Source organism: Scyliorhinus torazame, chromosome 21 (assembly GCF_047496885.1).
Source record: "Scyliorhinus torazame isolate Kashiwa2021f chromosome 21, sScyTor2.1, whole genome shotgun sequence".
Lineage (NCBI taxonomy): Eukaryota > Metazoa > Chordata > Chondrichthyes > Carcharhiniformes > Scyliorhinidae > Scyliorhinus > Scyliorhinus torazame.
In genome coordinates, this window is record NC_092727.1 from 62,221,700 (window position 1) to 62,365,878 (window position 144,179).

At 51.9% G+C, this 144,179-nt stretch overlaps 1 protein-coding gene across 1 annotated transcript; it reads left to right on the top strand.

Annotated features, from left to right (window-relative positions):
- Nucleotides 1-14,731: 14,731 nt before the first annotated feature.
- Nucleotides 14,732-93,068, top strand: LOC140398055 (zinc finger protein 385B-like). Its single transcript, XM_072486267.1, has 6 exons — nt 14,732-14,787; nt 37,685-37,827; nt 44,161-44,271; nt 67,840-68,014; nt 89,804-90,083; nt 92,852-93,068. Exons 1-6 carry the CDS (start codon nt 14,778-14,780, stop codon nt 93,066-93,068), a joined length of 936 nt encoding a protein of 311 aa, XP_072342368.1. The 5' UTR covers nt 14,732-14,777.
- Nucleotides 93,069-144,179: the final 51,111 nt, after the last annotated feature.

Below are 144,179 nucleotides of genomic sequence, written 5' to 3' on the forward strand. Positions count from 1 at the left end.
GGCGTCCATGAGCGGGGGTGGTGGTTGGGATGCAGTGTCCATGTCCCTGGTCAGTCCCCCCCTTCTACACCCCATCCTCGTCTGTGAACTTGGAGGCGATCAGAGTGCCTATGTGCATTTACCATGGCGCGCATGTCGTGCGCCCCCTGTCCCTTCCTGTCGGGGGGGGGGTCATCCCGGCCACTTGGCCTGTTCCCCCATTACTCCCCTCCCCAGAATTTGTGGACTAGGTGCTTTTCACAGTAACTTCACTGCAGTGTTAATGTAAGCCTATTTGTGACAATACAGATTATTATTGTTATTATTATTACGTTGTCCTCTGAAGGCCACTTATAATTTTCCCAACTGAAAGATCACTTGTGGTAACACTGCGTAGAAACACGAGGAATAGTAAAGGTACCCACAGGGTCGGCTCTAAGGGAATGAACAAGGGTAATAGTTTTTTCTGGAATATTAGATGGCCTGATTTGTAAAGTTGATCTGCAATGGTTGTTTTTGGGTAGCTTCGATTCAGTTTTGTGACTAAGACTTTGATAGTCAATAACTTAGAAGATAACTACTGAAACAGGAAGATGGCGGACAATGACATTGACAACTGAGAGATGGTCACTTACGACCAGGACCTCTGGATGCTGACTCCTTGGAGGGGCATTGGAAGAGGGGAGCCAAGACAAAAAGCTCACCTGGCAGGGAATAGGGCCCCAACAAAACGAGAGACCCATGAATCGTGCACCATCCAGCCCACTGTCTTCCTGTGCAGAGATAGTCATGCTCCAGAGTCACACCACAATATATTTAACACAGGGTTGACCATCCGTGGCATAAATCACCATCTTACTGGGATGGCTGTCAAGCCAACGGTTGGCCACATTGGTTTCGCAGTCGGATGAGTCAATCACAAACAGCACGGTGGCACAGTGGCTGGCAGTGCTGCCTCACAGTGCTTGGGACATGTTCTCCCCGTATCCATGTGTCCGAGTGCTCTGGTTTCCTCCCACAGTCCAAAGTTGTACATGTTAGGTGGATTTGTCATGCTAAATTGCCTCTTAGTATCCAAAAATGTCCAGATTGGTGGAGTTATGGGGATAGGGCATGGGAGAGGGACTAGGTAGAGTGCTCTTTCGGAGAATTGGTGCTGACTCGATGGGCCGAATGGCCTCCTTCAACACTGTATGGACTACGGATCCACTACGGATTCTATGGGATCTGGCCAGAAAGGGGATGCATTCCTTGCCTCTTCCTCAGCAGGCTAACAGATAGCTGGTGGCGAGAGCTGTGCCCTCATGATGATAGTCGCACTGCATGCAGTAAACCAGGAATAGTATCCACACACACACCTTGCTGAGTACTGCAGAATTCATGCGGAGCAATCCAGGCAGTGGAAGCAATATTAAGTACCCCAACTGTCTTCCCTAACACATTTTGTGTGGCAACATGGCTCTGGTTTTTTGCCTGCTGCCCACGAGTTCAGGGGTTGCATGTGGAATAGTCCGTGTTCTTGCCTGGCAGCTACACTCTGATTTCTTGTGGTGGTTCATATGCTGGACTGCAGCAGGATGAAGGCATCATTACCGACTGTTAGGATTCTGGGCACTGATCTGCATGATTCTCTGCATATGGTCAACACCAGCTGGACATGGAGGGAACGGAATTCCTCCCAGTTGTGGCAAATCTCAGCGTATACAGATGGTGCCTGCAGATCAACATTAGACCTTTCACCATGCACCTTCAGGAAAGTTGCTGTTGTGGTGAAGCTGTGAGCTTATTCTGCCTGCTTCTCTCTGACAAGAGAAAATGAAATATATTCAGCTTTCTCATATACAAAGAACAAAGAACAATGCAGCACAGGAACAGGCCCTTTGGCCCTCCAAGCCTGTACCAGCCATGATACCACCCTTAGACTAAAACCCTCAGTACTTCCTTGTGCCGTATCCCTCTATACCTATCCTATCCATGTATTTGTCGAGATGCCTTTTAAACGCCGTTAATGTATCTGCTTCAGAAACACAGTGGCCTCCCTTATACTAAAGTGAGTGGTGAACTGAGATTTGTTGCAAATATTCCCTGTTTCAGCCTGCAAGGAACACAAATAGTATCATGTAAATGCTTATGGCCACGGTTACCTTCACAGCCAAAGCTGGCCCTGCCTTCATCCTGCTCTGAGACTACAGATTTCAGTGAGTACCTTCCTGCTAAACTGGGGGTCTATCATTGAGGCTGAGGTCAGAGAATTGTTCCCCAAAGATCCCACGCAAATATGGGCTCCTGCCCAAACTTCTTCTCCCCCAGCCTGTTCCTTTTCAAACTGCTCATCTTCCTCAGTCTGCTCAATCTCCCCTGCTGCAGGCCCAGGGCAGCCCTGACTGGTGCGACCTTGAACGGAGAAACCAGGTCGGTACAGTGTGTGACTGCACCAGCTTTAGATAACTGTACAAATCACTGAATGTCTACTCAGTCAGCGATAGCTATTACGTTCTGGTGCTTGGCCTGTAGGAATCATGCACAAGAGAAAATCTAGTTCTTGACGAGTTAAATGTTTATTAGTAAATAATTACATGGGTTAGATAAACGTGAGAAAAATATCAAAAACCATTAACTATAATAAATTATCTAAGACTATCCACTACGACGACTATCTCCAGACCCCCCCGAGGTAACAGAGCCATGAGGTTGTTCTCTGCTGCCACGAGGTCATATAACTGACTATTTACATGATTGCTTATGCATATCATCACATCCCCTTTCCTTTGGAAATGTAAAATATTTATGTACATTATTTAAATTTACTATACATTACACACGATATGCATACAACTTTTGATTATTTATATGTTTGCAGTCCATCACAAATTCAATCTGTCTGACTTTCTTCACTGTCTTGTCGACCTTCTAAGCATTGGTTGAACTTTAGTAATGGTTGCAAACGTCTTCTGGATTTATCATAATATCTCGTCTCCTTTTTCACTCACAAGTTTTTGATTCTTTGGTTCCTTTGGAATGTATAGCAAGGTTGTTCTGAGCTGTCGATTCATCGACAACTGTGACAGCGAAAATCCATTAATCAATGGTGCCGTTTTATAGCTAAGTAACGCAAGATATGGATCCATAGTATTTTGAGTAGCTGGTTCACAATGTGAACATCTTTTTCAGCCTTCTCATTTGACTGCGGATACAGAGGACTAGAAGTAATATGTTGGAAATCATAGCTCTGTGCGAACTCTGCCCGTTCATGACTGCTAAAACATGAGACATTGTCGCTCATGACAATAGGAGGGATTCCATGGCAAGCAAAAATATCTTTGGTATGCTTGATTACACAACTAGCTGATGAGTTTGCTAGTTGTACCACTTCTGGAAAGTTAGAGAAACAGTCAGTCACTAACCGGCATTCTTTTCCTGCCAGATAGAACAGATCCATTCCCACTTTCTGCCATGGAGTTGTCATTATTTCGCCCATTTGCAGTGGTTCTTTCTGTTGTTTGTACTGAAATTTTTAACAAGTTGCACATTTTCTATCATGACTTGAACGTCTTGATTGATGCCTGGCCAATATATCGTTTCCCTGGCTCTTTGCTTACACTTTTCTATGCACAGTAAGAAGTCTTACAACAGGTTAAAGTCCAACAGGTTTGCTTCGAATCACTAGCTTTCAGAGCGCAGCTCCTTCACTCACCTGATGAAGGAGCTGCACTCCGAAAGCTAGTGATTCGAAGCAAACCTGTTGGACTTTAACCTGGTGTTGTAAGACTTCTTACTGTGCGCACCCCAGTCCAATGGCGGCATCTCCACATCATTACTTTTTTGTTCCTAAGTGCCCTTCATGAATCTTTTTTAGAATCATGGATCGTAAAGATTGCGGTATAACAATCTTATTTTGCCTGAGCAAAAATCCATTGGCTGCACTTAGCTCTGCCCTAATGTTATAATATTTGGAACAGGATCCTTTTGGCCATCCCTCAGTGAGATATTTCATTATCTTCTGTAAGGTTTCATCTTTGTTCGTTTTGTTTATGATTAATTTTGACTTCTTATTGGATACTCAAATCTGTTCCAAGATTTATGTGGGCTTGCACATCCTCATCCAGATGTTCTTCTTTCTTGTCCTTGGCACGTGATAATGCATCAGCTGCTATGAGATGTTTACCTGGCATGTAGATGAGATTGAAATCGTACCTTTGTAACTTCATCATCATACGTTGTATCCTTGGTGACATCTCATTTATATTTTTCTTTGCTATTGTTGTTGTCTACATGTAAGCATTCGATAAGGTCCCTCATGGCAGGCTGGTGCAAAAGATTAGATCACATGGAGTCAGGGTGAACTAGCTGGATGGATCCAGAATAGAAGACAGAGGGTAGCAGTGGAAAGGTGTTTTTTTTACGAATGGAGGTCTGTAACTAGTGGTGTTCCGCAGGGATCAGTTCTGGGACCTCTGCTGTTTGTAATATATATAAATGACTTGGAAGAAAATGTAGCGGGTCTGATTAGCAAGTTTGCGGATGATACTAAGATTGCAGGAGTTGCGGATAGTGATGAAGGTTGTCAGAGAATACAACAGGATATAGATAGGCTGCAAAATTGGGCAGAGAAATGGCAGATGGAATTTAACCCAGACAAATGCGAGGTGATGCATTTTGGTCGATCCAATTCAGGCGGGAGATATAAAATAAATGGCAGAACCATCAGGAGCATAGAGACACAGAGATCTGGGCATGCAGGTCCACAGATCTTTAAAAGTGGCAGCACTGGTGGAAATAGTGGTAAAGAAAGCATATGACATGCTTGCCTTCATAAGACGGGGTTTCGAGTTTAAAAGCTCAAATATTACGTTACAATTATATAGAACGTTGGTTAGGCCACATTTGGAATACTGTGTCCAATTCTGGTCACCACACTACCAGAAAGATGTGGAAGCTTTGGAGAGAACAGAAAAGATTTACCAGGATGTTGCCTGGTATGGAGAGTGTTAGCTATGAGGAGAGATTGAATAAAATAGGATTGTTCTCCCTAGAGAGACGAAGGCTGAGGGGCGACCTGATAGAAGTTTATAAAATTATTAGGGGTATAGATAGGGTGAACAGTTGGAGGCTTTTTCCCAGGGCGGAAATGACAATTACAAGGGGGCCCAAGTTTAAGGTGAGGGGGGAAAGGTTCAGTGGAGATGTGCAGGGGAAGTTTTTTACACAGAGGGTGATGGTGGCCTGGAATGCACTGCCAAGTGGGGTGGTTGAGGCGGATACGTTAGCGACTTTTAAGACTTATCTGGATAGGCACATGAACAGGCGAGGTATAGAAGGATACAGGCGGTTGGTCTAGATAGGACACGTGATCGGCGCAGGCTTGGAGGGCCGAAGGGCCTGTTCCTGTGCTGTATTATTCTTTGTTCTTTGTATTGCCACAAGTGATCTATGGTCAGTTTCCACTAAGAATGTCAGTAAGCCATGAACATAGTTATTTGTTTGTCCATTTATCAAGCCCAAGCATTCTTTTCCTATTTGAGTACATTTGCGCTGTGTCACTCATTGACCTTGAAGCATAGGCAATTGGAAGCCAATTTTCATCATTGTCTTACTGCACTAACACTGTTATAACCTATCTTTCGAAACATCTGTCGATATTTTTGTCGTCTTTGTAGGGTCAAAAAATGGAGCTGTTGTCAATGCTTTCCGTAACATTTGCCATTCATGCTCATGTCTGTTAGAATACTGGAAAATAGTATCTTTCTTGATGAGTTCTCTCAAGCATGTAGTTTTTGCTGCGAGATTAGGAATAAATTTTCCTACAAAATTTATCATACGAGTCCCTTTTGTCTGTAGGACGTGGCATGTTCAATATTGCCTTTAGCTTCTCTTGGTCAGGTTGTATACTTTTTGCAGAAAGCTTTGTCTCCCAAGAATGTGATACTGTCGATGCCAACAATATCACATTCAACTTCAAACCATGCTTTTGATGCTTTTCAGCACTTTGATAAGCCCTTTGTCGTGCTCTTCTCTTGTTGAGCCCCAAATGATAATATTGTCAACATATAATCTGACGCCTGGAATTCCTTCTCCGACGTCTTCCATTGCCCTATGTAAAATTTCAGATGCTGAAATAAGACCAAATAGCATTCTGAGAAAATAGTATCGCCTGAATGGAGTGTTAATGGTGCACAGCTTTGTGCTCTCCTTATCCAACTTGAGTTGCCAAAAACCCTGTGATGCATCTAGTTTGCTAAAACATGTCGCTCCCGACATCTCACATGTGATTTCCTCTCTTTTCAGAATAGGATTATGCTCTCTCTTGATGTTTAAATTGAGATCTTTGGGACACAGATTCTCAGGTCATTATTCCTTTTCATTACGCATACTACAGAGTTCACCCAATCCGTTGGTTCTTCAATTCATTTGATCACCTCCAGATTTGTTATTCTCTCCAGCTCATTTCTTAGTCATTCCTTTAATGGAGCTGGTACTCACCTTGGCGCATGTATGACTGGTTGTGCATTCAATAGAAACTGAATTTGATAAGTAAATGGTAAAGTGCCAAAGCCTTGAAATATTTCAGGAAATTCTTTAAGGATTGAATCCATTGTTGTACTTTGCATGGTTGCAGCACAGTCGCACTGTAGACTCTTTTCACTAACCCGAGTGCTTCACATGCTTCCACTCCCAGTAATGATTCATGCTCAGCCTCAACAATGGAAAACTTCACATTATGAGCCTTATTCTTTACGCTGACTTCTAGCTCGCATATTCCCAGAGTATTAATTCTTTTGCCATTGTAATACTTCAACAGCACTGTTTTACTAAAAACATGTGGCTTAATTTCCACTTCTTACATATCAGACAAAGTTATAAGATTGGCCATTGCTCCCGTGTCGAGTCTGACATTAATTAATGTTTTATTAATCATCAGAGGAACTATCCAGTTATTTCTTTGAACACTTATAATTGCATTACTGTTCTGCAAATTCTTGACTTCACTAGAAATCATGGGTGGGTTTCTCCGTCTCCCCACGTCAAATTTCTGGTTCAGCACGCCGTCGGGATGCCTCGTTTCACTGGCTGGTCAATGGGGTTTCCCATTGTGGGGCAGCCCCGTGCCATCGGGAAACCCCCAGGCTGCCGGCAAGATGGAGAATCCCGACGGCGGAGAATTCAGCCCCAGATCTATGAAGAATGTGTCTACGAGATTTATCTTTTTAAAAAAAAGTATATTTGATGACAAACATGGATCAAAACAGGTTACAGTGAATAAACAACCCGGCAAACATATTTCCCAACAATCAACTATCCCGTCTGTACAGATTTTTCACCTTTTTCACCCCCCCTTCCCCGTGACGAACAGCCCCTCAAACACAGTCACAAACATCCCCCACATTTCCTCAAATCCCCATGAAGAGCCCCTTAACTCATACTTTATCTTCTCTAACCGCAGGAAGTCATACAGGTCACCCGACCATGCCGCTATCCCTGGTGGCGATGCCGACCACCACTCCAGCAAAATTCGCTGCCGTGCAATTAGAGAGGCGAAGGCCATGATATCGGCCTTCCTCCTCTCCATGAGCTCCGGCTTCTCTGAAACCACAAATATCACCACCAAAGGGATCGGGTCCACCTCCTCCTCCACTATCCGGGCTAAGACCGCGAACACTCCCGCCCAGAATCTTCCCAATTTTTCACATCCCCAAAACATGTGCGCGTGACTCGCTGGCCCCCACCCTAACCTCTCACACATATCTGCTACCCCCGAAACAACCCACTCATTCTCGCCTGAGTCATATGCACCCTGTGCACCACTTTAAACTGTCTCAGGCTCATCCTTGCACACGAGGAGGTCCCGTTTACCCTACGCAGGCCTCACTCCATACTCCCCAGTTGATTTCCCCTCCCAACTCCGCATCCCATTTCTCCTTGATCTTCACCACCCGCTCACCTCCCTGCTCCCCCAGCCACTTGTATATATCCCCAATTCTTCCCTCCCCTTCGACATCCGGAAGCAGCAGTCGCTCTAGCAGGGTGTATCCCGGCAACCTAGGGAACCCCCTCCAGACCTTTCGCGCTAAGCCCCTAACCTGCAGATACCTGAACTCACTTCTCCTTGGCAGCTCTACCTGTCCCTTAACTCCTCCAGACTGGCGAACCCTTCCTCCAAATACAGATCCCTCACCTTGACCAGCCCCACGTCCCTCCACCTCCTGTATACACTATCCATCCCCCCCGGCTCAAACCCATGATTCTCGCACAGCGACGTTAGCACTGACATCCCTTCCACCCTAAAATGCCTCCTCAGCTGATTCCATATCTTCACTGTAGACTGCACTGCCGGGCTCCTTGAATACCTACTCAGAGCCATTGGCAATGCTGCCGTCACCATAGCCCTCAAACTAAACCCCTTACAAGATTCCTCCTCCATCCTAGCCTACTCTACCCCTTCTCCTTCCCACCACCGCCGCACCTTGTTCACATTCACCGCCCAATAATAATGAAGCAAGTTCGGCAACGCCAGCCCCCCCTGCTGCCTCTGCCTCTGTAGCAGGGTCCTCTCCACCCTCGGCACCTTCCCCGCCCATACAAAGTCAGAAATGATTGTGTCCACTTTCCGAAAAAAGGCCTTTGGCATAAAGATCTGGGTGAGCTAGAAAGATAAACAAGAACCTCGGCAGAATATTAATTTTCACCATTTGGACTCTCTCTGCCAGCGTTAAGTGCAGTGTTTCCCACCTCTTAAGATCCTCCCTAGCCTCCTCCACCAGCTTTCTGAAGTTCCACTTATGGAGCCCTGTCCATTCCCTCGCTACCTGAATCCCCAATTACCTAAACCTATCCCTCGCTACCGTAAATGACATTCCCCCTAAATTAGCCTGCTGTGCCAGCTCATTCGCCGGGCATACTTCACTTTTCCCTACATTCAGCTTGTCCTCTGAGAAGCCTCCAAACCTCCCCAGCAGTCCCATAATCCTTCCCACTCTCCAATGATCCGAAACATACAGCAAGAGGTGATTGGCATAGAGCAACACCCGATGCTCCCTCTGTCCCCTCATAATCCTCTGCCACTCTGCCGACCCCCTGAGAGCCATCGCCAGTGGCTCTATGACCAGTGCAAACAGCTGCGGTGACAGCGGGCCTTGTACCCCTGTGTAAGTCAAAGCTTTGTGAGCTCATATCATTCGTCCTTAACCTCGCCCTTGGTGCCACATACAGCAACCGTACCCATACCACAAATCTCAGCCCAACCCAATCCTTCCCAAAACCTCGAACAAGTACCGTCACTCCGCCTGATCAAATGCCTTCTTGACGTCCATGGACACCACCACCTCTGGTACCCGAGCCCCCGACGGATTCATCAACACTTTCAACAGCCGTCTTACATTACTCGCGAGCTGTCTGCGCTTCACAAAGCCTGTTTGATCTTCTGCAACCACCCCGGGGGACACACTCATCCATCCTCCCCACCAACAATTTAGCCAATACAGTGATATGGGCCTATACGACTCACATTCTACCGGGTCCTTCCCCTTTTTTGGGGATTAGTGTGATTACTGCCTGCTTCATCGTCGCCGGCAACTCCTCCTTCTCCAGTGCTTCATTAAACGCCCCCAACAGATGTGGTGCCAGGTCCATTGCAAATTCCTTATAAAATTCTGCCGGGTACCCATCCGGCCCAGGATCCTTCCCCGGCTTCATACTCCTGATACTATCCACCATCTCCCTCAGCTCCAGTGGCTCCTTCAACGCCTGCCTCTTTGCTTCTTCCACCTGGGGAAATTCCAGCTTGTCCAGAAACCGCCCCATGCACCCCCCTCCTCTCCTCCCGGGTCTGCCTCATAAAGTCCCTGGTAATACTCCCTAAATGCCTCATTTATGTTCCCTGGCTCTGACACCACATCCCTAGCCCCAGTCCGTATCTTCAATATTTCCCTGGATGCAGCCTGCCTCTGCAGCTGGTGCGCCAGCATGCAGCTCGCCTTCTCCCATTACTCATATTGAACCCCCCTTGCCCTACGCAGTTGCCCTACCGCCCTTCCTATTGTCAGCCTATCAAACGGCCCCTGCAACATTTTCCTCTTCGTCAATCCCTCCATGGTAGGCACCCTCTAATATTCCCTGACCACCTCCACTAACTTGCTCACGAGACAGTCATGTTCCTCCCTCCTTTCCCTATCCGCACGAGCCTTAAACAAAATAATTTCCCCCCGGACCACTGCCTTCACTGCTTCCTAAAAAATGGCCGGCGACACCTCCTCATTCTGATTCAATTCCACATACTCTTTTCGCAGCTCGCATCTTATCACAAAAACCTCCATCCGCCAACAACCCCAAGTCAAACCTCCACCCTGGTCTCTGCTCTCGTCCCGATCTAAATCGAATCTCCAGCCAGTGGGGCGCATGGTCCGAGATAACTATCCCCGCATACTCTGCCCCCTCCACCCCAACCAAAATCTCCCAACTTACGACAAAATAATCAATCCTCGAATACACCTTATAGATGTGTGAAAAGAACAAATACTTCCTTCCCCCTGGGTTTTGAAAGGGCCATGGATCCACCCATCCTCTCCATAAACTCTCCCCAATTTCCTAGCCATTCGTACCCTACCCATCGACCTGGGGCTCGATCTTTCCACCCTCAGCTCTAGGGCACAGTTGAAATCTCCTCCCATGATCAACTGGTGAGTGGCCAAATCCGGGATCGCTGCCAGGAACCCCTTCATAAAACCCACATCATCCCAATTTGGGGCATACACATTTACCAACACCACCGGTGCCCCTTCCAATATTACAAGATTTATCTCATGAATCATGTTGATTGATTTTGGTAGTTCCAATTTTCTATTTGAGAAACATTGTTCGGTAAAGTGATTTTTGGAGCAGATTTTTCCAAATGCTGGACATTGACTTGACAAATGCTTGTTGCACTTGCATAAAATGGTGGTTTTGGGCGGTCACTTAAAATGGCCACCGCTGCTGGGACCATGTTTTGCCTTAGGGTGAGTCACAACACTAATGGCATTGGCTGCGCCTCCGTTCTTCGCGCCAAAAGTCTTTAGATTTAGGGTGCTAATCTGTTGCGCAGCTAGCTCGCTGGCATGACAAATTTTAATGGCATCGTCGAGAATGGCATTCATTCTCCCTCAACAATCTCTCCCAGACTTTGTCATTACTAATCCCGAACACGATCGCGGATCATCGATGCTTGCAAAGTTCCAAAATTACATGCCTGAGCCTTCAACCGCAAGTCGGTTGAAAAAACTGTCAAACGAATTACCTGCCTGCTGTGTAAGCGTGTGAAAAACATAGCGCTCAAACGTTTCATTTTTCCGGTGTGCAGGGCTGATCGAATTGCTTCACAACCTCATCCATGTTTTTTTTATCAACTTCTTATCGAAAATGAAGGTATTAAGAAATTCTATCGCCTGTGGACCTGCTGCAGTAAGCAGCACCGCTATTCTCCGTTCATCAGGCTGTGCCTGAAGATCTGGAGCTGCTAGGTAGAGTGTGAATTGATGTTTAAAAGGTGCCAATTCACATCTACATTACCAGTGAGTCGAAGCTGGTTTGTGTCTTCAGACCTTCCATCCTGGGCTTCAATGCCTCGTATTGCATTGAGTGAGATTTGTCAGTATTCTGCGTGGTTAGTCGAAAATTATTTTTCTTTTTTTTTTTACTTCTCAGTCATTTTTGTCTCTTCGGATCTTCAAAACCAATCCTGGTATCTTGTTAGATCTTCATTCCTAGTACCAAATTATGTTCTGGTGCTTGGCCGGTAAGAGTCATGCACAAGAGAATGTCCAGTTCTTGACTAGTTAAATGTTTATTATTAAATAATTGCATGGGTTAGATAAACATGAGAAAAAAATGAAAAATTATTAATTATAATAAATTATTTAAGAGCTACTACAAATATGACTAGCCACTACGATGACTATCTCCAGACTCCCCAAGGTAACAGAGCCACGCAGTTGTTCTCTACTGCCATCTGCTGGTTGGAGGTCGGATACATTACTATTTACATGATTGCTTATGCATAATCATCACAATAGTCAGTCAAAATCAAACAGCCACCCTTCGTCGTCCAGTACTTTCCCAGAGCGGAGAAACTATGACATCTTCTTCGCAGCCTTCAACACGTCATCGATGAAGACGAACATTTTGCCAAGGCCATCCCCACACCCCCACTACTTGCCTTCAAACAATCAGCAACCTCAAACAGACCATTGTTTGCAGCAAACTACCCAGCCTTCAGAGACCAGGAACCACGACACCACACAACCCTGCCATGGCAATCGCTGCCAAACGTGCCAGATCATCGACATGGGTACCACCATTACGCGTGGGAACACCACCCACCAGGTACGCGGTACATACTCGTGTAAGGGCAGCACAGTGGTTAGCACCGTTACTTCACAGCTACAGGGTTCCAGGTTCAATTCCCGGCTTCGGTCACTGTCTGTGTGGAGTCTGCACGTTCTCCCTGTGAGTGTGTGGGTTTCCTCCGGGTGCTCCGGTTTCATCCTACAGTCCAAAGATGTGCAGGTTAGGTGGATTGGCCATGATAAATTACCATGATAAATTGCCCCTAGTGTCCAAAAAGGTTAGGTGGGGTTACTGGGTTACAGGGATAGGGTGGAGGCATGGGTTTAAGTAGGGTGCTCTTTCCAAGAGCTGGTGCAGACTCGATGTGCGAATGGCCTCCTTCTGCACTGTAAATTCTATGATTCATGACTCGGCCAACGTTGTCTACCTCAAACGCTGCAGGAAAGCATGTCCTGAGGTGTAGTACATTGGAGGGAACATGCAGACGTTGCGACAACAGATGAACGGACATTGCATGACAATTACCAGGTAGGAATGTTCCCTTCCAGTCGGGGAACACTTCAGCAGTCAAGGGCATTCAGCCTCTGATCTTTGGGTAAGCGTTCTCCAAGGCGGTCTTCAGGACACCCGACAACGCAGAATCGCCGAACAGAAACTGATAGCCAAGTTCCGCACACATGTGTATGGCCTCAACCAAGACCTTGGATTCATGTCTCATTACATTCACCCCCCACCATCTGGCCTGGGCTTCCGAAATCCTACCAACTGTCCTGGTTTGAGACAATTTACACCTCTTTAACCTGTGATTATCCCTCTCTCCAGTCGCACCATCTAGACCTGTAAAAACTTAGTTCCCTGCAAAGACTCGCATTCATAGTATCGTCTTGCATCATTGGCTTTGTCTATATATGAGTTTGTGGAACCCACCTCTGCCCTCACCTGATGAAGAAGCGGCGCTCTGAAAGCCAGTGACTCCAAATAAACCTGTTGGACTTTAACCTGGTGTTGTAAGACTTCTTACTGTGCCCACCCCAGTCCAATGCCGGCATCTCCACATCATTTCTATATGACAGTTAATCCTATCTCTCAGGACTAATTCTACTAATTTTCCCATCAATGATGTAAGACTAACTGGCGTAATATTATTTGGCATTTCGTTTTAAACAATGGAACCACGTTTGCATTTATACAGCCTAGTGAGAATTGGAAAATCACCCAGTTAATAAAGCATATCGTATTCTGGGCTTTATTAATAGGGGAATAGAGTACAAGAGCAAGGAGGAAATGCTGAATTTAGGCCTGTCGCCACTGAGAAACACGCTGTGAGGAGGCCAGACAATCTCACCCAATGTGTACAGTTCTGGGCGCCGCACTACAGGAAGGAAAGTGAAAATTGCTTATTGTCACAAGTAGGCTTCAAATGAAGTTACTCTGAAAAGCCCCTAGTTGCCACATTCTGGCGCCTATTCGGGGAGGCTGGTACGGGATGTGAACACATTGGAGATTTTATAGAAGAGGTTTACAAGAATGGTTCCAGTGATGAGAAACTTCAGTCATGAGGGTCAATTGGATAGGTTGGAACTGCTCGCCTTGGAGAGAAGGAGACTAAGAGGAAACTTGATAGAGATGTTAAAAATCACGAGACGGCTGGATAGGGAAAAGACTGTTCCTGCTCTTGAAGGATCGAGAACAAGAGGATATAGATTTAAAGTGATTTGCAAAAAGAGCAAATGTGATGTAAGAAAAAAAAATTTCATACAGCGAGTGGTTGGGGTCTGTAATGCACTGTCTGGAGGTATGGTTCAATCTATGTATCAAAGGGGTACTTGAATCGAAACAATGTGCTAGGGTGCGGAGAAAAGGCAGGAAAATGGCAATAAGTCATGATGCTGGTTTGTAGAGCAGGTGCAGACATGATGGGCCAAATGGCGTCAGTCTGCACCGTAACAATTCTGTGACTCTGTGAAAACGTTAAATTTTTCATTTTTTGCTGCATATTATTTGGAGTGAGTGATACTCTGTCAGGGAGAGTTACATGGCTCTGTTTGATATTCTATTCCACATCTTTCCACTCATATTAATCTCAGGAAAGGTAACATTGTACTGTAACCTGGAGTAGCCAAAGCGTCTTTTAACTTACCTCAGTCTGGTGAATCTCCTGATTTGGGCTGCTCCTGTGCTGGAGCAGTTACTGAAGTAGCTGGAGGTCGTTGCAGAACTTGGCTGTCGATCTGCTAACAGTCCTGCCATTGTCCTTTTCCTGTAGGCAATTGAACCAATCAATGAGGTATAAGCAGTGCCTGAGTGGTGGCAGCCTATCAGACTGACCTTTGATGTGGCTCCTATTTACTGGCATTTCTAAAGGAGTTCAGATGCGATAGAATATCAGCTGTGTGTAGCTTTTGTAAAGCCTGTGTGCTGCCTTATTCACATTTGGAGGTCGACCTCCAGCACGCTTCATCTCCTCACCTATCTCAGCCATGTCACTGGGTAAGTTATAGTCTTGCAGTTATTGCCATCAAGTACTTTTGCACACTTTGCTCATTTGACTGTGCTCGGTGTTCAGTAAATGGTTGGTTTTGCTGCAGTTGAATTCACAGACTGTGTCAGTCCATGACTTTGCAATAAGCAGTTCATTTACTTGCCTCAAATTGTTCAGTTGGTGTTTTCATTCTGTTTTGTTTTAGTGAGTGTGGAAATATCTAGCAGGATTATTTAGCAGTAATCCTGTTTCAAGTGGGAACCAAAGAACTTGGATGCAAGATAAATTTCAAAAGAGCCTGAGGCAAGATGAGGGGAGACTTTTTATGCAGGGAGTTGTTAGGATCTGGAATGCTCTGCCTGAGAGAATGGTGGAAACAGTTTCCACCTGTTTAATGTTTCCACGGGAACATTAAACAGCGATTTAGAGGAATACTTGAAAAGAAAGAATTGCAAAACCTGTGAGGAACAGGCAGGGGAATGAGACTAATTGGAGGACTCTTTCAAAAATTTGACATAGACATCAGTGGCCTTCTTACTTACACATCTTTCATTTGTTTGTTTGTGTTTTTGTATCTGGGTCTGTAAATAAAAATGAGAAAGTTGTCTGTTCCTACCCTCTTTGTATGTGAACACTTTTTTGAGTGTGCACGGTTGTGTGTGGGTGGATGCTTTTGTGTGTGTGAACGTGTGTGAGAGCTATCTGAGTGTGCAACTGCTCTCGATAAAGGGATGCAGTATGTGTGAACACGCACTTCACGCAAGAGCATTATTTGTGTGGCTTTACTCTTCCTGTCCTATTTTCGTTTTTATAATTAAACAAAAGCAGGGGGAGAGCTGTTACCATTACCCATGGCTACTCCTCGACCATTCAAAGTTGACTTGCCTTTTTTTGAAATTAAATAAAGGTTTGGGGGATAACTGTTCCCTGGTAACATTCTCCATGACAACACCTCAAGCAATCAGAGCCCACTTGCTGACCTATCAGCATTCTTTTCCCTTTTCTCATGCAGCATAACTTGTTGTTTCCTGCAAAATTTGATATTCTTGCATCTGTCCTGATGAGTGCAAGTTGTATAGCTTCGACAGCATGTCTCTTGTTTGACAATAGTATGCTATTTTCTTCACTGATGAACTGATATTTGTAGTGAAAGATTTGGTGAAATATCTAGGCTCCATGTAAACTCATGCTGCTCCCTGAAAGTGACTTTGCAGCTTTACTGCACCTCTCCCAGGAACCACAAGCAGCTAACATTACAATCTGCATTACTGAATTCTCACTAGCCCTATACCCAATCTTTATCATGGTCATTTCCACTCCTAACCTGATCTTTCTATTGCGTGGACTGGAATAGTATTAATTATTTCCATGGGAGTCAATTCTATACAGGTCAGGAGTGTAATGGAATACTCTCCACTTACCTGCGTGAATGAGGCTCCAACAACGCTCATGAAGTTCACCGCCATCCAGGATAAAGCAGCTACTTGATTGACTCCCCTTCCACACCTTCAACATCCATTCCCTCCACCACCGACACACATTTGTACCATGTGTACCATCTACAAGATACACTGCAGGAACTCAGCAAAGCTCCATAAACAACACTTTCCAAACCTGCAAACTTTACCACCTAGAAGGACAAAAGCAGCAGATGCCTGGTGTGCTAGATATGACTCCAACCAGTGAAGAGGTTCCCCTCATTCCCATTGACTGGTTTTGCTGGAACTCTGATGTTATATTTGGTTAAATGCTGCTTTGATGTAAAGGGCAGTCACTCTCACCACTGGAGTTCAGATCTTTAATCCATGTTTGGACCAACTGGCTGTAATGAGCTGAGTAACCCTGGTGGAACTCGAACTGAACCCCAGTGCAAAGTTTATTGTTGAGTAAGTGCCACTTAACAGCACTGTTGACAACACCGACCGTCACTTTGCTGTTAATTGAGAAAAGACTTATGGGGCAGTAAATGGCCAAATTAGATGTGTCCTGCTTTTAGTGTACATGACATACCTGGGCCATATTGCCTGGTAGATGCCAGTATTGTAGCTCTGTTGCGCAGAACGTTCTAGAGCACTATTTGTCTGCACTATTTCTGGAATCTTGTCAGGTCCCACAGTCTTTGCAGAATCCAATGCCTTCAGCTGTTCCTTGCTATCACATGGAGTTAATCGAACTGGCTGAAAACTGACATCTTTGATGTTGGGGACCTTTGGAGGAGACTGAGATGGATAATCTATTCTGCATTCCTGGCTGAAGATTGTTGTGAATGCTTCAGCCTTGTCTTTTGCACTAATTAATCGGTAGGGATGTTTTCTGGGCTCCCCCATCATTGAGGATGGGGCTATTTGTGGAGTTTCCTCCTCCAGTGAGTTGTTTGAGTGTCCATCACCATTCATGGCAGGAGATGGCAGGACTCCAGAGCTTAGGTCAGATCCCATTGGTTTTTTATTATGCTCCTGTATTATCTTTTATTACACTTCTCTGTGTGTCTTGATATACTATGGAGTGTAATATGTGTTACTCAAACCTTGGTTACTTATGAGGTCTTCTGAATCTCGATGAAGAAGACTCAAACTCGTCCAGTGGTAACAAAAGGTTTATTGAGTAAATATAACAATAATTGAATGAGTTCTTTACTTTAACATTGATACTAGTGATAAGGTTGACAAGATCTAACTGCAGTAACTACACTAACCATCTGAGCTAATCTGATACTCCTGCCCTTGTCACAGTCCATCCAAAACAGCGTGGCCAATCCACCTACCCTGCACATCTTTTGGGTTGTGGGGGCGAAACCCACGCAAACATGGGGAGAATGTGCAAACTCCACATGGACAGTGACCCAGAGCTGGATCGAACCTGGGACCTCGGCACCGTGAGGCAGCAATGCTAACCACTGTGCCACCAGGCTGCCCTTTCTAAATACTTCGAAAATGATATGAGGATCTCTGCCTCTACCATCCTTTCAGGCAGTGAGTTCCAAACTTCCATCTATGCCCCCTGGTCATTGATCCCTCCACCAAGGGAAAAGGTTTCTTCCTGCCTATTCTATCTGGGCCCCACATAATTTTATACATTGCAATCATGTCACCCCTCAGCCTCCTCTGCTCCAAGAAAAACCCAGTCTATCCAACCTCTCTTCATTCAAAAAAATTTTTTTTGTAAGAGTACCTAATTTTTCTCCAATTAAGGGGCAATTTAGAGTGGCCAATTAACCTGCCCTGCACGTCTGTTTTGGTTGTGCGGGTGAGACCCACGCAGATACTGGGAGAATGTGCAAACTCCACACGAACAGTGATGCGGGGCCGGGAATGAACCCAGGTCCTCTGCGCCGTGAGGCAGCAGTGCTAACTACTGTGCCACCATCCCATCCTCAATCTCACTTCATAACTAAAACTTTCCAGCCCAGGCAACATCCTGGTACATCTCCTCTGCACCCTTTCCAGCGATTTCACATTCCTGACAACAGAGCTTCCTGTTTGGTGTCTTCCTGAATGAACCTTCTCCATTCTGGTTGGTCACAAGCCAGAGCCTCCCCTTGGTTCGTAGGGATGTTTGATCTCTTCAACAATGTTTTGAGGACATCGCTAAGGTGTTTCCTCTGTCCCCTTGGGAATTTCCAGCTGTAACCATGTTCCACAATTGCTTTGTGAGTATGGTGTCATGGATACGATGGACATTGTCCTGTCCTGCCCAGCAGAACTGGTTTTGAGTGTTTAGCACCTTGATGCTGGGCAAATTGGCCTGGGGGAGGAAGAGCACATCTGTTATTGTGTTTCTGGCTTGGTGGTTGAGCCAGTTCAGATGAAATAACAGCTGTCACTCCCGTTTCATCAAGATATCGAGTTTCCCCAACAGATTCCAGGGTACTGCCAAACCCAAACATCCCTTCCTGACTTTTAATCGAAGCATTCCTGCAGAAAGTTCCATTTGTCACCCACCTTCTAATTGACCAGTTTATTAGGTTCTGGTACAAACATAAAAGTCGAATTATATATGAACCTAATTAAAAACGAAACGTCATTGACTGTGTAATCAATACTAAATAATGACAGTGTAATATACTTGGAGGCAGTGTTATACAATCAGAGATGGAGAAATACACCTCAGAACCTTGTAATTCAGCCAGAGACAAATCAAGATAGAATTATCAGCAGAGACCAGTCTAACTCAGACGCTTCTGTTCCTTTGTACTTCCGCTGTCTCAAACCAATCCCCATTAGGGGTGGCAAGGTGCCACAGTGGTTAGCACTGCTGCCTCACAGCGCCAAGAACCCAGATTTAATTCCAGACTTGAGTGACTGCCTGTGAGGAGTTTGCACGTCCTCCCCGAGTCTGAGTGTGTTCCCTCTGGGTGTTCCGGTTTGCTCCCACAGCCCAAAGATGTCTGGTTGATGGATTTGTTTTATTACCTGTGTGGTAGGTAACATGTGGTACTCAATCCTTGGTTAGGGATGAGGTATTCTGAATCCCGATGAAGACGATTTGAACTCTTCCAGTAGTAACAAAAGGTTTATTGAGTAACTACAACAATATTCACATGAGTTCTTTACTTTAACTTTTATACTAGTGACAAGGTTAACAAGATCTAACTATGGTAACTATATGTAACTCCACTGGCCATCTAAACTAGTCTGCTGTTGCTTTGATCACAGTACACCCAAGAGAGAGAGAGACCCAATGTGGCTGCCTTTTATACCCCTGTTGGTCCGGCCCTCTAGTGATCATGTGGCGCTACTGATTACACATTAACCCCTTGTGTACATGCACACATAGAGATCACTACAGAATTGACCATGCTAAATTGCCCCTTGGTGTTGAAAGTGGGGTTATGGGTAGGGTGCTCTTTCAGAGGGTTGGTGTAGACTCAGTGGCCCGAATGGACTCCTTCTGCACTGTAGGGATTCTATGATTCTAATGAATGAGTTTCGAACTGTCATCACTTTTAATAAAAGCAAACAATAATAAAAACTACTTTCATTCATATAGCTTATTTATCACAGTAAATGCCACTTCTATAGAGTTATGAGACAAAAATTTAAAATAAAAAACATAATTTGACAGGATGTGAGGTTTGTTGGCTGGGCCAGCATTTATTGCCCATCTCTATTACCTTGCGAAGTTGGTGGTGAAGCACTTCTTAAACCGTAGCAGATGTAGGTACACTAACTGTGCTCTTCGGGAGGGAGTTAGGGCAGCATGGTAACACAAGTGGATAGCACTGTGGCTTCACAGCGCCAGGGTCCCAGGTTTGATTCTCCGCTGGGTCACTGTCTGTGCAGGGTCTGCATGTTCTCCTTGTGTCTGCGTGTGTTTCCTCCGGGTCCTCCAGTTTCCTCCCACGGTCCAAAGATGTGCAGGTTAGGTGAATTGGCCATGATAAAATTCTCTTCGTGACCACAAAGGTTAGGAGGGGTTATTGGGTTAGGGGGATAGCGTGGATGTGAGGGCTTAAGTGGGTCGGAGCAGACTCGATGGGCAGAATGGCCTCTGTCATGTGAGAGTACCTTTAATAAATGGGTGTTGAAGAAATGTACCTTTAAGAAATGGGTGTTTATTACTGCAGTGATGTCAGAGAGTTGGGAGAGCTGGGCTGTCTGTCAGGTTTTTTCTTTCGTTTTAGGCTGTTTGCTGCAGGATGTGTTTTGGTTTTGTTTTCAGTGTTGGAGCTGAAGCCAGGCAGAGCAAGTGCACTGTTGATCTCTCTGCCATGAAAAGACTATCTCTTGATCAGTTGGTGAATTCAGAATTATAAATGTTCTCAGGAGTGAATGTAAACCTGAGGTCTTTCTGTTAAAATGTGTTTCTTCTGTTTTCTGGATGTTGTTTGGGAAGTTATTAAGGATTACTTAGTGTTGTATTCTTTGGGGGTTGTATTTGAATTGATGATTGCTAAGATGTTCACTGTATGCTTTAAAAAGGTTAACTTGAGTTCATAGAATAAACATTGTTTTGCAAAAAATACGTTTCCATTTCTGCTGTACCACACCTGTAGAGTGGGCCGTGTGCTCCCCATACCACAATCTATTAAAAGTTGTGCGCCAGGAGAACACCATGCTATACTTTGGGGTTCTCTAAACCCTGGCCCATAACAAATTGGGGGCTCGTCCAGGATAAAAGTCTATCCATTGGATTGGCTTAGTGAACTTAAAGACAGTGAGGGGTGAGCATATTGTGGTTGCTTTTCAGGTGTGGTATTTTAGTTTAAGCAGGGAGTGTGTTGTGGACAATGGCTCTTTCAGAGGCTCAGATGTTTTTGGGGGTGGAGACGGTCACACGCAGTGCCTTACGGACAGAGACTAAAAGCAGACTGTTAGATTTGGCAAAAACATTGTAGTTAACATTTCCTGACAAAATGTGAAAAGGTGAGGTAATTATGGCAGTGGCTAAGCATTTAAAGTTGCCTGAGATACAGTTTGACTCATTGGAAATGGCAAAAAAATTCAGTTACAAATTGAGTTTAAAAATTGAATTCCTGATGTAGTGAGTACTCATGTGGAAGAGCAGAGGGTTAAAACTGCGAGATTAGCAGCAGAAATGGCAGATGATTATAAATTAGTCCATAAATCAAAGCTTGGTTTCCGACATCAGTTTCAGCCTGTGAGGGATAGAAACTGGGGACATGGGAAATACTCAAGTGGTAAAGATGATCTGATGGGAGATAATAAGGAGAGTGTACCTCAGCTTAAAAAAGATATCCAGGAGGGTGGAAGAGACATGAAAAGTTTCAAATGTTTTCACTATAATAAACTAGGCCATGTAAAGTCACGGTGTTGGTGGTTGAAGAAAAGCACTGGGAAGGCTGATATGGTAAAACAGGATAAACAGTGGGGTTTGTTAAAGTGGTAAAGGAAAGCCCAAGTGAAGCGAAGGAGGTGCAGAAGATTGTACAGCCTGATCAAGAGGTGATTGATAAGAAGGTGCCAGATGTCTTTAAAGAATTTACTTGTGTGGGTAAAGTTTACTCGTGTGTATCAGGAGGAGCAGGTAAATAAGTCACAATTTTAAGAGATACGGGAGCTAGTCAATCTTTAATGGTAAGAGATGAGGAGTTATGTAGTTTGGGAAGAATATTGCCAGAAAAGGTGGTAACATGTGGAATTCAGGGTGAGAGGAGTAGTGTTCTATTATATAAGGGAAGGTTGGAAAATCCAGTGAAGAGTGGTGAAGTGGTAGTAGGAGTAATAGAGAAACTATCTTGTCCAGGAATACAGTTTATCTTGGGTAATGATATAACTGGATCGCAGGTGGGAGTGAAGCCTACTATGGTTGATAAGCCTGTGGAAAATCAGACAACTAAAGTGTTGAAGGACGAATATCCTGGGATTTTTCCGGATTGTGTAGTAACAAGGTCGCAAAGTCACAGGTGAAGACAAGAGGAGAAATCAAAGAATGAAAATGAAGTTGAAGTTCAATTATCAGAACCGATTTTTGATCAGATGGTTGAAAGAGAACAAGAACAGGTGGAACATTGTAGAAGTCAACTGTTTCCTGTCTGAGTGTCATTCCTGAATATTCCATCCAGGTCTGTCAAAATCTTTCCTCGAAATCCTGAATATCTTCATTATATTTTTGAATGCAAGATGTGATCTTAGACCAATTGGTCCTCGGGAGGGCGAAAGTTTAATAGCCAATTCTTGACTGCCAGCCAACCAGCTTCAAAATTTTGCAAATCATTTCCAAGGGCAACTTCCACCTCAGTTCTAAGGGTTGAAATTACATGAATACCCAACATGGTAGTCAGAATTTGTACTCCATCAAATGGGTGGAGACTGTAAATGGATTGTAATCTGTGAATTCTATCCCATGTGGTCATACCACCCTTTTTAGGGTTTGGAAGAGTTTTGGACCATTCATCAATTTTTTCAGGATCTGCTGGTTCATGAATCCAATGATGACCATATATGGTTTTTGTGATAGTTTCACCTTCTTCTATTTTTTTGCTTCCAACTCTAACCTGTTTGCATTTTAAAGGGGCTAGTCGAATTAATTTAGTATTTTGTATTGTAGGAATATCTGTAAAATCACTATCTTCATCTGATTCCACGGCAGCAGGGACAGGGACTGCTTGCTGAGTTTGTGCTGTTTGTTCAGCTGCTCATTGGTTCTGAGCTGTGCTTTGCTTTAAATTCTGAGCTGCAAGACTGTCTGTCAGGATTTTGCAGTGTCCTGTTAAATTGTTTATGTCCCCTTCTAAAACACTTCTTTCTTCGATTAACTTGCAATTTTCAAGTTCAATTCGCTCGTTTTTTTGATCGCAACTGTTGGTATTTTGACTCCACTTCAAAAACTTGATGTTGCAATTCTGCTATTTGAAAAGATAACTGCTGGAGTTTAGAGGTTTTGTTTCCCAATTCTGTGCGAATTTCATCATAATGCTCAAGTTTGGATTTTGCATCTCGTAATTCTCCAACAACTGCAATTAGTTGATCTTTAGTGGACCTATGCTCATGATCACTTTTATTTTTAATAGTTATTTCTTGCTGTCTGTGTATTTGTCCCATAATTGCCAGGGACCATTTTGCACGTTCTGCACAGTGCAATCGTGTGCATTTTCCCCATGCTCTCCTGATATTATCGAAGGACCATTGTATTCTTCTCTTTGAAACTTAAGTAGTGTGAGTCACCCTGGTTAGTTGAGGTCTGTACAAAAGACAGACAGAAAGCGCACTCAGTAAGCTTTGCGCAGAGTGAAGTCGAGACATCCTGAGTGAGACACATCCAGAGTGGGAATTGCAACTTGGTAATTTGGTGCAGTGTGGTAATTCGGTGCAGAGTGGGAGAAGGTGCTTTTTCCCTACTGTTTTGTTCTCTCTCTTTCTTCTGGCCTGTAACTTTTAATCTGCAAGGAGAGAACCAAAGAGCATCTGAGAACCTGGGAAGGTAAGTGATTTGTATTTATTGTTATTTTTATTATCTTTTCAAATTGTGTGTGTGGGGGGGGTTTATTATCTTTTCAAATTGTGTGTGTGGGGGGGGGGGGGAAACTGAAGTGACATCACAGTAAAGCTGTGACCTGATTGGCTGGTTGGGAATCTACACTAAATTTAAAAATTAAACATTGTTAAACTAATTAAACATAATTACTTAATTATAATTTAGAGGGGTATCTGAGCCAAAGATCGGAGAGTACTGTATTTAGCTTTCACATTTATAGTAGAAATCTAGTGCTAGGAAACATATAACTCGCTGCCGGAGGAGGTGGTGGAAGCAAGGATGATAGTGACATTTCAGGGGCATCTGGACAAATACATGAATAGGATGGGAATGGAGGGATATGGACCCAGGAAGTGTAGAAGATTGTAGTTTAGTCGGGCAGCATGGTCGGCACGGGCTTGGAGGGGCCGAAGGGCCTGTTCCTGTGCTGTACTTTTCTTTGTTCTTTGTTCTTTGTCCTCTGGGGATATCATACTTTGATTCAATTTTTCTTGAGACTTTGCATAGATCAAATTGTCTACGAATGAAAGACCCAAAATCTCCCAACATGTCTTCAATAGAGACAACTGGTACCCCATAACCTCCTTTGACCGTCGTAGGGAGTAATTTCCTGCCTGCTAAAGGCTCTGAATCTATACATTGATCTGGATCAGCCATAAATTCAACCTTTCACCTAACTTTTTCTAGGTCGCTGACTGTGTGTAGGCTGTGTTAGTCTCAACGACCGGCACCTGATTGATTTAACACAGTCTATAAAAATGTCCTTTTCAGGGGTCGAAGCACTGATTGATGCGGCTTTAAGACTTTTAATGGGTGAAAAAGATATTCCTTACCATAGTCTAGCCGTGGGTCCCGGCTGTCTCCTCCGATTATTGCTGAAGCTCCCGAACCTCTCTGATGTTGTGATCTCATCTCAGAACTTCTCCCCTCCTGGCTGGCTCGCCAAGTTGATAGATTTAACCATTCGGTTTCAGCAGCACTTCGCGATTACTGGAACCCAATAGAAATTTAAGTTAAAACTTCTCGGGTGCAATTAGGAATTGTTTTATTTGTCTTCTGTTGATTACAATTTGAAAGTCATTTAAAAGGCAATTCGTCGACAATTTGAAGCTTTCAAAGAATCACAGAAATTATCTTCTTGCTTAGGCAAACAGCTTAAAATGTCAAAGTCTGACAATGAAATATGAATACAGGGAGACAATGAATAGTTCAGATCAAAGTATAGATAATTCAAGAAAAAGAGAGAGAGAGATATCCAGCTAATCATCCAGCCCATCTCCAGCTTCAACAACCTAAAAAATGGCCGAACGAAATTTACAGCTATACTGTTTCGTATCTGTCTTAAGCCATCTAATCACACCCCAATATAATCCTAGTTGGTTTCGGTTAGACTCAAATACATCTGATTTGACGGCAAGCCGTCCATCTTTAATATGCAACATTAGTTCTAATTGTTTCGTATCTGCATACTTGTGTATGTTAAAGAATGCGATATTGTGCTGTTGTCAAGGCCAGTTTGAATTGGTCTTTTGCTGGCTTAGCTGTTATAACAATAGAGCCTTCATGTTACCTTGTCATGCCATGCTGTTGCTATGGCTGTTGCTATGGATCCTGCTCTGTCCTTGGACACTGTCTTGAAAAATATATTCATTAAATCAGTTACAGTGTTTGTTTTAATCGAGTAAAGTGAATTATGCTGCTTCTAGGCTGTTTTGTAAACTGTTATATTTTGAGATGACCTGAGGTTATGAGAGTGTTGAAATCCTTAATTTAAAATGGGTAAAACTGGGGCTCAATATTTATCCTCAATAACTATCCTCTACCTATTAGGTGTGTCAGAAAACAATTGACTTCTACAAGGATGAGGCGGATACTTTTAGTTTAGAAAAATTGGCGGATTTACAACAAAAAGATGTAGAAATAAAACTGATGTCTCAGAAAGCATACATGGAAGAGGAATCTGAGTGCATACCAGAGTGTTATTACCGTAAAAGTGATGTCGTAAAAGTCATTATTCCAGCGGAGCGGGCAGAGAGGGGAGCGATTTTTGAAGGGGAGAGCTGGAAGGTAAGCTGAGTTTTTGATTTTTAACTTACTTTTTCAGAGCAGGAAACAGGAAGTCGGCCGTGGGGAGACCTGGGAAGGTTGTATTACCCAATAAATTTGAACGGTGAGGAAACCCGAGATATTACACGTGAGCTATTTACTTTTTTTTTTCTTTTTTACTGGGAGACTAAGTAGAGGTGATGGCAGCTAGGGCAGTGGAATGTTCCGCCTGCAGAATGTTCGAGGCAATGGAGACCACCGGTGTCCTTGCTGACTTCACCTGCAGGAAGTGAAGCCATCTCCAGCTCCTCACAGACCATCTTAGGGAACTGGAGCTGGATGAACCGAGGATCATTCGGGAAGCTGAGGGGGTGATAGATAGAAGCTACAGGGACATAGTTACACCTGAGAACAAAGGTAGCTGGGTAACAGTTGGAGGTGGGAAGAGGAGGAAGCAGTCAGTGTAGGGATCCCCTGTGTTGTTCCTCTCAACAATAAGTATACCGCTTTGGATACTGTTGGGGGATTACCTAGCAGGGGTAGGTTACAGTGACCGGGTCTCTGGCATGAGATCTGGCTCTGGGGCTCAGAAGGGAAGGGGGGAGATCAGGAGAGCACTAGTTATAGGGGACTCAATAGTTAGAGGTATAGACAGGCGGTTCTGTGGGCACGGGCGAGACTCTCGGATGGTTTGTTGCCTCCTGGGTGCCAGGGTCCATGACGTCTCGGATCGTGTCTTCAGGATCCTTAAGGGGGAGGGTGAGCAGCCAGAAGTCGTGGTGCACATTGGTACCAACGATATAGGTAGGAAAAGGGGTGTGGATGTAATAAACGAGTTTAGGGAGTTAGGCTGGAAGTTAACAGCCAGGACAGACAGAGTTGTCATCTCTGGTTTGTTGCCGGTGCCACGTGATAGCGAGGCTAGGAAGAGGGAGAGAGTGCAGTTGAACACGTGGTTGCTGGAATGGTGTAGGAGGGAGGGCTTCAGGTATTTGGATAATTGGAGCTTATTCAGGGGAAGGTGGGACCTGTACAAGCAGGACGGGTTGCATCTGAACCAGAGGGGCACCAATATCCTGAGAGGGAGGTTTTCTAGTACTCTTCGGGAGGGTTTAAACTAATTTGGCAGGGGAATGGGAACTGGATTTGTAGTCCAGCAACTAAGGTAGCCGATGTCCAGGACGCCAAAGTGTGTAGTGAGGAACTGGGGAAGGTAACACTGACAAAGGAGAGTACTTGCAGGCATGGAGATGGGTTGAAGTGTGTATACTTCAACGCAAGAAGCATCAGGAATAAGGTGGGTGAACTTAAGGCATGGATTGGTACTTGGGACTACGATGTGGTGACCAACACGGAAATTTGGACAGAAGAGGGGCAGAAATGGTTGTTGGAGGTTCCTGGTTACTGATGTTTCAATAAGATTGGGGAGGGTGGTAAAAGAGGTGGGGGTGGCATTGTTAATTAGAGATAGTATAACAGCTGCAGAAAGGCAGTTCGAGGAGGATCTGCCTACTGAGGTAGTATGGGTTGAAGTCAGAAATAGGAAAGGAGCAGTCACCTTGTTGGGAGTTTTCTATAGGCCCTCCAATAGCAGAAGAGATGCGGAGGAACAATTGGGAAACAGATTTTGGAAAGGTGCAGAAGTCACAGGGGAGTAGTCATGGGTGACTTCAACTTCTCAAATATTGAGTGGAAACTCTTTAGATCAAATAGTTTGGATGGGGTGCTGTTTGTGCAGTGTGTCCAGGAAGCTTTTCTAACACAGTATGTCGATTGTCCGACCAGAGGGGAGGCCATATTGGATTTGGTACTTGGTAATGAACCAGGGAAAGTGATAGATTTGTTAGTGAGGGATCATTTTGGAGATAGTGACCACAATTCTGTGACTTTCACTTTAGTAATGGAGAGGGATAGGTGCGTGCAACAGGGCAAGGTTTACAATTGGGGGAAGGGTAAATACGATGCTGTCAGATAAGAACTGAAGTGCATAAGTTGGGAATATAGGCTGTCAGGGAAGGACACAATTGAAATGTGGAACTTGTTCAAGGAAGATACTACGTGTCCTTGATATGTATATCCCTGTCAGGCAGGGAAGAGATGGTCGAGTGAGGGAACCATGGTTGACAAGAGAGGTTGAATGTCTTGTTAAGAGGAAGAAGGATACTGGGCTGCACGGTAGCACAAGTGGTTAGCCGAGTTGCTTCACAGCACCAGGGTCCCAGGTTCGATTCCCTGCTGGGTCACTGTCTGTGCGGAGTTTGCACGTTCTCCCCGTGTCTGCGTGGGTTTCCTCCGGGTGCTCCGGTTTCTTCCCACAGTCCAAAGACGTGCAGGTTAGGTGGATTGGCCATGATAAATTGCCCTTAAAGACCAAAAAATGTTAGGAGGGGTTATTGAGTTACAGGGATAGGGTGGACGTAAGGGCCTAAATGGGTCGGTGCAGACTCGATTGGCCTTCTTCTGCACTGTATGTTATATGTTATGTAAGGCTGAGGAAGGAGGGATACAAGATAGCCAGGAGGGAACTGAAGAAAGGGAATAGGAGAGCTAAGAGAGGGCATGAAAAATATTTGGCGGGGAGGATCAAGGAAAACCCCAAGGCCTTTTACACATATGTGAGAAATATGAGAATGACTAGAGCGAGGGTAGGTCCGATCAAGGACAGTAGCGGGAGATTGTGTATGGAGTCTGAAGAGATAGGAGAGGTTTTGAACGAGTACTTTTCTTCAGTATTTACGAATGAGAGGGGCCATATTGTTGGAGAGGACAGTGTGAAACAGACTGGTAAGCTCGAGGAGATACTTGTTAGGAAGGAAGATGTGTTGGGCATTTTGAAAAACTTGAGGATAGAGAAGTCCCCCGGGCCTCACGGGATATATCCAAGGATTCTATGGGAAACAAGAGATGAAATTGCAGAGCTGTTGGCAATGATCTTTTCGTCCTCACTGTCAACAGGGGTCGTACCAGGGGATTGGAGAGTGGCGGCTGTCGTCCCCCTGTTCAAAAAAGGGAATAGGGATAACCCTGGGAATTACAGGCCAGTTAGTCTTACTTCGGTGGTAGGCAAAGTAATGGAAAGGGTACTGAGGGATATTATTTCTGAGCATCTGGAAAGACACTGCTTGATTAGAGATAGTCAGCACGAATTTGTGAGGGGTAGGTCTTGCCTCACAAGTCTTTTTGAATTCTTTGAGGAGATGACCAAGCACATGGATGAAGGTAAAGCAGTGGATGTAGTGTACATGGATTTTAGTAAGGCATTTGATAAGGTTCCCCATGGTAGGCTTATGCAGTAAGTAAGGAGGCATGGGATAGTGGGAAATTTGGCCAGTTGGATAATGAACTGGCTAACCAATAGACTTCAGAGAGCGGTGGTGGATGGCAAATATTCAGCCTGGAACCCAGTTACCAGTGGCTTACCGCAGGTATCAGTTCTGGGTCCTCTGCTGTTTGTGGTTTTCATTAATGACTTGGATGAGGGAGTTGAAGGGTGGGTCAGTAAATTTGCAGACAATATGAAGATTGGTGGAGTTGTGGACAGTGAGGAGGGCTGTTGTCGGCTGCAAAGAGACATAGATAGGATGCAGAGCTGGGCTGAGAAGTGGCAGATGGAGTTTAACCCTGAAAAGTGTGAGATTGTCCATTTTGGAAGGACAAATATGAATGCGGAATGCAGGGTTAATGGTAGGGTTCTTGGCAATGTGGAGGAGCAGAGAGATCTTGGGGTCTATATTCATAGATCTTTGAAAGTTGCCACTCAAGTGGATAGATCTGTGCAGAAGGCCGATGGTGTGCTAGCGTTCATTAGCAGAGGGATTGAATTTAAGAGCCGTGAGGTGATGATGCAGCTGTACAAAACCTTGGTAAGGCCACATTTGGAGTACTGTGTGCAGTTCTGGTCGCCTCATTTTAGGAAGGATGTGGAAGCTTTGGAAAAGGTGCAAAGGAGATTTACCAGGATGTTGCCTGGAATGGAGAGTAGGTCTTACGAGGAAAGGTTGAGGATGCTAGGCCTTTTCTCATTAGAACGGAGAAGGATGAGTGGTGACTTGATAGAGGTTTATAAGATGATCAGGGGAATAGATAGAGTAGACAGCCAGAGACTTTTTCCTCGGGTGGAACAAACCATTACAAGGGGACATAAATTTAAGGTGAATGGTGGAAGATATAGGGGGGATGTCAGAGGTAGGTTCTTTACCCAAAGAATAGTGGGGGCATGGAATGCACTGCCTGTGGGAGTAGTTGAGTCAGAAACATTAGGGACCTTCAAGCGGCTATTGGATAGGTACATGGATTACGGTGGAATACTGCGGTGTAGATTGATTTGTTCTTAATCTAGAACAAAAGTTCTCCACAACATCATGGGCCGAAGGACCTGTTCTGTACTGTATTTTCTATGTTCTATGTATGTTCTATGTCTTGATGAGAAAATGGAGACCTTTACATATGCAGGTGGATGAAAAGTGGGCGGAAGTTCATCAAGTAGTATTGCCGGTAGTGTATAGAAAGGAGCTGTTGCGAGTTGCACATGAGGTACCAGTGGGAGGTCATTTGGGAATAAGGAAAACTCAAGCTAAAATCCAGAAACATTTTTATTGGTCTGGACTATATAAAGATGTAGTTAAATTTTGTCAATCATGTCACACATGTCAAGTGATAGGGAAACCTCAAGCAGTGATAAAACCAGCGCCCTTAATACCCATTCCAGCATTTGAGGAACCTTTTACAAGGGTCCTAATCGATTGCGTAGGACCGCTTCCTAAAGCAAAAAGTGGGAATCAATATCTTTTGACTATAATGAATGTGTCTACTAGGTTTCCAGAGGCCATTCCAGTACGTAATATTACAGCTAAAAAGATTGTGGAAGAGTTACTTAAATTCTTTACCTGATATGGACTACCCACAGAAATACAATCGGTTCAAGGATCGAATTTTACCTCAAGATTATTCAAAGAAGTTATGGATAGCTTAGGAATAAAACAATTTAAATCAACTGCGTACCATCCAGAATCGCAGGGAGTGTTAGAAAGGTGGCATCAGACATTAAAGACAATATTGAGGGCTTATTGCCAAGATTATCCAGAGGATTGGGATAAAGGAATTCCATTTGTTCTGTTTGCAATTAGGGATGCACCTAATGAGTCAACCAAATTTAGTCCTTTTGAACTAATTTTTGGACATGAGATAAGAGGACCACTTAAGTTGATTAAGGAAAAATTAGTGAGTGAGAAATCAGAAATTATATTATTGGATTACGTGTCAAATTTTAGGGAACGATTAAATAGAGCAGGTGAATTGGCTTGACAACATTTAAGAGTTGCACAAAATGTGATGAAACGGGCAGCGGGCAAGAAATCCAAAGTTCGTAGTTTTGCCTGTGGAGATAAAGTTTTAGTATTGTTACCAGTGGTCGGGGAACCTTTAAAAGCTAGGTTTTGTGGACCTTATCAGATTGAAAGGAAATTAAGTGAGGTGAATTATGCAGTAAAAACGCCGGATAGAAGGAAAACTCACCGAGTGTGTCATGTGAATATGCTTAAAAGGTACTTTGAAAGGGAAGGAGAGAAAAAGGAGGAGGTTTTAATGATTCTAACTCAAAGTGACGAACCAAATCCAGATGACTGTGAATTTGACATACCTCAAATTAAATTGGAAAACGAGGATGTTCTTAAAAATTGGGATAAATTGTTGAGTTAACTTCCAGAGGAAAAACGGACTGACCTGAAAGAGTGATTGATACCACATGGGCAAGTTTGTGGAGATAAATTGGGTAGTACTAAAATGGCTATACATGATGTAGATGTGGGAAAGGCTGTTCCAATCAAACAACATCCATACAGACTTAACCCTTTAGAATTGGCACAGGTTAACAAAGAGATTGAGAGTATGCTTAAAAATGGCATAATTGAAGTGGGTTGCAGCCAATGGAGCTCACCCATAGTGATGGTACCAAAACCAGATAGTGCCCAATGGTTGTGTGTGGACTATAGAAAGGTTAATGTAGTTACAAGAACGGACTCTTATCCTCTCCCACATTTGGAGGACTGCATTGAGAAAGTGGGACAATCAGCTTTTATTTCTAAACTGGTACCTTTATCCGAATGGGCGAAGGAGATTTCAGCTTTTGTGACTCCACATGGTATATACCAATTCAAAGTTATGCCATTTGGCATGAAAAACGCCCTAGCCACATTTCAACGGTCAACTAACAAATTTGTTTCAGGATAACCCAATTGTGCGGTATACATTGACGATCTGGTAATTTTCAGCTTGACATGGACAGAACATTTAAAACATCTGATGGAGTTATTCGATCGACTTCAGGACGCGGGTTTGGTGATAAACCGAGCCAAAAGTGAATTTGGAAAAGCCCAAGTCACTTTCCTTGGCCGTACAATTGGACAGGGTCGAATGGTCACACAGGATGTGAAAACTAAAGTTATTGAGGAGTTTCCGATACCCTCGACACCACGGGAAATGATACGATTTCTTGGCATGAGTGGATTTGATCGAACATTGGTGAACAGTTTTGTAGCATGGTTGCTCCACTGATGGACTTGCTGAAGAAACGTCGAATATTTCCGTGGACTTTCAACAGGCATTTGACGGCCTGAAAGCTGTGCTAACCAATGCTCTTGTGTTGGAGAGTTACAAGGGACTCTGTGATCAGATTGAACTAAAGTATCTGACTTTAAAGAGAAATGCCGAGGCGTAGATAAATGGATGGATCGTGCAGAGAACTTCTTGTCCAAAGAGACTGTCAATCGAGACGGATTTCAGTTGGAGGAAGAAGAACGAAAAAAAAAATGGACTATATTATTATACTTGTTTGTGTGTGTTGTTTTTTGAAACGAAAAAGTATATTTACTGTGTGCATTCCTTAAAGGATAGTGAAAAGGTGAAAAATGAAACCATCTTGAAGTTGATGGTTTTTTTTTTTTCTTGGGTGGGGGGGGGGGGGGAAGTGTCATGTGAGAGTACCTTTAAGAAATGGGTGTTTGCAGTGATGTCAGAGAGTGGGTGGAGCTGGGCTGTCTGTCAACTTTTTACTTTCGTTTTAGGCTGTTTGCTGCAGGGTGTGTTTAGTTTTGTTTTCAGTGTTGGAGCTGAAGCCAGACAGAGCAGGTGCACTGTTGATCTCTCTGCCATGAAAAGACTATCTCCGAGCCCCCTGGAGCTGGAAGGGGCCCACCGGGTCCTGGTGAGGAGATCCAGGGCCGATGAGCCGCCAAGGGAGATAGTGGCAAGGTTCCATCGCTTCGCGGACAAAGAAAGTGTGCTGAGATGGGCCAAGAAGGTGCGGAGCAGTAGATGGGAGAACGCGGTGATCCGAGTTTACCAGGATTCATGCGCGGAGGTGGCAAGAGGGCGAGCTGGCTTCAACCGGGCCAAGGCGGTGCTGCGTAAAAAAAGAGTCAGGTTCAGCATGCTGCAGCCTGCGCGACTGTGGGTCACTTATCAGGACCGACACCATTATTTTGAAACGCCAGAAGAGGCTTGGATCTTTATTCAGATGGAAAAACTGGACTCGAACTGAGGGGATGTGGTTGCGGTGGGAGATGTCGGTTGTATATGGGGTTGTGAATAGGGGCAAAGAATACTTCATGGGTGGGATGATGGATGGGGATGTGGGTAGAGATCTGGTTAAAATTCCTAAAATTCCTTTTTTCTTTTCTGTAGACGAGATGATGATGATGGGGAATGTGGGGGTCGGTGCTGGAGGGAGGCGAGACTCGGGGATGAGGGAACTGGGATAAGAGCCGCAACAGGCGCTGCGCCACAGGGGGCGGGGCTGGTTCAGGAAAGTGCGGGATTTTTCCCGCGCCAAAAGGTGGGGGGAATGGAGGAAGGTAAGGAAGAGGAGAGACTCGCACACGGGGAGATCAACGGGAAGGAGGGGGAAGCCGGGGTCAGCAGAAGTCAGCTGACTCACGGAAGTAATATGGGGGGAGCAAAAGAGCTAGATGTAGATCTAGTGGGGAGGGAAGGGGGGGAAAGGTTTTTCTTTAGGGTTGCTGCTCACTGTACGAGGGGGAACTGAAAATGGAAGAGGTGGTCGGGACGGGAGTTCCCCGCCTGGGGGACTGGAGGGTGCGGGAGGCGCGAGCACGGGACTGGCCTAAGATAGGAATTGGCTAATCGGCGCGGGGGGGGGGGGGGGGGGCGGGGGGGGGGGGGGAGCGGGGTGGGGTTAACCCCCCAATCCAGCTGATCACATGGAATGTGAGAGGCCGAAATGGGCCGGTTAAGAGGGCCCGAGTGTTTGCGCACTTAAAGGGACTGAAGGCAGATGTGGTCATGCTTCAGGAGACACATCTGAAGGTGGCAGATCAGGTCAGGTTAAGGAAGGGATGGGTAGGACAGGTGTTCCATTCGGGGCTGGATGCGAAGAATAGAGGTGTGGCAATGCTGGTGGGAAAGCGGGTGTCGTTTGAAGCCAAGAACATAGTAGCGGACAAGGGAGGCCGATACGTGATGATGAGTGGTAGGTTGCAGGGGACGGAGGTGGTACTGGTGAAAGTATATGCCCCGAACTGGGACGATGCTGGATTCATGAAACGGATGTTGGGGCGTATTCCAGACCTGGAGGTAGGGAGCTTGATAATGGGGGGGGGATTTCAATACGGTGCTCGACCCAGCATTAGATCGCTCTAGATCTAGGATGGGGAAGAGGCCAGCTGCGGCTAAGGTGCTTAGGGGGTTCATGGACCAGATGGGGGGAGTAGATCTGTGGAGATTTGCCAGGCCTTTGGCTAGAGAATTTTCTTTTTTCTCCCACGTCCATAAGGCCTACTCCCGGATAGATTTTTTTGTTCTGGGCAGGGCATTGATCCCAAAAGTGGAGGGAACGGAGTATTCGGCCATAGCCATTTCAGACCATGCCCCACATTGGGTGGAGCTAGAGCTGGGGGAGGAGAGGGACCAGCACCCGTTGTGGAGGTTGGATGTGGGACTGCTGGCGGACGAGGAAGTGTGCAGGAGGGTGCGGGGGTGTATCGAAAGGTATCTGGAGGCCAACGACAACGGGGAGGTGCAGGTGGGAGTAGTATGGGAGGCGCTGAAGGCGGTGGTCAGGGGAGAGCTTATCTCCATCAGGGCTCATAGGGTGAAGAGAGAGGGCAGGGAAAGGGAGAGGTTAGTGGGGGAGATTTTAAGGGTGGACAGGAGCTATGCAGAGGCTCCAGATGAGGGACTACTCAGGGAGAGACAAAGTCTCCAGACAGAGTTCGACCTGTTGACCACAGGGAAGGCAGAGGCACCGTGGAGGAAGGCACAGGGGGCGACGTATGAGTATGGGGAGAAGGCGAGTCGGATGCTGGCACATCAGTTCCGTAAGAGGATGGCAGCAAGGGAAATAGGCAGAATCAAAGATGGTAGGGGAACTACGGTGCTGAGTGCGGGGAAAGTGAATGAGGCTTTTAAGGCCTTTTACGAGGAGCTGCATAGGTCCCAGCCCCCAGGGGGAAAAGAGGGGATGCGGCGATTCTTGGACCAATTGAGGTTCCCAAGGGTGGAGGAGCAGGAGGTGGCTGGTTTGGGGGCGCCAATTGGGGTGGAGGAGCTGGTTAAAGGACTGGGGAGCATGCAGGCAGGGAAGGCCCCGGGGCCGGATGGGTTCCCGGTGGAGTTTTATAGGAAGTATGTAGACCTGTTAGCCCCATTGCTGGTAAGGACCTTCAATGAAGTAAGGGAGGGGGGGGGGGGGCCCTGCCCCCGACAATGTCGGAGGCGACAATTTCTTTGATCTTGAAGCGGGATAAGGACCCACTGCAATGTGGGTCGTATAGGCCGATCTCGCTCCTTAACGTAGATGCTAAGTTGCTGGCAAAAATGTTGGCCATGAGGATTGAGGACTGTGTCCCGGGGGCGATTCACGAGGACCAGACGGGATTCGTAAAGAGTAGGCAGTTAAACACTAATGTGCGAAGCCTCCTAAATGTGATAATGATGCCATCGGTGGAGGGAGAAGCGGAGATAGTGACAGCCATGGACGCGGAGAAGGCCTTTGATCGGGTAGAGTGGGAGTATCTCTGGGAAGTGTTGAGGAGGTTTGGGTTCGGGGGAGGGTTTATTAGTTGGGTTAAGCTCCTATATAAGCCCCGGTGGCGAGTGTGGTCACGAACCGGCGGAGGTCGGAGTATTTCCGGCTGTATCGAGGGACGAGGCAGGGGTGCCCCATGTCCCCTCTGCTGTTCACATTAGCAATTGAGCCTTTGGCCATGGCGTTAAGGGAGTCGGGGAAATGGAAGGGGGTGGTTCGAGGGGGAGAGGAACAGCGAGTGTCGCTGTACGCAGACGACCTGTTGCTGTATGTGACGGCTCCAGTGGAGGGGATGGTTGAGGTAATGCAGATCCTACGGGAGTTTGGAGACTTTTCGGGCTATAAGCTCAATGTGGGAAAGAGTGAGCTCTTTGTGATCCATCCGGGGGTCCAGGGAAGAGGGATAGACGACCTACCGTTGAGGAGGGCGGAAAGGAGCTTTCGATACTTGGGGATTCAGGTAGCTAGGAGCTGGGGGGCACTGCACAAACTTAATTTGACGCGGTTGGTGGAACAGATGGAGGAGGAGTTTAAAAAGTGGGACATGTTGCCACTCTCGCTGGCGGGTAGGGTACAGTCGGTTAAAATGGTGGTCCTCCCGAGGTTTCTTTTTGTATTCCAATGCCTCCCAATTGTGATTACTAAGGCCTTCTTTAAGGCGGTAAGCAGGAGCATCATGGGATTTGTGTGGGCGAGCAAGACCCCGAGGGTAAGGAGGGGGTTCCTGCAGCGTAGCAGAGATAGAGGAGGGTTGGCGCTGCCGAATTTGGGTGGTTACTATTGGGCAGCCAACGTGGCAATAATCCGTAAGTGGGTGATGGAGGGAGAGGGGGCGGCGTGGAAGAGGTGACGGCACCGCTGCCGCTCTCGCCGACAAGGTACACCACGAGCCCGGTGGTGGCGGCAACGCTAAAGATCTGGGGGCTGTGGAGACGGCTCAGGGGTGCGACGGGAGCCTCGGTGTGGTCCCCGATCAGAGACAACCATCGGTTTGTCCCAGGAAGGATGGATGGGGGGTTTCAGAGCTGGCATCGGGCAGGGATTAGAAGAATGGGGGACATGTTCATTGACGGGACGTTTGCGAGCTTAGGGGCGCTGGAGGAGAAGTTTGGGCTACCCCCGGGAAACGCTTTCAGGTACATCGTTTGGGGGGGGGGGGGAGAGGAGGGAGGGGGGGGGAAGGGGGGTTCCTTTGGGGGGCATTTGAGCAAGAAAACACATGAATGATCCGGAAACTGACATGTACGGGAAGAATCCAATGTACAAAGTTCTGTATCTTATTGACTTGCCATGTTCATGTCTTGCCACGTGAGTTCTCTTTCTTTTCTTTGTTACGGGGGGGGGGGGGGGGGGGGGGTTTGTTTGTAAGGCGGAAAATATTGTTGAAAAATTCTTAATAAAAATATATTTTTTTAAAAAGGTTAACTTGAGTTCATAGAATAAACATTGTTTTGCTTTAAAAAATACTTTTCCATTTATGCTGTGCCACATCTGTAGAGTGGGCTGTGTGCTCCCCATACCACAATCTATTAAAAGTTGTGGGTCAGATGAACACCATGCTACACTTTGGGGTTCTCTAAACCCTGGCCCATAACATCTCCTTCTGCGCTGTATGTTCTATGTTCCAGGATTGACACTGAACTAAAGGAGAGATTACCAATAGCTTGGCCAACAAGGTTGGTTTTAATGTGCATCTTAAAAGACGAGAGGGAGAGAGCGAGAGAGAAGGTGAGGTGGAGTGGTTTAGTGCGCAAATCCCACGTTTTGTTGTAAACTACTGTGGAGAGACTGCCATCATGTTCACTTTGTGATGTATCCAGTCCTTTTGTCCGAGTTCCTCAGACATAACAACGTTTTATTTGGTTTGTTTCATGCTTTAGGTAGCATTCATCAATTGAAGACGCTCCCAGCAATTGGCCAGACACACTCTGCAATGGTACAACACATGATGGATATGAAGCCAATTTTCTCTTACCCATTCGATGTTCCTTCTTCCATCAGACTCTTTCACAACGTCAAAACAGTGAGTAAAAGTTTAAGCAATAAAAGGTTCCATTTGTAATTTAAAAAAAAACAATGGTGTGCCATTATCTGGATTTCAGAATGAGAGAATGGAGGGAGACATTACCGAGACCTTGAGGTGGGTATAAATGGAAAAATAGGCAAAACTATCCTTTCAGAGAGTCCCTACAGTGCAGAAGGAGGCCATTCGGCCTGTCAAGTCTGCACCGAAACTTGGAAAGAAAACCCTACCTAAGCCCACTCCCCACCCTATCCCTATTACTCCACTTAAATTTTGGACTCTAAGGGACAATTTAGCATGGCCAATCCACCTAACCTTTGGACTGTGGGAGGAAATGGGAGCACCTGGAGGAAATCCACACAGATACGGTGAGAAAATGCAAGCTCCACACAGACAGTCACCCGAGGCTGGAATTGAACCCGGGTCACTGGTGCTGTGAGGCAGCGGTGCTAACCACTGAGCCATTGTGCTACCATCAATCTCCAATCTCATAGAATCATAGGCCGGTATCTTCCAACCCTTTCTGCTGGTGGGATCTTCCGGTCTCACCGAAGGTGACTCCCGTGACGGGTCCCCTGGCAGTGGGAAGGGTCAGTTATGCAAAACGCCACAGACATCGGAGGGACTGGCAGCCCTGCTGGCGGACAGTCACGAGCTGCCTCTGCATTGGGATTTCACACTGTGGGGGCTGGAAAATCCAGGCCATAGAAAGTTTATGGCAAAGAAAGTGACCACTCAGTCCATCGTGTCTGTGCTGGCTGAAAAACTAGCTCTCCAGCCTAATCCCACTTTCCAGCATTTGGTCTGGAGCCCTGCAGGTCATGGCACTTTGAGGTGAATATCCAGACACTGTTTAAGTAAGTGCAGGGTTCCTGCCACTTCCACCCTTCAGGCAGAGAGTTCCAGACCCCCACAACCCTCTGGGTTTTCCTCATCTCTTCTTTCATCCTTCCGCCAATCATTTTAAACCTGTGGCCCCCCAGTCACTGACCTGTCTGCTAAAGTAAACCAGGCCTTTTCCACCCACTCTATCCAAGCCACTCACAGTATTTCAATTAATGCTCCCCTCAGCCTCCCCTGTTTCAATGAGAACCACCCCAATCTTTTATTTCTCAGGGACTGGGAAGTTTCATATCTGTGGCCTGGCTTTAAACCAGACCTGACCGTTTTGATGAAAGTCTCTCTCTTCTAAAGGTGTAAGTGATGTAAGTTGAGCTGAGATTTAGTTCTTGTGACTTGAGCGGCCCCCCCCCCCCCCCTGAATTGAGAATCCTGGGAGTGATCTACCGGCCACGTCGTACCCCAATGGAGGGAGGTAGATCCTGGATGAAACCTCCAGCGGGCTTCCCGACAACTACCTCGCCTCGTGGGATCAGGAACCCGCCTTCAATGGGAGGGACCAAGCGTAAGTAGGCCTTATACCTACTTAAGGCCTACTTACCCGGTGTCGACCGGCCTCCCGGGATCTCCCTGGGCACGCCACAGCCGGGCGTCGTTCAGTACTGGTCCACACAAACGTGGAACAGGCGGAATGGCACCCAGGGGTCTCCCAGTCCATTGGAGGCCCCTGGGTGGTCAGGAACAGGGCCACCCCTTGGAATGCCATCACCTTGGCACTGCCAGGCTGGCACCTTGGCACTGCCAAGGTGCCCAGATAGCACTACCAAGCCAGGGTGCCAGGGAGGCCTTGCAAGGGTGCCCTGGTGCCAATGGAGCACTGACAAAGGTCATAGCCCAAGGGGGGCCAAGTCCATGAAAGGAGGGTGGAGGGGGGAAACAAAGGGTGTGGAGGGGCTGAAGGGACAATTGGGAGGTTGAAGGTAGTGATAGGTGAGGGTCCTGGAAGGGGTGGCCTGTAAGTGGTGTGGAGGGGGCCTGAAGAGGGGGCCCCCAGGAATCCCATTGCAGAATGTGCTCAATAGGGAGGGTGTGGGGTGATGCCCATGTGTGTTGGGGGTGATACTGCACATGGGTGGGCGGTGTGGGGGACCCACAAGTTCACTTAGAGATCAGGGCATCCTTTCAAAATGGCAGCTCAATCTCTGCGCTCAGCACCCCAGTGCTGAAAATAATTCTAAGTGCGCGATCGAACGGCCAGGCTGCACCCAAAAAAGCAGCTCTTCGCGGGATAGAGCGACCGATAGAAGCCAGGCGATCCCCCTCACGGGATCTACTCGACTCACAATGCCTCACGAGATCTAACACGATCTCACGAGACGTTGCATTACTTTTTGGCAAATCTGCAGATCAGAGCGAGACAGCCAGTCTCACTTTAATATGCTGTTTCCCGAGGTAGCTGGGGCATTGGATTTATCTCATTCACCTCGGAGACCTTGGGCTAGTGGCGTTCAGTAGTGGGGCGCGATTCAATGGCCACGTTGCACTTAAGCGAGAGAGCAATGAGGCTGTTAAATCTTGGGAGAGGCCAAAAACCATGCTGAGCGCGGATTTGTTTGCGACCTAACCGGCCCGCTCCCATTGGCGAAATCAGCATTCCGCCCTAGCGTGGCAAGAAACCACGAATCACCACATAAGTCCAATCTCCATTCTATTAACTGGAGCGCCCCCTATCAAATAGCCCGTGTGGTCTAATGGCCTTCCCAGCAAGTGGTCACAGGAGCGCCAATTGGTAATCCTGTTTAAAAACTTGAAGCCACTGGAAGGGCTTGAGGAGGTGAGCAGCCACCTTTGCTCCCAGGCAAAGAGCCACGGGGCACCATGGTTTCTGCTGCCCCAGTGCTTGGAGGAGGGCGGGGGAGCCTCGGTCGGGGTGGGCCGCCATCGGTTGGGGGGCCGGGCGGGGGGGGGGGGGGGGTAGTTGTTGTGGAGCAGTGGCGATGGCTGCTCTTGGCCTGGGCTGGGCTGGGTGGAGATGGGTGTCTCAGTATGGAGGGGTCCATCATGTGTGTGTTCCCATTCCAGGGGCAACCCCAGACCCAGCCTGCCTGCCCCACCGGCCACCCATAATTCCCACTGACTGTGGAGGCTTCTGGCCGCATGGCTGAAGGCTATTGCTAATATGAAATTGGCAGTCGTAGTTAAGTGAGCACTTCACACATCCCAATTGAACCTCCGTGGGTAAGCGTGTCATGTAGCAAATGGGGGTTATTGCCTAGCATCCCAATCAGACTGTGATGCCTGGACCCTGTGGGAGGCAAGACCTGGGACACAGCGGGCAACATCCAAACATCCAAGGGCTGATTGGATCCAAGGCCCCAGCACCGGGGACATTTCCGCGACCAGAGGGTCGATGTGTGCACCAGGGAGGGGACGAGTGCCTGGTCCAGGTAACACACCTGCGGATATCTGGGGTACAGGGTCTGGGGTCCTGTGAGCAGTGCCCCCCGCTGCGACCGGGGGTTCGTGGACTGGGCATGCCGAGTGGGGGGGGGGGTGGAATAGCAATGGGGGTACTGGAGGGTCCCGGGTGGAAGACACTGCTGGTAATCCGTTTCACACCCTCTCCCAATTCCTTACAGATATTAATCAGTATGGACGATATCTTGGACCTCGTGGAAGCTGCCCAAGTGGTGCTTCTGGTAGGCCGGGCGTATAGATGGCGGAGATGGTGGCAGCAGTAGTGTTGACAGCTAATCTGGGTGTCGGCCTCACCTCTACACCATACGCCGACCTCCATGTTGGTGATAGATCTGCCCTCGGCCACCCCCGTGACCTCCAGGGCCCATTCCTTGTACAGACTCTGATGTCCGGCAACCCGCAACCCATCTGGGCCCGCTCCCACCTCTTGTGGGCCAACTTCTCCGATGGGGACACAGAGGGGGCATCATTAGCTGCACACATCAGTCATCGCAGTGGTGGGGGCCCGGGGGGGGGGGGGGGTTGCTGGGGGTTGCTGGCCAGTGCTGAGCCTCCCACCTGATCATGGACCCTGGGGGCAGAAAACCCAACCCCTGCACTCCCCTGAGAGCTTCTGGATAATCAGAGGCCATTGGAGAGGAACATGCTGTGGTGATATGCATCACTCTAAATACACAAGGTGTTAATGTAGATACACTAGGACTGAGTAAACACTAGAGGGAGCACCAGAGACATCATGACACACAGACATTCAACCAATAGGTGAGTAAGATAGGACATGACCAATGGGCAGTCAAGACACTCAGAGGTGACACTACCACAAGGGGGCTACCCATATAAAAGGACAGGGCACACATGCTCTTTCGCTTTTCCACAGGCGACACTCAGAGAGACAGGGGCAGATCAGAGCATCACACCCACCGCTTGGATCAGAGCAGACTGGTTAGTTAGATTGAGTTACTAGAGTTAGATTAGCAGGAGAGTCGAACTCAAGTAGGAGAATTGTTAACTGTTCAATAAATGTGTTAAACCTATCTCTAAGTCTGAACCTTCCATTGTCAGAGTATACATCAAGGAAGCAGCTTATGCTACATGAAGAAGCATAACACAACACATGCTATCATTCTGACAGGTGCTGGTGTGAAAGATGGCAGGGAAGGTTCCGGCATTGCCTGCCCCTTACTGGTTATGCGCTGCTCCCTGTGATTATATAAAACCCTGCTACCCCATGCCAGGGAATCTCATAGAAACGTACAAAATTCTAACAGGATTAGACAGGGTAGATTCAGAAGGAATGCCCCGATGGTGGGGAGTCCAGAACTGGGGGTCATAGTTTGAGGAGAAGGGGTAAACCTTTTCAGACTGAAGTGAGGAGAAACCTCTTCACCCAGAGAGTGGTGAATCTCTACTACAGAATTCACTACTACAGAACGTAGTTGTGGCCAAAACGTTGTGTAACTTCAAGAAGGAATTAGATATGGCTCTTGGGGCTAAAGAGATCAAGGGATATGATGGGGAGGGGAAGGTGGGATCAGGGTATTGAACTTGATGATCAGCCATGATCATAATGAACGGCGGAGCACGTTCGAAGGCCGAATGATCTCTTCGTGCTTCTATTTTCTATGTATGTTTCTTTGTAAAACCTGTCATCTTAACTCTCCGACCACATCATTCTAGTAAATGTGAGGGGCTAAAGCCTTTAATTCAGTCACAAAATGTTGAAAAACTATCATTTCAACCAATCAAAACTTTTCTTTAAAATGTCCATCGTTTTCTTCTTGGCACATGGGGCCAGATTCTCCGATTCTGAGGCTACGTGCGGAGGATCCGTGGCATTTTATGTGGACAAAATCGGCACCACCCCCTCACCGATACTGCGACCGGTGAGGGGCTAGCAGCCGAGCCACGTAAAACGCCCGGCCGCCACAAAATAAACGGCCGGAGAATTGCCGGATCCGTGACCGCGCAGGCGCACAGTGACGATCTGCAGTGGTTGCGCCGTAAAACAAGGCGCCGGCTGTGCGCGGACCCGACCTGCCAGATAGTGCCCCCCTGGACACCCCCTGGCCATGCCACCAGCCCTTGCAGAAGCAGCACGGCTCCTGCTGGCTGTGTACGCAGCCGCCACGCCGGGTTCCCGCACGGCTGGGACCACACGTTCCCCGCGCCTTCGTGAACTCAGCCCATCGGGGGCAGAGCATCGGGGGAGGGCCTTCAGGTGACGTCCTGTGGCCATCCCAACGACATGCGGTGCGCGCCACGATGACACCGCTTTGGAGGGGGCGGAGCATGTGAAACCTGCGTAAAACATGCGCCGTCCCCAATTCCGTCGTAAAAAGGGATTCCGAGTTACTATTGGCTGTGGGTCCACTGGGCCTGTAGGAGTGGGCTGAGAGGGAGAAGTGGAGGGGCTGATAAATCAGGAGGGAGGTGGATTGCCTGTTGCCTTCTCGCCACCATGTCATTTACCCAGTGGCAGCCCTCCGCCATGTAGGGAGACGACCAAGTGAACTTTGGTGACCTCTCTACATGTTTGGAGTTCGGACCCTCCTAACCAGCACTCTGTGTCACACAGAGAAACCCCCCACAAAAAAATAGCCACGTCTGGGGCAATATTGCCCGAGGCCCTGGAAAAAACAGCCTCACTTATCTTACTATGAGGGAGCTCATCACTGTTTCTCTCGATTGGGCAGAGTCTCAACACTGACCATCATTCCTGATGGTGCTGAGACTGAAGAGCTGCATCCCTTCTGATTGGTGGGATGTCACCCCTTAAAGGAACAGGAGCCCTGAAAGCAGCTACAGGATTGGCAGGGGCCAAGGTGGGTTTGCCATCAGCTTTCTTGCCTGTCGTAAGGGCAACTGCCATCCAATCTTGGGCCATATTTTAGACAGTGTGGTTTTCATTTTTATATTATTGTTGTGATCATTTTGTTGCAATGCTATTGGGAGCATTGTGTTTTCGTGTTGTGAATTTGTTCTGATATTCGCATTGTGTGTTTTTGTTCTGCACAGACGGATATGGTGCAGAGGGCAGTCGTTAGTCACACTCTTGGAATCCATTTCCGTCCAAACAAAAGACAGATCAACTCCTGCAATATTTGCCAGCTGTGTTTTAACTCCCAGGTCAGTCTGGTACTTTTAATTTGGTCCAGTATACAGGATAATATAGAACAGGATAATACGTGAGGAACATTTCAAAACTACATATTGCTTTATGTTGGTGACAGAAAATACAAATGACAATAACTTGTCTGAAACATGGAGCAGCTTCTACGATGTGATCATGGGATCATACCCTGAAGCTCTCTCTTAGCCCATGTCTAACTATCCATCTTTCCCTCTCCTGCCCACCCTCCCCAACCTCTCCCCGCTGCTGTCCACCCTCTCCACTCCTGGCCCTCTCTCCCCTCCAGTACGTTCTCTCCCTCTGTCGCTGATCCTCTCTCTTCCCATTCCGTCCTTCTCATTCTGAAGTAAGAGAACCCAGTTGGTGAAGGATAGAATACTAGAGCCTCGTCTTTATTCACATATACTCTTTATTCACAGAGGCACATATCTCAGACTGTGCACTTCCAGCAGAAAGCAAAACTCTTTCAGTTCCTCTTCTGAGGAACAATAAACAGTTGAGTGTTCCATCTGGAACAGTTCTGCTGCCCCACTGTAGCAAAAAACACCTAAAACTTTGAAAGGAAACTTAAATTAAAATGTGATTTCTGCTATTGATGATCCACACTCTCCAGTATCATCATAGAATACATCAATTCAAACTTCCTCGCCAGAGACATGTGTAGCTGTGGAAGAGAGAGACAGTCAGTCAGGCCAAGTGAGCTTCTTGTCAGCCCACTACCTTGCCCAGTTAATGGGTAGGCCGAGAAGCAACCCATTGATCTGATCTGCTCCCTGATGCCCCAGCACTGTACTGAATGGGTAAAGATCAGAAACTTAAGGCTGAAGTGTAACCAGAAATTAAAAAGGAACCCCTTGAGACAACAGAAAAGGCATTGCAAAGTCCCACATTGTGCATAAATATGAAAAATAGACTCTTCCCTGCTGCAGAGATTACAGCTAACCATCTATTAATGGGACTGCCCTGTGCCACACCCTCCTGGCCAAATTCCCAATGACATAAAGAGCCCTCCACTCCAAGGCATTTGATGGAGGCGGTGGCATAGTGGTATTGTCTCTGGACTAGTAATCAGGATAATGATCTGGGGACCTGGGTTCGAATCCCACCACGGCAGGTGATGGAATTTAAAACTCAATAAAATATCTGGAATTAAAAGTCTAATGATGACCATGAAACCATTATCAATTGTTGTAAAACCCCATCTGGTTCACTAATGTCTTTAGGGAAGGAAATCTGCCATCCTTACCTGGTCTGGGCTACACGTGACTCCAGACTCACAGCAATGTGGTTGACTCTTAAATTCCCCCTCTAAAATGGCCTGGCAAGCCACTCAGTTGCATGCAACTGCTACGAAAACACAAAAAAGGAATGAAACCGGACGGACCATCCGGCATCGAACCAGGCACCGGAAATGACAATGGCAAACCCAGCCCTGCCAACCCTGCAAAGACCTCCTTACTAACATCTGGGGGTCTTGTGCCCAAGTTGGGAGGGCTGTCTCACACAGACTACCTGTGTGCCAAACAGCCTGACATAGTCATACTCACAGAATCATACCTTACAGACAATGTCCTAGGGACCATTCCCGGGTATGTCCTATCTCACTGGCAGGACAGATACAGCAGAGGCGGTGGCACAGTGGTATACAGTCAGGAGGGAGTTCCCCTGGGAGTCTCAACATTGACTTTGGAACCCATGAAGTCCCGTGGCTTTAGGTTAAACATGTGCAAGGAAACCTTCTGCTGATTACAATGCATCGGCCACCACCAGCTGATGAATCCGTACTCCTCCATGTTGTACACCAGTTGGAGGAAGCTCTGAGGGAGCCAAAGGCACAGAATATACTCTGGGTGGGGGACTTCAATGTCCATCACTAAGAGTGGCTCGGTAGCACCACCACAGGCTGAGCTAGCCGGGTCCTAAAGGACATAGCTGCTAAACTGGGACTGCAGCAGGTGATGAGGGAACCAACAAGAGGGAAAAACAGACTTGACCTCATCCTCTCCAATCTGCCTGCTGCAGATGCATCCATGACCGTATCGGCAGAAGTGACCACCGCACAGTCTTTGTGGAGACAAATTCCCGTCTTCACACTGAGGATACCCTCCATCGTGTTGTGTGGCATTACCACCATGCTAAATGGGATAGACTTCAAATAGCAACTCAAGACTTGGCATCCAAGAGAAAATGCTGGGAAATCTCAGCAGGTCTGCGAGCATCTGTAGGGAGAGAAAAGAGCTAACGTTTCGAGTCCAGATGATCCTTTGCCAAAGCCCCGTCAAAGCTCTGCTTTGACAAAGGGTCATCTGGACTCAAAAGGTTCGCTCTTTTCTTTCCCTACAGATGCTGCCAGACCTGCTGAGATTTTCCAGCATTTTCCCTTTGGTTTCAGATTCCAGAATCCGCAGTAATTTGCTTTTATGCATGAGGCACTGTGGACCATCAGCAGCAGCAGAATTGTATTCAACCACAACCTGCAACCTCATGGCCTGGCATATCCCCCAATCTACCATTACCACCAAGCCAGCGGATCAACCCTGGTTCAATGAAGAGTGCAGGAGCACATGCCAGGAGCAACATCAGGCATACTGAAAAATGAGGTATTGACCTGGTGAAGCTACAACACAGGACTACCTGTGTGCCAAACAGCATAAGCAGCAAGTAATAGACAGCTAAGCGATTCCACAATGAATGCATCAGATCTAAGCTCTGTAGTCCTGCCACATCCAGCCGTGAATGGTGGTGGACAATTAAACAACTCACTGGAGGAGGAGACTCCACAAATATCCCCATCCTCAATTATGGAGGATCCCAGCACGTATGTGCAAAAGGCAAGGCTGAGGTATTCGCAACAATCTTCAGCCAGAAGTGCCGAATGGATGATCCATCTCAGTTTCCTCCGGAGGTCTCCAGCATCACAGATGCCAGCCTTCAGCCAATACGATTCACTCCACATGATATCAAGAAACGGCTGAAGGCACTGGATACTGCAAAGGTTATGGGCTCCAACAATATCCCGGCAATACTACTGAAGCATTGTGCTTCAGAACTGGCCGGACCCCTAGCCAAGCTGTTTTCGTACAGCTGCAACGCTGGCATCTACCCGGCAACATGGAATGTGGAAAATTGCCCAGGTGTGGCCTGTACACAAGAAACAGGACAAATCCAACCCAGCCAATTACCACCCTATCAGTCTACTCTCCATCATCAACAAATTGATGGAAGGAGCCATCTAAAGTGCTATCAAGGAGATCTTACTCAGCAATAAGTGGCCCAAGATCTCAAGAAACTGCAGAGCGTGATGAACTCAGCCCAATGCATCACATAAGCTTGCCACCCGCACATTGATTCTGTCTACACCTCCCACTGCCTCAAGAAGGCAGACAGCATTATCAGAGATCCCTCCCACCCAGGCTTTGCCTTCTTCCAGACCCTTCCATCAGGCAGAAGATACAGAAATCTGAAGACCTGCACACCCAGACATAGGAACAGCTTCTTCCCCACAGCTACTAGACTCCTCCACGACTCCTCCTCGGACTGATCAGTTCCCTGTATGAACACTATTCACGATGTCCTATGCTGCTCTTGCTCATATATTTGCTTTGTTTGGCCCCTTGTAACCAATCACTGTTTGTCGATGTACCATTTGCCAATGTACTCTGTTGATTCTTCTTCTTTTGTCTACTCTGTCCGTACTGTGTACGTTTCCTTCGCCGCAGAAAAATACTTTTCACTGAACTTCAGTACATGTGACAATAAATCAAATCAAATCACGGATGCTCATTTTGGGTTCCACCAGGGTCACCCAGCTCCTGACATCATTAATAATAATAATGATAATTGCTTATTGTCACAAGTAGGCTTCAATTAAGTTACTGTGAAAAGCCCCTAGTCGCCACATTCCAGCGCCTGTTCGGGGAGGCTGGAATGGGAACTCAACCCGCGCTGCTGGTCTTGTTCTTCATTACAAGCCAGCTGTCTTAGCCCACTGTGCTAAACCAGCCCCTACAGCCTTGGTTCAAACATTCACAAAGGAGTTGAATGCCAGAGGTGAGGTGAGCGTGACTGCCCTTGACATCAAGGCAGCATGTGACAGAATGGCATCAAGGCGTTCTAGCTAAACTGGAGTCAATGGGAATATGGGGGAAACTCTCTGCTGGTTGGAGTCATACCTGACACAAAGGAAGATGGTTGTGGTGGTTGATGGTCATAGCGTCATAGAATCATAGAATTTACAGTGCAGAAGGAGGCCATTCGGCCCATCGAGTCTACACCAGTCCCTGAAAGGGCACACTACCTAAGCCTACACCTCCACCCTACCCCCATAACACAGCAATCCCACCAAACATTTGGACACTACGGGGCAATTTAGCATGACCAATCCACCTACCCCGCACATCTTTGGACTGTGGGAGGAAACCGGAGCACCCGGAGGAAACCCACGCACACACGGGGAGGATGTGCAGACTCCGCACAGACAGTGACCCAAGGCCCCCGGATTTGAACCCGTGTCCCAGAAGCTGTGAAGCAACAGATTTTCGAGGAAATTATAAATCAGCACTTCGAGTTTTCGCCAAAGGTCTTTTAATCAAGCATGAATTCATGGAGGGCTGGATAGACTCAAGTCATTCCAAAATGCCCTCTTTTCCAGAGGTAAAAGAACATATTTATATCATGCAGTAAGCAGTATCTGGGACAAAACACGGCTTTATATTAGAGAGAGAGAGACAGAAACAGCAGCCGGAGCCATGTTTTATTAACAAACCTTGGGAAATAAGCTGTCCCTTTCCTAAGCAGTAAAAGATCATGTTGTCAGCAAAACAATGTGCAGCTGTGCATTGTTTCCATTGTATGACCTTCTGACTATTACATACAGAACTCTTGGCTGAAATAAGGCTAAATATCCATTATGCTTTGCCAAGTGCCTATTCTCATGAAATATAGTCAAGCAGCTCATTTCAATTAATACGCTTAAGCAGACAACCAATCCACACACAAAAGTCCCTTCTACACAGATCGTCAATCATCCCAACACCAGTACTTCACTGCAGGAGTTCCTCAGGGTAGTGTCCTAGGCCCAACCATCTTCAGCTGCTTCATCAATGACCCCCTTCCATCACAAGGTCAGAAGTGGGGATGTTTGCGGGTGACTGACAATATTCAGCACCATTCGTGACTCCTCGGATAATGAAGCAGTCCATGTCCAAATGCAGCAAGACCTGGACAACATCCAGGCTTGGGCTGACAAGTGGCAATTTACATTTGCACCACACAAGTGCCAGGCAAAGACCATCTCCTACTTGAGAGGATCTAACCACTGCCCTTGACATTCAATGACATTACCATCTCTGAATCCCCAACAATTAACATCCTGGGGGGTTACCATTGATCAGAAGCTGAACTGGATGAGCCACATTAATACTGTGGCTTCCGGGGCAGGTCAAAGGTCCTATGGCGAGTAACTCATCTCCTGACCCTCAAAGTGTCTATCATCTACAAGGCACAAGTCAGGAGTGTAATGGAATACTCCCCACTTGCCTGGATGAGTGCAGCTCCAACAACACTCAAGAAACTCGACACCATCCAGGACAAAACAGTCCGCTTGATTGCTCCTCCTTCCACAAACATTCAAACCCTCCACCACTGACGAACATTGGCAGCCATGTGTACCATCTACAAAATACACTGCAGTAACTCACCAATGTTCCTCAGACAGCACCTTCCAAACTGTCGCCTACTACCATCTAGAAGGACAAGAGCAGCAGATATCTGGGAACCCACCACCTGGAGGTTCCCCTCCAAGTCACTCACCATCGTGACTTGTAAATATATTGCCGTTCCATCACTGTCGCTGGGGCAACATCCTGGAACCCCCTCCCTAATAGCACAGAGGGTGTACCTACACCTCAAGGACTGCAGTGGTTCAAGAAGGCAACTCACCACCACCTACTGAAGGGTAACTAGGGATGGGCAATAAATGCTGGCCTAACCAGCGACTCCCACACCCCGTATATGAATAAAAAAACTACCCCTAATGGCAAGACGAATGTTATGTTGAGTCCGGATTGCTGACAAGCGCGAGGAACTGGACGGTCTGCAACGTCATTCTCGGAGAATGAGAGCTGATCTCATTGAAACTTATAACATTTTTACAAGGTGTGACAGAGTATGTAGATATAATGTTGGTGAGGTCCCTTCCTGCTGCACTAAGGTTATCAATTCTCTTATTGTTACCTTGCTCTCTATTTAATTTATCACATCTTCCTCCACATGATTCTTGACCCAACTATTTAGTTCAAAGTCCCCTCTATCGCCCTCGTTATAAGACTCACCTGAACACTGTGTCCAGCACCGTTCAGGTAAAGACTGCCCTGACTGTACAGCTCCCACTTTCCCCAGTACGGTGCCAGTGCCCCATGAATCAAAATCCATTTAGACCCTAATAGGAGCAGGAGTAGACCATTCGGCCCACCGGGCTTGCTCCACCTCAGTATGGTCAGGGCTGATCTTGGGTTCCAACTTCATTTTCCCGCCTGATCAAATATCCTTAAATTCCCTGAGAGATCAAAAATAAGAATTTTTTTATATTTAATTAAAATTTACAGTACCAGTAGCTGTAAGCCAGTCAATTTAAAATCAATAGTGGTAAGGTTTTAGAAATGATAAACAAGCAAATAATTAATATGTGGTGGGAGAGGTTTGAGTTAATGCACAAGAAGTGGCACAGATTAGTAAAAAACACATCCTGCTTGAATAAACAAATTACATTTTTGATAAAATAACAGAGAAAGTGGATGAAGGGAATGTGATGCATTTTGCAGACGTGTTGTACGATATTCTGCTCCGCCACTGTCAACCTTTCCCATTGTTTGCACTCTCCGCTGCCGGGGAACTCTCGGCAGGGGGTCACTATTGGCGGGACTGATATTTTCCACCAGCAGGAACAGTCGGAAAATCGCACCGAATGGCACAGATTAAAAGAGTGCAGGGATGGACAATGATCATCTCCAACAAGACAATCTAATCAAAGAACATCGAACAGCACAGGAACAGGCCCTTCGGCCTTCCAAGCCTGTACCGGTCATGATACCAACCTTTGCCAAAACCCTCAGCACTTCCTTGTGCCGGATCCCTCTATACCCATTCTATCCATGTGTTTGTCATCTCCCCTTGACACTCACTAGCATTACCATCACTAAATCTCCCACTATCAACAGCCTGGGGATATTAACATTGACCGGAAACAGAATTTGATTGACCGTATAGATACTGTGGCTACCAGAGCAAGTCAGAGGTTAGGAATCCTGCGGTGAACCCCACAGATCCTGCCCACCATCTACAAGGCACAAGCAGGAGTGTGATGGAATGCTCTCCACTTGCCTGGATGAGCGCAGCTACAGTAACAGTCAAGAAGCTCAACCGCATTCAGCCCACTTGATTATTTTAAACATTCACTCTCTGCACCACCGGTGCACTGCAGCTCCCATGTGTACCATCTACAAGGTGTGCTACAGGAACTCACCAAGATTCCTTCTGTGTGTCGGGTGATCAAAGGTGATTCTATAGGAAGAAACAAACTATTTCTGCTGCTGAAATCCACATTCATGCCTTTGTTCATTCTGCACGTGACTTGCACATTTCTGACTGCCCTCCCACATTCTGCCCTCTGTGGAGTGAAGCTCATCTGCTGCCTCTGTCCTAACTCACAGTTAGTTATTATAACATTTAGTATCAAATGTATTAAACTCTATCACCCCTTTGCTTGCTGACTGGCTCCAGGCCCAGCTGCCAGAGGGCCAGTACTGAGGTAGTGCTGCACTGCCAGAGGGTCGGTACTGAGGTAGTGCTGCACTGCCAGAGGGTCAGTACTGAGGGAGCACTGCACTGCCAGAGGGTCGGTACTGAGGGAGCACTGCACTGCCAGAGGGTCGGTACTGAGGGAGTGTGCCAGAGTGTCAGTACTGGGGGAGTGCTGCACTGCCAGAGTGTCAATGCTGAGGGAGTGTGCCAGAGTGTCAGTACTGGGGGAGTGCTGCACTGCCAGAGTGTCAATGCTGAGGGAGTGCTGCACTGTCAGGGTGACAGTACTAAGGGAGTGTGCCAGAGTGTCAGTACTGGGGGAGTGCTGCACTGCCAGAGTGTCAATGCTGAGGGAGTGCTGCACTGTCAGGGTGACAGTACTAAGGGAGTGCTTCACTGCCAGAGTGTCAATGCTGAGGGAGTGCTGCACTGTCAGGGTGACAGTACTGAGGGAGTGCTGCACTGTCAGGGTGACAGTACTGAGGGAGTGCTGCACTGCCAGAGCGTCAGTACTGAGGGAGCACTGCACTGCCAGAGGGTCAGTACTGAGGGAATGTGCCAGAGTGTCAGTACTGGGGGAGTGCTGCACTGCCAGAGTGTCAGTACTGGGGGAGTGCTGCACTGCCAGAGGGACAGTACTGAGGGAGCACTGCACTGCCAGAGGGTCAGTACTGAGGGAGTGTGCCAGAGTGTCAGTACTGGGGAGTGCTGCACTGCCAGAGTGTCAATGCTGAGGGAGTGCTGCACTGTCAGGGTGACAGTACTGAGGGAGTGCTTCACTGCCAAAGTGTCAATGCTGAGGGAGTGCTGCACTGTCAGGGTGTCAGTACTGGGGGAGTGCTGCACTGCCAGAGGGTCGGTACTGAGGGAGTGCTGCACTGTCAGGGTGTCAGTACTGGGGGAGTGCTGCACTGCCAGAGGGTCGGTACTGAGGGAGCACTGCACTGCCAGAGGGTCAGTACTGAGGGAGTGTGCCAGAGTGTCAGTACTGGGGTAGTGCTGCACTGCCAGAGTGTCAATGCTGAGGGAGTGCTGCACTGTCAGGATGACAGTCCTGAGGGAGTGCTTCACTGCCAGAGTGTCAATGCTGAGGGAGTGCTGCACTGTCAGGGTTACAGTACTGAGGGAATGCTGCACTGTCAGGGTGACAGTACTGAGGGAGTGCTGCACTGCCAAATGGTCAGAACTGAGGGAATGCTGCACTGTCAGTGGGACAGTACTGACAGAGTGCTGCACAGCCGGAGTATGAGTACTGAGGGAGTGCTGCACTGTCAGAGGGTCAACATTGAGGGAGTGTTGCACTGTCAGGCGGTCGGTACTGAGGGAGTGCTGCACTGTCAGTGGATCAGTACTGAAGGCGTGCTGAACTGCCAGAGGATCAGTCCTGAGGGAATGCTGCACTGTCATGGGTCAACATTGAGGGTGTGCTGCACTGTCAGTGGATCAGTACTGAGGGAGCGCTACACTGCCAGAGGAAGAGTATCGAGGAAATGCTGAAGTAAGGGAGCAGCATTATTGAGGAAGTGTTGTACCATTATTGGAGGCCCGATCTTTCAGGTTAAATGTTAAACCAGGGGCGGGAGTCTCTGCTTGCCGACGCCGATTGGGCGGAGAATCCCTTTTTACGACCAAATCTGTGGCAGTGCTTGTTTTCGGATGCCCCGCCCCCTCCAAAACAGCGTCATCGGGGAGTATGCCGCATGCTGTTGGGATGGCCTCCGGATGTTCCCAGATGCTCCGCCCCTGATGGGCCGATTTCACGACGGCGCGGCTCACTTGTGCTCTCAGTTTTCGTGAACCTCACGCTGCCACAGTCCGGGGGAGCCGTGCCGCTGGCCGGGGGTCTTCGGCGAGAGCAGGGGGGACAGGTGGGGGTTGGTCCGGGGGTGGCGAGGGGGAGTCCAGAGGGTCACTACCTGGCAGGTCGGGTCCGCGCATGGCCGGCGACATGTTCTACGGCGCGACCACTGCAGGAATCGGCGAGGGTTCAGCACCGATTTTGCCGCCGTAAAACGTCACAGTTCCCACACCGGCGTCAGCACTTAGCCGCAGAATTGGAGAATCCAGCCCCAGGAGTCCCTCTCCTGTCTTTCGGGGGCATATGAAAGATTCTGTGATTGATGATTTACCTGAAGGCAGTTTCTGTTACTCCCCTCTTCGTGCATTCCTTCCTCATGTTGGTGTGGGCAGAGCTTCAATCTATTAGTCTGTGCCTGGCCTGTGTACTAATTGTAATTCTAACAGTTATCGCTGAGTGTGATCGCGGTCCTCAGACACCTGAATCCATTGTAAAGAAATCCGATCTTTTAATATCATCTCTTTGGTATCGCAGTACAAATTCTGCTCATATATCAGCCCATATTGAGCCAAACTGCCTTCCCTGGCAGAAACATTGCAGCCGAAGTTTAATCCCCAGATTTTCTATGTTTCTATTCCTCCTGAGCCTGCAAATTACAGAGAAAATCCAACCATGCTGCGTTCGCTCTGAACGATATGTGTTCGGTGTTCATCCATGAATGGAATTGCTTAGATCCGCAAAAAATGTCAGTTTAGCTCAATGGGAATATTTTCACCTGAATCACAAGGTTGTAGGTTCAACCCACTCCAGAGAATGAGCACAAAGCTTAGGATGATACTGCCAGCACTGAAGGAGAGCTACACTGTCGCAGATGCTGGGCTGGATTATTTTTTTGGGGGAAAATATTTTGTTGAGGCATTTAGAATTTTAACAATTGTACACATCAAATTTCAAAAAATAAAATACAACAATACAACCAACAACGGCCCCCCCCACCGGTCACAGACCCCCCCCCGGCCCGACCCCCCCCCCCCCCCCCCACTGGTCACAGACCCCAGCCAACATGGGTTACACAAACAATGTCACCATCCCCAACCACCCCTCCATTGGTTCTCCTATCCTTACTCATCTCTCCCCTGCATCCCCTTTCCCCCTCTCCCCCCCTAATTCTTCTCGAAGAAGTCGACGAACAGCTGCCACCTCCGGGCAAACCCCTGCAATGAAGGCCTCAAGGCGAATTTAATTTTCTCGAATCTGAGAAACCACGCCATGTCGCTAACCCACACCCCCAACTTCGGGGGCTCTTAGTCCCTCCATCCTAGTAAGATCCGTCTCCGGGCCACCAGTGTCGGAAAGGCCAGGACGTCGGCGTCTCTCACCCCCTGGGCTCCCAAGTCTTCCGACACACCAAAGATTGCCACCTCTGGACTCGGAACCACCCTCACTTTTAAAGATCTCTGACATGACGTCAGAAAACCCCTGCCAGAAACCCCTCAGCCTCGGCATGCCCAAAACATATGGACATGGTTCGCAGGACCCCCCCCCAATCGGCCAATTTCAATGACCAAATCGGCACCCCCTTTGTTTTAAAATCTAACCATGAATGAAACACTTGCCCAACCCATCCCCTCCTCAGCCTAATCTGGTCCCCCACCTTCAGTTGCGTCTCTTATAGCATGGCCACATCCGCCTTCAATTGCTTTAAGTGTGCGAACACACGGACCCTCTTGACTGGCCCATTCAATCCTTGCAGGTTCTTCCTGACCAGCCTGGTCGGGAGAGGGGGGGGCGCATCCTGTCACCCCCCCGCCCCCCTCCCACCCCCTGCAGATTAACCATAGTCCCTCTTGGGCCAGCTTCCATCCCGTGTCCCTCACTTCCCCAGGCCCCCCGCTCGGGCACCCACCATCATCAATCCTCCTCCCCTTACATTTTAAATACCCTTCCCCTGTCAGCAGTACTTCCTCCCCCAGCAACAACCCCTGCCCCCCACTCACCCCACATTGCGCTTCTGTGAACTAGCCCGCCCAGCTAGCCTGGTGGCCCCCGCCTATGGCGCCTAGCTTCCTACCCGCCCCCCCCGATTCCCCTCCCCACTGCTCGAACATTAGTGCAAACAAACCAAAAACAACTCCTCCCCAAACACAGAGACCAACCCCCCATCCCTTAACAAACGACAAAAAAAGCAAACCTGAAGCCGAAAAATAAAGAAATGGCCACAAACATAAGTTTTTTTTTTTAGAAAATATTTTATTAAAGCAGTTGTAATTTTCACAATTTAACATGTTGACATTTCTAAAACAACCGCGCGATCCGACGCATAAAATACCCCCGAAAATAACAACCAACAATTAACCACCTACCCCACTTCTCCCGCCCTATCCCCAATTACCCATATATTAAGCTCCCTGTCCTTATTTAACATTACCATGCCTCCTATTTTCCTCCCCCCATCCTTTTTCCCTTTCCCCCCCTTACTGCTGACGTTCAGTTTTTGTTAAAGAAATCGATGAAAGGCTGCCAACTCCGGGCGAATCCCTGTATTGATCCTCTTAGAACGAACTTGATTTTCTCCAGACTGAGAAACCCTACCATATCGCTGACCAACACTCCTGATTTCGGGGCTCCGAGTCCCTCCATCTCAACAAGATCCGTCTCTGGGCCACCAGGGAGGAGAAGGCCAGAATATCGACCTCCCTCCCCCACTTTGCCCCCGGATCCTCCGACACCCCAAATATTGCTAATTCTGGACTCGGAGTTACCTCACCTTCCAGGTCTTCCAACATAACATCTGCAAATCCCTGCCAGAATTTCCTCAGTTCCGGACATGCCCAAAATATATGAACATGATTGGCCGGGCTACCCCCACACCGTCCCCATCTGTCCTCCACCTCTTCGAAGAACCTACTCATCCGAGCTACCGTCATGTGGGCCCTGTGGACTGCCTTGAACTGAATCAAGCTGAGTCTAGCACAGGACGAGGATGCATTTACCCTTTTCAAGGCTTTTTCTCACAGTTCAGTTTCCAGCTCCCCTCCTAGCTCCTCTTCCCACTTCCTCTTCGCCTCTCTGATAGGGGCTCCTTCCCATTCTAACAATTCCCTGTATATGTGTGGAAGGGAAATTAATGAGTTGCCAATTTAGAAGCATGGTGGGAAATGCTTGACTATAGTTAACACTGCTTTTTAGCGAAAATGCTGAAATACTCTGGTCTTGGCCTTATTATGAAAACACATTGTCCTCCGAAAGATAACAAAATGTGTACTCGAGTTGTTTTTAGCCAAGGGCAAGAACATATGTACTACGTATTTCAGCTTACGTACTTTCCAAGGTCTATTTAATATAAACATGGCTGTTTACTTCAAACTGTGATTTCAGACTATAAAACATGCTGTCTTCAATCGAATCTCAGATTGTGGTGCACTGGCTTTGCAGCTGGAACACTCTCTCTCCGCAAATATATTTGTGTAAATAAATTTCCTTAAATCGAACCTCGAGGAATTTGTCTTTATTATGATTTCCACGACAATATGTCCGAAACCCTCCCACCTCCAACCCCTGTTTTTGACAGCACTTTATCCTGTAGTCCCCTCAGGAGGAGCTGAGGAAAGCTTGGGACCTGTCTCTGTACAAAGTCCCGCGCTTGAAGGTACCGGAACCCATTCTCACCCAGCAAATCAAACTCCTCCTCTAATGTCTCCAAGCTCTCCTGGATGAATAGATCCCCAAACCTCTCAAACCCTGCCCGCTGCCATACCTTAAAGTCCCCATCCAGCCCCCCGGGACAAACCGATTGTCACAGATCGGTGACCACACTCCAGTCTCATATGCTGCCTCCATTGCCCCCACACCCTTAGGGCTGCCACCACCACAGGACTTGTAGAGTACCGAGCTGGCGAGAACGGCAGGGGCGCCGTCAGTAAAGTCTCCAGACTCGTACCTTTGCAGGATGCTGCCTCCATCCGCTCCCAGACTGACCCCTCCCACACAACCCATTTCCTGACCATCGATATGGTGGCAGCCCAGTAATAGTTAATAAAGCTTGGGAGAGCCAAGCCCCCTTCCCCGCGGGCCCGTTCCAGGAGTGTCCACTTTACTATTGGGGTTTTACCCGACCATATAAACCTCGATATCGCCACATTCATACTTCTGAAAAAAGCCTTTGGAAAAAAAATCGGGAGACATCGAAAAAAGAAAAGCAGTCTCGGAAGGACCGTCATCTTCACCGTCTGAACCCTCCCCGCCAGCATCAGTGGGAGCATGTCCCATCTTCAAAAATCCCTTCTCATTTGATCCACTGCTTTGCCCAAATTTAGCTTGTGAAGCTGCCCCATTCCTTGGCCACTTGAATCCCCAGATACCGAAAACCCCTCCTAACCAAAAGGTAACTCCTTCAGTCTCCTTTCCTGCCCCCGTGCCTGGATCACGAACATCTCGCTCTTTCCCATATTTAACTGATAGCCTGAAAATCGCCCAAATTCTCCTAATACCTTCATGATATCGGTCATCCCCCCCACCGGGTCCGTGACATAAGGCAGCAAATCCTCCACATGGAGAGAGACCCTGTGTTCCATCCCCCCCTCACTATACCCCGCCAGGTATTCGCTGCCCTCAGAGCCATTGCTAAGGGTTCTATGGCCATGGCAAACAATAATGGGGAGAGCGGGCAGCCCTGCCTTGTCCCCCGTCATAGACTAAAGTATTCTGACCGAACTCGGTTAATTCTTACATTTGCCACCGGGGCCTGGTACAGTAGCTGGACCCACTCCACAAATCCCTGTCCAAACCCAAACCTGCCTATCCCATAGATACTTCCACTCCACTCGGTCGAAAGCCTCCTCCGCGTCCATGGCAACTACCACCTCAGCCTCGCGCCCCTCCGCTGGCATCATAATTACATTGAGAAGCCGTCTAATGTTGGATGTCAGGTGCCTGCCCTTTACAAATCCTGTCTGATCCTCCCCAATTATCTCCGGGACTCAATCCTCTATTCGAGTGGCCAGAATCTTTGCCAATAATTTGGCATCTACATTCAAGAGGGAGATTGGCCTGTACGATCCACAGCTCTCCGGATCCTTGTCACGGTTCAGGATGAGAGAAATTGATGCCTGTGATAACGTTGGGGGGAGTACTCCCAGCTCCTTGGATTCGTTAAAAGCCTTAACGAATAACCTCGAGAACTTCTGATAAAATTCCACTGGGAATCCATCAGGTCCAGGGGCTTTACCCGATTGCAACGCCCCCAGTCCATCTATCACCTCCCCAAGCCCAATTGGCCCCCCAGGGCCTCCACCAGCTTCTCATTTACCTTCGGGAACTCTAGACTCCCCAGGAATTGATACATGCCATCCTCCCCAACCGGGGGTTCCGACTCGTATAGCTAGCTATAGAATTCCCGGAACACTTCATTCACCCCCGGGTCAGTCACCGTCACCCCCCTCAAATCCTTTATTTTCCCTATTTCTCTTACTGCCTCCTGTTTCCTCAGCTGATGCGCCAGCATCCTGCTAGCTTTCTCCCCATGCTCATATATTGCCCCTTTTACCCTCCTCAGCTGACCCTCCGTCTTTCCTGTGGAAAGGAGCCCAAACTCCATTTGAAGTCTCTGACGCTCCTTCAGGAGCTCCTCATTTGGCGACTCCGGGTATCTCCTGTCGACCTGTCAGATTTCTCCTACCAACCTGTCCAGCTCCGACCGCTCAGTTTTATCCCTGTGGACTCGAATCGAAATACATTCCCCTCTAATGACCGCTTTCAGTGCCTCACAGACCACCCCAGCTGCAGTCTCTCCCGTGTCATTGATCTTTATGTACCCCTGAATGGCCTCTCTCACTCGCTCACAGATCTCCTCATCCACTAACAGTCCTGTATCTAGTCTCCACTGTGGGCGCTGGGACATTCCCATGTCTGCCTGTAGGTCTACCCAGTGTGGTGCATGAACTGATACCACAATTGCTGAGTACTCAGTGTCCTCAACCCCTGCTAACAGTGTTTTATGTAGCACAAAGAAATCTATCCTGGAGTACGCCTTATGTACATAGGAGTAAAATGAATATTCCCTGTTTCTTGGTCTCTCAAATCTCCACGGATCTACCCCTCCCTTGCGCTCCATGAACCCCCGCAGTTCCTTTGCCATTGCTGGTAGTTTTCCCGACCTAGCACTCGACCGGTCCAAACTCGGGTCCAGGACCGTATTAAAGTCACCCCCATGATCAGCCAGTGCGAGTTAAGGTCTGGGATCTTTCCCAGCACCTTCCTGATAAACGCGACATCATCCCAGTTTGGGCACCTTGACCCTGCCATTTCCTTTAGCTTCCCGCTAACCATAATAAATCTGCCTCCCGGGTCTTCCTCTATCCTCCCCACCTCGAATGTCACCCTTTTGTTAATCAGGATAGCCAATCCCCTTGTTTTAAAGTCCAGTCCTGAATGAAACACTTGCTCGACCCATCCCTTCTTTAATCTAATTTGGTCTCCCAGCTTCAAGTGTGTCTCCTGTAACATGGCCACGTCCGCTTTTAACTGTCTCAGGTGTGCGAACACACAAGCTCTCTTAACCGGCCCGTTCAGTCCACGAACATTCCACGTAACCAGTCTGGTCGGGGGGGGGGGGGGGGGGGCTCTTGTCCCCCTCCCCTGTCGATCAGCCATGACCTTTCCTCCCAAACATAAGTTAGCCACAACATCACAGTATCTCCACCAAAGTTCAAAGTCCACCTTCTCCTGCCACTCCATTGTCTCTGACATATGCGACTGCCTTTTCTGCTGAGCCAAAGGACAATTCCCGGCCTTCGTAGGTCACCAACAGACGCGCCGGGTACAGTAGCCCAAACTTCACTCCCTTCTTGTAGAGGGCTACCTTGACCCTGTTGAAGCTCGCTCTCCTCTTGGCCAACTCTGCACCCAGGTCCTGGTTTCATTGCCCTCCCAGGTGCAGCACCTCATCTGCCTGGCCCACCTCATAATTTGCTGCTTGTCCAGGAACCTGTGCAACCGCACCACCATTGCCCTTGGCGGCTCGTTCCCCTGGGGCTTCCTCATTAGCTCCTGTGCGCTCAATCCACCTCCAACGGCCGTGCAAATATACCCTCTCCGAGCAGCTTCTCCAGCACCCTCCCCACATTCGCGCCAGCATCGGCTCCTTCACTCCCCTCCAACAGGCCCTTATGTTCTGCCTGCTTGACCGGTTCTCTAGGTCCTCGACCTTCTCCTGAAGCTGCTTCTGCTGATTGCGCATCAGCCCCATCTCCCCTGCCATCGAAGCAAACTGCTCCTCGTCTTCCCCCGCCACCTCCTCCATCTTCTGCATCGCCTGACCCTAGGACGTCAGCGCCGTTTCCACACGGTCGACCACCGCCCTGATCAAATCCACCATCCAGGCAAGGTCCTCCAGACTCTCTTTCCGTTGCTGGGTGAACTTCTCATTTTAGAAGCTCACTCGTTGGTACGTCGACCACTGAGCCGGCAGGGCCGCTCCCTGCCCCTCCGGCATCTCCATATGCATCGCAGGCACTGCACCAGCTCCAACCAATTGATTCCCTCTTTTTCGACCAGCACTTGGAAAGTGCACCCTCTTAAGCCCTACTTAAGCCCACACCTCTACCCTCCCGGGCAGCACGGTAGCACAGTGGTTAGCACAGTTGCTTCACAACTCCAGGGTCCCAGGTTCGATTCCCGGCTGGGTCACTGTCTGTGCGGAGTCTGCACGTTCTCCCCGTGTCTGCTTGGGTTTCCTCCGGGTGCACCGGTTTTCTCCCACAATCGAAAGATGTGCAAGTTAGGTGGATTGGCCATGCTAAACTGTTAGGTGCGGTTACTGGCTTACGGGGGTAGGGTGGAGGTGTGAGCTGAAGTGGGGTGCTCTTTCTAAGGGCCGGTGCAGACACAATGGGCCGAATGGCCTCCTTCTGCATTGTAAATTCTATGATTCTATCCGGTAACCTAGTGACCCCACCTAACTGTCTTATTATGCTCTAGGCGTAGCATAAGCAGCTTCCTTGTGGTGCACTTGACAAAGGAAGGTTCAGACGTGGAGATAACTTCAACACGTTTGTTAAACTATTTACACTTCTCCTACTCGGGTTCGCCACTACATTTAATCCTTCTATAGCTACTCAGACTGACTAACCAGTCTGCTACAATCCACTTGGTGGGTGTAGTATTTAATCAACCCTGTGTCTCTACTCACTGACTGTCTCCACTGGAAAGAGGAAGATCGTGTGTGTTGTGTCCTTTATATATGGGTTGGTGTAATGCCCTCCTGTGGTGGTGTCACCTCTGTGTGTATTGTGAGTGCCCATTGGTCGTGTCCTATCTAACTGTTCAATTGGTTGAGTGTCTGTGTGTCATGTCTCTGGTGCTCCCTCTAGTGTCTAGCTGGTCTACATGTATTTACATTAAACAGGGGCTGTTTAGCACAGGGCTAAATTGCTGGCTTTGAAAGCAGACCAAGGCCAGCAGCACGGTTCAATTCTCGTAACAGCCTCCCCGCACAGGCGCCGGAATGTGGCGACTCGGGGCTTTTCACAGTAACTTCATTGAAACCTACTTGTGACAATAAGCGATTTTCTTTTCATTTCATTTCATTAACCCCTTGTGTCTTTACAGTGATGCATATCACCACACTAACCTTTTTGTGACACAATGGGCAATTTAGCATGGCCAATCCACCTGTGCTACCACTGTACTACTATGCCACCCATATTGTAGGGCTCTTATATTTTGTGAACACTAGCAAGACTGACTTTTTCGGGGGTTTTGTTTTGCGGTTTGGGGTTTAAGATATATTTTTTTTGGGGGGAACAGATAGATCCAGAGACTAAAGGGCCTAAACAAACTAGACTACATTCTCAAATAACTGACAGCACTGAGGACCCTTCCCTGACGATAACTCTGGTAAGAACCAAAGCAAGAAGAAAAACCTGGAAATGCCCTTGTTTCAGAAGCTCGAGCCTTATGATGTGGATGTGGTGGACTGGCCCCAGTATGCCAAACTCATGCGCTGCTTCTTTCGCACCAATGGCATAGAAGGTGATGACAGCATGCAGGGCCCTGAAGTTCAGCATTATTAAGAATTTAACTTATCCTACAGCCTGACACAAAAATGTTCAATGAGCTTGTGGATCTAGTAAAGAATAATCACAAAGAACAAAAAACAAAGAAAAGTACAGCTCGGGAACAGGATCTTCGTCCCTCCAAACCTGCTGCACGTTCAACCTAAAACCTTTTACACTTCCGGGGTCCATATCCCTCTATTCCCATCCTAATCATGTATTTGTCAAGACGGCGCTTAAACATCACTATCGTACCTGCTTCCACCACCTCCTCCAGCAGTGAGTTCCAGGCACCCACTACCCTCTGTGTAAAAAAACATCCCTCACACATTCCCTCTAAACTTTGCCCCTTGCACCTTATGTCCCCTAGTAATTGCTCTTCCACCCTGGGAAAAAGCTTCTGACTATCTATTCTGTCTATGCCCCTCATAATCAGGTCACCGCTCAACTTCTGTCATTCCACTGAGAACAAATTAAATTTATCCAATCTCTCCTGATAGGTAACGCCTTCCATACCAGGCAACATCTTCTGTACCCTCTCCAAAACCTCCACATCTTTCTGGTAGTGTGGCAACCAGAATTGAACACTATATTCCAAGTGTGGCCTAACTAAGGTTCTATAGAGCTGCAGCATGACCTGCCAATTTCTATACTCAATGCCCCAGCCGATGAAAGCAAGCATGCCGTATGCCTTATTGACTACCATCTCCACCTGCATTGCCACTTTCAGTGACCTATGGAGCTGTACATCAAGATCATTCTGCCAGTCTTAAGGGTTCTGCCATTTACTCTATATTTCCCACCTGTATTAGATCTTCCAAAATGCATTATCTCACATTTGTCCAGATTAAACTCCACGTGCCATTTCTCTGACCAAGTCTCCAACAGATTTATATGCTGCTGTATCCTCTGACAGTCCTTTTTGTAATGTTCTTGTCGGATGGCCTGATTTATATTACGAGAACCTAAAGCTATAAATGATTTGTTAACATTAACTGTAAGTGAAATATATACAAAACAACAGATGAATAACAGATTGAACATGCACAAGCCATTATCTCTCTCCCAGCTCCCCAGTCAGTCTGAGGTCACCTGACTCTAACATTTACTTATATACTAACATTCACTTATTCGCCTAGTGGTCAGTTGGCGAATTACAACCCAACCATGATATCACTACATTCCTTTTATATAAATTAATATAGTATCATCAGTATATTTACCTGTGATATAAGCACCTTGTGAGTCTAATAGTATTAATTTTTTTCTTCAAAATTTCTAAAGCTGGTTTAACAAATATATATATTTGTCAGAAGAAAACCTGATCATCTCAATTTGTACATTTGGACAATTTGTACATACTATGCTTGCTGTTCTTGCATTTATATATAAAAGACCAGCTAGATATACTATATATAGTATGTACAAATTGTCCAAATGTACAAATTGAGTCGATCAGGGTTTCCTCTGACTCTGGTCGATCTTCTCAAAGTTTAACCTTGCTGCTCAGAACTTGTAGATTCAATGTTCACCATGATATTCTCATGCTCAGGAACTGTTGAACAATCTGACACTGCAGCTGATGTTGATTCTGACGTAGATTCGTCATCCATCATGTTATTGTGAAAGTCTTCTCTGGTTTTCAAATTGCATGACGATTTCTGCTTAAAACCAACCCATCCTCTAACCCATCCATGTTAAATACATGAATAGGATAGGAATAGAGGGATACGGACCCCGGAAGTGTAGAAGATTTTAGTTTAGACGGGAAGCATGGTCGGCGCAGGCTTGAAGGGCCTGTTCCTGTGCTGTACTTTTCTTTGTTCTGTCTGTACAGTGTAGGAACAAGGTGGTACTTCTTCAAGTACAATGGCTTTTCTCAACCTTGCATCCTTGCTTGAATCTTCTATTCTCACAATGTCATCACTACTCAGAAGTGGTAAAGGTCTGGACACTCTATCATAGAACTGCTTTTGTTTTGCTTTAATGTTTTACATTTCCACTGCCTTCTCCTCTTTTCCAAGTATGGATTTGTGGTACGCAACCCTCTATTCATGAGTAACTCTGCCGGTGATCTACCATGTGACAATGTTAGCTTTTGGCTGCTGTTGAGTCAAGTGTCAAAAGTTCTGCTCCTTTCCCAAGACACTTTTATGTTCCTTGACCACACTCTATACAAAACTCTACCACCACACACCACAGTGCTACCTGCAACTCCTTTACATATCAGTGTCAATTATTGGATACTTAACATCAATTTGACATGTAATTGGAATGTCTCTTAACCCATTCCTAACAACAATGGTGAAGCTCTGTAACCCAATAGTGCGAGATATGGATCAAATTGGCTGTCCATTGTCCACAATATGTACACCTTTTTTGGTTTTGCCATTGGCTTGTGGGTACAACGGACTTGGCGGGACGTGATTGAAATCATACGTAACTGCAAAGTGTTGCCACTCTTTACAGCTGAAAGAAGGATTATTGTCATTCACGACATTGAGGAATTCTGGGTCTAGCAAAAATTGACTTGGTCGGCAATATTACACTGCTCGACAGCAGAGCCATTTCGGGCTAGTTTGAAAAGTAGTCTATGATAATTAAATAATCTTTCCCTCGTAGGTGAAAGAGATCCATAGCTACTTTCTGCCATGGCGACGTAGGTAAATCAGATATTTGCATAGGTTCTCTTGTTTGCTTGCAACGACGCACCTGGCATGTGTCACAACAACTGACCATTCTGTCATTATTGTGGTTTATACATGGCCAGTAAACAGAGTCACACACTCGCTGTTTACATTTCTCAATCTCAAGATGTCCTTCATGTATCCTCTTAAGTACATCCTTCCGAAGAGATTGAGGTATAACTATCATGTTCAAACGAAGTACCACTCCATTAATTATACTGAGTACAGATCTAATATTGTAGAACTCCATACAATGACCTCTGGGCCAGTGTGAGTTGATGTTCCTCATCACCGCTTGAAGAGTTTGATCCTTCCTGGTCTCTTCTTGGATCACACGTAGTTTTGTATCTGATACTGGTAGTAGTGTGGAAATAAGATTGACATGCAGATCTACACCCTCGGCAATTTCACTACTAATATTTTGTATTGGCACTCTCGATAATGCATCTGCTCAGAACAAATATTCACCTGTTGTGTAGATGAGATTGAAGTCATAGCGTTGTAACTTCATCATCAACCTCTGAACGTGCGGAGACATTTGGTTGAGATTCTTCTTGATGATGGCCTTGCAAGACAATCAGCCCATAGTAGACAAAAAGATGCAGCTGAATGGCATCGTCATCCATAAGGTTTCCCTGATAAAGATAACACTCTTGGTCAATGGCCATTCCAGAGAAATGGAGGTGGATACGGGAGCTGCCGTCTCCATCGTCGGGGAACAGACGTTCAGTGTCTCCGGATGGACATCTTGCCCCTAGTCTAGCGAGACACCAGGGCCAGGATGGCCATATATACAGGGGAAACTTTGAAGATTATGGGGATCACCTATGGACCCGACATCCACTCATAGTTGTATGAGGACCAGGACCCTGTCTCTTGGGCAGAGACTGGCTCCAGAGGATCTGTGTGGACTAGCAACAAATCTTTGAACCAGGATCCGGTGGACAGTATGAGGTCTTTGATAAATACCCCAAAGTATTCCAAGAACGCCTTGGTGGAATAAAGGGAGCAAGGGCAAACTTTATGTGGACCCCGCACCCTATCCAATTATTTCTGGGCACGGCCAGTTCCATACGCTTTACTTACCAAAGTAGAGACCGAACCTGAGCGGTTGGAGAGCCTTGGGATAATACGACCAGCACAGTTCTCAGCGTGGGCTGCACTTGTTGACTCCTTCCTCAAGTCCGAGAAGTCGATCGCCTTTACGGGGACGATAGATTAATGGTTAATAAAGCCTCACATTTAGATCAGTACCCTATGCCATGCATAGAAGATCTATAAGACAAACTGGCAGGGGGTAAAACTAGCTATGAGCCATGCCTACCTCCATCTAGAACTAGACGAGTTATCTAGGAAGTACGTAATGATTAACACCCAGAAAGGGTTAAAAGAATATACACGCAGAGTTGTAATTGTGCTGCTGAGCTGTAACGGCATTGCAGACTGTAACTGCATTGCAGACCTGTAATTGCATTACAGAGCTGGAATTACATTGCTGAGCTGGAACTGCATTACAGGGCTGGAATAGCACTGCAGGGCTGTAACTGCAGTACAGAACTGCAATTACATTGCAGGGCTGTAACTGCATTACAGAGCTGTAATTACATTGCAGGGCTGTATCTGCATTACAGAGGTGTAATTATATTGCTGAGCTGTAATTGCACGACAGATCTCTGAATGTGTTGCTGAGCTGTAAAAACAATCAACAACTGTAATAACAGGATGGAGCTATAGAGCGGTAAGCACAATAGAAAGTTGTAATAATCCACATTTTTAAAAAAGTCAGAATACACAGCTTTAATAACTTACAACAATACAATGAACATTTTTTGTCTAGTGTAAGTTTAATTGATACTTTGATAATTTGTTAATCATCCATTCTGATTGTTTAGGCATCTTTACACATACTAAATAGTAATACCACATCATCATTCCAGGTAATGGCATAGACAGAGGGACCAGGAAAGCAATCAAAGAAACCCAAAGACTCAAATGGGTAGAAATATGGGTTCCACAAGTAGGGAAATATTATGGAGGCAGATATCTCATATGCATTGATCAGGGAAATAATAACAATACTTGACCACATTAAACTTAATTCTCAATCAAACACATGTTTAGGGTTCAGTGGGTGGAGTGGACTGAAATTTTTTCTGCATTGTATCCAACACAGAGATGTGTGTGAATGAACCTGGTTCCACAGTTCATTTTTTTTTCTTTTGGTAGAGTCAAGCTGAAGCCCACTACAAAGGCAACAAGCATGCTAGGATGGTCAAGGGGCTGGAGTCCAACAAAACCAAGCAGAGAGGACCTGCTCTCAGGGACAACGCAAACTCTACTGTCTCCAGGACTACATACACTTCACCTACAGACATTACCGAAAAGAACATTAAGACAGCAGGTTCTCCAATATATTTGATGTCTTTCACCAGAGTGTTCCGTGCAGTTTTAACAGTGAATTCTTGTTGTATATACCCTATTCACCCTGTACATTAACCTCTGCAGTGCTAATACGGATTATCAGTTCCCTCTTCCACAGATATTGCCTCAGGCAGTGGTCCACAGGGAGCATGGGGAAAGCTGCTTTTGACTTGAATCGATCTTTTTAACACTGTTTGGAGTTCGATTTATCATTAAGGAAAAAAGGACTTGATGACCAACCAGTCCAGTTTTCGAACACCTCTTTTTATCTAATATGACCCTGAGAAAGCCATGGATGGATGTTGCTGATGAATGTTTAGTCTTTTAACACAGAATATTTTTTTTAAAATTCTTTCAATATTTCCCACTAGTTATTTAGTGCCACACTTTCTAACCTATTTATCCAATCAATGTACTTCATTGGCTTTTTTTTAGATTAAGATTCTTATTTTGACTGAAGTATGTTGTGAGCAAATTTAACATGGAATTCGCTTGTATTATGGTCACTTTATTCAAGAGGATCTTCTATTATGAAGTTACTCATTAACTCTGGCTCATTATTCAATAATAGAGTAAAAACTAGTTCAAATCCCTGAACCTCTTGATCGCCTCTCTCTTCCAACTCGTGTAAATTGCATCCATCCCTGACAGTGCAAACCTATGGTTCCCGCAGATTGGTGACAATAATGGCATGGCCCCCAACCTAAAATGCTAGTTCCAGATTCTTAGAGATGACACTACACTGGGCTCATTGAGGAGCTGGCTAGAGAGAACAGAAGAGGGGCTGTAGCCAATGCTCACAGACAATAACCAAAACAGGAGGCCTCCTCCACCTGCCACCACCCCGACCCCAGCTTCTCAGACCAACCACGCACTTTCTCGATGTTATCCTTTTAACTCTTGACAACACAGGGGGTGGTATTCTCCGTTTCTGAGATTAAGTGTTGACTCCGACATAGAATTTGTGGACTTTCAAGACAGCAAAACTGGCGTCGAACCTGGATCGATTCAGCAACTGTGGAGGGGATATCACCGATGTCACATGGAACATATACACATTACAGCTGATGGGTCAGCTGGGGCCAGAGGGCACCTAGGGGAGTGGCCTGGGGGGACACCTATATGACCCGGGGCCCTAAGTTCACAGTGGGCTGTTAGTGGCGTGTGCAGCTTCCGGCTGCGGCAATGGTGTTCCATGCCCATCCACCCCGATCCCACAGCCCTCCTCCTGCCACTCCCCGCTACTCCACCCGGTCCTGGTAGAAGCCCCAGTGGCACAACTGTCAACAAACTATGGCGATGTTGGACACTTTACGTACCCCCTCTCTCTCCCTCAGCAGCCATGACGCTGGTTTCACAATTTTTAAAAGCACAAGAGAACCACACCCGGGAACTGGGCCCATTGGAGGCAGAGCATCACAGAGGCCCTGGCGAATATCGGGTGCTAATGACATGCAAACAGTGCTTTCTGGACGTGTGTTCCAGACCGCATTTATAAGCTGCTGTCGGGGGTGACAGAGATTTGAGATTTGGCGTCAAATCGGCACCCAATACGATTTTGGTGTTGGGAATCTATTCTCCGTCCAGTCGTGTTTCGCGATTTCGGCATCAGCCAACAGAGAATCCTGCCCAGGGTCTCTATTAGTCCACATCTTAATATGAGCAGATGAAATCAGTAAAGTATTAAGAACATTTAGATCGAGGATATTCTCCTGTGGAGTGGGAAGTACGGATATTGTTTGTGGCAGTGGAAGCCTGCTCAAAGCATCCGCATTTGTTATCTGGGTTCTCGGTCTATGCTGAAAGGTTTACAAATATGCAGAGCCCATCTCTGCACTTGGGCTAATGCGATTGGCTGGATAGGTTCACCTTCACAAAAAATGTCAAGTAATGGTTTGTGGTCTGAGAGGATGGTGAAATGCCGGCCATAAACCTATCGATGAAATTCTTTTACGGCATAAATGACTGTCAGACATTCTTTGTCAATATAGAAATATTTCCTTTCAGCATCTGACAATGTTCTGGAGGCGAAGGTGACAGGCCTATCCACACCACCTTTAGTTTTGTGCGAGAGTGCCGCAGCGATGCCATATGGTGACGCATCGCATGCGATTATGATGGGTTTATCCGGGTTGAAATGGAGCAGCAAGGTCAATGACTGCTTGGCCTGTTTGATCTGATTGAAAGACTTCCTCTGTGAAACTTCCCACTTCTAACATTGGTGTTGTTTTCAGCAGGTAATGCAGGGGCACCAAAATGGTAGACAGGTTGGGTAAAAAAGCGGCTGTAATAATTGACCATTCCTAGAAAGGACTTCAATTCCGACATATCCCTTGGTTCAGGTGCCCCTTTTATTGCCTTTATTGTATCATCGAGTGGATGCAATCCCTTCGCAAAAACTCTGAAATCTAAATACGCAACTTCATCAGCCTGAAATGTGGACTTCTCCCACTTTAACCGAAAACCGGCTTCTTTAAACTGCTTCAGGACTTCTTCCAGACTGGCTCTGTGTTCCTCTGGTGTTGCTCCTTTCACTAGAACATCATCAAGATACATGACAACCTTTGCATTCCCTGCAAATGGCTCTCCATTGTGCACTGAAATATAGCGCAGGCAGATGAAATACCGAAGGGCAACTTTGTATATTGGAACAAGTCTTTGTGGGTATTTATGTTAATTAACTTTCTTGACTCATTTTAGAGCTCAAGCTGCTGGTACGCATGGCTTAAATCCAATTTGGTGTATTGAGGCCCTCTGTTAACTTGGCATATATACAGGTCTTCTATCTTGGGGATAGGATATTTATCTATTTTAGCCACCCTGTTCACCATCAACTTAAAATCACCACAGATTCAGCTTCAACACTGCGACGCCCATTCTGAAAACTGTACAGGAGTAATTACCCCCAGCTCTTCCAGACACTGCAACTCCACCTCCACTTTGGGCTGTAGAACATAAGACACAAAGACATTTTGGTGTTGCTTCTGGCTCTACATAGATCTTTGCCTTCACTCCTTTGATGCATCTTAACATTTTCGGGAAGACTTTGTGGTATTTCCCTTGAAGCTCCTGAAAATCCCCATCGTTAATGTTGAATATTTATAGTCAATTTAACTTGATTTTCTTCAGCCAATCCCACCTCATGAGGATCGGCCTTTGTCCTTTCGCTATGATTAATGGGAGCTGGGCTGACTGCTGTTGGTACAATACTGGGATGGATGCCATCTCCAATATCTTCAGTGCCTCCCAGTATAGGTGGCTAAAGTGGCTGGTGTACCTGCTGATATTCACAGGCTGATGTCCTCCCTGCAGATACCTAAATGTTTGCTCGCTTTGCACCCCTCATAATTCAAAAGTGCTTTTTCAACACTCTTTCAGTCGCTTGAACCAACTGAACTACTTTATCCAAGGATATCTTGGTTTCTGCCAGCAACACCACCTGGATATTTAAGTGGTGATCCCACAGACCAACCGTTCACGCAGCTTGTCACAAATTCACAATGTTCCATCATTTGGGCAGCACGGCAGCATAGTGGTTAGCACAGTTGCTTCACAGATCCAGGATCCCAGGTTCAATTCCCAGCTTGGGTCACTGTCTGTTCGGAGGCTGCACGTTCTCCCCGTGTGTGCGTGGGTTTCCTCCGGGTGCTCCAGTTTCCTCCCACAGTCCAAAGATGTGCGGGTTAGGTGGATTAGCCATGATAAATTGCCCTCAGTGTCCAAAAAGGTTAAGTGGGAGTTACTGGGTTACGGGGATAGGGTAGAGACGTGGGCTTGAGTAGGGCTGGTGCAGACCCAATGGGCCGAATGGCCTCCTTCTGCACTGTAAATTTGTGAAAAATAATCTATGAATTTGTCGAAGTCTGGCTGCAAAAGCGGATACCATTTCTCCATGGCCGCTAAAGGCTGAGTGGAATTCATATCGCTGCCTAATAATGGAGGGTCAGGAATTGAAATGCCCCCTCACTAATTGATTAAAGGGCTTGGAGTCCGGAGCCTCCAGAGATGTTGGCCGGGATTCTCCGGCCCGGCGTCGGAGAATCCTTGGGGGGCCACGAGAATCCTCATTCTCCGGTGCTATTTTGTGGGCACGGGCAGGATCGCCGCCACGCTGGTTGGGGCCATTGACAGTTGCCCCCCTGGCGATTCTCCGGGCCCCGATGGGCCGAGTGGCCGACGGGATTGGCTGAGTCCCGCCGGCGTGTATTACTCACCTCCCACACGGCAGGACCTGGAAGATGAGTGTGCAGGGGCCGTCATGGCGGGGGGGGGTCCCACCCGTGGGGGGAGGCCCCATGGTGGCCTGGCCCACGATCGGGGCCTACTGATCGGCGGGCGGGCTGGTTCCGTGGGGGCCTACTTTACTCCGCGCCGGGCCCCTGTAGGGGTCTGCCAATTGCCTGGGGGCCGGCACATAGGAGGGAACCCCCGCGCATGCGCCGAATCATGCCGGCCATTCTGCGCATGCGTGAAAAAACGCCGGCCGTTCTGCGCATGCGCGAAAATCCACCAGCCGTTCTGCGCATGCGCAAACACACGTGGGCCATTCCGTGTCGGCTGGAGCTGCGGGGATGACTCCGGTGGCAACCTAGCCCCCTGGAAATGTGAGAATTCCTAATTTTCGGGGGCCATTGACGCCGGAGTCGTTGGTGCCGGTTTTCACGCCGGTGTGGGGACATAGACCCATTATTAGAGAATGTCGCCCGTTAAGTTTTGCACAAGGTTATATGTTTGTGGGCCACAAACTGTGAGTAATATTGCTTTCTATTTGTCTCCTGCCATGATTTCCTTGGTAGCAAAAATGTTTCGAAGCCTTTTGCTATATTGGCCCCAACTTTCAACCTCCGGATCAAATGGATCAATTTTCCCGAATAGTGGCATCGCTATTCGCCTGCTCACAATCTTTCACCTTTTCAGGATTCTGAGAGACCACTCTACCCCCTTCCAATTTTTGACGAACTTTCTTCGACTGGACTGATTTATCCTGGTCACCAATGTTGTCTTGCGAGGCAAGTGATGCGACAGTGTTAAATCACAATGGTGACTTACTTAACCAAGTAAGAAGTCTTAAAACACCAGGTTAAAGTCCAACAGGTTTGTTTCGAATCACTAGCTTTCAGAGCACAGCTCCTTCCTCAGGTGAATGAAGAGATGAGTTCCAGAAACATATATATAGACAAAGTCAATGATGCAAGATAATACTTCGGATGCGAGTCTTTTCAGGTGATTAAGTCTTTACAGGTCTAATTGGAGCAACAGGAGAGAGGGATAATCACAGGTTAAAGAGGTGTGAATTGTCTCAAGCCAGGACAGTTGGTAGGATTTTGCAAGCCCAGGCCAGATGGTTTTCACAGTAACTTCATTGAAGCCTACTTGTGACAATAAGCTATTATTATTATTATGGTGGGGGGTGAATGTAATGCAAATTAATCCAAGGTTCCGGTTGAGGCCATACTCATGTGTGCAGAACTTGGCTCTCAGTTTCTGCTTGCTGATTCTGCGTTGTCGGGCGTCCTGAAGGCCGCCTTGGAGAACGCTTACCCAAAGATCAGAGGCTGAATGTCCTTGACTGCTGAAGTGTTCCCCAACTGGAAGGGAACATTCCTGCCTGGTGATTGTTGTGCGATGTCCGTTCATCCGTTGTCGCAGCGAATGCATGGTCTCGCCAATGTATCACGCGTGGTACATTGCGACAACGGATGAACGGACATTGCGCGACAATTGCCAGGCAGGAAGATTTCTTACTGTGCTCACCCCAGTCCAACGCCGGCATCTCCACATGAAATGAAATGAAATGAAAATCGCTTATTGTCACAAGTAGTTGACAATGAAGTTACTGTGAAAAGCCCCTAGTCGCCACATTCCGGCGCCTGTTCGGGGAGGCTGTTACGGGAATCGAACCGTGCTGCTGGCCTGCATCGGTCTGCTTTCAAAGCCAGCGATTTAGCCCTGTGCTAAACAGCCCTACTTAACTAAGAAGATCTTTGTATACAGAACAGTAGAACTACTACACAGGTCTAGTTTCCTCGATTCACTAACTGATTCTGAACAAACCCCAACAGCCAGATCCGCACCTAAACACTGGATAGGCTAGAGTTCATGACCTCCTTCCCACAGGCTCTGGGCGGGTCACGTGGCCCGCTAAGGATCCCCCTTAAAGGGGCCATGCTACTACACTTGCCCTCCCATTCCATCTTGTCACACAATGAACAATGATGGACAGTCATCCACAGTTTGAATCTTCTCTCACAGACCATATATAGTCTAATGTATGAAGACACCCAGGGCCACTCCATCCACACGCTGCCTTATCAAGAGATACTAACCATCCATTAATCTCCTCCTGCAGCCCAGGCGCAATCAAGGGCGACTCAACTCTCCCATTTAACTGTACTTCACAGCACATGTACTTTCACTATACTGTGGACTCTACCAAACCATTTAATCTCCTCCTATAATAACACATGTCTACTTGTAGCGCACAATGACTTACGAGAGAGCCGAGTAGAGATGAAGTCGATGAGGCTTTATTAAGCGAGACTTGTCCCCAGCAGTTCAGCAACAGAATGGAGCGGCGGGGAGAAGCTCGGGTTCTTTTACTCCGCCTTCAGGGCGGAGCCAGGAGTCAACAGCCAACCAGGACCCGGGATCTGTCAGCCAATAGCATCACGGCTTCACAGTCCCACATGACCCCTAATACATACTACCACATTCACCCCTTGTTAAAAATGAACCCGGCGGGGTGGTGGTTCGCATGGTGGTAGGGGTTTACAAGACTGGTCCTGGGAGGAAAATTTCGGGCATGTCATTACAGTTTTAGCCCTACACTGGGCTATGTACAAGGTTTGTGAAACTATTTACAATATTAGTAAGAGAAATTTTTTTTTGTTACAGTCCAACAACATTCTTGGTGTCACGCCGATGCCACGAGTCGAGCGGGCGGCCTGGTCTTCCACGTCGATCGCCTCAGCCCCGGTGGTGGTGGTGGTGCTTCTTCCGGCGTTGTCGTCTCCGGGAGCGTTTCGGTGTTTGTTCCTGTTTCACTCCTGGGCGGACACGGGAGGAGGACCGATCCTCCCGGGAAGGGGGTGGTCACGGGGTGCGCCGGTGGCAGGGAGGGGATGATCGGTGTCGGGGGGGTGTGTATGTTGCCGGCGGGCGCCAGGTCTCGCAGGGAGACCGTGTCCTGTCGGCCGTCGGGGTACGCCACGTAGGCGTACTGCGGGTTCGCGTGGAGGAGGTGAACCCTCTCGACCAACGGGTCCGACTTGTGCGCCCGCACATGTTTCCAGAGCAAGATGGGTCCTGGGGCCGCCAGCCAGGTCGGCAGCGATGTTCCGGAGGAGGACTTCCTGGGGAAGACAAGGAGGCGCTCATGAGGCGTTTGGTTAGTGGTGGTACACAGCAGCGACCGGATGGAGTGGAGAGCGTCCGGGAGGACCTCCTGCCACCGGGAAACTGGGAGATCCCTGGACCGTAGGGCCAGTAGGACGGTCTTCCAGACCGTGCCGTTCTCCCTCTCTACTTGCCCGTTCCCCCGGGGGTTGTAGCTGGTCGTCCTGCTCGAGGCTATGCCCTTGCTGAGCAGGAACTGGCGCAGCTCGTCCCTCATGAAGGAGGGCCCCCTGTCGCTATGGATATATGCGGGGCAACCGAACAGTGTGAATATGGTGCCAAGGGCTTTAATGACTGTGGCCGCTGTCATGTCGGGGCAGGGGATGGCGAAGGGGAAACGGGAGTACTCGTCCACCACGTTCAGGAAGTATGTGTTGCGGTCGGTGGAGGGGAGGGGCCCTTTGAAATCCAGACTGAGGCGTTCAAAGGGGCGGGAAGCCTTGATCAGGTGCGCTCTATCCAGCCTGAAAAAGTGCGGTTTGCACTCCGCGCAGATGTGGCAGTTCCTGGTGACTGTACGGACCTCCTCCACAGAGTAGGGGAGGATGCGGGACTTTATAAAATGGTAGAACCGAGTGACCCCCGGGTGGCAGAGGTCCTCGTGGAGGGCTTGGAGACGGTCTATTTGTACGTTGGCACATGTGCCGCGGGATAGGGCATCGGACGGCTCATTCAGCTTTCCGGGACGGTACAAGATCTCGTAGTTGAAGGTGGAGAGCTCGATCCTCCACCTTAAGATCTTGCCAGTTTTAATTTTACCCCGCTGTGCATTATTGAACATGAAGGCTACCGACCGTTGGTCGGTGAGGAGAGTGAATCTCCTGCCGGCCAGGTAATGCCTCCAATGTCGTACAGCTTCCACTATGGCTTGGGCTTCCTTTTCCACTGAGGAGTGGCGGATTTCTGAGGCGTGGAGGGTTCGGGAGAAAAAGGCCACGGGTCTGCTCGCTTGGTTAAGGGTGGCCGCCAGAGCGACGTCGGAGGCGTCGCTCTCGACCTGGAAGGGGAGGGACTCATCGATGGCGCGCATCGTGGCCTTTGCGATATCCGCTTTGATGCGGCTGAAGGCCTGGCGAGCCTCTGTCGACAGGGGGAAGGTAGTGGTCTGTATTAGCGGGCGGGCCTTGTCTGCATACTGGGGGACCCACTGGGCGTAATATGAAAAGAACCCCAGGCAACGTTTCAGGGCTTTGGAGCAGTGGGGGAGGGGAAATTCCATGAGGGGGCGCATGCGTTCGGGGTCGGGGCCTATTATCCCATTGCGCACTACGTATCCCAGGATGGCCAGCCGGTTTGTGCTAAAAACGCACTTTTCCTCGTTGTATGTGAGGTTCAAGGCGTTAGCGGTCTGGAGGAATTTTTGGAGGTTGGCGTCGTGGTCCTGCTGATCGTGGCCGCAGATGGTTACGTTGTCGAGATACGGGAACGTGGCCTGCAACCCGTGCTGGTCAACCATTCGGTCCATCTCCCGTTGGAAGACCGAGACCCCGTTTGTGACACCAAATGGGACCCTTAGGAAGTGGTATAGACGCCCGTCTGCCTCGAAGGCTGTGTACTTGCGGTCACCTGGGCGGATGGGGAGCTGGTGGTAGGCGGACTTGAGGTCCACGGTGGAGAAAACCTTATACTGGGCAATCCGATTTACCATGTCGGATATGCGGGGGGGAGGGTACGCATCTAGCTGTGTGTACCTGTTGATGGTCTGGCTATAGTCTATGACCATCCTTTGCTTTTCCCCGGTCTTTACTATTACCACCTGGGCTCTCCAGGGACTATTGCTGGCCTGGATTATGCCTCCCTTCAGCAACCGCTGGACTTCAGACCGAATAAATATCCGGTCCTGGGCGCTGTACCGTCTGCTCCTAGTGGCGACGGGTTTGCAATCCGGGGTGAGGTTTGCAAACAAGGACGGCGGTTCAACCTTGAGAGTTGCGAGGCCGCAGATAGTGAGTGGGGGTATTGGGCCGCCGAATTGAAATGTTAGGCTCTGCAGGTTACACTGGAAATCTAATCCCAGTAATGTGGGCGCGCAGAGTTGGGGAAGGACGTAGAGCCTGTAGTTTTTAAACTCCTTCCCTTGCACCGTTAGGTTCGCGATGCAGAACCCTTTGATCTCTACAGAGTGGGATCCTGCAGCTAGGGAAATCTTTTGCGTACTTGGATGGATGGTCAGAAAACAGCGTCTTACCGTGTCGGGGTGAATGAAACTTTTGGTGCTCCCGGACACCATCAGGCATGGTGTCTCGTGTCCGTTGATCAGCACCGTTGTTGTCGTCGTCTGGAGCGTCCGGGGCCGTGATTGATCCAGAGTCACCGAAGCCAGTCGTGGTCGTAATGTCTCGGCGTCTTCTTCGGGCCCCGTGGAGCCGTCGATGCTGGGGTCCTTTGTTGTCATCCAAGATGGCGGCGTCCATGAATCGCACGTGGCCGGGGGTGGACAAAATGACCGCCCCCACGGATCGCATGTGGTCGGGGGTGGACAAAATGGCCGCCCCCATGAATCGCACGTGGCTGGGGAGTCACAAGATGGCGGCGCCCAACCTCCCCTCGTGGTGGCCGGGACCCAAAATGGCGGCGCCCGCGGGTCGCACATGGGGCGCTGGGGGGGTTGGGGAGCGTTTGGGATGCGTTGGGCTCGTTCTTCTCCGGGGATTGCGGCGACCCCCCGGGACCGGCACACGGCCGCGTAATGGCCCTTCTTGCCGCAGCTTTTGAAAATAGCTGCGCGGGCCGGGCAGCGCTGCCGGGGGTGTTTCGCTTGCCCGCAGAAATAGCAGCGTATGCCCCGGGATGATCTGGTGCTTTAACCGCGCAAGCCTGTGAGGGAGGGGGGGGGTTTGTCGCGAAGGAGTCCACGGAGCCCAAGTGGCTGCCGCACGGTCGGGGCCGTAGGCGCGGGCGTTTTGCGAGGCCACATCTAGGGAAGCTGCAATGGCCTGTGCCTCTGAGAGTCCTAGCGACTCTTTTTCTAAAAGTCTTTGGCGGATTTGGGGAGAGTTCATACCTGCCACAAACGCATCGCGAATGAGCATGTCCGTGTGTTCAATCGCGTTCACCGGCGGGCAGCTGCAGCCCCGTCCCAAAATTAGCAGCGCGGCGTAGAATTCCTCTAACGATTCTCCGGGACTTTGCCGTCTCGTTGCGAGTTGGTAGCGTGCGTAGACCTGGTTCACGGGGCGAACGTAGATGCTCTTCAGTGCTGCGAGCGCCGTCGGGAAATCCTCTGCGTCTTCTATGAGAGGGTAAATTTCCGGGCTTACCCTCGAATGCAGGACCTGCATTTTCTGGTCTTCTGTGATCCGGCCGGGGGTCGTTCGGAGGTAGCCTTCAAAACAAGCTTGTCAGTGTTTAAAAACTGCTGCCGGGTTCGCTGCATGGGGGCTGATCCGCAGGCATTCCGGGACGATCCGGAGCTCCATAGTCCTTTAAGCTCGCTTAATAAATTGTAGCGCACAATGACTTACGAGAGAGACGAGTAGAGATGAAGTCGATGAGGCTTTATTAAGCGAGACTTCTCCCCAGCAGTTCAGCAACAGAATGGAGCGGCGGGGAGAAGCTTGGGTTCTTATACTCTGCCTTCAGGGCGGAGCCAGGAGTCAACAGCCAACCAGGACCCGGGATCTGTCAGCCAATAGCATCACGGCTTCACAGTCCCACATGACCCCTAATACATACAACCACACTACTCTACACAATCAGGCCTCTACTTATTGCTTCAATCTCTGCCATAGCCCACTGTACACTCTTACACTTAACCACCATTTAATCTGTTTCCACACTCATGTACACTCTACCCCATTTTCTGCTCTATTCACCCATTTTGTGCCCAATTCCTGTGCAAGTGACCATATCCTGAACATTACCCATCCATAAATGTCCAGTACAAACCATGGAGAACCTCCTGCATCATCTAATCCACCCAACATCGCGTTCTGAAGAGGAGTCATATTCAACTCAAAATATTAACTCTGTTTCTCTCTCTATAGATGCTGTCAGACCTGATTGGTTTTTCCAGCACTTTCTGTTTTTATATCAAATCCACCTGAATTATTTAATCTTTTTCAGCAGCATTGTGAATATATATTACATATAAACATATAAATGAGGAGCAGGAGTGGGGTATTCAGCTCCTTGAGCCTGCTCTGTCATTCAATAAAATCATGGCTGATCTAATTGTAAACTCAAATCTGTATTCCTCCTACCCCCCGATAACCTAACCGCCCCCCCCGATAACCTTTCATGCCCTTGCTTATCAAAAATCTATCCCCCTATGCCTTAAAAATATTTAAAGACCTTTTCAGGAAGAAGGTTTCAAAGACTCACAACCTCTGCGAGAATAGAAATTCACCTCATCTCCGTTTTAAATGGGTGATCCATTATTTTTAACATGCGACCCCTAGTTCGAGATTCACCAACAAGAGGAAACATTCTCGCCTCATCCACCCTGCCAATACCACTCAGGATCACATGGGCGGCATTCCCCCATTCGGCAGCAGAGTGTCCACTGGGAGTACCGATTCTGGCCCCTACAGGGGGCCAGCATGGCACTGGAGCAGTTCACGCCGCTCCAGCCTCCCATGCCGGCGCGAACTGTGCGCCGCGGGTTCCACGCATGCGCAGTGGCATCGGCGCCAACCCGTGCATGCGCGGTGGCCTCCCTCAACGCACCGGCCCCGACGCAACATGGCGTGGGAGTTCAGGGGCCGGCACGGAAGAAAATAGGCCCGGGGAGCAAGAGGCCGGCCCGCCGATCGGTGGGCCTCGATCACGGGCCAGGCCCCATTGCAGGCCCGCCCCGGCCCCCCCCGCCCTCCACACAGGCCGCCCACCAGACCCTGCGCGCACAGTTTCCGCCGGCTGCGACCAGGTGTGGACGGTGCCGGCGGTTCTCTGCCTTTTTAGAACGGCCGCTCGGCCCATCCCTGGAGCATACAGCGGCCCGCCACCGGCGCCGCACGAAACGTGCTGGCGCAATGGCGCCAATTCTCTGCTCCGCGGAGAATCAAGTGCCGGCGTCGGGGCGGCGTGGCCCGTTTGGGGATTCTCCGGCCCGGCTCCAGGCTGGGAGCATCCCGCCCCATGTGTTTCAATCAAGTTGCCGCTTACTCTAAACTCCAGTGGAAACAATAGAAAGTTACAATGAAGTTTCATTAGACTGAAAGCTCAAACATGAGGTTATAATTATAAAGGAATGCTTGAGTAGATGTTGCTAACAGAAAATCAAAGGCAGGGCTAATAGACTTTTCATCGTGAGCTGTTTCCTATAATCCTGGGCGTGTTTCTCCACTCCCACGCCGGTTGGGAGAATCGCCTGGGCCGCCAAAATTTCCGGGGACGCCGGTCCGACGCCCCCCCGCGATTCTCCCAAGCGGCGGGAACAGGCCAATTGGGTTTTGCAGGCCGCAGGCTGGAGAATCGCCGGAGACACCCAAAATGGCGATTCTCCGGCACCCCCGCTATTCTGAGGCCCGGATGGGCCGAGCGGCCAGACCAAAACGGCGGGTTCCCCCCCGGCGCCGTCCACACCTGGTTGCTGCAGTCGTGGGTGGTGCGTGAACGCTGGGGGGGCGGCCTGTGGGGGGGGGCAAGGGGGGATCCTGCACCGGGCTTCACCTGGAATGTGGGGTGGCCCGCGATCGTGCCCACCGATCGTCGGGCCGTTCTCTCTGAAGGAGGACCTCCTTCCTTCCGTGGCCCCGCAAGATCCGTCCTCCATCTTCTTGCAGGGCGGACTTAGAGAGGACGGCAACCACGCATGCGCGGATGACGTCCGTTATGCTGCGCCGGCCGCGTCATCTATGCGGCGCTGCTTTTACGCGGGCGACAAGGCCTGGCGCGGGTAGATGACGCGGCCCCGATACTGGCCCATTGTCAGGGCCCTGAATCGGTCGGGACCGGGGCCGTTGCGCGCCGTCGTGAACCTCGACGGCGTTCATGACGGCGAGGCCACTTCGGCGTGGGGGTGGAGAATCCCGCCCCCTGTCTCTGGATCATTTCCCAGGATTATTTTTCATTCTTTGTTCAATTAAATTAAGTTAGAGGTTCTGGTTCAGATGCCCATATGGTAAATAATCTGGGGTGAGATTCTCCGACCCCCCGCCGGGTCGAAGAATCGCTGGGGGCTGGCGTGAATCCCGCCCCCGCCGGTTGCTGAAGTCTCCGGCACCGGATATTTGGCGGGGGCGGGAATCGCGCCGCGCCGGTTGGTGGGCCCCCCCGCTCGATTCTCCGGCCCGGATGGGCCGAAGTCCCGCCGCTAAAATGCCTGTCCCGCCGGCGTAAATTTAACCACCTACCTTACCGGCGGGACAAGGCGGCGCGAGCGGGCTCCGGGGTCATGGGGGGGGCGCGGGGCGATTTGGCCCCGGGGGGTGCCCCCACGGTGGCCTGGCCCGCGATTGGGGCCCACCGATCCGTGGGCGGGCCTGTGCCGTGGGGGCACTCTTTCCCTTCCGCCTCCGCCACGGTCTCCACCATGGCGGAGGCGGAAGAGACTCCCTCCACTGCGCATGCGCGGGAATGCCGTCAGCGGCCGCTGACGCTCCCGCACATGCGCCGCCCGGAGATGTCATTGTCCTGTGCATCAGTGTCCTGTGCGTCAGTGTCCTGTGATTTTGGGTCCTGTCTGTGAGGGGACTGTGCGTTAGGGTCCTGTGTGTCGGTGTCGTGTGCGTCAGTGTCCTGTGCGTCGGTGTCCTGTGCGTCGGTGTCCTGTCCGTCAGTGTCCTGTGATTTTGGGTCCTGTCTGTGAGGGGACTGTGCGTTAGGGTCCTGTGTGTCGGTGTCGTGTGCGTCAGTGTCCTGTGCGTCGGTGTCGTGTGCGTCAGTGTCCTGTGCGTCAGTGTCCTGTGATTTAGGGTCCTGTCTGTGAGGGTCCTGTCTGTGAGGGTCCTGTCTGTGAGGGTCCTGTGTGTTAGGGTCCTGTGTGTCAGTAACCTGTGCGTCAGTGTCCTGTGCGTCAGTGTCCTGTGCGTCGGTGTCCTGTGATTTAGGGTCCTGTCTGTGAGGGTCCTGTCTGTGAGGGTCCTGTCTGTGAGGGTCCTGTGTGTTAGGGTCCTGTGTGTCAGTAACCTGTGCGTCAGTGTCCTGTGTGTCGGTGTCCTGTGCGTCAGTGTCCTGTGCGTCAGTGTCCTGTGCGTCGGTGTCCTGTGCGTCAGTGTCCTATGCGTCAGTGTCCTGTGTGTTAGGGTCCTGTGCGTCGGTGTCCTGTGCGTCAGTGTCCTGTGCGTCGGTGTCCTGTGCGTCAGTGTCCTATGCGTCAGTGTCCTGTGTGTTAGGGTCCTGTGCGTCGGTGTCCTGTGCGTCGGTGTCCTGTGTGTCGGTGTCCTGTGTGTTAGGGTCCTGTGCGTCGGTGTCCTGTGCGTCAGTGTCCTATGCGTCAGTGTCCTGTGTGTTAGGGTCCTGTGCGTCGGTGTCCTGTGCGTCAGTGTCCTGTGCGTCGGTGTCCTGTGTGTCGGTGTCCTGTGCGTCGGTGTCCTGTGCGTCGGTGTCCTGTGCGTCGGTGTCCTGTGTGTCGGTGTCCTGTGCGTCAGTGTCCTGTGTGTCGGTGTCCTGTGTGTCGGTGTCCTGTGTGTCGGTGTCCTGTGCGTCGGTGTCCTGTGCGTCAGTGTCCTGTGCGTCGGTGTCCTGTGCGTCGGTGTCCTGTGTGTCGGTGTCCTGTGCGTCGGTGTCCTGTGCGTCGGTGTCCTGTGCGTCGGTGTCCTGTGCGTCGGTGTCCTGTGCGTCGGTGTCCTGTGCGTCGGTGTCCTGTGTGTCGGTGTCCTGTGCGTCGGTGTCCTGTGTGTCAGTGTCCTGTGCGTCAGTGTCCTGTGCGTCGGTGTCCTGTGCGTCGGTGTCCTGTGCGTCGGTGTCCTGTGCGTCGGTGTTCTGTGCGTCGGTGTCCTGTGCGTCGGTGTCCTGTGCGTCGGTGTCCTGTGCGTCGGTGTCCTGTGCGTCGGTGTCCTGTGCGTCGGTGTCCTGTGCGTCGGTGTCCTGTGTGTCGGTGTCCTGTGTGTCGGTGTCCTGTGTGTCGGTGTCCTGTGCGTCGGTGTCCTGTGTGTCGGTGTCCTGCGTGTCGCTGTCCTGTGTGTCAGTATCCTGTGCGTCAGTGTCCTGTGCGTCGGTGTCCTGTGCGTCGGTGTCCTGTGCGTCGGTGTCCTGTGTGTCAGTGTCCTGTGTGTCGGTGTCCTGTGCGTCGGTGTCCTGTGCGTCGGTGTCCTGTGCGTCGGTGTCCTGTGCGTCGGTGTCCTGTGCGTCGGTGTCCTGTGCGTCGGTGTCCTGTGCGTCGGTGTCCTGTGCGTCGGTGTCCTGTGCGTCGGTGTCCTGTGCGTCGGTGTCCTGTGCGTCGGTGTCCTGTGCGTCGGTGTCCTGTGTGTCGGTGTCCTGTGCGTCGGTGTCCTGTGCGTCGGTGTCCTGTGTGTCGGTGTCCTGTGTGTCGGTGTCCTGTGCGTCGGTGTCCTGTGCGTCGGTGTCCTGTGTGTCGGTGTCCTGTGTGTCGGTGTCCTGTGTGTTAGGGTCCTGTGTGTTAGGGTCCTGTGTGATAGGGTCCTGTGTGTTCGGGTCCTGTGTGTCGGTGTCCTGTGCGTTAGGGTCCTGTGTGTTAGGGTCCTGTGTGATAGGGTCCTGTGTGTTAGCGTCCTGTGTGATAGGGTCCTGTGTGTTCGGGTCCTGTGTGTCGGTGTCCTGTGTGTTAGGGTCCTGTGTGATAGGGTCCTGTGTGTTAGGGTCCTGTGTGATAGGGTCCTGTGTGTTCGGGTCCTGTGTGTCGGTGTCCTGTGTGTTAGGGTCCTGTGTGTTAGGGTCCTGTGTGATAGGGTCCTGTGTGTTAGGGTCCTGTGTGATAGGGTCCAGTGTGTTAGGGTCCTGTGTGTCGGTGTCCTGTGCATCAGTGTCCTGTGTGTTAGGGTCCTGTGTGATAGGGTCCTGTGTGTTCGGGTCCTGTGTGTCGGTGTCCTGTGTGTTAGGGTCCTGTGTGATAGGGTCCTGTGTGTTAGGGTCCTGTGTGTTAGGGTCCTGTGTGATAGGGTCCTGTGTGTTAGGGTCCTGTGTGATAGGGTCCAGTGTGTTAGGGTCCTGTGTGTCGGTGTCCTGTGCATCAGTGTCCTGTGTGTTAGGGTCCTGTGCATCGGTGTCCTGTGCATCAGTGTCCTGTGCGTCGGTGTCCTGTGCGTCGGTGTCCTGTGCGTCGGTGTCCTGTGTGTTAGGGTCCTGTGTGATAGGGCCCTGTGTGTTCGGGACCTGTGTGTCGGTGTCCTGTGTGTATGGGTCCTGTGTGATAGGGTCCTGTGTGTTAGGGTCCTGTGTGATAGGGTCCTGTGTGTTCGGGTCCTGTGTGTCGGTGTCCTGTGTGTTAGGGTCCTGTGTGATAGGGTCCTGTGTGTTAGGGTCCTGTGTGATAGGGTCCAGTGTGTTAGGGTCCTGTGTGTCGGTGTCCTGTGCATCAGTGTCCTGTGTGTTAGGGTCCTGTGTGTCGGTGTCCTGTGCATCAGTGTCCTGTGTGTCGGTGTCCCTGTGTGTCGGTGTCCTGTGTGTCGATGTCCTGTGTGTCAGGGTCCTGTGTGTCAGTGTCCTGTGCGTCGGTGTCCTGTGCGTCGGTGTCCTGTGCGTCGATGTCCCTGTGTGTCGGTGTCCCTGTGTGTCGGTGTCCCTGTGCGTCGGTGTCCTGTGTGTCAGGGTCCTGTGTGATAGGGTCCTGTGTGTTAGGGTCCTGTGTGTTAGGGTCCTGTGCGTCGGTGTCCCTGTGCGTCGGTGTCCTGTGTGTCGGTGTCCTGTGTGTCGGTGCAGGAGATAGCAGTGGCGTAATGGTGTGCTCCTCATCAAACCCAATGTCCGGGGTCCCCTGGAGTGGTGATTCCTGTCCATCCGTCCCCTGTGTGTGGGTGTCGTGTGCGTCAGTGTCCTGTGTGTTAGGGTCCTGTGTGTTAGGGTCCTGTGTGTCGGTGTCCTATGCGTCAGTGTCGTGTGCGTCAGTGTCCTGTGCGTCAGTATCCTGGGCATTCGTGTCCTGTGTGTTAGGGTCCTCTGTGTTAGCGTCCTGTGTGTCAGTGTCCTGTGCGTCGGTGTCCTGGGCATTCGTGTCCTCTGTGTTAGGGTCCTCTGTGTTAGGGTCCTGTGTGTCGGTATCCTGTGCGTCAGTGTCCTGTGCGTCAATGTCCTGTGTGTCGGTGTCCTGTGCATCAGTGTCCTGTGCGTCAATGTCCTGTGTGTCGGTGTCCTGTGTGTTCGGGTCCTGTATTTTAGGGTCCTGTGTGTCGATGTCCTGGTGTGTTGGTGTCCTGTATGTCGGTGTCCTGTGTGTCGGAGTCGTGTGCGTCAGTATCCTGGGCGTCGGTGTCCTGTGTGTTAGTGTCCTGTGTGTTGGTGTCCTGTGTGTTAGTGTCCTGTGTGTTTGTGTCCTGTGCGTCAGTGTCCTGTGATTTAGGGTCCTATGTGTGTCGGTGTCCTGTGTGTTAGTGTCCTGTGTGTTGGTGTCCTGTGCGTCAGTGTCCTGTGATTTAGGGTCCTATGTGTGTCGGTGTCCTGTGCGTCGGTGTCGTGTGCGTCGGTGTCGTGTGCGTCGGTGTCCTGGGCATCGGTGTCCTGTGTGTTAGGGTCCTGTGTGTTAGGGTCCTGTGTTTCGGTATCCTATGCGTCAGTGTCCTGTGTGTTAGGGTCCTGTGTGTCGGTGTCCTGTGTGTCGGTGTCCTGTGCGTCGGTGTCCTGTGTGTTAGGGTCCTGTGTGTTTGGGTCCTGTGCGTCGGTGTCGTGTGCGTCAGTGTCCTGTGATTTAGGGTCCTGTGTGTTAGGGTCCTGTGTGTTAGGGTCCTGTGCGTCAGTGTCCTGTGCGTCAGTGTGCTGTGCGTCAGTGTGCTGTGCGTCAGTGTGCTGTGCGTCGGTGTCCTGTGTGTCGGTGTCCTGTGTGTCGGGGTCCTGTGTGTCGGGGTCCTGTGTGTCGGGGTCCTGTGTGTTAGGGTCCTGTGCGTCGGTGTCCTGTGCGTCGGGGTCCTGTGTGTCGGGGTCCTGTGTGTCAGGATCATGTGTGTCAGGGTGCTGTGTGTTAGGGTTCTGTGTGTTAGGGTTCTGTGTGTTAGGGTCCTGTGTGTCGGTGTCCTGGAGTGCTGGTGACCTGCGCATCAGTGTCCTGTGTGTCAGTGTCCTGGGTCGGCTACGACGGGGGCCTGTTGCCGTGGCTTGCCTCCTTGTCGCTGGGTGTGGCCGGCTGGCGTCGCTGCACTCGCACTAGACGTGGGCGGCGTCCGCCTGGTGCTTGGGGTCTGTCCCTGGCTCGTGGCTGCCCTGGAACATCCTGGGTGCGTCGTAAGCCTGATGGGCCGGGTCTGTCCCCCCTACCCCAATATCCCCCTCCCCCCAAATCCCCCTCCCCATATCCCCTTCCCCATATCCCTCGTCCCCCATATCCCTCTTCCCCCAAAGCCCTCTTCCCCAGATCCCCCCTTCCCCCTTATCCCCCTTCCCCCATATCCCCCTTCCCCCATATCCCCCTTCCCCCATATCCCCCCTTCCCCATATCCCCCCTTCCCCCATATCCTGCTTCCCCCATATCCTCTTCCCCATATCCCCCTTCACCATAACCCCATTCCCCCATATTCCCCGCCTCCATATCCCCCCTTCCCCCATATCCCCTTCCCCCATATCCTCCCTTCCCCCATATCCTCCCTTCCCCCCATATCCCCCTTCCCCATATCCCCTTCCCCATATCCTCCCTTCCCCCATATCCTCCCTTCCCCCATATCCCCCTCCCATATCCCCTTCCGCCATAACCTCCCTTACCCATATCCCACTTCCCCGTATCCCTTTCCCCCATATCCCCCTTCCCCCAAATCCCCTTCCCCCATATCCCCATCTCTCTACATACCCCCTTCCCCATACCCCCTTCCACCATATCCCCATCCCCCATATCCCCTTCCCCATATCCCCCCTGCCCCCATATTCCCCCTTCCCCATATCCCCTCATATCCCCCTTCCCTCATATCCCTCTTCCCCCATATCCCCCCTTCCGTCTTATCCTCCTTCACCCATATCCCCCTTCCCCTATATCGCCTCATATCCCACTTCCCCCATATCCCCCCTTCCCCATATCCTCCTTCCCCCATATCCTCCTTCCCCCATATCCCCTTCCCCCATATCCCCCTTCCCCCATATCCCCCTTCCCCCATATCCCCCTTCCCCATAGATTATCATAGAATATACAGTGCAGAAGGAGGCAATTCGGCTCATCGAGTCTGCACCGGCTCTTGGAAAGAGCACCCTACCCAAGGTCAACACCTCCATTCTAGCCCCACAACCCAGTAACCCCACCCAACACTAAGGGCAATTTTGGACACTAAGGGCAATTTTATCATGGCCAATCCACCTAACCTGCACATCTTTGGACTGTGGGAGGAAACCGGAGCACCCGGAGGAAATCCACGCACACACGGGGAGGATGTGCAGACTCCACACAGACAGTGACCCAAGCCGAAATCGAACCTGGGACCCTGGAGCTGTGAAGCAATTGTGCTATCCACAATGATACCATGCTGCGCCATATCCCCCTTCCCCCATATCCCCCTTCCCCCATATCCCCCTTCCCCATATCCCCCTTCTCCCATATCCCCCCTCCCCCATATCCCCCTTCCCCATATACCCCCTTCCCCCATATACCCCCTTCCCCCATATACCCCCATATCCCCTTCCCCATATTCCCCTTCCCCATATCCCCCACATCCCCTTCCCATATCACCCTTCCTCCATATCCCCCCTTTCCCCATATCCCCCTTCCCCCATATCCCCTTCCCCCATATCCCCCCTTCCCCCATACCCCCCCTTCTCCCATATCCCCCTTCCTCATATCCCCTTCCCCCATATCCCCCTCTCCATATCCCCCCTTCTCCCATATCCCCCTTCCCCAATAACCTCCATCTCCCATATCCCCCTTCCCCCAGTATCCCCCATATCCCCCTTCCACCATATCCCCCATATCCCCCCTCCCCCCATATCCCCTTCCCCCAGTATCCCCCATATCCCCCTTCCCTCATATCCCCTTCGCCCTTCCCCCAATATCCCCCTTCCCCCATATTCCCCTTCCCCTATAATCCGCCTTCTCCCATATCCCCCATATCCCCTCTTCCCCCATATCCCCTCTTCCCCCATACCCCTCTTCCCCCATATCCCCCTTCCCCCATATCCCCCTGCCTCCGTAACCCCCATATGGAAGGGGATATGGGGGAAGGTGGATATGCGGGAATGGGTGATATGGGGGGATATGGGGGAAGGGAGGATATTGGGGGATATAGGGGAAGGGGGGATATGGGGGAAGGAGGATATGGGGAAGGAGGGATATTGGGGAAGGGGATCTGGAGGAGGGGATATGGGGGAAGGGGGATATGGGGGGAAGGGGAAATGGGGAAGAGGGGATATGGGGGAAGGGAGGATTGGGGCAGGCCATGGGCGGTCTCACTTGGCGCTGCCATTTTGCCGGGTCTCCGGGAGGGGGGGCGTCTTTTGTGCAGTGAAGCCGCGCAGCGTCACTGACGGCACGCGTGTCCGTGACGAATGGCGTCACGCCGCCTCTCGCCCATTCCCAGCTCGAGAATTCGCGACGTTTTGGTGGGCCCGACGCCGGAGTGATTCGCGACGTTTTTGGAGCCGGGTTCAGGCCATCGCGCCGATTCACGGGGAATCCCGCCCCAGGAACCTCATTACTGTACATCTACATCTAATTAGCATCTCATTCCACACTCCATTATCCCCCGCAGTAGATAATCCCCCACATGATGTCATGTTGGCGGGGTGTGACAGGGGGTCCTGACCTGGTGAAGAGAACCCCCAGGGGTGAACAGGAGGAAGAAAGTCATTGCCCAGGCACTGGCCTTGGCACCCCTCCTGCCACTGTCTGGACACTGTCTGGTGTCATGGGACCCGCCTTCTGAATATTGTCTCAACTAAGTGTAAGAAACTCGGTCAGGAAAAGGCAGCAGCCGATTGAAATGGCTGGCTGCTTCTCAATGTGCATTTGCCTGGCTCTAGAATGTTACAGTTTCCTGGGCCACTGTCCGTCTGGAGTTTGCACATTCTCCTCGTGTTTGCCCCTCACCCCCACAACCAGAGATGTGCAGACTCGGTGGATTGGCCTCTTAATTGAAAAAAAAAGACTTGGGTTACTCGAAACTTATTAAAAGAATGTTACAGTTGTCCAGTCTCCTATCCTATCTTCTGCAAAACCCTGTTGAAATGTGTGAACATCGATTTTCCAGAGCCTCTGTCAATCTCCCAACAGAAAATCGGGGCAAGTCATGAAGAAATTCAAAGATCCATGTTTGCATTCAAACACAGTTGTGGGGAGGACAGAGTTTAATTAATATGTTTTACTTCAGGTTTTCAAGACTTTAACACATTCATCTTGTTTTCTGAATAGCTGCTGATGTGGAGACAGACCGCCCAGAAACTCTCCAACCTGTTCCCGCATTGCTCCTTCCTCAGCCTCAACCATCCAGCACCATCACTGCGTCAACCAACAGAACTTTAATTGTAACTGCATTAGCAGCAGACTCGGAGCTGGACAGATTGACAGCCATTGATGCGGGAATGGACAACAGCCTCTCTGACAAGGAGTCAGGAATGAAGATGCGATATTGTTCACTGTGCAAAGTAGTTGTGAACTCATTTTCCCAGCTGCAAGCTCACAACAGCGGCAAGTGATAATTATATGTTTCCTTTCTTCCCCATCTTTCAAATATGTCTCTCCAACTCCGTTCAAAAACCAAAACCTGCTGCAGATTGTGTTCCCTGTTATTATTGAGGCAACAGTAAGGTCGGTCTGAGGGGGATGGGGTCAACCAGGTTGGTCTGAGGGGGGAATGGGGTCACTAAGGTCGGCCTGAGGGAAGAATGGGGTCACTAAGGTCGGTCTGACGGGGGAATGGGGTCACTAAGGTCGGCCTGAGAGGGGAATGGGGTCAATAAGGTCGGTCTGACGGGGGAATGGGGTCACTAAGGTCGGCCTGAGAGGGGAATGGGGTCAATAAGGTTGGCCTGAGAGGGGAATGGGGTCACTAAGGTCGGCCTGAGAGGGGAATGGGGTCACTAAGGTCGGCCTGAGAGGGGAATGGGGTCACTAAGGTCGGTCTGACGGGGGAATGGGGTCACTAAGGTCGGCCTGAGAGGGGAATGGGGTCAATAAGGTTGGCCTGAGAGGGGAATGGGGTCACTAAGGTCGGCCTGAGAGGGGAATGGGGTCACTAAGGTCGGCCTGAGAGGGGAATGGGGTCACTAAGGTCGGTCTGACGGGGGAATGGGGTCACTAAGGTCGGCCTGAGGGCAGAATGGGGTTACTAAGGTCGGTCTGACGGGGGAATGGGGTCACTAAGGTCGGCCTGAGAGGGGAATGGGGTCAATAAGGTTGGCCTGAGAGGGGAATGGGGTCACTAAGGTCGGCCTGAGAGGGGAATGGGTCACTAAGGTCGGCCTGAGAGGGGAATGGGGTCAGTAACATCGGTCTGAGGGGGGAATGGGGTCAGTAACATCGGTCTGAGGGGGGAATGGGGTCAGTAACGTCGGTCTGAGGGGGGAACGGGGTCAGTAACGTCGGTCTGAGGGGCCAATGGGGTCAGTAAGGTTGGTCTGAGGGAGGAATTGGGTCAGTGAGGTCGGTCTGAGGGGGAAGTGGGCTCAGTAAGGTCGGTCTGAGGGGGGAATGGGGTCAGTAACGTCGGTCTGAGGGGGGGATGGGGTCAGTAACGTCGGTCTGAGGGGCCAATGGGGTCAGTAAGGTTGGTCTGAGGGGGAAGTGGGCTCAGTAAGGTTGGTCTGAGGGGGAATGGGGTCAGTAAGGTTGGTCTGAGGGAGCGAATGGGTCAGTAAGGTTGGTCTGAGGGGGGATGTGGTCAATAAGGTTGGTCTGAGGGGGGAATGGGGTCAGTGAGGTTGTTCTGAGGGGGGATGGGGTCAATATGTTCGGTCTGAGGGGGGAATTGGGTCAGTAAGGTTGGTCTGAGGGAGGGAATGGGGTCAGTAAGGTTGGTCTGAGGGGGGAATTGGGTCAGTGAGGTTGGTCTGAGGGGGGAATTGGGTCAGTAAGGTCGGTCTGAGGGAGGGAATGTGTCAGTAAGGTTGGTCTGAGGGAGGGATGGGGTCAGTAAGGTCGATCTGAGGGGAGAATGGGGTCAGTAAGGTCAGTCTGAGGGAGGAATGAGGTCAGTAAGGTCGATCTGAGGGGAGAATGGGGTCAGTAAGATTGTTCTGAGAGGGGAATGGGGTCAGTAAGGTCAGTCTGAGGGAGGAATGGGGTCAGTAAGGCTGGCCTGAGGGGGGAATGGTCTTAATAAGGCAGGCCTGAGGGAGGAATGGGGTCAATAACGTTGTTCTGAGGGGGGAATTGGGTCAGTAAGGTCGGTTTGAGGGGGGAATGTGGTCAATAACGTTGTTCTGAGGGGGGAATTGGGTCAGTAAGGTCGGTCTGAGGGGGGAATGGGGTCACTAAAGTTGGTTTCCACGATGATGGGATCAATAGGTTCAGTCTGAGGTTTGGGGCAGCACGGTAGCACAAGTGGATAGCACTGTGGCTTTACAGCTCCAGGGTCCCGGGTTCGATTCCCCGCTGAGTCACTGTCTGTGAGGAGTCTGCACGTTCTCCCCGTGTCTGCGTGGGTTTCCTCCGGGTGCTCCGGTTTCCTCCCACAGTCCAAAGATGTGCAGGTTAGGTGGATTGGCCATGCTAAATTGCCCTTAGTGACCAAAATGTTAGGAGGGGTTATTGGGTTATGGGGATAGGGTGGAAGTGAGGGCTTAAGTGAGTCGGTGTAGGCTCGATGGGCCGAATGGCCTCCTTTTGCACTGTATGTTCTCTGAAATGAGGTCAGTAAAGTCGGTCTGAGGGAGAAATGTGGTCAGTAAAGTCGGTCTGAGGGGGAAATGGGGTCACTAACGTTGGTTTCCAGAGTGATGGGGTCAGTAAAGTCAGTCTGAAGGGGGAATGTGGTCAGTAAAGTCGGTTTCTGAGATGATGGGGTTAATAAAGTTGTTCTAGGGGCAGCACGGTGGCGCAGTGAGTAGCACTGTTGCCTCACAGCGCCGAGGTCCCAGGTTTGATCCCGGCTCTGGGTCACTGTCCGTGTGGAGTTTGCACATTCTCCCCGTGTTTGCGTGGGTTTCACCCCCACAACCCAAAGATGTGCAGGCTAGGTGGATTGACCACGCTAAATTGCCCCTCAATTGGAAAAAATGAATTGGATAATCTGAATTTAAAAAATAAATAAAAAATAAGGTTGTTCTGAGGGGGGAATGGGGTCAGTAAGGTCAGTTTCTGGGGCGATGGAGTCATAAGGTCAGTATGAGGGGGTTGATAGTGTCAGTAAGGTCACAGTTATGAATGACATAATTGTTTTGTGAAAGGCCACTGGAGGTCTGAGTGATGTTTGCAAGAACTGAACAATAACGACATTTGCTCTGTTTCCAATTCAGGCAGCAAACACAAGACAATGATTGCAGCTCAAAATGGTTCAGGGCCCATAAAGGTTTATTTGAAACCACATCTCAAACTCCACAGACAGACAACGCCCTGCTCTGGATTACAGGATAGGATTTTCCATTGTCAGCTGTGTGACGTGTGTGTGAACTCGGATGTGCAGCTAAAGCAGGTGCAATGTGATTTTGGTTTACTCTGTGTCCAATACCTGGTCTGATCAGAGCAGAGACAAGTGGAATGGGAGAAGGGACAAGGGATCCTGAGTACAGATCGGTCAGCCCTCAGACCGACCTCACTGACCCCATTCCCTCCCTCAGACCGACCTCAATGACCTCATTCCCTCCCTCAGACCGACCTCACTGACCTCATTCCCTTCCTCAGAGCGAACTTGCTGACCCCATTCCTTCCCTCAGACTGACCTCAGTGACCCCATTCCCTCCCTCAGACCGAACTTATTGACCCCATTCCCTCCCTCAGACTGACCTCACTGACCTCACTGACCTCATTCCCTCCCTCAGACCGACCTCACTGACCTCATTCCCTTCCTCAGACCGAACTTGCTGACCCCATTCCCTCCCTCAGACTGACCTCACTGACCCCATTCCCTGCCTCAGACCAACCTCACTGACCCCATTCCTTCCCTCCGACCGACCTTATTGACTCCAGTCCCACCTCAGACCGACCTCACTGATCCCATTCCCTCCCTCAGACCGACCTTACTGATCCCATTCCCCCTCAGACCGACCTTACTGATCCCATTCCCCCTCAGACCGACCTCACTGACCCCGTTCCCTCCCTCAGACAGAGCTCACTGACCCCATTCCCACCCTCCGACCGACCTTACTGACCCCAGTCCCACCTCAGAGTGACCTTACTGACCCCATTCCCTCCCTCAGACCGACCTCACTGACCCCATTCCCTCCCTCAGACCGACCTTACTGATCCCATTCCCTCCCTCAGACCGACCTCACTGATCCCATTCCCTCCCTCAGACCGACGTTACTGATCCCATTCCCCCTCAGACCGACCTTACTGATCCCATTCCCCCTCAGACCGACCTCACTGACCCCGTTCCCTCCCTCAGACAGACCTCACTGACCCCATTCCCACCCTCCGACCGACCTTAATCCGACCGACCTTACTGACCCCAGTCCCACCTCAGACTGACCTTACTGACCCCATTCCCTCCCTCAGACCGACCTCACTGACCCCATTCCCTCCCTCAGACCGACCTTACTGATCCCATTCCCTCCCTCAGACCGACCTCACTGACCCCATTCCCTCCCTCAGACCGACCTCACTGACCTCATTCCCTTCCTCAGACCGAACTTGCTGACCCCATTCCCTCCCTCAGACTGACCTCACTGACCCCATTCCCTGCCTCAGACCAACCTCACTGACCCCATTCCTTCCCTCCGACCGACCTTATTGACTCCAGTCCCACCTCAGACCGACCTCACTGATCCCATTCCCTCCCTCAGACCGACCTTACTGATCCCATTCCCCCTCAGACTGACCTTACTGATCCCATTCCCCCTCAGACCGACCTTACTGATCCCATTCCCCCTCAGACCGACCTCACTGACCCCGTTCCCTCCCTCAGACAGACCTCACTGACCCCATTCCCTCCCTCAGACCGACCTTACTGATCCCATTCGCTCGCTCAGACCGACCTCACTGACCCCATTCCCTCCTTCAGACCGACCTCACTGACCTCATTCCCTCCATCAGACCGACCTCACTGACCTCATTCCCTTCCTCAGACCGAACTTGCTGACCCCATTCCCTCCCTCAGACTGACCTCACTGACCCCATTCCCTGCCTCAGACCAACCTCACTGACCCCATTCCTTCCCTCCGACCGACCTTATTGACTCCAGTCCCACCTCAGACCGACCTCACTGATCCCATTCCCTCCCTCAGACCGACCTTACTGATCCCATTCCCCCTCAGACTGACCTTACTGATCCCATTCCCCCTCAGACCGACCTCACTGACCCCGTTCCCTCCCTCAGACAGACCTCACTGACCCCATTCCCACCCTCCGACCGACCTTACTGACCCCAGTCCCACCTCAGACTGACCTTACTGACCCCATTCCCTCCCTCAGACCGACCTCACTGACCCCATTCCCACCCTCAGACCGACCTCACTGATCCCATTCGCTCGCTCAGACCGAACTTGCTGACCCCATTCCCTCCCTCAGACTGACCTCACTGACCCCATTCCCTGCCTCAGACCAACCTCACTGACCCCATTCCTTCCCTCCGACCGACCTTATTGACTCCAGTCCCACCTCAGACCGACCTCACTGATCCCATTCCCTCCCTCAGACCGACCTTACTGATCCCATTCCCCCTCAGACTGACCTTACTGATCCCATTCCCCCTCAGACCGACCTCACTGACCCCGTTCCCTCCCTCAGACAGACCTCACTGACCCCATTCCCACCCTCCGACCGACCTTACTGACCCCAGTCCCACCTCAGACTGACCTTACTGACCCCATTCCCTCCCTCAGACCGACCTCACTGACCCCATTCCCTCCCTCAGACCGACCTTACTGATCCCATTCGCTCGCTCAGACCGACCTCACTGACCCCATTCCCTCCCTCAGACCGACCTCACTGACCTCATTCCCTCCCTCAGACCGACCTCACTGACCTCATTCCCTTCCTCAGACCGAACTTGCTGACCCCATTCCCTCCCTCAGACTGACCTCACTGACCCCATTCCCTCCCTCAGACCGACCTCACTGACCCCATTCCCTGCCTCAGACCAACTTCACTGACCCCGTTCCCTCCCTCAGACAGACCTCACTGACCCCATTCCCACCCTCCGACCGACCTTACTGACCCCAGTCCCACCTCAGAGTGACCTTACTGACCCCATTCCCTCCCTCAGACCGACCTCACTGACCCAATTCCCTCCCTCAGACCGACCTTACTGATCCCATTCCCTCCCTCAGACCGACCTCACTGATCCCATTCCCTCCCTCAGACCGACCTTACTGATCCCATTCCCCCTCAGACCGACCTCACTGACCCCGTTCCCTCCCTCAGACAGACCTCACTGACCCCATTCCCACCCTCCGACCGACCTTACTGACCCCAGTCCCACCTCAGACTGACCTTACTGACCCCATTCCCTCCCTCAGACCGACCTCACTGACCCCATTCCCTCCCTCAGACCGACCTTACTGATCCCATTCCCTCCCTCAGACCGACCACACTGACCCCATTCCCTCCCTCAGACCGACCTTACTGATCCCATTCGCTCGCTCAGACCGACCTCACTGACCTCATTCCCTTCCTCAGACCGAACTTGCTGACCCCATTCCCTCCCTCAGACTGACCTCACTGACCCCATTCCCTGCCTCAGACCAACCTCACTGACCCCATTCCTTCCCTCCGACCGACCTTATTGACTCCAGTCCCACCTCAGACCGACCTCACTGATCCCATTCCCTCCCTCAGACCGACCTTACTGATCCCATTCCCCCTCAGACTGACCTTACTGATCCCATTCCCCCTCAGACCGACCTTACTGATCCCATTCCCCCTCAGACCGACCTCACTGACCCCGTTCCCTCCCTCAGACAGACCTCACTGACCCCATTCCCTCCCTCAGACCGACCTTACTGATCCCATTCGCTCGCTCAGACCGACCTCACTGACCCCATTCCCTCCTTCAGACCGACCTCACTGACCTCATTCCCTCCCTCAGACCGACCTCACTGACCTCATTCCCTTCCTCAGACCGAACTTGCTGACCCCATTCCCTCCCTCAGACTGACCTCACTGACCCCATTCCCTGCCTCAGACCAACCTCACTGACCCCATTCCTTCCCTCCGACCGACCTTATTGACTCCAGTCCCACCTCAGACCGACCTCACTGATCCCATTCCCTCCCTCAGACCGACCTTACTGATCCCATTCCCCCTCAGACTGACCTTACTGATCCCATTCCCCCTCAGACCGACCTCACTGACCCCGTTCCCTCCCTCAGACAGACCTCACTGACCCCATTCCCACCCTCCGACCGACCTTACTGACCCCAGTCCCACCTCAGACTGACCTTACTGACCCCATTCCCTCCCTCAGACCGACCTCACTGACCCCATTCCCTCCCTCAGACCGACCTCACTGATCCCATTCGGTCGCTCAGACCGAACTTGCTGACCCCATTCCCTCCCTCAGACTGACCTCACTGACCCCATTCCCTGCCTCAGACCAACCTCACTGACCCCATTCCTTCCCTCCGACCGACCTTATTGACTCCAGTCCCACCTCAGACCGACCTCACTGATCCCATTCCCTCCCTCAGACCGACCTTACTGATCCCATTCCCCCTCAGACCGACCTTACTGATCCCATTCCCCCTCAGACTGACCTTACTGATCCCATTCCCCCTCAGACCGACCTCACTGACCCCGTTCCCTCCCTCAGACAGACCTCACTGACCCCATTCCCACCCTCCGACCGACCTTACTGACCCCAGTCCCACCTCAGACTGACCTTACTGACCCCATTCCCTCCCTCAGACCGACCTCACTGACCCCATTCCCTCCCTCAGACCGACCTTACTGATCCCATTCGCTCGCTCAGACCGACCTCACTGACCCCATTCCCTCCCTCAGACCGACCTCACTGACCTCATTCCCTCCCTCAGACCGACCTCACTGACCTCATTCCCTTCCTCAGACCGAACTTGCTGACCCCATTCCCTCCCTCAGACTGACCTCACTGACCCCATTCCCTCCCTCAGACCGACCTCACTGACCCCATTCCCTGCCTCAGACCAACTTCACTGACCCCATTCCCTCCCTCAGACCGACCTCACTGACCCCATTCCCTGCCTCAGACCAACCTCACTGATCCCATTCCCTCCCTCAGACCGACCTTACTGATCCCATTCCCCCTCAGACCGACCTTACTGATCCCATTCCCCCTCAGACCGACCTCACTGACCCCGTTCCCTCCCTCAGACAGACCTCACTGACCCCATTCCCTCCCTCAGACAGACCTCACTGACCCCATTCCCTCCCTCAGACTGACCTCACTGACCCCATTCCCACCCTCCGACCGACCTTACTGACCCCAGTCCCACCTCAGACTGACCTTACTGACCCCATTCCCTCCCTCAGGCCAACCTCACTGACCCCATTCCCTCCCTCAGACCGACCTTACTGATCCCATTCCCTCCCTCAGACCGACCTTACTGATCCCATTCCCTCCCTCAGACCGACCTTACTGATCCCATTCGCTCGCTCAGACTGACCTCACTGACCCCATTCCCTCCCTCAGACCGACCTTACTGATCCCATTCGCTCGCTCAGACCGACCTCACTGACCCCATTCCCTCCCTCAGACCGACCTTACTGACCCCAATCCCACCTCAGACTGACCTTACTGACCCCAGTCCCCCCTCAGACCGACCCTACTGACCCCAGTCCCCCCTCAGACCGACCTTACTGACCCCGGTCCCATCTCAGACTGACCTTACTGATCCCATTCCCCCTCAGACCTTCCTCACTGACCCCATTCGCTCCCTCAGACCGACCTCACTGACCCCATTCCTCCCTCAGACTGACCTTACTGACCCCATTCCCTCCCTTAAACATTAGAATAATAACAGCAAAATAATGTGGATGCTGGAAATCTGAAATAAAAACAGAAAAGTCTTGATAAATTCAGCAGTTCTGGCAACGTCTGTGGAAAGGGTAACAGAGTTAATGGGCGCAATTCAGAGATTGCGTTGCGTCAAGCTCAGAGCCCTGGCACAACGGGTGAATCCCGGGAGTGGCCCAAATTGGGTGTAATCCAGATCATGATATTTAATTACCTGGATGCCGTATTTACCCGGTGCTTGGGAGTAAATGGTTGCACCTGCGAGGCCTCAACCGGGCGCTGTTTAACACGAGTTCCGCAATCGTGGACAAGGCATGATGGTGCCTGGGTGGGTCTCATGGGCCATTAGAACCCCTGAGGAGTCACGGATAGGGCACCTTGGAACCTTGGCATTACCAACTTGACACCCTAGCAGTGCCCCCCGGCACTGCAATCCCAGTGTGCCCAGTTGGCACTGCCAGGGTGCCAGACTGGCAGTGCCAAAGGCTTGGGTTGAGGGGGTGTCTGAGGGGGTTGAGGAAAGGCTGGGGGGTGAAGGGGGGAGGGGTCCAGAAAGGGGGAGGGTATAGTGATCGGGGAAGCCATTCAAAATGGCAGTCTGTGAGGAGCCGGTCCTGCTGGTGAGCTCAGCTCCCCAGTGCAGGAAATCTCTCTTAAGTGTGGCCTCAATGGAGAGAAACTCCAAAAAAACAGCCAACTGCCGTTGAATAGCGAGATGAATTTCGGCACTGCAGCCGTCATGAAACACCCCCACCAAACGCTCCCAAATCGAGACTCTGACATTTTTCGTGTGAATTGCGCCCAATGTTTCAAGTTTGTGGGCTGGATTCTTCCGCTCCACCCACCGCAAGATCGCCACGGGCGAGACACGGCCAATGGAAAAGTCCATTGACCTCGGGCGGGATTCTCCGGTCGCCGGGCGGGCGCAGTCGGAGAATTCCGCCCAGTATAAATCTTCTACAGATTCAAACATCAGCGAGAATCAGATGGATTATAATCCCAGTTTTCATTGTGCTTAGATTGAACTCTAGTTATACAACTAATAATCATAATAAAATAGAGCGGACTTTCTGATGTGTAGACACATTTGTGCAATGTTTAACTGTTACATTACAGTGTTGTCGAGGCAGTTTTAATTGGAGTTTACAAACAAGAACTGGATAAACCCCTGAAGAGAAATCAATTGTGCACTATGGGGAAGGACAACTAACAATACATCTGATACGGCTATTTCAGCAACTGAGGAAGCCAGCGGTAATGGAACAAGAGTTTATTGAACTATGTACAATACTCTGCCCACCACAGTAACTCTCTCCTAATCCAGTCCCTTTGGGACAACCAACAGCTCTGGGTCCTGCGGGCTGGCTTTACATGTGGGTCTAACCAGCTCCAGCTGCAAGGCCCCCACCCCCTACCTGGGAATCCCGGGCAGAATTCTCTGATAATGGGGCTATGTCCCGACACCCGCGGGAAAACGGGTGCGAATCACTCGGGACTTTCCTGGAGAAAGTCCCGAGTGATTCTCCAATTTGCAGGGGGCTAGCAGCTCCTCGCAGCTCCGGCTGCCGATACGGGGCCTTGCATTTCCGGCTGCGGATCCACGCATGCGCACGGCGGCCACCTGCGGCGGCGACCCAGCGCAACATGGCGGACCCCACCGTGGGTCGGCCCCGACAATATAGGCCCCCCCCCCGAGATCGCGCGCGCCCGCCGATCAGTGGCCGCCGATCGCGAGCCTGGCGCCCCGACCGGCACCGTGTCGACCGCGCGCACGTGATTGGCGGCGATTCTCTGGTCCACGGAGAATCGTGGGAAGGCGTTGGACCCGATCGCGGGTCTGACGCCCCATTCTCCGCTCCCGCGCCGAGGGCGATTGCGGCACGGAAAGCTCGGAGAATACTCCATGAGTACCACGAGGAGATCAACAATGGTTTCCCCGTGGTCCTCATAGGGGTTATGACAGATATGATGGGCTGAATGGCCTCAGTCATTCTATAGCCCTTCTGTGATTCTACAATGAGTTATGTTTAGCCAGGCATGTCCCTTTAAGACCACATGACAAGCACATCCTGTGGTCAAATGGTCTCTGAGCTTTTGAGGTTAATGAGAGGCTGATGTGGTTAGGTATGAAATTCTGTCAACATGAAATGAGGTCTTTTCTGGTTTTTAAAGATTATTTCACAATTTGTATAGATGTGTGGCATCTGCTATCTGGCAGACACTACTTACAAAACATTTATCATCCAGTGTAGAACTTTGTAACTTTGTAAAAAAATACATTTTCTGAAGATGGCCCTCAATTTAATGGCAGCTGTTGATGTTCTTTGTATTTATACAGAGATTATTTTGATCTTTCCATCAATAGGAACAATTTCTCTCTATCTACTTTGTCCATAACTCTCATGATTTTGAATATCGTGATTAAATCTCTTCTCGATCTTCTCTTTTCCAAAGAAAGCATAGAACCATAGAAAAGTTACAGCACAGAAGGAGGCCATTTGGTCCATCTTGTCCATGCCAGCCCGAGGGCACCTAGGTGCCCGTTCTAATCCCACCTTCCTGCACCCAATCCATAGCCCTGTAGCTTACAGCACTTAAGGTGCAGATTCTGGTACTTTATATAAACGTTTAGGGTCTCTGCCTCCACCATCTCGGCAGCGAATTCCAGACTCCCATTACCCTCTGCATAAATGTACCCTCTAAACCTGCCACTGATCTTGAATCTATGTCCCCTGGTTCTAGAATTCTCCACCAAGGGAAACAATTTTATCCTGTCCACTTTATCATTTTCCCTCATAATTCTGTACACCTCAATTGAGTCACCCCTCAGCCTTCTTTGTTCCAAGTAAAATAACTCCAACCCATCCAAACGCTTCTCGTAGCTACATTTTTCTAGCCCTGGCAACATTCTTGTAAACCTCCTCTGCACTTTCTCAGAGCAATAACGTCCTTCCTGTAATGTGGTGACCAGAACTGCACACAATACTCCAGTTGTGGCCTCACCAGTGTTTCATACAATTCCAACATTATATCCTTACCTCTGCCAATGAAGGAGAGCATTCCATATGCTTTCTTTACAACCTTGTCTATGTCAACTGCTGCCTTTAGGGACTTGTGTACTTGTGCACTAAGATCTCTTACTTCATCTACCCCTCTTAGTATATTCCCATTTATTGTGTACTCCCAACTGTTTGCCCTCCCTAATTGCATGATTTCACACTTCTTTGTGTTAAATTCCATCTGCCACTTTATCGCCCACTCCACCACCCCATCTATATCATTTTTGAGATTATGGACACAATCTTCCAGCCACGCTACGCTGAAAAAGCATCTCGCTGCGGCGCAGTGTGGCCGGTGAAAGCGATTAGGCCGGTGTTGTCCGCCGTGGGTGGGGTAGGGTGGGGGTACGGGGGCCTCCCATATTGTGTTCGGGTTGGGGATTTTTTTAATGGGCCTCAGAGATCAGGACGCTAGATCTCTCACTACAACAGGGAATTCCAGCGAGCAGAGCTTCGGCTGCACGTTCACATTGAGGCCCCTTATTCGCATTGAATAGCTACGTGATTCCCAGCACTGCGAGTGCCGGGAAACATGCGGCTAAATGTGCTTGTTAGCACCTTTGTTCCCTTTTGGGAAGATTGCACCCTATAGCCATCCTCTGCACTGTCCACCACTCGGCCAACCTTTGTGTCATCTGCATGTTTACGTCCAAATCATTAATATATAACACAAACAGTAATGGTCCCAGCACCGAGCCCTGTGGAACATCACTTGAAACAACTTTCCAGTTACAAGGGCAGTCCCAACCTCATTCTACATAACTGAAATTCCTCATCCCCGGGACCATCCTGGTGAATTTTTTCTGCACGCTCTCCAATGCCTTTACATCCTTTTTAAACAGGCCCAGATCGGGACACAGTACTTCGGTCGTGACTGAACTAATGTTTTCTCCAATTTTAACAAATCTTCTTTTCTGTATTCTAAACTGATAAAGCCCAGGATGCTTTATTAACCATCAATGATTTATGCATAGATAGACCCAATTCTCACTGTTCGTGCATCCCCTTTAGAACTGAATTATACTAGCCGGAATTCTCTGTTTGGGAGATTGTGGGCAGGATTTTCCGTTACCAGCGCCAAAATTGTGAAAAGGGGATTGGGAGCAGAATAGCTTCCGACACAAAAATTGTGGTAGGCGCCGGTTTGATGCCAATTCGGTGTGCTCCGGCACCCCGAAAATGGCGTAAATGCGTCGCCTGCATAGATGTTATATACCTTTGCAAGGTACCTCATGGTAGACTGGTACAAAAGGTGAAGTCACATGGGATCAGAGAGCTGGCAAGTTGGATACAGAACTGGCTTGGGCACAGAAGACAGAGGGTAGCAGTAGAAGTGAGCTTTTCTGAATGGAAGGATGTGACTCGCGGCGTTCCACAGGGATCAGTCCTGGGGCCTTTGTTGTTCGTGGTGTATATAAATGATTTGGAAGAAAATGTAGCTGGTCTGATTAATAAGTTCGCAGGCGACACAAAAATTGGTGCAGTTGCGGATAGTGAAGACGATTGTCAGAGGATACAGCAGGATATTAACTGGTTGGAGTCTTGGACGGAGAAATGGCAGATGGAGTTTAATCCTGACAAGTGTGAGGTAATGCACTTTGGAAGGTCCGATACATGTAGGAATTACAGAATAAATGGTAGAACTCTTGCGAGTATTGACAGTAAGAGATCTGGGCATGCATGTCCACCGATCACTGTAAGTGGCAACTTATTTAGATAAGGTGGTCAAGAAGGCATACGGCATGCTGGCCTTCCATCGGTCGGGGCATTGAATATAAAAATTGGCAAGTCATGTTGCGGCTGTACCTTAGTTAGACCTCATTTGGAATATTGTGTACAATTCTGGTCATCACACAACCAGTAAGATGTGGATGCTTTGGAGAGGGGAAGAAGGGGTTTACCAGGATGTTGCCTGGTATGGAAGGCATTAGCTATGAGAAGAGGTTAGATAAACTCGCTCTGTTCTCAATGGAACGACGGAGGTTGAGAGGCGGCCTGATAGAGGTGTGCAAGATTATGAGTGGCATGGACAGAGTGGATAGTCAGATGCTCTTTCCTCGGGTATAGGAGAGTCAAGTACTTGGGGACATAGGTTTAAAGTGTGTGGGGAAAAGTTTAGAACAGATGGTGACGTACGTATTTAACAGTAACAAGTCTTACAACACCAGGTTAAAGTACCTGGTGTTGTAAGACTTCTTACTGTGCTCACCCCAGTCCAACGCTGGCATCTCCACATCATGGCTACCATCGTAAAGTTTTTACACAGAGGGTGGTGTCATGTTGGGTGCTCTGCTACATAGACGAACCAACACGGTTGCGGATGGTACATCTCAGTTTTATTACTAACAATAACAACATCTGTAAACTGGTTTCTGTGGTTCGTTCATTACCCTCTAACCTGTGGACCCAGCCCTAACACTATCTTGGAGAAGCACTCAGCACATGGTGAATGTCTGAGTGGCTTGCTGTGAGCTCTGTGCCCTGAGCTGTCTCCTGCTGGAATGAGCGGGAAGTGTCGTGTTCCCCATTTTATAGTGTGTATGCTCTTGCCTGTGATGTTGTGTGTGCATTGATTGGTCTGTTGATCTGTCCATCAGTGTGTATGTATGTTTGCACCATGATGTTTATCTGAATATCATGACATCCCCCCTTTTTTTTACAAGACTATGTGCCTATGTGGTAATAAATATAGATATGTACTGAGTGCAGCTGAATGTGTGTGTGCAATATCTACAACATGTACATGAGGCTAAACTATATACATTGGAAGGTGTCACGTGCAACATAGCAATGAGGTTGTACCATAAACAAAACACGTGTAAACATCAAGCATCAAAATGAACTCCTGTAACGCCAAAAAGAGAAACATATTAACATTGTGGCATAATACGTCAGTGAGTTCAATGTTGAAACAGGCTCATAAGTCCAGCCTAGTAGGTGGGCGACGAATTCGGGTTGACCGCCTCAAGGGTGGGTCAGGATCCACTGGCTGAGGAATGGGCCTGGCCACAGGCGACAGAGGAATGGGCATGGTGGAATAACAGGAGGATGTGGCACCGGTGTATGATCACGTAGCGAGCGTGGAAGCAGGTGAAGAGCCCGGCGATTGCGCCTGCGAGTGGAGCCATCAGGCATGTGAACCAGGAACGAGCGGGGAGCCACGCGTCAGAGAACTTCGGCAATTGCCGACCAGCCACCCTCTGGTAGGTGGAGGCGGACGTTGTCTCCAGGCGCCAGGGCAGGAAGATCAGTTGCCCGAGTGTCATGTGCCACCTTCTGCTGAGCATGCTGCTGTGGCATCCTTTGCAGTACTGGAGCATAGTTGGGTGTAGGGACCAGAATGGATGGCACAGTGGTCCTGAGGGCGCGACCCATCAACAGCTGGGCTGGTGAGAGGCCAGTGGCTAGTGGGGCTGAGTGATAGGCCAGCAGGGCTAAGCAGAAATCCAATCCGGCATCAGCAGTCTTGCAGAGGAGCCGCTTGACGATGTGAACGCCCTTTTCCGCCTTGCCATTTGGGGATGCAGAGGGCTGGACGTCACGTGTGTGAAGCCATACGAAGCAGCAAAAGAAGACCATTATTGGCTTGCAAAACAGGGCCCATTGTCCGACATGACAGTAATCGGAATGCCGTGGCGAGCGAAGGTGTCTTTGCAGGCCGTGATGACAGCGGACAATGTTAAATCGTGCAGGCGTATGACCTCTGGATAATTCGAAAAGTATCGTATGATGATGACGTAGTCGCTGCCAAGCGCATGAAAAAGGTCCACACCCGCCTTCGCCCAGGGGGGACGTCACCAACTCATGGGGCTGAAGTGTCTCGGGCGGTTGCGCCGGCTGAAACCTTTGGCAGGTGGGGCAGTTGAGCACCATGTTGGCAATGTCATCGCTGATGCCCGGCCAGTATACAGCTTCTCGGGCCCTCCGTCTGCACTTCTCAACCCCCAGATAGCCTTCGTGTAGTTGGTCGAGGACCAGCTTGTGCATGCTGTGCGGAATCATAATCCGGTCCAGCTTTAGGAGGATACCGTCAGTGACAGCCAAGTCGTCCCGGACATTGTAGAATTGTGGGCACTATCCTTTGAGCCACCCTCCTGTCATGTGGCGCATCACACGTTGTAGAAGGGGGTCAGCCGCAGTCTCCCGGCGAATACGGGCCAGACTTGAATCATCAGCTGGCAGATTTGCCGATGTGAAGGCCACCTGTGCTTCGACCTGACAGGCGAACCCCTCCGAGTCGGGCGGTGTGCTCACTGCTCTGGATAGGGCATCCGCGATGATGAGGTCCTTTCCCGGGGTGTAGACCAGTTGGAAGTCGAACCTCCGGAGCTTGAGAAAGATGCGCTGGAGGCGAGGGGTCATCTCGTTCAGGTCCTTATGTATGATGCTGACCAGGGGGTGATGGTTGGTTTCCACGGTGAACTGGGGGAGACCATACACGTAGTCGTGGAACTTGTCTATTCCGGTTAACAAACCCAGGCCCTCCTTCTCGATCTGCACATAGCGCTGTTCTGTGGGGGTCATGGCCCGCGAGGCATAGGCGGCCGGGGCCCATGATGCAGTGTCATCCCGTTGCAGGAGAACCGCCCCAATGCCAGACTGGCTGGCATCAGTCGAGATCTTTGTATCACGGGAGGTGTCGAAGAACGCCAATACCGGGGCTGTGGTGAGATTTATCTGAATATCATGACAGGTGGTAAATATATGGAACGTGCTGCCTGGGGAGGTGGTGGGAGCAGGTACGATAGCAGCATTTAAGGAGCATCTAGACAATAATATAAATAGGATGGGAATGGAAGGATACGGACTCCTAAGTGCTTACTATTTTAGTTTAGGAAGATACCATGGTTGGCGCAGGCCTGGAGGGCTGAAGGACCTGTTCCTGTGCTGTATTGTTCCTTGTTCTTTTGTTCTTTGAGTGAGGGGCAGGTCCTGACAGTGAGTGAGGGGCGAGTCTGGGTAGTGAGTGAGGGGCAGGTCCAGGCAGTGGGTGAGGGGAGGTCAGGCAGTGAGTGAGGGGCAGGTCCAGGCAGTGGGTGAGGGGAGGTCAGGCAGTGAGTGAGGGGCAGGTCCGGGCAGTGAGTGAGGGGCAGGTCCAGGCAGTGTGTGAGGGGCAGGTTCGGGCAGTGAGTGAGGGGCAGGTCCAGGCAGTGTGTGAGGGGCAGTTTCGGGCAGTGAGTGAGGGGCAGGTCCAGGCAGTGAGTGAGGGGCAGGTCCAGGCAGTGAGTAAGGGGCAGGTCCAGGCAGTGAGTGAGGGGCAGGTCCAGGCAGTGAGTGAGGGGCAGGTCCAGGCAGTGAGTACGGGGCAGGTCCAGGCAGTGAGTGAGGGGCAGGTCAGGCAGTGAGTGAGGGGCAGGTCAGGCAGTGAGTGAGGGGCAGGTCCAGGCAGTGAGTGAGGGGCAGGTCCAGGCAGTGAGTAAGGGGCAGGTCCAGGCAGTGAGTGAGGGGCAGGTCTGCGCAGTGAGTGAGGGGCAGGTCCGGGCAGTGAGTGAGGGGCAGGTCAGGCAGTGAGTGAGGGGCAGGTCCAGGCAGTGAGTGAGGGGCAGGTCCAGGCAGTGAGTAAGGGGCAGGTCCAGGCAGTGAGTGAGGGGCAGGTCCAGGCAGTGAGTGAGGGGCAGGTTCGGGCAGTGAGTGAGGGGCAGGTCCAGGCAGTGAGTGAGGGGCAGGTCAGGCAGTGAGTGAGGGGCAGGTCCAGGCAGTAAGTGAGGGGCAGGTCCAGGCAGTGAGTGAGGGGCAGGTCCAGGCAGTGAGTGAGGGGCAGGTCCAGGCAGTGGGTGAGGAGCAGGTCAGGCAGTGAGTGAGGGGCAGGTCTAGGCAGTGAGTGAGGGGCAGGTCCAGGCAGTGAGTGAGGGGCAGGTCCAGGCAGTAAGTGAGGGGCAGGTCCAGGCAGTGAGTGAGGGGCAGGTCCAGGCAGTGAGTGAGGAGCAGGTCCAGGCAGTGAGTGAGGGGCAGGTCAGGCAGTGGGTGAGGGGCAGGTTCGGGCAGTGAGTGAGGGGCAGGTCCAGGCAGTGAGTGAGGGGCAGGTCCAGGCAGTGAGTGAGGGGCAGGTCAGGCAGTGGGTGAGGGGCAGGTTCGGGCAGTGAGTGAGGGGCAGGTCCGGGCAGTGAGGGGGGGGCAGGTCAAGCAGTGAGTGAGGGGCAGGTCCAGGCAGTGAGTGAGGGGCAGATCAGGCAGTGAGTGAGGGGCAGGTCAGGCAGTGGGTGAGGGCAGGTCAGGCAGTGAGTGAGGGGTAGGTCCAGGCAGTGAGTGAGGAGCAGGTCCAGGCAGTGAGTGAGGAGCAGGTCAGGCAGTGGGTGAGGATCAGGTCAGGCAGTAAGTGAGGGGCAGGTCCAGGCAGTAAGTGAGGGGCAGGTCAGGCAGTGAGTGAGGGGCAGGTCCAGGCAGTGAGTGAGGGGCAGGTCCAGGCAGTGAGTGAGGGGCAGGTCCAGGCAGTGAGTGAGGAGCAGGTCAGGCAGTGGGTGAGGAGCAGGTCAGGCAGTAAGTGAGGGGCAGGTCCAGGCAGTAAGTGAGGGGCAGGTCAGGCAGTGAGTGAGGGGCAGGTCAGGCAGTAAGTGAGGGGCAGGTCCAGGCAGTAAGTGAGGGGCAGGTCAGGCAGTGAGTGAGGGGCAGGTCCAGGCAGAGAGTGAGGGGCAGGTCCGGGCAGTGAGTGAGGGGCAGGTCCAGGCAGTGAGTGAGGGGCAGGTCCAGGCAGTGAGTAAGGGGCAGGTCCAGGCAGTGAGTGAGGGGCAGGTCAGGCAGTGAGTGAGGGGCAGGTCAGGCAGTGAGTGAGGGGAAGGTCCAGGCAGTGAGTGAGGGGCAGGTCCAGGCAGTGAGTAAGGGGCAGGTCCAGGCAGTGAGTGAGGGGCAGGTCCAGGCAGTGAGTGAGGGGCAGGTTCGGGCAGTGAGTGAGGGGCAGGTCAGGTAGTGAGTGAGGGGCAGGTCCAGGCAGTGAGTGAGGGGCAGGTCCAGGCAGTGAGTAAGGGGCAGGTCCAGGCAGTGAGTGAGGGGCAGGTCCAGGCAGTGAGTGAGGGGCAGGTTCGGGCAGTGAGTGAGGGGCAGGTCCAGGCAGTGAGTGAGGGGCAGGTCAGGCAGTGAGTGAGGGGCAGGTCCAGGCAGTAAGTGAGGGGCAGGTCCAGGCAGTGAGTGAGGGAAAGGTCCAGGCAGTGAGTGAGGGGCAGGTCCAGGCAGTGGGTGAGGAGCAGGTCAGGCAGTGAGTGAGGGGCAGGTCCAGGCAGTGAGTGAGGGGCAGGTCCAGGCAGTCAGTGAGGGGCAGGTCCACGCAGTGAGCGAGGAGCAGGTCCAGGCAGTAAGTGAGGGGCAGGTCCAGGCAGTAAGTGAGGGGCAGGTCCAGGCAGTGAGTGAGGGGCAGGTCCAGGCAGTAAGTGAGGGGCAGGTCCAGGCAGTGAGTGAGGGGCAGGTCCAGGCAGTGAGTGAGGGGCAGGTCCAGGCAGTGAGTGAGGGGCAGGTCAGGCACTGGGTGAGGGGCAGGTTCGGGCAGTGAGTGAGGGGCAGGTCAGCAGTGAGTGAGGGGCAGGTCAGGCAGTGAGTGAGGGGCAGGTCAGGCAGTGAGTGAGGGGCAGGTCCGGGCAGTGAGGGGGGGGGGCGGGTCAAGCAGTGAGTGAGGTGCAGGTCCAGGCAGTGAGTGAGGGACAGGTCCAGGCAGTGAGTGAGGGGCAGGTCAGGCAGTGAGTGAGGGGCAGGTCCGGCAGTGAGTGAGGGGCAGGTCCAGGCAGTGAGTGAGGGGCAGGTCCGGGCAGTGAGTGAGGGGCAGGTCCAGGCCGTGAGTGAGGGGCAGGTCCAGGCAGTGAGTGAGGGGCAGGTCCAGGCAGTGAGTGAGGGGCAGGTCCGGGCAGTGAGTGAGGGGCAGGTCCAGGCCGTGTGTGAGGGGCAGTTCCGGGCAGTGAGTGAGGGGCAGGTCAGGCAGTGAGTGAGGGGCAGGTCCAGGCAGTGAGTGAGGGGCAGGTCCAGGCAGTGAGTGAGGGGCAGGTCCAGGCAGTGAGTGAGGGGCAGGTCCACCCACTGCCTGACCTGCCCCTCACTCACTGCCTGACCTGCCCCTCACTCACTGCCTGACCTGCCCCTCACTCACTGCCTGACTTGCCCCTCACACACTGCCTGGACCTGCTCCTCACTCACTGCCTGGACCTTCCCCTCACTCACTGCCTGACCTGCCCCTCACTTACTGCCTGGACCTGCCCCTCACTTACTGCCTGGACCTGCCCCTCACTCACTGCCTGACCTGCCCCTCACTCACTGCCTGACCTGCCCCTCACTCACTGCCTGACCTGCCCCTCACTTACTGCCTGGACCTGCCCCTCACTTACTGCCTGGACCTGCTCCTCGCTCACTGCGTGGACCTGCCCCTCACCACTGCCCGAACCTGCCCCTCACCCACTGCCTGGTCCTGCCCCTCACTTACTGCCTGGACCTGCCCCTGTTGCTCTTATTAGCCTTCATTTTATTAGCTCTAATTCTGTCACCTTTGCTCACGAGTCGCCAGGTATCTTTCTGATACCGCCACGTGGTTCAAGCTCTGGTAATGATTAATAATACAGCACACCGCTTAGTAAATGTTAAATAAACGATCATTTATTATATACAGCAATAAATACTTACACAATAATACTACCTCTTGACTATTACCTTCCACTAAAGGCCAATACTTAACTTTGGTGATGGCCCACCAGGTCAGGGAAACGAATGGCTTATCGAATTGGGTCTGGCCTGCGGGATTCAAAAAGGCTGGTACGGGTCGATAGTCTGGAACACCTATCAGGTAGCGATCGCTGGAGTAAGACTTACTTGTTCTTTCGTCGAAGTGTCTCGAAGGTTGCGAGTAGGAGAAGAAGGGTCGATCTGAACTTGGCCCCTACCTTTATAGTTCCCAGGGGCTTCCCGCCTCTCGGGGCGGACCTTGACCCTGGTCCCAAGTGATTGGACTTGGTCCCAATCACTGGGTTCGATATGCTCCAATAATGGGGCGATTCCTTGATCGGGGGGTGGTCGTTCACCTTTCTTTGTCTCGGCCGCTGCTGGCGCTGAGAGGTCTGGATCGGCTTTCAATTGCTAATTTGTAGCAATTGTTCCCGGGGATGGCCGATTAAACTGCAGATGGTTGGGTTGATGTGCTACTAATAGTCGCAGGTATCGATCTGGGCCGACTTCCCCAGAGCCGAATACACTGTTCTGTCTGCAGCTGTCCGTTTGAGTCCTGTTGGCTGATTTTCCCATCAGCCTTTTCAGTTCGCCATTTTACATCGGGGTTTGGCCAAATTAATCGGGAATCCGCCATTTTAGGTGGCTACAATTCCCTCCTTGTGATCCTAACGCGAAGTGTGAAGGATCACATAAATTTGTTCTTTCCGTTCCCTGACCTGGGGGGAACACCTCCTACATGGCCACTGCTCTGACCCTAGCTATGCACAAAATTTTTACCTAAACAATTCTAAGGGCTCTATGTCAGGCAGGGACATGCATTTACAAAATGAAAAAACTTGGAACCTCTAATTTTACCTAAATACACTATACTCACTAAACATTGTATTATCCTATCTTCCTCAAACATACAACAACAATCACAACATTTAATATACTCTTTCCTGGTTTGGCACTCAAGCTCAGGATCATACATCTTTTGTTCATGAAAAGTTTTGTACATCTTTTATTTACAGAAAAACGCAAGTGCATGTTCTTTATTATTGTGCTATAGGTCGCGGGGGTCGGGGGTCTGGTCATAACCGAATATATGGGATCGGATCCGAAACACCGGGTTTTGAGCGCGGTACGCTCTCCTTCTCCATTTGCGGAGGTGCATCGTCTGCACTACACAGCAGAGTATCGCCAACGCTAACAGTGCTTCAATCACGTAGGACAGGGAGTACCAGGCTATTTCAGCAACTGAGGAAGCCAGCGGTAATGGAACAAGAGTTTATTGAACTATGTACAATACTCTGCCCACCACAGTAACTCTCTCCTAATCCAGTCCCTTTGGGACAACCAACAGCTCTGGGTCCTGCGGGCTGGCTTTACATGTGGGTCTAACCAGCTCCAGCTGCAAGGCCCCCACCCCCTACCTGGGAATCCCGGGCAGAATTCTCTGATAATGGGGCTATGTCCCGACACCCGCGGGAAAACGGGTGCGAATCACTCGGGACTTTCCTGGAGAAAGTCCCGAGTGATTCTCCAATTTGCAGGGGGCTAGCAGCTCCTCGCAGCTCCGGCTGCCGATACGGGGCCTTGCATTTCCGGCTGCGGATCCACGCATGCGCACGGCGGCCACCTGCGGCGGCGACCCAGCGCAACATGGCGGACCCCACCGTGGGTCGGCCCCGACAATATAGGCCCCCCCCCCGAGATCGCGCGCGCCCGCCGATCAGTGGCCGCCGATCGCGAGCCTGGCGCCCCGACCGGCACCGTGTCGACCGCGCGCACGTGATTGGCGGCGATTCTCTGGTCCACGGAGAATCGTGGGAAGGCGTTGGACCCGATCGCGGGTCTGACGCCCCATTCTCCGCTCCCGCGCCGAGGGCGATTGCGGCACGGAAAGCTCGGAGAATACTCCATGAGTACCACGAGGAGATCAACAATGGTTTCCCCGTGGTCCTCATAGGGGTTATGACAGATATGATGGGCTGAATGGCCTCAGTCATTCTATAGCCCTTCTGTGATTCTACAATGAGTTATGTTTAGCCAGGCATGTCCCTTTAAGACCACATGACAAGCACATCCTGTGGTCAAATGGTCTCTGAGCTTTTGAGGTTAATGAGAGGCTGATGTGGTTAGGTATGAAATTCTGTCAACATGAAATGAGGTCTTTTCTGGTTTTTAAAGATTATTTCACAATTTGTATAGATGTGTGGCATCTGCTATCTGGCAGACACTACTTACAAAACATTTATCATCCAGTGTAGAACTTTGTAACTTTGTAAAAAAATACATTTTCTGAAGATGGCCCTCAATTTAATGGCAGCTGTTGATGTTCTTTGTATTTATACAGAGATTATTTTGATCTTTCCATCAATAGGAACAATTTCTCTCTATCTACTTTGTCCATAACTCTCATGATTTTGAATATCGTGATTAAATCTCTTCTCGATCTTCTCTTTTCCAAAGAAAGCATAGAACCATAGAAAAGTTACAGCACAGAAGGAGGCCATTTGGTCCATCTTGTCCATGCCAGCCCGAGGGCACCTAGGTGCCCGTTCTAATCCCACCTTCCTGCACCCAATCCATAGCCCTGTAGCTTACAGCACTTAAGGTGCAGATTCTGGTACTTTATATAAACGTTTAGGGTCTCTGCCTCCACCATCTCGGCAGCGAATTCCAGACTCCCATTACCCTCTGCATAAATGTACCCTCTAAACCTGCCACTGATCTTGAATCTATGTCCCCTGGTTCTAGAATTCTCCACCAAGGGAAACAATTTTATCCTGTCCACTTTATCATTTTCCCTCATAATTCTGTACACCTCAATTGAGTCACCCCTCAGCCTTCTTTGTTCCAAGTAAAATAACTCCAACCCATCCAAACGCTTCTCGTAGCTACATTTTTCTAGCCCTGGCAACATTCTTGTAAACCTCCTCTGCACTTTCTCAGAGCAATAACGTCCTTCCTGTAATGTGGTGACCAGAACTGCACACAATACTCCAGTTGTGGCCTCACCAGTGTTTCATACAATTCCAACATTATATCCTTACCTCTGCCAATGAAGGAGAGCATTCCATATGCTTTCTTTACAACCTTGTCTATGTCAACTGCTGCCTTTAGGGACTTGTGTACTTGTGCACTAAGATCTCTTACTTCATCTACCCCTCTTAGTATATTCCCATTTATTGTGTACTCCCAACTGTTTGCCCTCCCTAATTGCATGATTTCACACTTCTTTGTGTTAAATTCCATCTGCCACTTTATCGCCCACTCCACCACCCCATCTATATCATTTTTGAGATTATGGACACAATCTTCCAGCCACGCTACGCTGAAAAAGCATCTCGCTGCGGCGCAGTGTGGCCGGTGAAAGCGATTAGGCCGGTGTTGTCCGCCGTGGGTGGGGTAGGGTGGGGGTACGGGGGCCTCCCATATTGTGTTCGGGTTGGGGATTTTTTTAATGGGCCTCAGAGATCAGGACGCTAGATCTCTCACTACAACAGGGAATTCCAGCGAGCAGAGCTTCGGCTGCACGTTCACATTGAGGCCCCTTATTCGCATTGAATAGCTACGTGATTCCCAGCACTGCGAGTGCCGGGAAACATGCGGCTAAATGTGCTTGTTAGCACCTTTGTTCCCTTTTGGGAAGATTGCACCCTATAGCCATCCTCTGCACTGTCCACCACTCGGCCAACCTTTGTGTCATCTGCATGTTTACGTCCAAATCATTAATATATAACACAAACAGTAATGGTCCCAGCACCGAGCCCTGTGGAACATCACTTGAAACAACTTTCCAGTTACAAGGGCAGTCCCAACCTCATTCTACATAACTGAAATTCCTCATCCCCGGGACCATCCTGGTGAATTTTTTCTGCACGCTCTCCAATGCCTTTACATCCTTTTTAAACAGGCCCAGATCGGGACACAGTACTTCGGTCGTGACTGAACTAATGTTTTCTCCAATTTTAACAAATCTTCTTTTCTGTATTCTAAACTGATAAAGCCCAGGATGCTTTATTAACCATCAATGATTTATGCATAGATAGACCCAATTCTCACTGTTCGTGCATCCCCTTTAGAACTGAATTATACTAGCCGGAATTCTCTGTTTGGGAGATTGTGGGCAGGATTTTCCGTTACCAGCGCCAAAATTGTGAAAAGGGGATTGGGAGCAGAATAGCTTCCGACACAAAAATTGTGGTAGGCGCCGGTTTGATGCCAATTCGGTGTGCTCCGGCACCCCGAAAATGGCGTAAATGCGTCGCCTGCATAGATGTTATATACCTTTGCAAGGTACCTCATGGTAGACTGGTACAAAAGGTGAAGTCACATGGGATCAGAGAGCTGGCAAGTTGGATACAGAACTGGCTTGGGCACAGAAGACAGAGGGTAGCAGTAGAAGTGAGCTTTTCTGAATGGAAGGATGTGACTCGCGGCGTTCCACAGGGATCAGTCCTGGGGCCTTTGTTGTTCGTGGTGTATATAAATGATTTGGAAGAAAATGTAGCTGGTCTGATTAATAAGTTCGCAGGCGACACAAAAATTGGTGCAGTTGCGGATAGTGAAGACGATTGTCAGAGGATACAGCAGGATATTAACTGGTTGGAGTCTTGGACGGAGAAATGGCAGATGGAGTTTAATCCTGACAAGTGTGAGGTAATGCACTTTGGAAGGTCCGATACATGTAGGAATTACAGAATAAATGGTAGAACTCTTGCGAGTATTGACAGTAAGAGATCTGGGCATGCATGTCCACCGATCACTGTAAGTGGCAACTTATTTAGATAAGGTGGTCAAGAAGGCATACGGCATGCTGGCCTTCCATCGGTCGGGGCATTGAATATAAAAATTGGCAAGTCATGTTGCGGCTGTACCTTAGTTAGACCTCATTTGGAATATTGTGTACAATTCTGGTCATCACACAACCAGTAAGATGTGGATGCTTTGGAGAGGGGAAGAAGGGGTTTACCAGGATGTTGCCTGGTATGGAAGGCATTAGCTATGAGAAGAGGTTAGATAAACTCGCTCTGTTCTCAATGGAACGACGGAGGTTGAGAGGCGGCCTGATAGAGGTGTGCAAGATTATGAGTGGCATGGACAGAGTGGATAGTCAGATGCTCTTTCCTCGGGTATAGGAGAGTCAAGTACTTGGGGACATAGGTTTAAAGTGTGTGGGGAAAAGTTTAGAACAGATGGTGACGTACGTATTTAACAGTAACAAGTCTTACAACACCAGGTTAAAGTACCTGGTGTTGTAAGACTTCTTACTGTGCTCACCCCAGTCCAACGCTGGCATCTCCACATCATGGCTACCATCGTAAAGTTTTTACACAGAGGGTGGTGTCATGTTGGGTGCTCTGCTACATAGACGAACCAACACGGTTGCGGATGGTACATCTCAGTTTTATTACTAACAATAACAACATCTGTAAACTGGTTTCTGTGGTTCGTTCATTACCCTCTAACCTGTGGACCCAGCCCTAACACTATCTTGGAGAAGCACTCAGCACATGGTGAATGTCTGAGTGGCTTGCTGTGAGCTCTGTGCCCTGAGCTGTCTCCTGCTGGAATGAGCGGGAAGTGTCGTGTTCCCCATTTTATAGTGTGTATGCTCTTGCCTGTGATGTTGTGTGTGCATTGATTGGTCTGTTGATCTGTCCATCAGTGTGTATGTATGTTTGCACCATGATGTTTATCTGAATATCATGACATCCCCCCTTTTTTTTACAAGACTATGTGCCTATGTGGTAATAAATATAGATATGTACTGAGTGCAGCTGAATGTGTGTGTGCAATATCTACAACATGTACATGAGGCTAAACTATATACATTGGAAGGTGTCACGTGCAACATAGCAATGAGGTTGTACCATAAACAAAACACGTGTAAACATCAAGCATCAAAATGAACTCCTGTAACGCCAAAAAGAGAAACATATTAACATTGTGGCATAATACGTCAGTGAGTTCAATGTTGAAACAGGCTCATAAGTCCAGCCTAGTAGGTGGGCGACGAATTCGGGTTGACCGCCTCAAGGGTGGGTCAGGATCCACTGGCTGAGGAATGGGCCTGGCCACAGGCGACAGAGGAATGGGCATGGTGGAATAACAGGAGGATGTGGCACCGGTGTATGATCACGTAGCGAGCGTGGAAGCAGGTGAAGAGCCCGGCGATTGCGCCTGCGAGTGGAGCCATCAGGCATGTGAACCAGGAACGAGCGGGGAGCCACGCGTCAGAGAACTTCGGCAATTGCCGACCAGCCACCCTCTGGTAGGTGGAGGCGGACGTTGTCTCCAGGCGCCAGGGCAGGAAGATCAGTTGCCCGAGTGTCATGTGCCACCTTCTGCTGAGCATGCTGCTGTGGCATCCTTTGCAGTACTGGAGCATAGTTGGGTGTAGGGACCAGAATGGATGGCACAGTGGTCCTGAGGGCGCGACCCATCAACAGCTGGGCTGGTGAGAGGCCAGTGGCTAGTGGGGCTGAGTGATAGGCCAGCAGGGCTAAGCAGAAATCCAATCCGGCATCAGCAGTCTTGCAGAGGAGCCGCTTGACGATGTGAACGCCCTTTTCCGCCTTGCCATTTGGGGATGCAGAGGGCTGGACGTCACGTGTGTGAAGCCATACGAAGCAGCAAAAGAAGACCATTATTGGCTTGCAAAACAGGGCCCATTGTCCGACATGACAGTAATCGGAATGCCGTGGCGAGCGAAGGTGTCTTTGCAGGCCGTGATGACAGCGGACAATGTTAAATCGTGCAGGCGTATGACCTCTGGATAATTCGAAAAGTATCGTATGATGATGACGTAGTCGCTGCCAAGCGCATGAAAAAGGTCCACACCCGCCTTCGCCCAGGGGGGACGTCACCAACTCATGGGGCTGAAGTGTCTCGGGCGGTTGCGCCGGCTGAAACCTTTGGCAGGTGGGGCAGTTGAGCACCATGTTGGCAATGTCATCGCTGATGCCCGGCCAGTATACAGCTTCTCGGGCCCTCCGTCTGCACTTCTCAACCCCCAGATAGCCTTCGTGTAGTTGGTCGAGGACCAGCTTGTGCATGCTGTGCGGAATCATAATCCGGTCCAGCTTTAGGAGGATACCGTCAGTGACAGCCAAGTCGTCCCGGACATTGTAGAATTGTGGGCACTATCCTTTGAGCCACCCTCCTGTCATGTGGCGCATCACACGTTGTAGAAGGGGGTCAGCCGCAGTCTCCCGGCGAATACGGGCCAGACTTGAATCATCAGCTGGCAGATTTGCCGATGTGAAGGCCACCTGTGCTTCGACCTGACAGGCGAACCCCTCCGAGTCGGGCGGTGTGCTCACTGCTCTGGATAGGGCATCCGCGATGATGAGGTCCTTTCCCGGGGTGTAGACCAGTTGGAAGTCGAACCTCCGGAGCTTGAGAAAGATGCGCTGGAGGCGAGGGGTCATCTCGTTCAGGTCCTTATGTATGATGCTGACCAGGGGGTGATGGTTGGTTTCCACGGTGAACTGGGGGAGACCATACACGTAGTCGTGGAACTTGTCTATTCCGGTTAACAAACCCAGGCCCTCCTTCTCGATCTGCACATAGCGCTGTTCTGTGGGGGTCATGGCCCGCGAGGCATAGGCGGCCGGGGCCCATGATGCAGTGTCATCCCGTTGCAGGAGAACCGCCCCAATGCCAGACTGGCTGGCATCAGTCGAGATCTTTGTATCACGGGAGGTGTCGAAGAACGCCAATACCGGGGCTGTGGTGAGATTTATCTGAATATCATGACAGGTGGTAAATATATGGAACGTGCTGCCTGGGGAGGTGGTGGGAGCAGGTACGATAGCAGCATTTAAGGAGCATCTAGACAATAATATAAATAGGATGGGAATGGAAGGATACGGACTCCTAAGTGCTTACTATTTTAGTTTAGGAAGATACCATGGTTGGCGCAGGCCTGGAGGGCTGAAGGACCTGTTCCTGTGCTGTATTGTTCCTTGTTCTTTTGTTCTTTGAGTGAGGGGCAGGTCCTGACAGTGAGTGAGGGGCGAGTCTGGGTAGTGAGTGAGGGGCAGGTCCAGGCAGTGGGTGAGGGGAGGTCAGGCAGTGAGTGAGGGGCAGGTCCAGGCAGTGGGTGAGGGGAGGTCAGGCAGTGAGTGAGGGGCAGGTCCGGGCAGTGAGTGAGGGGCAGGTCCAGGCAGTGTGTGAGGGGCAGGTTCGGGCAGTGAGTGAGGGGCAGGTCCAGGCAGTGTGTGAGGGGCAGTTTCGGGCAGTGAGTGAGGGGCAGGTCCAGGCAGTGAGTGAGGGGCAGGTCCAGGCAGTGAGTAAGGGGCAGGTCCAGGCAGTGAGTGAGGGGCAGGTCCAGGCAGTGAGTGAGGGGCAGGTCCAGGCAGTGAGTACGGGGCAGGTCCAGGCAGTGAGTGAGGGGCAGGTCAGGCAGTGAGTGAGGGGCAGGTCAGGCAGTGAGTGAGGGGCAGGTCCAGGCAGTGAGTGAGGGGCAGGTCCAGGCAGTGAGTAAGGGGCAGGTCCAGGCAGTGAGTGAGGGGCAGGTCTGCGCAGTGAGTGAGGGGCAGGTCCGGGCAGTGAGTGAGGGGCAGGTCAGGCAGTGAGTGAGGGGCAGGTCCAGGCAGTGAGTGAGGGGCAGGTCCAGGCAGTGAGTAAGGGGCAGGTCCAGGCAGTGAGTGAGGGGCAGGTCCAGGCAGTGAGTGAGGGGCAGGTTCGGGCAGTGAGTGAGGGGCAGGTCCAGGCAGTGAGTGAGGGGCAGGTCAGGCAGTGAGTGAGGGGCAGGTCCAGGCAGTAAGTGAGGGGCAGGTCCAGGCAGTGAGTGAGGGGCAGGTCCAGGCAGTGAGTGAGGGGCAGGTCCAGGCAGTGGGTGAGGAGCAGGTCAGGCAGTGAGTGAGGGGCAGGTCTAGGCAGTGAGTGAGGGGCAGGTCCAGGCAGTGAGTGAGGGGCAGGTCCAGGCAGTAAGTGAGGGGCAGGTCCAGGCAGTGAGTGAGGGGCAGGTCCAGGCAGTGAGTGAGGAGCAGGTCCAGGCAGTGAGTGAGGGGCAGGTCAGGCAGTGGGTGAGGGGCAGGTTCGGGCAGTGAGTGAGGGGCAGGTCCAGGCAGTGAGTGAGGGGCAGGTCCAGGCAGTGAGTGAGGGGCAGGTCAGGCAGTGGGTGAGGGGCAGGTTCGGGCAGTGAGTGAGGGGCAGGTCCGGGCAGTGAGGGGGGGGCAGGTCAAGCAGTGAGTGAGGGGCAGGTCCAGGCAGTGAGTGAGGGGCAGATCAGGCAGTGAGTGAGGGGCAGGTCAGGCAGTGGGTGAGGGCAGGTCAGGCAGTGAGTGAGGGGTAGGTCCAGGCAGTGAGTGAGGAGCAGGTCCAGGCAGTGAGTGAGGAGCAGGTCAGGCAGTGGGTGAGGATCAGGTCAGGCAGTAAGTGAGGGGCAGGTCCAGGCAGTAAGTGAGGGGCAGGTCAGGCAGTGAGTGAGGGGCAGGTCCAGGCAGTGAGTGAGGGGCAGGTCCAGGCAGTGAGTGAGGGGCAGGTCCAGGCAGTGAGTGAGGAGCAGGTCAGGCAGTGGGTGAGGAGCAGGTCAGGCAGTAAGTGAGGGGCAGGTCCAGGCAGTAAGTGAGGGGCAGGTCAGGCAGTGAGTGAGGGGCAGGTCAGGCAGTAAGTGAGGGGCAGGTCCAGGCAGTAAGTGAGGGGCAGGTCAGGCAGTGAGTGAGGGGCAGGTCCAGGCAGAGAGTGAGGGGCAGGTCCGGGCAGTGAGTGAGGGGCAGGTCCAGGCAGTGAGTGAGGGGCAGGTCCAGGCAGTGAGTAAGGGGCAGGTCCAGGCAGTGAGTGAGGGGCAGGTCAGGCAGTGAGTGAGGGGCAGGTCAGGCAGTGAGTGAGGGGAAGGTCCAGGCAGTGAGTGAGGGGCAGGTCCAGGCAGTGAGTAAGGGGCAGGTCCAGGCAGTGAGTGAGGGGCAGGTCCAGGCAGTGAGTGAGGGGCAGGTTCGGGCAGTGAGTGAGGGGCAGGTCAGGTAGTGAGTGAGGGGCAGGTCCAGGCAGTGAGTGAGGGGCAGGTCCAGGCAGTGAGTAAGGGGCAGGTCCAGGCAGTGAGTGAGGGGCAGGTCCAGGCAGTGAGTGAGGGGCAGGTTCGGGCAGTGAGTGAGGGGCAGGTCCAGGCAGTGAGTGAGGGGCAGGTCAGGCAGTGAGTGAGGGGCAGGTCCAGGCAGTAAGTGAGGGGCAGGTCCAGGCAGTGAGTGAGGGAAAGGTCCAGGCAGTGAGTGAGGGGCAGGTCCAGGCAGTGGGTGAGGAGCAGGTCAGGCAGTGAGTGAGGGGCAGGTCCAGGCAGTGAGTGAGGGGCAGGTCCAGGCAGTCAGTGAGGGGCAGGTCCACGCAGTGAGCGAGGAGCAGGTCCAGGCAGTAAGTGAGGGGCAGGTCCAGGCAGTAAGTGAGGGGCAGGTCCAGGCAGTGAGTGAGGGGCAGGTCCAGGCAGTAAGTGAGGGGCAGGTCCAGGCAGTGAGTGAGGGGCAGGTCCAGGCAGTGAGTGAGGGGCAGGTCCAGGCAGTGAGTGAGGGGCAGGTCAGGCACTGGGTGAGGGGCAGGTTCGGGCAGTGAGTGAGGGGCAGGTCAGCAGTGAGTGAGGGGCAGGTCAGGCAGTGAGTGAGGGGCAGGTCAGGCAGTGAGTGAGGGGCAGGTCCGGGCAGTGAGGGGGGGGGGCGGGTCAAGCAGTGAGTGAGGTGCAGGTCCAGGCAGTGAGTGAGGGACAGGTCCAGGCAGTGAGTGAGGGGCAGGTCAGGCAGTGAGTGAGGGGCAGGTCCGGCAGTGAGTGAGGGGCAGGTCCAGGCAGTGAGTGAGGGGCAGGTCCGGGCAGTGAGTGAGGGGCAGGTCCAGGCCGTGAGTGAGGGGCAGGTCCAGGCAGTGAGTGAGGGGCAGGTCCAGGCAGTGAGTGAGGGGCAGGTCCGGGCAGTGAGTGAGGGGCAGGTCCAGGCCGTGTGTGAGGGGCAGTTCCGGGCAGTGAGTGAGGGGCAGGTCAGGCAGTGAGTGAGGGGCAGGTCCAGGCAGTGAGTGAGGGGCAGGTCCAGGCAGTGAGTGAGGGGCAGGTCCAGGCAGTGAGTGAGGGGCAGGTCCACCCACTGCCTGACCTGCCCCTCACTCACTGCCTGACCTGCCCCTCACTCACTGCCTGACCTGCCCCTCACTCACTGCCTGACTTGCCCCTCACACACTGCCTGGACCTGCTCCTCACTCACTGCCTGGACCTTCCCCTCACTCACTGCCTGACCTGCCCCTCACTTACTGCCTGGACCTGCCCCTCACTTACTGCCTGGACCTGCCCCTCACTCACTGCCTGACCTGCCCCTCACTCACTGCCTGACCTGCCCCTCACTCACTGCCTGACCTGCCCCTCACTTACTGCCTGGACCTGCCCCTCACTTACTGCCTGGACCTGCTCCTCGCTCACTGCGTGGACCTGCCCCTCACCACTGCCCGAACCTGCCCCTCACCCACTGCCTGGTCCTGCCCCTCACTTACTGCCTGGACCTGCCCCTGTTGCTCTTATTAGCCTTCATTTTATTAGCTCTAATTCTGTCACCTTTGCTCACGAGTCGCCAGGTATCTTTCTGATACCGCCACGTGGTTCAAGCTCTGGTAATGATTAATAATACAGCACACCGCTTAGTAAATGTTAAATAAACGATCATTTATTATATACAGCAATAAATACTTACACAATAATACTACCTCTTGACTATTACCTTCCACTAAAGGCCAATACTTAACTTTGGTGATGGCCCACCAGGTCAGGGAAACGAATGGCTTATCGAATTGGGTCTGGCCTGCGGGATTCAAAAAGGCTGGTACGGGTCGATAGTCTGGAACACCTATCAGGTAGCGATCGCTGGAGTAAGACTTACTTGTTCTTTCGTCGAAGTGTCTCGAAGGTTGCGAGTAGGAGAAGAAGGGTCGATCTGAACTTGGCCCCTACCTTTATAGTTCCCAGGGGCTTCCCGCCTCTCGGGGCGGACCTTGACCCTGGTCCCAAGTGATTGGACTTGGTCCCAATCACTGGGTTCGATATGCTCCAATAATGGGGCGATTCCTTGATCGGGGGGTGGTCGTTCACCTTTCTTTGTCTCGGCCGCTGCTGGCGCTGAGAGGTCTGGATCGGCTTTCAATTGCTAATTTGTAGCAATTGTTCCCGGGGATGGCCGATTAAACTGCAGATGGTTGGGTTGATGTGCTACTAATAGTCGCAGGTATCGATCTGGGCCGACTTCCCCAGAGCCGAATACACTGTTCTGTCTGCAGCTGTCCGTTTGAGTCCTGTTGGCTGATTTTCCCATCAGCCTTTTCAGTTCGCCATTTTACATCGGGGTTTGGCCAAATTAATCGGGAATCCGCCATTTTAGGTGGCTACAATTCCCTCCTTGTGATCCTAACGCGAAGTGTGAAGGATCACATAAATTTGTTCTTTCCGTTCCCTGACCTGGGGGGAACACCTCCTACATGGCCACTGCTCTGACCCTAGCTATGCACAAAATTTTTACCTAAACAATTCTAAGGGCTCTATGTCAGGCAGGGACATGCATTTACAAAATGAAAAAACTTGGAACCTCTAATTTTACCTAAATACACTATACTCACTAAACATTGTATTATCCTATCTTCCTCAAACATACAACAACAATCACAACATTTAATATACTCTTTCCTGGTTTGGCACTCAAGCTCAGGATCATACATCTTTTGTTCATGAAAAGTTTTGTACATCTTTTATTTACAGAAAAACGCAAGTGCATGTTCTTTATTATTGTGCTATAGGTCGCGGGGGTCGGGGGTCTGGTCATAACCGAATATATGGGATCGGATCCGAAACACCGGGTTTTGAGCGCGGTACGCTCTCCTTCTCCATTTGCGGAGGTGCATCGTCTGCACTACACAGCAGAGTATCGCCAACGCTAACAGTGCTTCAATCACGTAGGACAGGGAGTACCAGGTTATGAACCTGGCACACCAGGAAGATGCAGTGTCGCTGGTGACTGGGCTTTGGGTACTGCGGGGCAGTGAAACATTAACGGCAGGGAAGTTTGGAGTAATGGCGTCTGCGTTCCCGCGCAATCAAATGTTCATAAAAAAGATGTTGAGCACAATGAAGGGAGTCCTAATGGCTGTCCTCTTTCCTTTTTCTTCTTGTGTTCTTTTGTTTTCTCCGGTCCTGGAGCCTCTGGAGTTCTGTGAAAAAAGCATAGTATCTGTAACTACCTTGGTATAATATCCGGTGTGTTAGTGTGTCTGTCCTTCTGGGGCCAATTATTCCCTTATAATTGGTCACTTTGTGTGACTCACTCATTTTTTTTCAAAACAAATTTTAGGACACGGCACACTTCCCAATGACGGACCAGTGCTGATTTACCATCCAAATGTTCCAGGATGTAAATAGCATATGGCAGCATCCTAAAGGTCGCCTAAACAAAATAAAAACTTTTTGAAATTAAAATGTCAAATGAGGTGCGTATGGGCCGCGACGGGTAAGATTTGGATGGAGTCCCCGGGTAGGACGGCTACCAATGCCGTATCTCCCCTACCCGAGCGTGTTTGACCAGCGGGGGGGTTCCCAGGCAGGGCGGGTCTCACGCCGTTTCTCCACTGCCTGAGCAACCGACAAGAACGGGCAAAAATGTAGGCCACCAAATAGTAACAGGATGGTAGGGCAGGCAATAAGCAAAGAAATAACGGATGCATGTAGAAATGGTACAGTGGTTATCATGGGAGATTTTAATCTTCATATCGATTGGTTTAACCAGGTTGGTAAACGCAGCCTTGAGGAGGAGTTTATAGAATGTGCCCGGGATAATTTCCTGGAACAGTATGTAATGGAACCTACAAGGGAACAAGCGGTCCTAGATCTGGTCCTGTGTAATGAGGCAGGATTGATTCATGATCTCATAGTTCGGGATCCTCTTGGAAGGAGCGACCAAAATATGATGGAATTTAAAATACAGTTGGAGGATGACAAGGTAAAATCAAACACTAGTGTTTTGTGCTTAAACAAAGGCGATTACACTGGGATGAGAGAAGAACTAGTTAAGGTAGACTGGGAGCAAAGACTTAATGGTGAAGCAGTTGAGGAACAGTGGAGAACCTTCCGAGCGATCTTTCAGTGTTCAGAAAAGGTTCATACCGACAAAAAAGAAAGACGGTAGAAAGGGGAAAAATCGACCGTGGATATCTAAGGAGGTGAGGGAGAGTATCAAATTAAAGGAAAAAACATACAAAGTGGCAAAATTAGTGGGAGACTAGAGGACTGGGAAGTCTTTAGGGGACAACAGAAAGCTACTAAAAAAGCAATCAAGAAGAGTAAGGTAGACTATGAAAGTAAACTGGCTCAGAACATAAAAGCAGGTTGTAAAAGCTTCTACAAATATATAAGACAAAAAAGAGTGGCTAAGGTAAATGTTGGTGCTTTGGAAGATGAGAAGGGAGATTTAATAATAGGAGACGGGGAAATGGCTGAGGAGCTGAACAGGTTTTTTGGGTCAGTCTTCACAGTGGAGGACACAAATAACATGCCAGTGACTGATGGAAATAAAGATATGATAGGTGAGGACCTTGAGATAATTGTAATCTCTAAGGAGGCAGTATTGGGCAAGCTAATGGGGCTAAAGGTAAACAAGTCTCCTGGCCCTGATGGGATGCATCCCAGAGTGTTAAAAGAGATGGCTAGGGAAATTGTAAACGCACTAGTGATAATTTATCAAAATTCACTAGACTCTGGGGTGGTCCCAGAGGACTGGAAAGTAGCAAACGTGACACCACTGTTTAAAAAAGGAGGTCGGCCGAAAGCGGGTAATTATAGGCCGGTAAGCTTAACTTTGGTTGTAGGGAAAATGATGGAATCTATCATTAAGGAGGAAATAGCGGGGCACATGGAGGGAAATTGTCCCATTGGGCAGACGCAGCATGGGTTCATAAAGGGTAGGTCGTGTCTGACTAATTTGGTAGAATTCTTTGAGGACGTTACCAATGCAGTAGATAACGGGGAGCCAATGGATGTGGTATATCTGGATTTCCAGAAAGCTTTTGACAAGGTGCCACACAAAAGGTTGCTGCATAAACTAAAGATGCATGGCATTGAGGGTAAAGTGGTAGCATGGGTAGAGGATTGGTTAACTAACAGAAAGCAGAGAGTGGGGATAAATGGGTGTTTCTCTGGTTGGCAACCTGTAACTAGTGGGGTCCCTCAAGGATCAGTGTTGGGCCCGCAGTTGTTCACAATTTACATAGACGATTTGGAGTTGGGGACCAAGTGCAATGTGTCAAAGTTTGCATACGACACTAAGATGAGTGGTAAAGCAAAAAGGGCAGAGGATACCGGAAGTCTGCAGAAGGATTTGGATAGGTTAGGTGAATGGGCTAGGGTCTGGCAGATGGAATTCAATGTTGCCAAGTGTGAGGCTATCCATTTTGGGAGGAATAACAGCAGAATGGATTATTGTTTAAACGGTAAGATGTTAAAACATGCTGCTGTGCAGAGGGACCTGGGTGTGCTGGTGCACGAGTCGCAAAAAGTTGGTGTGCAGGTGCAACAGGTGATTTCGAAGGCTAATCAAGTTTTGTCTTTCATTGCTAGAGGGATGGAGTTCAAGACTGGGGAGGTTATGCTGCAATTGTATAGGGTGTTGGTGAGGCCGCATCTGGAGTATTGTGTTCAGTTTTGGTCTCCTTACCTGAGAAAGGACATATTGGCACTGGAGGGAGTGCAGAGGAGATTCACTAGGTTGATCCCAGAGTTGAGGGGATTAGATTATGGCGAGAGGTTGAGTAGACTGTACTCATTGGAGTTTAGAAGGATGCGGGGGGATCTTATTGAGACATATAAAATTATGAAGGGAATAGATAGGATAGATGCAGGCAGGTTGTTTCCACTGGTCGGGGAAAGCAGAACTAGGGAGCATAGCCTCAAAATAAGGGGAGGTAGATTTAGGACGGAGTGTAGGAGGAACTTCTTCACCCAAAGGGTTGTGAATCTATGGAATTCCTTGCCCAGTGAAGCAGTTGAGGTTCCTTCTTTAAACGTTTTTAAGAAAAAGATAGATGCCTTTCTAAAGAATAAAGGGATTTGGGGATATGGTGTACGGGCCAGAGAGTGGAGCTGAGTCCACAAAGATCAGCCATGATCTCATTGAATGGCGGAGCAGGCTCGAGGGGCCAGATGGCCTACTCCTGTTCCTAGTTCTTATGTTCTTATGTTCTGCAACTGAGCTGCTGGGGAAAAAGTCTTGCTTAATAAAGCCTCGATTGACTTCATCACTTCTCGACTTGAGTGAGTAATTGTTGTGCTACAATTTATTAAGCAAGCTTAAAAGACTATGGAGCTCCGGATGGCCCCGGAGTGTCTGCGAATCAGCTCCCATGCAGCAAACTCGGCGGCCGTGTTTAAACACTGGCTAGCATGCTTCAAAGGTTACCTTCGAACGGCCCCCGGCCGGACCACGGAAGATCAGAAAATGGAGGACCTGCATTCCAGGGTGAACTCGGAGATCTACACGCTCATCGAAGACGCAGAGAATTTCCCGACGGTGCTCTCCATGCTGAAAGGAGTCTACATTCGGCCCATAAACCAGGTCTACGCACGCCACCAACTCGCGACGAGACGGCAAATGCCTGGAGAATCGCTCGACGAGTTCTACAGCGCGCTGTTGATTTTGGGAAGGAACTGCAACTGCCCGTCGGTGAGCACAAACGAGCACACGGAGCTCCTAATCAGGGATGCTTTTGTGGCAGGTATGACTTCTTCTCAAATTCGCCAAAGACTGTTAGAGAGAGACTCGTTAGGACTCACAGAGGCACGGACCCTTGCGGCCTCCCTCGACGTGGCCTCACAAAATGCCCGCGCCTACGGCCCCGACCGCGTGGCAGCCCCTTGGGCTCTGTGGACCCCCGTTGTGACCGACTCCCCGGCACCCCCCACCCTCCCGCAAGCCTGCGCGGCTAGAGCACCAGACCATCCCGGTGGGCCCCGCTGCTATTTTTGCGGGCAGGCGAAACACCCCCAGCAGCACTGCCCGGCCCGCTCAGCTATTTGTAATAGCTGCGGCAAAAGGGGCATTACGCAGCGGTGTGCCAGCCCCGGGGGGGTCGCCGCAATCTCCGTGGGAGAATGGGGACAGCAGACTCAACTCCCCCAGCGATCCATGTGCGGCCCGCGGGTGCCGCCATTTTGGGTCCCGGACACCACGCGGGGAGGATGGGCGCCGCCATCTTGTGACCCCCCCTGCCGCGTGCGATCCATGGGGGTGGCCATTTTGTCCACATCCCGACCGCGTGCGATCCATGGATGCCGCCATCTTGGCTGATAGCCAAGGACCCCAGCATAGACGGCTCCACGGGGTCGGAAGAAAGCGCCACGGTGCAGCAACCAAGACTGGCTTCGGTGATCCTGGACCAATCGCGGCCCCGGGCGCTCCAAACGGCAACGACAACGGTGCTGGTCAACGGGTACGAGACGCCATGCTTAATCGACTCTGGGACCACGGAAAGTTTTATCCACCCGGATACGGTAAGACGCTGTTTTCTTTCTATTCATCCGAGGACCCGAAAGATTTTCCTGGCAGCGGGATCCCATTCCCTAGAGATCAATGGGTTCTGCATCGCGAACCTAATGGTGCAAGGGAGGGTGTTTAAGAATTATAGACTTCATGTCCTTCCCCAACTCTGCGCTCCCACTCTCTTGGGGTTAGATTTCCAGTGTAACCTCCAGAGCCTAACGTTCCAATTCGGCGGCCCAATACCCCCACTCACGATCTGCAGCCTCGCAACCCTCAAGGTTGAACCGCCTTCCTTGTTTGCGAACCTCGCCCCGGATTGCAAACCCGTTGCCACTAGGAGCAGACGATACAGCGCCCAGGATCGGATATTTATCCGGTCTGAAGTCCAGCGGCTGCTGAAGGAAGGCATAATCCAGGCCAGCAATAGTCCCTGGAGAGCTCAGGTGGTAGTAGTGAAGACCGGGGAGAAGCAGAGGATGGTCGTAGACTATAGTCAGATCATCAACAGGTACACGCAGCTAGATGCGTACCCTCTCCCCCGCATATCCGACATGGTCAATCGGATTGCACAGTACAAGGTCTTTTCCAGCGTGGACCTCAAGTCCACCAGCTCCCCATCCGCCTGAGTGACCGCAAGTACACGGCCTTCGAAGCAGACGGGCGGCTCTACCACGTTGTAAGGGTCCCATTCGGCGTCACGATCGGAGTCTCAGTCTTCCAACGGGAGATGGACCGAATGGTTGACCAGCACGGTTTACGAGCCACGATCCCGTACCTCGACAGCGCAACCATCTGCGGCCATGACCAGCAGGACCACGACGCCAACCTCCGCAAATTCCTCCAGACCTCTAACGCCCTGAATCTCCCCTATAACGAGGAAAAATGCGTTTTTAGCACCAACCGTCTGGCCATCCTGGGATACGTAGTGCGGCGCAATGGACTGATAGGGCCCGACCCCGAACGCATGCGCCCCCTTATGGAATTTCTCCTCCCCCACTGCTCCAAAGCCCTGAAACGCTGCCTGGGCTTCTTTTCGTATTACACCCAGTGGGTTCCCCAGTACGCAGAAAAGGTCCGCCCGTTAATCCAGTCCACTACCATCCCCTGTTGACAGAGGCCCGCCAGGCCTTCAGCCACATCAAAGCGGATAACGCAAAGGCCACGATGCACGCAATCGACGAGTCCCTCCCCTTCCAAGTCGAGAGCGACGCATCCGATGTAGCTCTGGCGGCCACTCTCAACCAAGCGGGCAGACCCGTGGCCTTTTTCTCCCGGACCCTCCACGCCTCAGAAATCCGCCACTCCTCAGTGGAAAAGGAAGCCCACGCCATAGTGGAAGCTGTGCGACATTGGAGGCATTACCTGGCCGGCAGGAGATTCACTCTCCTCACTGACCAACGGTCGGTAGCCTTTATGTTCGATAATGCGCAGCGGGGCAAGATCAAGAATGACAAGATCTTGAGGTGGAGGATTGAGCTCTCCACCTATAACTATGAGATCTTGTATCGTCCCGGAAAGCTGAACGAGCCGTCCGATGCCCTATCCCACGGCACATGTGCCAACGCACAAGTAGACCGCCTCCAAGCCCTCCAAGAGGACCTCTGCCACCCGGGGGTTACTCGATTCTACCATTTTGTGAAGTCCCGCAACCTTCTGTTGAGGAGGTCCGTACAGCCACCAGGAACTGTCAAATCGCACTTTTTCAGGCCAGATAGAGCGCACCTGATAAAGGCTTCCCGTCCCTTTGAACGCCTCAGTTTGGATTTCAAAGGCCCCCTCCCCTCCACCGACCGCAACGCATACTTCCTGAACGTGGTCGACGAGTACTCCCGTTTCCCCTTCGCCATGCCCTGCCCCGACATGACAGCGGCCACAGTCATTAAAGCCCTCGGCACCATCTTTACACTGTTCGGTTTCCCCGCGTACATCCATAGCGACAGAGGGTCCTCCTTCATGAGCGACGAGCTGCGTCAGTTCCTGCTCAGCAAGGGCATTGCCTCGAGCAGGATGACCAGCTACAACCCCTGGGGGAACGGTCAGGTAGAGAGGGAGAATGGTACGGTCTAGAAGATCGTCCTACTGGCCCTACAGTCCAGAAATCTCCCAGTTCCCCAGTGGCAGGAAGTCCTCCCGGATGCCCTCCACTCCATCCGGTCACTGCTGTGTACCACCACTAACCAAACGCCTCACGAGCGCCTCCTTGTCTTCCCTAGGAAGTCCTCCTCCGGAACGTCGCTGCCGACCTGGCTGGCAGCCCCAGGACACATCTTGCTCTGAAAACATGTGTGGGCGCACAAATCGGACCCGTTGGTAGAGAGGGTTCATCTTCTCCACGCAAACCCTCAGTACGCTTACGTGGCGTACCCCGACGGCCGACAGGACACGGTCACCCTACGGGACCTGGCGCCCGCAGGAAACACACACACACTCCCAACACCGATCACCCCCTCCCTGCCACCGGTGCACCCCACGACCGCTCCCTTCCCGGGTGGATCGGTCCTCCTCCCCTGCCCGCCCAGGAGTAAAGAAACAGGGAGGAACAGCGCAATGCTCCCAGAGACGACAGTGCCCGAGCCAGCACCTGCACCACCACCGGGGCTGAGGCGACCGACAAGGACGACCAAGGCACCCGCTCGACTAGTGGAATCTGTGTGACACAAAAAAAACTAAAAAACTTGTAAATAATTCTGACAACCTGTACATAGTTAACTGTTGGCTAAATGCATAGCCACTGTACGAAATTAGTTCCAGGACCAGCCTTGTAAACCCCTACCACCATGCGAACCAACACCCCGCCGGGTTCTTTTTTACCAAGGGGTGAATGTGGTGGTATGTATTAGGGGTAGTACGGTACCTGTGAAGCCGAGAGGCTATTCCCAGGTCCTGGATGGATCTGCCGCCTGCTGGCTCCGCCCAGAAAGCGGAGTATAAGAGCTTGCGTTCTCCCAGCAGCCGCATTCTGTAACTGAGCTGCTGGGGAACAGGTTTTGCTTAATAAAGCCTCGATTGACTTCATCACTTCTCGACGTGAGTCAGTAATTGTTGCGCTACAACCTGTTCCTCACACACTGCCTGACCTGCCCCTCACTCACTGCCTGGACCTGCCCCTCACACACTGCCTGACTTGCCCCTCACCCACAGCCCTCACTCACTGCCTGAACCTACCCCTCACTCACTGCCTGGACCTGCTCCTCACTCACTGCCTGGACCTGCCCCTCACTCACTGACTGGACCTGCCCCTCACTCACTGCCTGACCTGCCCCTCACTCACTGCCTGGACCTGCTCCTCAATTACTGTCTGGACCTACCCCTCACTCACTGCCTGGACCTGCCCCTCACCCACTGCCTGACCTGCTCCTCACACACTGCCTGGACCTGCCCCTCACCCACTGCCTGACCTGCTCCTCACTTACTGCCTGACCTGCTCCTCACCCACTGCCTGACCTGCTCCTCACCCACTGCCTGACCTGCTCCTCACCCACTGCCTAACCTGCCCCTCACCCACTGCCTGACCTGCTCCTCACCCACTGCCTGACCTGCTCCTCACCCACTGCCTAACCTGCCCCTCACCCACTGCCTGACCTGCTCCTCACCCACTGCCTGACCTGCCCCTCACTCACTGCCTGACCTGCTCCTCACTCACTGCCTGGACCTGCCCATCACACACTGCCCGAACCTGCCCCTCACTCACTGCCCGGACCTGCCCCTCACTCACTGCCTGACCTGCTCCTCACCCACTGCCTGACCTGCTCCTCACCCACTGCCTGACCTGCTCCTCACCCACTGCCTAACCTGCCCCTCACCCACTGCCTGACCTGCTCCTCACCCACTGCCTGACCTGCCCCTCACTCACTGCCTGACCTGCTCCTCACTCACTGCCTGGACCTGCCCATCACACACTGCCCGAACCTGCCCCTCACTCACTGCCCGGACCTGCCCCTCACTCACTGCCTGACCTGCTCCTCACTCACTGCCTGGACCTGCCCCTCACTCACTGCCTGACCTGCTCCTCACTCACTGCCTGGACCTGCTCCTCACTTACTGCCTGGACCTACCCCTCACTCACTGCCTGGACCTGCCCCTCACCCACTGCCTGACCTGCTCCTCACTCACTGCCTGGACCTGCCCCTCACTCACTGCCTGGACCTGCCCCTCACTCACTGCCTGGACGTGCCCCTCACTCACTGCCTGACCTGCCCCTCACTCACTGCCTGGACCTGCCCCTCACTCACTGCCTGGACCTGCCCCTCACTCACTGCCTGACCTGCCCCTCACTCACTGCCTGACCTGCCCCTCACCCACTGCCTGACCTGCTCCTCACCCACTGCCTAACCTGCCCCTCACCCACTGCCTGACCTGCTCCTCACCCACTGCCTGACCTGCCCCTCACTCACTGCCTGACCTGCTCCTCACTCACTGCCTGGACCTGCCCATCACACACTGCCCGAACCTGCCCCTCACTCACTGCCCGGACCTGCCCCTCACTCACTGCCTGACCTGCTCCTCACTCACTGCCTGGACCTGCCCCTCACTCACTGCCTGACCTGCTCCTCACTCACTGCCTGGACCTGCTCCTCACTTACTGCCTGGACCTACCCCTCACTCACTGCCTGGACCTGCCCCTCACCCACTGCCTGACCTGCTCCTCACTCACTGCCTGGACCTGCCCCTCACTCACTGCCTGGACCTGCCCCTCACTCACTGCCTGGACGTGCCCCTCACTCACTGCCTGACCTGCCCCTCACTCACTGCCTGGACCTGCCCCTCACTCACTGCCTGGACCTGCCCCTCACTCACTGCCTGACCTGCCCCTCACTCACTGCCTGACCTGCCCCTCACTCACTGCCTGGACCTGCCCCTCACCCACTGCCTGACCTGCTCCTCACACACTGCCTGGACCTGCCCCTCACCCACTGCCTGACCTGCTCCTCACTTACTGCCTGACCTGCTCCTCACCCACTGCCTGACCTGCTCCTCACCCACTGCCTGACCTGCTCCTCACCCACTGCCTAACCTGCCCCTCACCCACTGCCTGACCTGCTCCTCACCCACTGCCTGACCTGCCCCTCACTCACTGCCTGACCTGCTCCTCACTCACTGCCTGGACCTGCCCATCACACACTGCCCGAACCTGCCCCTCACTCACTGCCCGGACCTGCCCCTCACTCACTGCCTGACCTGCTCCTCACTCACTGCCTGGACCTGCCCCTCACTCACTGCCTGACCTGCTCCTCACTCACTGCCTGGACCTGCTCCTCACTTACTGCCTGGACCTACCCCTCACTCACTGCCTGGACCTGCCCCTCACCCACTGCCTGACCTGCTCCTCACTCACTGCCTGGACCTGCCCCTCACTCACTGCCTGGACCTGCCCCTCACTCACTGCCTGGACGTGCCCCTCACTCACTGCCTGACCTGCCCCTCACTCACTGCCTGGACCTGCCCCTCACTCACTGCCTGGACCTGCCCCTCACTCACTGCCTGACCTGCCCCTCACTCACTGCCTGGACCTGCCCCTCACTCACTGCCTGGACCTGCCCCTCACTCACTGCCTGACCTGCTCCTCACTCACTGCCTGGACCTGCTCCTCACTCACTGCCTGACCGGCTCCTCACCCACTGCCTGACCTGCTCCTCACTCACTGCCTGACCTGCTCCTCACTGACTGCCTGGACCTGCCCCTCACCCACTGCCTGACCTGCTCCTCACCCACTGCCTGGACCTGCTCCTCACTCACTGCCTGGACCTGCTCCTCACTCACTGCCTGACCTGCTCCTCACTCACTGCCTGACCTGCTCCTCACTTACTGCCTGGACCTGCCCCTCACCCACTGCCTGACCTGCTCCTCACTCACTGCCTGACCTGCCCCGCACTCACTGCCTGACCTGCTCCTCACCCACTGCCTGGACCTGCTCCTCACTCACTGCCTGGACCTGCCCCTCACCCACTGCCTGACCTGCCCCTCACTCACTGCCTGGACCTACCCCTCACTCACTGCCTGACCTGCCCCTCACTCACTGCCTGGACCTGCCCCTCACTCACTGCCTGACCTGCTCCTCACTCACTGCCTGACCTGCCCCGCACTCACTGCCTGACCTGCCCCTCACCCACTGCCTGGACCTGCCCCTCACTCACTGCCTGGACCTGCCCCTCACTCACTGCCTGGACCTGCTCCTCACTCACTGCCTGGACCTGCCCCTCACTCACTGCCTGGACCTGCTCCTCACTCACTGCCTGGACCTGCTCCTCACTCACTGCCCGAACCTGCTCCTCACTCACTGCCTGACCTGCCCCTCACTCACTGCCTGACCTGCTCCTCACTCACTGCCTGACCTGCCCCGCACTCACTGCCTGACCTGCCCCTCACCCACTGCCTGGACCTGCCCCTCACTCACTGCCTGGACCTGCCCCTCACTCACTGCCTGGACCTGCTCCTCACTCACTGCCTGGACCTGCCCCTCACTCACTGCCTGGACCTGCTCCTCACTCACTGCCTGACCTGCCCCTCACTCACTGCCTGGACCTTCCCCTCACTCACTGCCTGACCTGCCCCTCACTCACTGCCTGGACCTGCCCCTCACTCACTGCCTGGACCTTCCCCTCACTCACTGCCTGACCTGCTCCTCACTCACTGCCTGGACCTGCTCCTCACTCACTGCCCGAACCTGCTCCTCACTCACTGCCTGACCTGCCCCTCACTCACTGCCTGGACCTGCCCCTCAAACACTGCCTGACCTGCCCCTCACTCACTGCCTGGACCTGCCCCTCAAACACTGCCTGACCTGCCCCTCACTCACTGCCTGGCCAGCCCCTCACTCACTGCCTGGCCAGCCCCTCACTCACTGCCTGGACCTGCCCCTCACTCACTGCCTGGACCTGCTCCTCACTCACTGCCTGACCTGCCCCGCACTCACTGCCTGACCTGCTCCTCACCCACTGCCTGGACCTGCTCCTCACTCACTGCCTGGACCTGCCCCTCACTCACTGCCTGACCTGCTCCTCACCCACTGCCTGACCTGCCCCTCACTCACTGCCTGGACCTGCCCCTCACTCACTGCCTGACCTGCCCCTCACTCACTGCCTGACCTGCTCCTCACCCACTGCCTGACCTGCCCCTCACTCACTGCCTGGACCTGCTCCTCACTCACTGCCTGACCGGCTCCTCACCCACTGCCTGACCTGCTCCTCACCCACTGCCTGACCTGCTCCTCACCCACTGCCTGACCTGCCCCTCACTCACTGCCTGGACCTGCCCCTCACACACTGCCTGACCTGCTCCTCACTTACTGCCTGGAACTGCTCCTCACCCACTGCCTGACCTGCTCCTCACCCACTGCCTGACCTGCCCCTCACTCACTGCCTGACCTGCTCCTCACCCACTGCCTGACCTGCTCCTCACTCACTGCCTGGACCTGCTCCTCAACCACTGCCTGGACCTGCCCCTCACTCACTGCCTGACCGGCTCCTCACCCACTGCCTGGACCTGCTCCTCAACCACTGCCTGGACCTGCCCCTCACTCTCTGCCTGGACCTGCCCCTCACTCACTGCCTGACCGGCTCCTCACCCACTGCCTGGACCTGCTCCTCAACCACTGCCTGGACCTGCCCCTCACTCACTGCCTGGACCTGCTCCTCACTCACTGCCTGACCGGCTCCTCACCCACTGCCTGACCTGCTCCTCACCCACTGCCTGACCTGCTCCTCACCCACTGCCTGACCTGCTCCTCATTCACTGCCTGACCTGCTCCTCACCCACTGCCTGACCTGCTCCTCACCCACTGCCTGACCTGCTCCTCACCCACTGCCTGACCTGCTCCTCACCCACTGCCTGACCTGCTCCTCACTCACTGCCTGGACCTGCTCCTCACTCACTGCCTGACCTGCTCCTCACTCACTGCCTGACCTGCTCCTCACTTACTGCCTGGACCTGCCCCTCACCCACTGCCTGACCTGCTCCTCACTCACTGCCTGACCTGCCCCGCACTCACTGCCTGACCTGCTCCTCACTCACTGCCTGACCTGCTCCTCACCCACTGCCTGACCTGCTCCTCACCCACTGCCTGACCTGCCCCTCACTCACTGCCTGGACCTGCCCCTCACTCACTGCCTGACCTGCCCCTCACTCACTGCCTGACCTGCTCCTCACCCACTGCCTGACCTGCCCCTCACTCACTGCCTGGACCTGCTCCTCACTCACTGCCTGACCGGCTCCTCACCCACTGCCTGACCTGCTCCTCACCCACTGCCTGACCTGCTCCTCACCCACTGCCTGACCTGCCCCTCACTCACTGCCTGGACCTGCCCCTCACACACTGCCTGACCTGCTCCTCACTTACTGCCTGGAACTGCTCCTCACCCACTGCCTGACCTGCTCCTCACCCACTGCCTGACCTGCCCCTCACTCACTGCCTGACCTGCTCCTCACCCACTGCCTGACCTGCTCCTCACTCACTGCCTGACCTGCTCCTCACTCACTGCCTGGACCTGCTCCTCAACCACTGCCTGGACCTGCCCCTCACTCACTGCCTGACCGGCTCCTCACCCACTGCCTGGACCTGCTCCTCAACCACTGCCTGGACCTGCCCCTCACTCTCTGCCTGGACCTGCCCCTCACTCACTGCCTGACCGGCTCCTCACCCACTGCCTGGACCTGCTCCTCAACCACTGCCTGGACCTGCCCCTCACTCACTGCCTGGACCTGCTCCTCACTCACTGCCTGACCGGCTCCTCACCCACTGCCTGACCTGCTCCTCACCCACTGCCTGACCTGCTCCTCACCCACTGCCTGACCTGCTCCTCATTCACTGCCTGACCTGCTCCTCACCCACTGCCTGACCTGCTCCTCACCCACTGCCTGACCTGCTCCTCACCCACTGCCTGACCTGCTCCTCACCCACTGCCTGACCTGCTCCTCACCCACTGCCTGACCTGCTCCTCACCCACTGCCTGACCTGCTCCTCACCCACTGCCTGACCTGCTCCTCACCCACTGCCTGACCTGCTCCTCACCCACTGCCTGACCTGCTCCTCACCCACTGCCTGACCTGCTCCTCACTCACTGCCTGACCTGCCCCTCACTCTCTGCCTGGACCTGCCCCTCACTCACTGCCTGACCTGCCCCTCACTCACTGCCTGACCTGCCCCTCACTCACTGCCTGACCTGCCCCTTACTCACTGCCTGGACCTGCCCCTCACCCACTGCCTGACCTGCCCCTCACTCACTGCCTGGACCTGCCCCTCACTCACTGCCTGACCTGCCCCTCACTCACTGCCTGACCTGCTCCTCACTCACTGCCTGGACCTGCCCCTCACTCACTGCCTGACCTGCTCCTCACTCACTGCCTGACCTGCGCCTCACTCACTGCCTGGACCTGCCCCTCACTCACTGCCTGGACCTGCCCCTCACTCACTGCCTGGACCTGCCCCTCACTCACTGCCTGGACCTGCCCCTCACTCACTGCCTGACCTGCTCCTCACTCACTGACTGGACCTGCTCCTCACCCACTGCCTGACCTGCTCCTCACACACTGCCTGACCTGCTCCTCACACACTGCCTGACCTGCTCCTCACTTACTGCCTGACCTGCTCCTCACTCACTGCCTGACCTGCCCCTCACCCACTGCCTGACCTGCCCCTCACTCACTGCCTGACCTCACTCACTGCCTGACCTGCTCCTCACTCACTGCCTGACCTGCTCCTCACTCACTGCCTGGACCTGCTCCTCACTCACTGCCTGACCTGCTCCTCACTCACTGCCTGGACCTGTCCCTCACACGCTGCCTGGAACTGCTCCTCACTCACTGCCTGGACCTGCCCCTCACCCACTGCCTGACCTGCCCCTCACTTACTGCCTGGACCTACCCCTCACCCACTGCCTGGACCTGCCCCTCACCCACTGCCTGACCTGCCCCTCACTTACTGCCTGGACCTACCCCTCACTCACTGCCTGGACCTACCCCTCACTCACTGCCTGGACCTGCCCCTCACTCACTGCCTGGCCAGCCCCTCACTCACTGCCTGGACCTGCCCTTCACTCACTGCCTAACCTGCTCCTCACTCACTGCCTGGACCTGCTCCTCACCCACTGCCTGACCTGCTCCTCACCCACTGCCTGACCTGCTCCTCACCCACTGCCTGACCTGCTCCTCACCCACTGCCTGACCTGCTCCTCACCCACTGCCTGACCTGCTCCTCACCCACTGCCTGACCTGCTCCTCACTCACTGCCTGGACCTGCCCCTCACTCACTGCCTGACCTGCCCCTCACTCACTGCCTGACCTGCCCCTCACACACTGCCTGGACCTGCCCCTCACTCACTGCCTGGCCAGCCCCTCACTCACTGCCTGACCTGCTCCTCACTCACTGCCTGACCTGCTCCTCACTCACTGACTGGACCTGCCCCTCACTCACTGCCTGACCTGCTCCTCACTCACTGCCTGGACCTGCTCCTCACTCACTGCCTGGACCTGTCCCTCACTCACTGCCCGAACCTGCTCCTCACTCACTGCCTGACCTGCTCCTCAGTCACTGCCTGGACCTGCCCCTCACTCACTGCCTGACCTGCTCCTCACACACTGCCTGACCTGCTCCTCACTCACTGCCTGGACCTGCCCCTCACACACTGCCTGACCTGCTCCTCACTCACTGCCTGGACCTGTCCCTCACTCACTGCCCGAACCTGCTCCTCACTCACTGCCTGACCTGCTCCTCAGTCACTGACTGACCTGCTCCTCGCTCACTGCCTGACCTGCTCCTCACTTACTGCCTGACCTGCTCCTCACCCACTGCCTGACCTGCTCCTCACACACTGCCTGACCTGCTCCTCACACACTGCCTGACCTGCTCCTCACTCACTGCCTGACCTGCTCCTCACCCACTGCCTGACCTGCCCCTCACTCACTGCCTGACCTGCTCCTCACTCACTGCCTGACCTGCGCCTCACTCACTGCCTGGACCTGCTCCTCACTCACTGCCTGGACCTACTCCTCACACGCTGCCTGGACCTGCTCCTCACACGCTGCCTGGACCTGCTCCTCACACACTGCCTGACCTGCCCCTCACTCACTGCCTGGACCTACCCCTCACCCACTGCCTGGACCTGCCGCTCACCCACTGCCTGACCTGCCCCTCACTTACTGCCTGGACCTACCCCTCACTCACTGCCTGGACCTGCCCCTCACTCACTGCCTGACCTGCTCCTCACTCACTGCCTGGACCTGCCCTTCACTCACTGCCTAACCTGCTCCTCACTCACTGCCTGGACCTGCCCCTCACTCACTGCCTGGCCAGCCCCTCACTCACTGCCTGGACCTGCCCTTCACTCACTGCCTAACCTGCTCCTCACTCACTGCCTGGACCTGTCCCTCACTCACTGCCTGGACCTGCCCCTCACTCACTGCCTGGCCAGCCCCTCACTCACTGCCTGGACCTGCCCCTCACTCACTGCCTGACCTGCCCCTCACTCACTGCCTGATTTGCTCCTCACTCACTGCCTGGACCTGCTCCTCACTCACTGCCTGACCTGCTCCTCACTCACTGCCTGACCTGCTCCTCACCCACTGCCTGACCTGCCCCTCACTTTCTGCCTGGACCTACCCCTCACTCACTGCCTGGACCTGCCCCTCACTCACTGCCTGGCCAGCCCCTCACTCACTGCCTGGACCTGCCCTTCACTCACTGCCTAACCTGCTCCTCACTCACTGCCTGGACCTGCCCCTCACTCACTGCCTGGACCTGCCCCTCACTCACTGCCTGACCTGCCCCTCACACACTGCCTGGACCTGCCCCTCACTCACTGCCTGGCCAGCCCCTCACTCACTGCCTGACCTGCTCCTCACTCACTGCCTGACCTGCTCCTCACTCACTGACTGGACCTGCCCCTCACTCACTGCCTGACCTGCTCCTCACTCACTGCCTGGACCTGCTCCTCACTCACTGCCTGGACCTGTCCCTCACTCACTGCCCGAACCTGCTCCTCACTCACTGCCTGACCTGCTCCTCAGTCACTGCCTGGACCTGCCCCTCACTCACTGCCTGACCTGCTCCTCACACACTGCCTGACCTGCTCCTCACTCACTGCCTGGACCTGCCCCTCACACACTGCCTGACCTGCTCCTCACTCACTGCCTGGACCTGTCCCTCACTCACTGCCCGAACGTGCTCCTCACTCACTGCCTGACCTGCTCCTCAGTCACTGACTGACCTGCTCCTCGCTCACTGCCTGACCTGCTCCTCACTTACTGCCTGACCTGCTCCTCACCCACTGCCTGACCTGCTCCTCACACACTGCCTGACCTGCTCCTCACACACTGCCTGACCTGCTCCTCACTCACTGCCTGACCTGCTCCTCACCCACTGCCTGACCTGCCCCTCACTCACTGCCTGACCTGCTCCTCACTCACTGCCTGACCTGCGCCTCACTCACTGCCTGGACCTGCTCCTCACTCACTGCCTGGACCTACTCCTCACACGCTGCCTGGACCTGCTCCTCACACGCTGCCTGGACCTGCTCCTCACACACTGCCTGACCTGCCCCTCACTCACTGCCTGGACCTACCCCTCACCCACTGCCTGGACCTGCCGCTCACCCACTGCCTGACCTGCCCCTCACTTACTGCCTGGACCTACCCCTCACTCACTGCCTGGACCTGCCCCTCACTCACTGCCTGACCTGCTCCTCACTCACTGCCTGGACCTGCCCTTCACTCACTGCCTAACCTGCTCCTCACTCACTGCCTGGACCTGCCCCTCACTCACTGCCTGGCCAGCCCCTCACTCACTGCCTGGACCTGCCCTTCACTCACTGCCTAACCTGCTCCTCACTCACTGCCTGGACCTGTCCCTCACTCACTGCCTGGACCTGCCCCTCACTCACTGCCTGGCCAGCCCCTCACTCACTGCCTGGACCTGCCCCTCACTCACTGCCTGACCTGCCCCTCACTCACTGCCTGATTTGCTCCTCACTCACTGCCTGGACCTGCTCCTCACTCACTGCCTGACCTGCTCCTCACTCACTGCCTGACCTGCTCCTCACCCACTGCCTGACCTGCCCCTCACTTACTGCCTGGACCTACCCCTCACTCACTGCCTGGACCTGCCCCTCACTCACTGCCTGGCCAGCCCCTCACTCACTGCCTGGACCTGCCCTTCACTCACTGCCTAACCTGCTCCTCACTCACTGCCTGGACCTGCCCCTCACTCACTGCCTGGACCTGCCCCTCACTCACTGCCTGGCCAGCCCCTCACTCACTGCCTGGACCTGCCCCTCACTCACTGCCTGACCTGCTCCTCACTCACTGCCTGGACCTGCCCCTCACTCACTGCCTAACCTGCTCCTCACTCACTGCCTGGACCTGCCCCTCACTCACTGCCTAACCTGCTCCTCACTCACTGCCTGGACCTGCCCCTCACTCACTGCCTGGACCTGCCCCTCACTCACTGCCTGAACCTGCCCCTCACTCACTGCCTGACCTGCTCCTCGCTCACTGCCTGGACCTGCCCCTCACTCACTGCCTGACCTGCTCCTCACTTACTGCCTGGACCTGCCCCTCACCCACTGCCTGGACCTGCCCCTCACACACTGCCTGACCTGCCCCTCACACACTGCCTGACCTGCTCCTCGCTCACTGCCTGACCTGCCCCTCACTCACTGCCTGGACCTGCCCCTCACACACTGCCTGGACCTGCCCCTCACACACTGCCTGACCTGCCCCTCGCTCACTGCCTGGACCTGCCCCTCACTCACTGCCTGGACCTGCCCCTCACTCACTGCCTGGACCTGCCCCTCACCCACTGCCTGGACCTGCCCCTCACTCACTGCCTGACCTGCTCCTCGCTCACTGCCTGACCTGCTCCTCACTTACTGTCTGACCTGCTCCTCACCCACTGCCTGACCTGCTCCTCACACACTGCCTGACCTGCTCCTCACTTACTGCCTGACCTGCACCTCACTCACTGCCTGACCTGCTCCTCACCCACTGCCTGGCCTGCCCCTCACTCACTGCCTGACCTCACTCACTGCCTGACCTGCTCCTCACTCACTGCCTGACCTGCTCCTCACTCACTGCCTTACCTGCCCCTCACTTACTACCTGGACCTACCCCTCACCCACTGCCTGGACCTGCCCCTCACCCACTGCCTGACCTGCCCCTCACTTACTGCCTGGACCTACCCCTCACTCACTGCCTGGACCTGCCCCTCACTCACTGCCTGGCCAGCCCCTCACTCACTGCCTGGACCTGCCCCTCACTCACTGCCTGGACCTGCCCCTCACTCACTGACTGGACCTGCCCTCACTCACTGCCTGGACCTGCCCCTCACTCACTGCCTGGACCTGCCCCTCACCCACTGCCTGACTTGCCCCTCACTCACTGCCTGGACCTGCCCCTCACCCACAGCCCTCACTCACTGCCTGAACCTGCCCCTCATTCACTGCCTAGACCTGCCCCTCACTCACTGACTGGTCCTGCCCCTCACACACTGCCTGGACCTGCCCCTCACTCACTGCCTGACCTTCTCCTCACTCACTGCCTGACCTGCTCCTCACTCACTGCCTGGACCTGCCCCTCACTCACTGCCTGACCTGCTCCTCACTCACTGCCTGGACCTGCCCCTCACCCACTGCCTGACCTGCCCCTCACTCACTGCCTGACCTGCCCCTCACTCACTGCCTGGACCTGCCCCTCACTCACTGCCTGACCTGCCCCTCACTCACTGCCTGACTTGCTCCTCACTTACTGCCTGACCTGCTCCTCACCCACTGCCTGGACCTGCCCCTCACTCACTGCCTGACCTGCCCCTCACTCACTGCCTGACCTGCCCCTCACTCACTGCCTGGACCTACCCCTCACTCACTGCCTGACCTGCCCCTCACTCACTGCCTGGACCTGCCCCTCACTCACTGCCTGACCTGCTCCTCACTCACTGCCTGACCTGCCCCGCACTCACTGCCTGACCTGCCCCTCACCCACTGCCTGGACCTGCCCCTCACTCACTGCCTGGACCTGCTCCTCACTCACTGCCTGGACCTGCCCCTCACTCACTGCCTGGACCTGCTCCTCACTCACTGCCTGGACCTGCTCCTCACTCACTGCCCGAACCTGCTCCTCACTCACTGCCTGACCTGCCCCTCACTCACTGCCTGACCTGCTCCTCACTCACTGCCTGACCTGCCCCGCACTCACTGCCTGACCTGCCCCTCACCCACTGCCTGGACCTGCCCCTCACTCACTGCCTGGACCTGCCCCTCACTCACTGCCTGGACCTGCTCCTCACTCACTGCCTGGACCTGCCCCTCACTCACTGCCTGGACCTGCTCCTCACTCACTGCCTGGACCTGCTCCTCACTCACTGCCTGACCTGCCCCTCACTCACTGCCTGGACCTTCCCCTCACTCACTGCCTGACCTGCCCCTCACTCACTGCCTGGACCTGCCCCTCACTCACTGCCTGGACCTTCCCCTCACTCACTGCCTGACCTGCTCCTCACTCACTGCCTGGACCTGCTCCTCACTCACTGCCCGAACCTGCTCCTCACTCACTGCCTGACCTGCCCCTCACTCACTGCCTGACCTGCCCCGTACTCACTGCCTGACCTGCTCCTCACCCACTGCCTGACCTGCCCCTCACTCACTGCCTGGACCTGCCCCTCACTCACTGCCTGACCTGCCCCTCACTCACTGCCTGACCTGCTCCTCACTCACTGCCTGGACCTGCCCCTCACTCACTGCCTGGACCTGCCCCTCACTCACTGCCTGACCTGCTCCTCACTCACTGCCTGGACCTGCCCCTCACACACTGCCTGACCTGCTCCTCACTCACTGACTGGACCTGCCCCTCACTCACTGCCTGACCTGCTCCTCACTCACTGCCTGGACCTGCCCCTCACACACTGCCTGACCTGCTCCTCACTCACTGCCTGGACCTGTCCCTCACTCACTGCCCGAACCTGCTCCTCACTCACTGCCTGACCTGCTCCTCACTCATGACTGACCTGCTCCTCGCTCACTGCCTGACCTGCTCCTCACTTACTGCCTGACCTGCTCCTCACTCACTGCCTGACCTGCTCCTCACCCACTGCCTGACCTGCTCCTCACACACTGCCTGACCTGCTCCTCACACACTGCCTGACCTGCTCCTCACTTACTGCCTGACCTGCTCCTCACTCACTGCCTGACCTGCCCCTCACCCACTGCCTGACCTGCCCTTCACTCACTGCCTGACCTCACTCCCTGCCTGACCTGCTCCTCACTCACTGCCTGACCTGCTCCTCACTCACTGCCTGGACCTGCTCCTCACTCACTGCCTGGACCTGCCCCTCACTCACTGCCTGGACCTGCCCCTCACTCACTGCCTGAACCTGCCCCTCACTCACTGCCTGACCTGCTCCTCGCTCACTGCCTGGACCTGCCCCTCACTCACTGCCTGACCTGCTCCTCACCCACTGCCTGACCTGCTCCTCACCCACTGCCTGACCTGCCCCTCACTCACTGACTGACCTGCTCCTCACCCACTGCCTGACCTGCTCCTCACTC

Excerpts from the sequence above, each read along its gene's own strand:
- LOC140398055 (XM_072486267.1), top strand. Across the intron at positions 44,272-67,839 it reads AGCTGTGTTTTAACTCCCAG|AGTCAAGCTGAAGCCCACTA; the intron begins GTCAGTCTGGTA and ends TTCTTTTGGTAG. Across the intron at positions 68,015-89,803 it reads AAAGAACATTAAGACAGCAG|CTGCTGATGTGGAGACAGAC; the intron begins GTTCTCCAATAT and ends TTTTCTGAATAG.